Below are 133068 nucleotides of genomic sequence, written 5' to 3' on the forward strand. Positions count from 1 at the left end.
CTGTATTGGGTGCATATATATTTAGAATGGTTATATCCTCTTGTTGGACTAAGCCCTTTATCATTATGTAGTGGCCTTCTTTATCTCTTGTTACTTTCTTTGTTTTGAAGTCTATTTTGTCTGATATTAGTACTGCAACCCCTGCTTTCTTCTCACTGTTGTTTGCCTGAAATATGTTTTTCCATCCCTTGACTTTTAGTCTATGCTTATCTTTGGGTTTAAGGTGAGTTTCTTGTAAGCAGCATATAGATGGGTCTTGCTTTTTTATCCATTCTATTACTCTATGTCTTTTGATTGGTGCATTAAGTCCATTTACATTTAGGGTGACTATTGAAAGATATGTACTTATTGCCATTGCAGGCTTTAGATTCGTGGTTACCAAAGGTTCAAGGTTAGCTTCTTTAGTATCTTACTGCCTAACTTAGCTCGCTTATTGAGCTGTTATATACACTGTCTGGAGAGTCTTTTCTTCTCTCCCTTCTTATTCCTCCTCCTCCATTCTTCATATGTTGTGTGTTTTGTTCTGTGCTCTTTTTAGGGGTGCTCCCATCTAGAGCAGTCCCTGTAGGATGCCCTGTAGAGGTGGTTTGTGGGAAGCAAATTCCCTCAGCTTTTGCTTGTCTGGGAATTGTTTGATCCCACCATCATATTTAAATGATAGTCGTGCTGGATACAGTATCCTTGGTTCAAGGCCCTTCTGTTTCATTGCATTAAGTATATCATGCCATTCTCTTCTGGCCTGTAGGGTTTCTGTTGAGAAGTCTGATGTTAGCCTGATTGGTTTTCCTTTATAGGTGACCTTTTTCTCTCTAGCTGCCTTTAAAACTCTTTCCTTGTCCTTGATCCTTGCCATTTTAATTATTATGTGTCTTGGTGTTGTCCTCCTTGGATCCTTTCTGTTGGGGGTTCTGTATAATTCCATGGTCTGTTCGATTATTTCCTCCCCCAGTTTGGGGAAGTTTTCAGCAATTATTTCTTCAAAGACACTTTCTATCCCTTTTCCTCTTTCTTCCTCTTCTGGTATCCCTATAATACGAATGTTTTTCCTTTTGTATTGGTCACATATTTCTCTTAGTGTTGTTTCATTCCTGGAGATCCTTTTATCTCTCTCTATGTCAGCTTCTATACGTTCCTGTTCTCTGGCTTCTATTCCTTCAATGGCCTCTTGCATCTTATCCATTCTGCTTATAAATCCTTCCAGGGATTGTTTCACTTCTGTGATCTCTTTCCTGACATCTGTGATCTCCTTCCGGACTTCATCCCACTGCTCTTGCATTTTTCTCTGCATCTCATCCCACTGCTCTTGCATTTTTCTCTGCATCTCATCCCATTGCTCTTGCATTTTTTTCTGCATCTCTGTCATGATTTTTATTTTGAATTCTTTTTCAGGAGGACTAGTTAGGTCTGTCTCCTTCTCAGGTGTTGTCTCTGTGATCTTTGTCTGCCTGTAGTTTTGCCTTTTCATGGTGATAGAGATAGTCTGCAGAGCTGGTACAAGTGACCGCTGGAAGAGCTTCCCTTCTTGTTGGTTTGTAGCCTTTTCCTGGGAGAATAGCGACCTCTAGTGGCTTGTGCTGGGCAGCTGTGCGCAGACAGGGCTTCTGCTTCCTGCCCAGTTGCTTTGGGGTTTATCTCCACTGTTGCTGTGGGCTTGGCCTGGCTGGGGCTGTTCCTCCAAAATGGTGGAGCCCCGTTAGAGGGGGAGCAGCCAGGAGACTATTTATCTCCGTAAGGGGCCTCTGTGCTCCCTGCTGCCCAGGGGGTTAGAGTGCCCAGAGATCCCCAGATTCCCTGCTTCTGGTCTAAGTGACCTGTCCTGCCCCTTTAAGATTTCCAAAAAGCACTCTCCAAACCAAAACAACAACAGCAACAATGAGAGAGGGAACAGAAAGGAAAAAAAAAAGAAAAAACACGCGATTTTTTTTTTTTTTTCCTCAGGTGCCGGTCCCAGGCACCCGCGCACTGGTCCTGCTGCCCTGTCTCCCTAGCACCAGGGTCCCTGTCCTTTCAAGGCTTCCAAAAAGCACCCACCCACCGGTCCCGCAGGGAAGGAACGCTCAATATTCTTGGTCCTCAGGCACTGGTCCCACGCACCCGCTCACCAGTCCCGCCGCCCTGCCTCCCTAGCACCGGGGTCCCTGTCCCTTCAAGGCTTCCAAAAAGCACTTGGCAAAAAGAGAGAAAAAAAAGGGGAAAAACGCGCGATTTCTTCCGTCCTCAGGTGCTGGTCTCAGGCACCCACCCACCGGTCCCACAGGGAAAAATGCGGGATATTCTTTGTCCTCAGGTGCCGGTCCCAGGCACTCGCTCACCAGTCCCGCCGCCCTGCCTCCCTAGCACCGGGGTCCCTGTCCCTTTTAGGCTTCCAAAAAGCACTCGCAGAAAAGAGAAAAAAAAAAGGGGAAAAACGCGCGATTTCCTCTGTCCTCAAGTGCCGGTCTCAGGCACCCGCCCACCGGTCCCGCAGGGAAAAACGGGGGATATTCTTTGTCCTCAGGCACCGGTCCCAGCCACCCGCTCACCAGTCCCGCCACCGTGCCTCCCTAGCACTGGGGTCCCCGTCCCTTCCAGGCTTCCAAAAAGCGCTTGCCAAAAAGAGAAAAAAAAAAAAAAGGGGAAAAACGCGCGACCTCCTCCGTCCTCAGGCACCAGTCTCAGGCACCCGCCCCCAGGTCTCGCAGGGAGAAACGCGGGATATTCTTTGTCCTCCGGCGCCGTTCCCAGGCACCTCCTCACCGGTCCCGCCACCCTGCCTCCCCAGCAACGGGGGCCCGTCCCTCTAAGGCTTCCAAAAAGCGCTCGCCAAAAAAAAAAACTGCTCCGGTTTCTCTCCACCCGCCGGGAGCCGGGGGGAGGGGCGCTCGGGTCCCGCCGGGCTGGGGCTTGTATCTTACCCCCTTCACAAGGCGCTGGGTTCTTGCAGGTGTGGATGTGGTCTGGATGTTGTCCTGTGTCCTGTGGTCTCTATTTTAGGAAGATTTTTCTTTGTTATATTTTCATAGCTCTATGTGTTTTTGGGAGGAGATTTCCACTGCTCTACTCACGCCGCCATCTTGGCTCCCCTTGCTAGTCTTTTGATTCCATGGATTGTGAAGAGAAACTGGGATGTAGGGTTAGTGTTGTGGCTCCACCATGGCCTCCAAAACATATCTTTTCACATGTCTGCTGCAGGCAGGACCCAGATCCAAGGGTGTGGCTCTTCCACTGGGGGAAAACTCCACGTGATCTAGGAATAAATTGAGGACTTGAAAATAGAGCATAAATTTCTTATCTGAAAGGGAAAGTAAACTCTGAAATAAGCATCTGAAGACACACACAAAATCCACACAAGCACCTGTTGGGGAAGAGGGGTGGAGTTCGTCTTTAAATGCACTTCCAACCCTTGTTCTTTCTCCTAAGTGCAAGAGTCCGTGGGAAAGTAGTATATTCTCTGAGCCTCAGTTTCCATGTCTGCAAGGTTGGGATGAAAATACTCTCCTGGCAGGACTGTTGAGAGAGTTAAATGAGGGAAGGTGTACACAGTATTAAGCCCAACATGTGGTGCCTGGAGATACCACAACTGCCAGAGACCTCCCACCCCATATGCACACCCCCACTCGCCCTGTTTTTCCCCTCACCCCGCCTTGTGGTCTCTTCCTTCTTGCCTCCCTCCAAACTTCCTATTTTCCATGTATTTCTCCCTCATCATATCTTTCCTACTTACAGAAAAGGAATTCATAAAATGAGAGTAAATATCAGCACAAAACTTAGGAGAATCACAAAGTATTCAACATTTGGTTTGTTCAAGTGTCTTGCATGTTTTCCTTGTCTGTATCCTCTGAAGAGCCAGGAACTGGGGTTTGCAGAGATGGAGTGGCAGTGGGGTGAGGAATGTTTTCCTTAATCTCAGCCTTTGGAGAGAAGATGCAAAAGGCCTGACATCTTTGCCGAGGTCTGTCTATTTTAAAGGAGCTGATTGTCTCTGAGTAAACGCCTCAGTTGGCTCCTTTGTGCTTGGACAAGCTGTACTGGCAAGTTATAAACCTCCCTAGGACATGCTGATTAGATAAGCCAAGGAGAATCATGGAGGACACAGACATTAGATTTAAAAGTATATAATGAATGTTACTTTTACAGTGTCTATGAATAGACAAAGACTTTTTGGTTTTAACATAGTTGGTTGGTGAGGCAATAGAGGAAGGGCTATGTTAATAACAAAGGTAGAAAAAAGGAGAAGTGGGTGGGTTCCTAAGGCAAGGCCCCCCCACTAAAGCGATTGAATTCAAGGGCCCAGGAGCAACGGACCACTGTACACCGGTGAGTAGAGTGGATTTTAAATATACGGGGTTATAGTGTGTTTGTAAGTTCTGGTGTGGAGGTGCGTGAATGAACTGAGGAGTATAGGCGGGAATCCCCAGCCTCCCAAAGGTCAGGTGAGAATTTTATTGCTTTTTGCTAAAGACCTGTGCAAGATTTAGAGAGCAAAGATAGGGTACAGTTTGGTGGTTTAGTCTGTAACTATTCCAACATAGTGAAGGGCAAGTAAGGTAGTGACCAGGTTATCCTGCAGTAGTGCTGCTATTCTGACCTCCTGCTCCCATCTCTGGGGAGGGGAATGTTTATGGGTGTGTGCATCTGTGCAATGTCAGACCTCCAGTGAGGTCCTGAGATCTATAGCTAGTTATATTCTTTGCACAGAGGTCTAACTATCCTTCTTAAATCCATGCTCTTCAGCCATGGAAGTCACAGTGGTTGGTCCTGTGCTCATTTCATGTTTCTTCAAATTCAATAAGGGTTATTTCTAGCATCTTCTTGAAGGCTCCTAAGAGTCCAGGAAACATGGGACTGGTATAAAAATCCACCTCAGCTAAACTTTCTGACCAGAAGGAGGCATCCTTTTACCAAGGATCTGTTTCTTGGGCTCTTTAGAAATGAGAGGGAGGGGATGCCAGAGAAGCCAGGGAGTTAGTCCATCTCTCACTCTCTAGATGTAACACATTTACCAGGACTTCTGGGTTCAGTTGGCTTTCCAAAGAAAGGGCCACCCAGCCTTGATGGTATTCTAACTTAGGCACCCAGAGCTCTTAGCTTTGTGGGCCTCTGTTTTGCCCTTTCTCCAAAGCAGGCATCTTGGGATTTGGGACTGAGCCATGAGCTCATGAGCTGAGGGAGGTTCTCAGGAGTATCCTGAACACTCACCAACTACACGCTTCCTCCTCCAGCTTATTTTGGGTGAGCCAGTCTCAGGAGAGCCCTATTTCCCAACCCCTGGAGGTGCTCAGTAAGTGGCTTGTTGCTTGACTAAATGTCTGACCATTCTCCCTCCAGTCAAGTTCCCAGAAAGGCAGTAATAATAACTGAAGTTATTATTAATGGAGGTTCTCAAACATCTTCTCTTGTATCTCCATGCTCTGTGAACAGGGATAGTGGCCATGCCAACAGAGGAGATACCTCATCACAAGTGATACTGTCACAATAATGGACAGTACAGATGTGTTCTCCTGTGTCCCCATTCCCCAAACCAGAATCAACTGGTCCTCGGTTTCCTTTTCCCAACCTTCACCTGCAGAAAATTTTGCTTCTTGAGCTACTTGAGATATGTTTCCCTGTCTAAAGAATTGGGCTCTGTGCTTATCAGCTGATTTATTACCTCAGAAGTACATAATTTGCATGTGTGTAATCTTGATGATAGAAGCCCTTTGAGATTCCTTAATGAAAAATAAATTCAGCTTGGTTCCAGACATCGTAAGGCACTACAGTGATGTGGGCCAGGTCTGAGTGTACTCTTCCCTTGTCTTAGTCTTTTTCTCTTTAATGCAGAACAAAAGCAGCCCTAACATAGAAACAGAAAATAACCATCCATACGTACTTCATCTCTGCCCCTTTTACTCCAAGTCTGGGCAGCTTGCCACATCATTTTATATCAGACTTCCTTGAACACAGGCTCTGTCTTTAGCAAGAGTCAATTCAATTCAGCCAGAACTTATTACTCACCTGCTCTATGCTGGGCACAGTGCAAGCGCAGTAATGGTGCACGTGTTGCCCCCTATGGGGTAATCCCTCCCTCTTGATCAGCAATTCAGTCAGCAGTCATTTCAGTGCCTCCTGTGTCCACACAAGGCACTTTACTGGGCTCTGGGGGCAATATGAGGATAAATAGCACATGGGTTCTGCCCTCAGAGAGCTTACCATCTAGTGGGAGATGCAAGATACATGCATGTTAATTAATTGAACGTAATATTGTATAACTTCCATTGAATAAGCATGACTCATGGGGTCAAATCAGAAAGCAACTTGACTTTTACCTTTTATTGCTCCTTTAACTTTCTCTGTAGGGCTAGATATTGTTCTACCCTTGGATGCAATTTAGACAAGTCACCTGTCCATCATGACCACCCTTGGTCTCATCTTACTTCAGTAATTCAAATGTCCATTTCAGTAACAATCCAAACTTCAATCTCAATTTAAAATTGAGGCTTCTTCCCATCCCAGCCTGGTGCTGCTGGAGAAGAGAAGCCTGTAGCAGTTGGTGGTCTGCAGAGGGAGTCCTAGTTTCTACTTTTCCTCGTTTGTATGTAGTTACCAGGGGTCCACAGTGCCTTCAGGGCTGTTGCCTGGGGAGGGGTAAGAGGCAAGAGGAGTAGGGCAATCTCTCAGCACATCTGTGATCTCCAGCTTCAGCAGGGTGTGAATTTCTTCTGCTTCTGTCTCCATCCACCATCCTTTCCTTTCATTTTTTATCCCCATCTTGGATGAAGTTGCCTGCCTTTCCAGTCTTGGTTGAACCTTTCACTTCTGCTCTGTAGCATGAATCCCCCAGAAGCCAATCAGCAGAGCGCATTCACCTGTCATAAAAATGCTAGAATTTGGAGACCGAGAGTCCTTTTGTGGATAGGACTATTCTTTGCTGTGGCTCATACAATTCAGCTCCTCATGATTAAGCTGTACATTTAACACGACGAAACTCAAAGCAAAAGAGGACTACTTTTATTATTAAAAGTATTTGTTTTTTGTGGTAATACATGCGTAATATAAAACTGACCATTTTAACCATTTAATGGCATTAAATACATTCACATTGTACAACTATCACCACCATTGATCTCCAGAACTTTTTCATCATCCTCAACTGATACTCTGTGCCCACTAAACATTAACTTCCTGTATCCCCTTTCCCCAGCCCTGGGTACCCACTGGTCTTCCTGTCTCTCTGTATTTGGCTATTCTAGGGACCCCATGTGAGTGGAATCATATAATTTCTCCTTTTATGTTTGCTTATTTCACTTAGCATAATGTCTTCAAGTTTCATCCATGTTGTAGGTATATCAGAATTTCCTTCCTTTTTAAGGTTGAATAATATTCCATTGTATGGATATGCCACATTTGGCTTATCCATTCATCTGTAGATGAATATTTAGGCTGTTTCCACCTGTTGGTTATTGTGAGTAATGCTGCTATGAACATTAGCATACAGTTCAAGTATTTGTTTGAGTCCCTGCTCTCAATTATTTTGGGCATATACCCAGAAGTGGAACTTAATTGTTTTTAAATAGATAATACATCCCTTTGGTGGACACTATAAAAGGTACAAGAGGTTATATAGTGACCTCTGAGCACCTGTCTCCCAGTCCCCCTCCCAGGAATTGTCACTGAATGTGGTTTCTTGTGACTTCTTCCCTGGAGAAATTGTGCACCCACAGGCTCCCCGACATGAATGGTAGTAAACAATAAGCACTCTCCTGCACTTCACTTTCTTTTCCCATTTAACAGTATTTCTAAAAGATCTTTCATAGCACTTTTTAAAGAGCATTCTCACTCTATTTAAAACCTTCATGGTTTCCAACATACAACAAAATTTTTAAAAAATAAATCCCCTATTGATGGACATTCAGGTTGTTCCCAGTGTTTTGCTGCCACAGAATTTACTGAGCACTTGCTACATGCCAGGCTTTCTCTAAAATCCTTTCTGTGTATTATATGCCATGATAACCTCTGAGATACATGCAGGGAGGTAAGTAACTGCCCCAGTATACACATATGTCCTGCCCACAGGTGGGAGAATATCTGTAGGTAAACTTACAAAGAGGTGCTGCTAATCAAAGGTATGTGTATTTATAAGTTTTATAAATGTGCCCAAGTGGCCTTATAGAGTCTGCACCTACCTGCAATCTCACCAGCCTTATGTGGAGGAGGGCCTGTTTCTTTCCACTGTTGCTCTTCTGAAACTGATTATTTTCTGATCTGAAAGGTGAAAAATGGCATTTCATTGTGGCTCTAATTTGCTGCTGCCTTTTTTTTTCAATGAATGAGGTCGAGCATCTTTTCAAATGTTTGAGGCCATTTGTTTTACTAATGGGGTTTAAAAACTTGATAAAGAAGTTGATAGAAGGATCTATGGTCAAGGTAGCCTCAATTCCTTTAAATTTCAATATGTATATATTTTGTATAAGTAATACAGTCACAAGATTCAAATTCAATAAAAGTAAAAGGGTATAGAGCTGCCAGCCTACCTTCCAAGTTCCTCACTAGCTGCCCAGTTCGTGTCCCAAAGTGCAATCAGGGTTTCATTTCTCCTGCACCCATAGCCATAACCTGGGTCATGCTGTTACCCTGAGTTGCTCCATGTTTGACATATAAAGTTCAAACATCCCAGTCTGACCCCACTAGTGTCCTCTTAACTCCACACAGTACTGGACCTTCACTATGACTCTGCTCGGGATGCACCACCTGCCCCTTCCTTTCCCAGCCCGGTGAGGTTCTCAGCCCCTGCAGAGGCTTCACTTCATTGCCCCACCACCTCTGCCAAGAGATCACTTCATTGCCACCAGCCACCCCTGCCAGGAGATCTTGACTTGCTGTTTCATAGCACCTAGCTGAGAGTCAGCCCACCCACAGGATCGCTCTCATTTTAAAATCTTAGGGTAACCACAAAACTTATTGCCCACACTGGAACCTTTTGAGAAGGAAAGAGGGCACTACGAACAAGACAACAGGCCAGATAGTGACTGTCCAAGGCAAACTGGGATGCAAGTTCAACCCCTATCTTAAGGAACAATTACATTTGATTTCAATGGAGAGATAAATGCACCAAGTCCAACAAATGATTACATTGCTGTCTTTGTCTACTGCCCAAGCTTCTCCTCTAAATGAAAACGTTTTAATAGCACATTTCCCTAACATAATTTTCTTTAAGAATCTATCTTTTGGAATACCAGTTTCAGTCCTAAACTGTAATGTATAAGAAACATTGTTTTTTCTAAAACTCTCCTTCTATATATTGAGCCCCCATTTAAAAAAGGTACTGACACTTAAGCCTTTGTCAGTTCTGAGTTTCCATTTTGGGGTTGGAATGGTGTGGCATGAAGGGTTCTGGACTTGAAGGGACTTGCAAAGGCCCCTATACTTGATGTCATCTGTCCTTCTTGTTGGTGCCTGCAGGTCACTGTGGAGTCTACAGTCTCTCTCCATGTCTTCCTGCTGCCTTGGAGTGCAGTAGGAACAGCTTTGCTCTTTCTCATGACCATCTTCCCCCATACTTCAGTCTAGGCCTACGCCAGGAGTCTTGTCTATTCGCCTAGGAGGAGAGGCTCCTTTCCCCTCCTCTTTCTGCTGTCACCCACCAGCCCTGAAGCATGGAATGGTCTGGCTATTTGAATAGGAGAGAGGAAAGGAGGTAAAGAAAAGAACAGGCTGGGGAGGCATTGGCCAGTATTTCCAAACATTACTGTGCAAGACATATATATATGTGCTTCCTGTTTTAACTATTATGATATTAGGCTTTTTATGTCCTTCAGGATGGCCTCCCTGCCCTCACACCCCAGGCCAGCTTAGCCATTTACCAGCTGTGTGACCTTGGGCAGGTTCCTCTGTCCTCTCAGAGCTTCAGCTTCCTCAGCTGTGAATGAGGATCACAACAGTTTATATTAATTAAGTGTTTATGCTTGCATGCTCTATTCTAAATGTTTTGTATTTATTAGCTCATTTAGTTCTGGGCATAAACCCATGAGAAATGTACTATTACTCCCATTTTATAGATGAGGAAAATGAGCCTCAGGTTGTAGGTAACTTGGTGTCTTGCTAATGGGTTTCAGCCCCAGGCAAGTTCACTATGGATTCACTGTGACCAAAGAAATCAACAGCAAAACGTTCCTGGGGTGAAAGGGTTTATTACCTGGCTTGTTCTCCAGCGGTAGGTTGAGCACTAGCGTCTCTGCCTCCGCCCAGAGCACTGGGCCGAGCTCTCTATATAGCACAAAAATAGCTTATTGCCTACAAGTGTGGAAGCGGCAGCCCAGCAACAGGCCAGTTACGTCATCAGGTGTCTTAAGTTCAGTGAGGATCCTGGCCATAGGAACCCCAACTTCCCCACACTTGGCCAAAGTCCTGTGATCCACTCTTAACCACCTCCTGACCCTTTCTTTTAAAAATAATAATGATCTCATAGGGTTGCTGTTGAGTGCTGACTGAGATAATGTATATAAAGCCCTCATCCCAGATACTGGCACATAGTAAAAGCTCAATAAATTCTAAGCTAATATTTTAATCATGCTTTTTTGGTCATTCTCATCCAAAATGCTACTAGAATTGTATTTGAAATGTATATACATTTAACATATTTGACCTATTCAGTTTTTACATCCAGGAAGGAATATAGGACCTTATGTTATGTTCCTTAGCAAAACTGTATCATTCATTCTCATATAAGACATACACTACTTCTAGACAAGTTTATATCTAGATGTTTTAGGAGTTTTGTCACTATTGAAATCTTTTTCTGTTATATCTTTTGGTCAGACAGTGTTGGTGTCCCCAGGTTCTTTTTTTTTTTTCATTGTATACCTGTTTATTTTCATTTAAAGTTTTTATTCATATGAAGGGAGGAAAAAATGTTAATAGTGTTTAGTCTGATTCCCAAGCTTAACGTTTTCTCAATTTGTCCACCATATCTACTATTCCTGCCTGATTAGAACCTGAGACAGCACTCTCCACAAAATAATTATTAGCCTCTACTATTACATGAAGATTACCAGGCACTATAATAAGATTTAGAGTTAATTAACAAACTTCTCTAATAAGAAAATGTTCTGAGATTGGCTGGGAATAAAGCCTAGAATATTAGAACTGTTCTTGAGTATCATTTTTAGATTATGTTCATTAACATACATAATATATATCTGTTTATTTGCCCCCCCCAAAATACTTTTCTCTTTAAAATCTACTTATAAAGAAAACTAAGTTCCAATTGTGTAGTCTGTTAAAATAAAGTACAGTACAGGTATCCTCCACTTTTCAAAAGTTTGTGTTACACCACTTAAGTTTTACTAAAGATTTACATTAGTACCTGTTTTTGCTAGCCAAATGAAATCCAGAGGATTTTTGCTATTATGAAAAAAGGCAAAAAGTGGAAATAGCATTTAGCTTTTTTTGCAGCAGGAGTGGTACCACCCAGCTCCTCCCCCAGAAATTACACTCAGCATCTCAGAATCAAGCTGCCATAGCGTTAAATTGTGAGCATCTGTGCTTTATCTCAATTTATTTTGTGCATCTGTAGGCAAGATGTGTCTGTCTCAAAGGTATCATAAAAGTCTAAGAGAGGCTATACTTGGGGTCTGGGAACACTCAAAAGGTTTTGCATATAAACTAACAGCTATATGCCATTTTGGCTTACAAAAGGTTTCATAGTAATGCTCTATATCTGATACCAGGGAAAACTATACTAAGATACTTTGAACTGCTTATCAAAGTGTAGTTCTTGGATCAGTGAGCATTGGCATCATCTGGGAACTGATACATGAAAAAACCTCAGGACCCATGCTAGCCCTACTAAATCAATCTGCATTGTAACAGCATCCTCCAGGTGATGCAGGTACATGTTAAAGTTTGAGAATAACTAATTCCTCCTGTAGACAGATGTACATATTTAAAATTACTTGGTTTATAGGGCCAAGTAAGGAAGAAATGTATTGGTTTTCTATCTGCCAGATCAAGAATGGTTCTCAAGACTTTCATATAATTTTGTAACGACTTGAATGGACAACCCAGGTTCTTATTGATTAATTGCCCCCAGTTGCCCCCAGAGGGTGGCTTTCTTAAAACAGCCCTCTCATTTTTGGCTGACAGTATGAAGATCAGTTGCCCAACATGGTGACATACACTTTAACAGGAAATGAGGCACAGGGTGAGCAGTGGCTTTTCAGGGTGGCTCAGGTTGGCCACAGTAGCCAGATTATTGTCCCCTGGTTCAGGAAGTATAACCTGGGGGAGGGAAGAGATGGGCTTCCTCTGGATCCTTCCTGGGACCTGCCTGAGGTATGAATTCCCAGGTACCTGCAGTTCCTCAGTGGCCTCAATGATTCCTAATTGAATTTGCAAAATTATGGCTCCAGTGGCAGCTTTGTCAAGGGCCAAGCTTTCCACCCTGGGAGTTTGGTTCTCTTAAGTAAAGGGACTGCCATCCAGTAAGGCCTCATTCTTCTCTGGGAAATACATCATCTGTGGAGTCAAGTATAGTCAGCTTTTGCCTGCCTCCACCCCAGCCCTCCAGAGGGCAGCAGAGAGCAGATGCGGAGTAGAGCCCAGATCCCAGGGCTTCTAGGAGGCTCTTGGTTCCCAGGAGAGTACCAATGACCGCTCTGCTGAAGGCTGCCAGGAATAACCCTCCTCAGAACAGATATGTCCTGAGCTTCCTGGGAGTGTAATAATTAGAGTAATATTACTACTTAATACTTGGTTTCCCAGTGGCCAGACATTGACCTAAGATTTTACATACATCGATTCAATGTCAGTTCTCATAACAACCCTTGAGGTTGATATGATTAATATCCCCATTTTTCAGTTGAGGAAATTGAAGGAAAAAAAAATAGGGAGCTTGCTCAAGATCCCACAGTTAGTGGAGCCAGGTATGAGCCTCTCTTATAGGTATCAGGGATACATCAGTGAAAAAGACATATTGTATTAGATTATAGTATATAATATGTGGGTACAATCTATATGTACATCTATATAGTATATAATACATATATTATACATACCATATATACTGTAATATATATTATAATATATAGTATATAATAAATAGATGTACTTTATATAGACATATAGATTAGATTAGATTCTCTCCATATTAGATTAACAGACAATAAATGAATAAACAACTATAAGATGGCTTTGGACAGAAATGCCATACAGACAAATAAAGTAGAGTTAAGGACTAGGGAAGGATATTTTAGATGGGCTGGTCGGGAAGGGCCTTCTTGGGTAGATGGAATTTGACGAGAGAGCTGAATACATAGAGGTAGCAAGTCATGCTGAAGCTTGGGGAAACAGCAAGTACAAAGGTCCTGAGGTGAGAATGAGCTTGGGGTGTCAGAGAAGCAGCAGGATGTGCAGTGTGGCTGGTGCAGAATTAACTGAGGTCTATGCTGTTGCTGACCACAGGCCATGGCTGTGGTCAGGGTAGATGGAGATGAGGAAGGGCGAGGACCCATCTACTACATACCCTGAGTCTGGCCTCTTTGGGTTCTTCAGCTTCCCTTTAAGATATCCCTCTTTTTTTTTTTCAACCTGCTGTACAGTCTTGACACCAACACAGTATGTTCCCTCCTCAACCCTGGATACAGTTCAAAAGCAGCTAAAGTGGACAGGAATCTGGGGCAGCCAGTCTTGTACCAGCTACCAAAGTTTTGCACAGACAATCTGACAGCCCAAAATTGCACACTCTGGAGTGAGTCTTGCCTAGCTCATGTAGAGCTTTGTGTGGATAAAAGTTCTGGAGGCACCTGCTCTGGCCTCCAAATGAATCCTTACTTCCACCAGCACAAGGGTAGGAAGCTCCAGGGAAGAAATTATTCTCTCTCTATAGAGCTTCATCCTCTCATGCCAGGGCCCTGTCAAAAAACTGCCATATGTTAAACCCAGGTGGGGTTCAGATGGCATTTGGCCAGGAGGTGCAAGTGGCTGCCTCTGAAGTGACCACCCCTGTCTGCCAGATTTCCAAGAAAATGGAGGCACACAGGTCAAAAGCCACAAATTATTAAGAATCTTTGCTCCTCCTCAATCCTTGTAGAGCCCAGGGGAGTGAGGTAGACCCACATGGAGTGCTATTTTGGCCTGGTTTAGAAGCAACCTGGCATCTAGAACAGAGGGGCACTGACCAGTGTAATCCAGGATTTCTTGATCTCGGCTCTGTTGACTCTTGGGGCCGGATAATTGTTGTGGCGCTATTTCGTGCACTGTAGGATGTTAACAGCCTCCCTGGCTTCTACCATTAGAAGCCAATAGAACTCTCCTCTGGTGTGACAAAAAAATGTCTCCAGATATTGCCAAATGTCCCCTGAGTTGGGGAGAAACACCTTTGGCTGAGAACCACTGGGTCCAATCTCTTCCCTTTCCCCTAAACACAGGTCTCAGCTGCTACCACTCTGATGGTGAGGAAAAGACTGCAAGCCTCTAGCATTATCCCAGTGCTTAAAGCCAGTGGGTGACCCAGTCTCCGTGTCAGCGATTTGGAAACAGGCCAGAGCAAAGGGAAAGGAGAGTAAAGAAATGGTCAGATCTTCTTTACGTACTTTTTCACTCACAGAATGAAACCATGAGGAAGGGCAAAGACAAGCCGGCCACCAGCTCACTGGGCGAAGTCTCTCACTCCATCCACATTCTGTCTCTAGTACTCACACACTCACACCCACCTGCACACACACACCTCTACCACTCTGTGTATTGGCTCTGTTCTCTCCCCCTGAAGACAGGCTTTCTCTGGAGACGGAAGAGACCTTAATGCTGGAGGAAAAGGTTAATGGGTGGGCTGATGGGCTGACTTGGACCAAAACATTGGCAGGCCAGGAACAAGATGTCACGGGTATCAGTGAGGGAAGGGTGAAGGGTCCATCATGGGGTCCAGGCTGGGCCAGGGAGCAAATGAAGCCATGAGGGGTTAGCAGAGGGGGAGAAGAGGGAGGCATCTGAAGGCCAGAAGTCTTCACCAGGTGGAAGAGTAGGGAGGAAAAGTTGTCTGTTAAGAGTCAACCTTCGACCAGCTCTATGAATATTTGTTTGTTGTGCTCCAGAGACATTGACTCATAGAACCACAGGATATTAGAGTTCAAAGGAAACTCAGAGAACATTTAGTCCAATCAGCTCCATACAGGCTCTTTCATTAATTCACCAGCAGTGGAATTTGGGAAATGATACTTGTTCACAATCTTTCCCTCTATGCTTGGAATCCTTTTACACTTGGAATTAAATAAGACATTAAGATACAGAAGTCAAACAACTAGAAGTCAAAATAACTTTATAACAGGTAAAACTGATTGGAAAATTTGGAATTGGAGAGTGTACAAGCACAATTATGCTTCCTAATTTTTCCCCCCACAATCAGATTTGTCCTTAGCAATGCAAGACTTCCTACCTGCAGGGCAGAAAGTTGCGCTGGAAAGTTTACTATGAAGAGAGGAGAGGAGTGAAGCTTGGCCTTCTCTGGGGCAGGCAGTTAGCAGGATCTGAGTCATGACACATGCCCATTTACTCTCCCAATTTGCCAAGCACCTGGGCCACCCATCCTTTGCTAGGCAGGAGTGAGTGAGGAAGTGGAGATTAATTTTATCAAGACTTCAGAAAGTTCAGAAGCTCCTACTTTATAGGGAAGGATAAAGTGCTTGGAGGGACCCTAACAAACCACCACTTAATAAGTGCAAACTCTGCTCCAAGAAAACTGAAGACCAGAGAGTGAAATGATTATCTCAAGGTCACACAGCTCTGGGGACTTAATAAGGTTCTTCAGATGCCTAACGCCAAGGCCTTGTCATTTCACACTTGTAGTCACAGCAGGTCAGGTTCATCCAGGGTCATCAGCAAATTAATTGGTAAAAAGAATGTCCTATTTCATCATTCAGGAGGTTTTCTCATCCCTTCCTCCATCACCGCCACTGTCTCCACCATCTCCATCTACACCTCATCACTTCCATCCACACCTCATTATCTCCAGCTACACCTCCACCACACCTCTACCGCATCCATTTTTGCCCAACTACCATATTGCCACTTCTACTATTCCACTTTCTCCATTTCTGACATCATTATTACCATCTCCCTTTTTGTCAGCAGGCAGCCAGCACAGACCAGTTGGGTGGAGAGGTAGATGTGAGCTAGCAGGCCACTTATATGGCTCTGACCTCAAGAAATCTTCAAGGTCTCTGAGATCTCTCCAGCTCATGATGTCCCCTGATCCCTCCCAAAAGATCATTTTGGAGTTTTATGAAGATTGTGAGAGAGATATACAAATAAGTACACATGTTTATACAAACTCTTTGACCACAAGTGCAAACTGCCACAATTTCTAAGCCTTGCCCTAATCTGACAAATGGAGTTTTAGGTACCTGCAACGTGATAAGATCCACTATTGGTATCTCAGCAGTCCCCAAAACTCTTAGGACATAAAGGCTGAAGATAGGCAAGTGATATGCCAGCCAGCGTGGGCCATGCAGATGTTTGATACCAAGCCCAGGCCTCTGTAGGTTCTTGGAAGTACTGCCACCTTTCTATTAAATGGACAACCCTGGGGTGGGTCTGGGTCATTTCTAAGTCTCTTCTAGCTCTAACACCTCTCCAAGACAGAATTCGAAATGCATCTGGGACAGAAACCATGCAGGGAGAAAAACCAGCACTTCAAAACCAAGGCTGAAACAACACTGCATAAAAAGATCAGCAAGTTAAAATCCAAGAAGAAATTTAGAGCAAAGTTGTCTCCTATGATTGTGGCCAGCTCTGTTCAGACCCTGCACTATGCTGGTCTGTCAGCCAAGCAGGCATTGGTCCCTCAGCCTACAGGGGGGTCCCTTCCCCCACCCTGGTCACATGGCTGGCTGCTCCTGAGCCCCAGAAGTCAATCTCCAATGCCCCAAATACTGTTCAGCCTGGAAATTACAGAGTGTCCTTCTTGCCACCCAACAGCAACAGAGCAAGTGACTGGCCTTCCTGAGATTTGGATCCTGGTTTCCAGGGCTAAGAGTGTGAAGGTGAGTTTGCAGCTTAAAGCTTTACAGATAGTAGACAAGGCTATGTGAATAAGGGAAAATGTGCTTTACAGTATGAACACAATATTTGAGAGTGAGCTTCACACAGTGAGAAGGAAAATACCATAAAAGCTGTATAAATGCTCTAAGTGAGCATTGGGTATTTACCTCTCCCTAAAAAAATAATGTTGTATTAGTCACCCTAGTGCCTTGAGTTCACAGGTTTTGGGCACAAAGCCCTACGCCAAATTAACAGAAATGACAGCAGACTCACTCTCTCTGCCACCCCAGGGTTCTTCTTTGCTGTAGTCTGATAGAACAAAAAATATTTTCTCCTAGGCATGTACATTTCTATTGTCTGTTAAATTGATGAAACTGGCTCAAATACTTAGGAAGTGAGCAGAAACCAGGAGTCTTGGCTCTTCCCCAAAAAACTATGGGAAAAAAGGTTACATCTGTTAATGCAACATGTTGGGATAGAAACTAAATAATGGCTAGCCTCCTTTCATTACACATTTCTGTTGCTGGGTTTGAGACAAGGTATCTAGTCTTGTTACTGTGGTTTGCTTAGGGGTATTTTATTTGTTTGTTTGCTTTTCCTTTCCTGAGGCAGGCATGGGTGGGGTCTGCAGGGCCCAGAGGCAATGGAGAAACCATCACTGGTAGGGTGGCCTTTCTCTAGTTTCCAGGTTAGCTTTTTAAAGCCCAGCATGGCCCCATGTCATTCTTGTCAATTCAATACACAAAACAATCCCGGATGAGCACTCTGGGAGGTCCTTTCCTGAAATAGTATCAGAGGGGTTCACTGGATATTATGATGGGCTGCTTCCATGTTCTTAGACACACTAAGGTCATATGGCTTAAAAGGTGGTGGGGGTGGGGGAATGCTCCCAAAAGGCTGATGAATGTTGTACATTTTTCTTCTAGTTTTCTCCTAGAGACATGGATGTCTAATCTTGAGGATTTATTATCACATTTTGCCCTTCTTCCCTAATAATTAAACTATTTTGATCTGCTTATTTCCAGTGTCTTGTGCAAATATGTGGAACAAAGTGGATTTGAGGGACTGCATTGATATGTTCTTGTAGATGGGGTGTGTGTGGGGGTAATAACAGGTGATTCAATTACCAGGGTTTTGATGGTCAAAATGTGCTTTATACGCATAAAGCCAGCTGTATCACCACCTCCTTGCTGCTGGGGACCTGCAGGCGGTGGGGGCCGGAGCCCTGAGAGCCTGTTCAGTGGCACAGTCCTCTGTTCCTTTGCCTTACAGGCTTAGGACAGTGATTTTTGTCAGCAGGGTTTGGATTCTCAGGAACCCCAGAAGTGATTCTAGTCTGGTGGCAGGGGCATAATGTGTAATGGGGCCCTCAAGTGACTCAGGACAGACAAGGATTTGGTCTGATCCTTCATGTAAGGCCATCCCCACCACTGGGGTCTGAAGGTGGATGGGAGAAAAATGAACAAGTTGGGCAGTAGAGGGCTGGTATAGGAAAAACTGCTGTTACAAGATCTTTCATGCCAGGGGTCGAGGTGTTGCTAAAACAATTCCTTTGGCAACACAGTGTAGTAGATGTTTGTACTGCTTAGTACTCTTTGTATGCAAGAAACTCAAATCAGCTGAAGCTGGCTGAAGAGAAAAGGGGGTTTATTATAAGGCCACGGGGAGGTCTTGTGGGTGGGAATTAAGCTACAACTCAGGAAGGGCCTGATACCCCGAAGGGGAAGTCTTCTTCCAGACCCCCTGTATCTCCTATGTCTTCGTTTCTTCCTCTCTTCCTCCCACCTTCCCTCTCTGTCTTCTTTCTTTTATTCCTTGGGTTGGAGAGTCATAGAGTCCAGTTTGAATCTTGGCTCCACCATGCCTGGCTCTGTGACACAAGAAAAACTACTTCATTCTCTGAATCTCCATTTCCTCATCTGTAAAATAGGGGTGAAAATGATGTACCTCACTGAATTTTAGTCAGGATTAAACAAGATTATGAGAGCGAAATATCTGACATTCAATTAATATATATTATATGAAATGGTGGTAATAGAAACTCTGTTTCAAGGGTTAGGTCATGAGTGGGATTTTTTATGATGGCCATACAGCTGCTGATCAGAGCAGTTGTTAATCTAAACACATCCCACATGGTAAACACTCTGCTTGCGTTGTTTCAAATGGACGGCTCTGAAGGTGACCGGGGCAGTCTGGGTTCCTCCACTTCAGCACCCTCCTGGAGGGGAGCGCCTCTCCAGTTGTGAGGAGGTGAGACCCAGGAGGGGGTGAAGGGCTAGAACCAGAGTCCCAGAGTCCCAGAGCAGAACCGGGAGGTATGCATCTATCTGAAGATGAGCTGCGTTACATTGTCGTAATTCAGTAGTTCTACCGAGCTTTCCTTTCTTTCTGCAACTGTATTGTCACTTTGTATTCATTTTTGTTTGGTTTCCAATCTGGAAATCCATAGTACTTCAAACATGAAAGAAAATATGTTTTTAAAACATGCTGGAAAACTCTATTTCTTTTGTATTAGAACTGTTGACTGCAAGTGTCAGAAACCCAACTCAAACATGAGGAGAAATAATTTATCAGCTCAACACCACTGAGAAGGCCATTTCAGAATTAAATGACTCTGGGAGGTACATGTTGTCAGTACTCTGCTCCTGTACTTCTGGATGCTTCCCTCCATGCAGCAGACAAGACAGTGGTAGTCCCCAAGTTTAGTGGCTTCACAAGGCCACAGCCAGAACCGGAGGGAGGCAGTGTTTGGATGGATCAAGTGGGAATGTCCTGGGAAGAATTCTGATTGGCCCAGCTTTGGACATAAACTCATCCCTGAACCAATCTCTGTGGCTGGGGACTGGGGAGGTTTGATGGGCCAGGCTGGGTCGCATGGGGCTGGGGAAAGGTGGAGTCAGCCTTACTTAAACTACTTGGAGGTCATTCTCTATGGGAGAGGATCTGTCACTCAGCTTCTCATTACTGCTCATGCCTTGCTGGGGGAAGAAGACACCAACTCTTAAAAAATCACCAACCTATTGGAGCTATCAGTGCGTCCCTGCTAAGCTTACCAGCTTACAACGCCCAGTTTGAATGAAAAGGTGATATTATTATATATGTGAAGCTCACATAAGGTAAACTACTTTTGAGTATAGTGTTGCAATTTAAAGGAAGATATGAATCAGGAGTTACTTTCTTACAGCAGCGGTTCTCAAAGTGTGGTCCTGGATCAGCAGTGGCAGCATTAGCTGGAAACTTGGAAATGCAAACTATCAAGCTCCATCCTGAATCTGCTGAATCAGAGGCTAGGGAGGGGGCCAGCAATCTAGGCTTTAACCAGGGCTCTGATGCGTGCTTAACTTTGAGAACCACTGTCTTAAAGGTGCTTTGTTTTGTATTTCTCCTGAATATTTTAAACATGATTCGCTTTGAACCAAAAGATTTAAACATGGATTTTCAGGGGATATAATTACTGCATAAAGTGGAGCGCATGAGCTATATTAAAATTGTTTGCCTTAAAATGTTAAAAATAATATATAACTGCAATTAAAAAATCAAGTAGCACATGTAAGAGCTTATAATAAAAAGCAGCAGAACTCCATCTCAGCTTTTTGCACACCCCACAGTTCTGCTTTCCAAACTCAATCACTTGGAATTATTTTAGTCTTTTCTGTTGGCTACCTATACCTGTTTAACAAACAAATAAATAAAATTATTAATTATATATTAATTTGATTTATTTATTATTATATATAAGTATATTTATAGCTCTATATATCTCCTGTTGCTTATCCAAGTTAACATTAGCCCCTACAGGTGAATTTTTAACTCTTGTACCACATCCATTTCCTCTTCTTCATCCTCCCAGTGTAGATATATTGTCATTGTTTTTTAGTTAATTAAAAAATCACTGTTTATACTCTTATGACTATGTACCATTATTAAATTTTATTTTTTGCAGTTTAAATTTTTCCTTGGTATTTCTAATTGCCTTTCTTTTTCCCTTGCATTTTCTGTCTTTGTCACTCCCTTAAGTTGTTTCACATTCTCAAGGAGTGCACCAGTTCTCTTGTATTTCATCTTTTCCTTGGTTGGGTCTCTATGAAATATCATTTTTAGCTTTTGGAGGACTGACTGCTTTCTAGGGCTGTAATGAAGTATCATCTAAGGGCCCTCCTTTTGTTGTTATTCTGGTGGGACCCCTCTCTCCTGGTTCTCTTTGTCTTCCCCTTCGTGATTCACAGTGGTAACATACTTAAGTAACTTCCCAGGAAGTTATGAGAAAGAGTAAAATGATTTCTTTCATGCCAGAAAATGTCTTCTATCCTCATTTTTGACTGGTATTTTGGCTGAGTAGAGAATGCTAGGTTGGAAATCATTCTGCCTCAGAATTTTAGAGGCATTACTCCATCATACTGTTATCCAGGTTGCTGATGACAAGTCTTCTAATAGTCTGAATTTTATTCATGTATAGGTCACCTGTCCCTACTTCTTTCTCTCTAGAAGTTTTTTTGATTTATCTTTTCTTCACATTTAATATTCTACAATTTCATGACATATCAGTGTGAAGATTTTTTTCCCCAACCATTCTTTGTGCAGAGTACTCAGTTGGTCTATTTTATTTGAGACTATTTGTATCAGAGTGGTGGGGAATTCTTATTTCTTTAAAAAGGCCATTAAAACTTTTTAAATAATAAAATATTTCATACTTGTAGAATGACAACCATTCATATATATCACTGTCCAGAATGAAGATGTTAGCATTTTATCATACTTGCTTCATAGCTATCTATCCAAAATATCAAAGTTACAGCTGAAACATCACCATTAAACCTTACCTCTCCCCAGCAGTAACCTGAAGTTAGTGTATCTCATTCCTCTGTATGATTTTATAGATGTTACTTATGTGTAACAATAAACAAGTTTGAAGTTTTACATAAATAGTGTCTTTTTGTGTCTTTTTACAACTTGCTTTTTTTTTTTTTTACTCATATTGTTGAGATATATACATGTGGATACATAGAAATCTAGTTCATTCATTTGAACTCCCTATAGTATTCCATTATGTATCAGTTAGGAAGGCCTCCAGCTGAAAGTAGTATAAAACTTGGTTAGCAGTTTAAATATACAAGGTAGGTTTTTTCTTTTCATATAACAGGAAGACCAGAAGTAAACAGTCTGGAGCTCAGTGATATTGCCAAGAGCCCAGGTTTGTTCTAGCCTTCTGCTTTGTCCTTAGCCTCAGTTTTTGCTCTTCATACCTGTCATATCATTACTGGAAGTTGACTGCTTCATCTGGAAGTTTATGCCCCAGGTCTATGCAGGAAAACAGGGAGGGTAAAGGACAAAACATGCAATTTAGTGTGTGCCTGTCACTTTTTCATGGGAAAATAAAAGCTTTACTGGAAGCCCTACCAGTGGAAATGGACTTCCATTTAAGTATCACTGACTTGATAAGGTCACATGACCACTTCTAAGATCAGTTATTGGCCAAGGGCCATCATCATAAATCATTTAGACAGATCGCAATTCATGCCTGGAGTTGGGGAAGGTGTTTATGGCAATCAAAGACCCAGTGTCTCTACCTGAACAAAATGAGTTCTGTAAGTGGGCGAGAAGATGGGTGTTGGGCAATGTAGTAGACACTGCTGGGTGGCCACTTAGTGCCCAGTCTCCTTGTTTTCCTTACCAACAGAACCTAATCTTATTTGCTGAGTAAATATTGTCCCAGAGTCTTTCGTCATATGACCCAGGTGTGGTTTTGAGTAACAGAAAAGCTAACTATGATATTTAAACAAGAGAGTGGTTTACTTGTTCCTAATAATGAGAAGGCCATGTGGGCTATCCAGTGATGGTAGGGTGGCTCAGTGAAGACATCAAGGTCCCAGGCCATTTCTTCCCTTGTATCCATAGTTAGTGTGTGGCCTGCATTCTTGTGATGGCAGGATGGCTTTTGCACCTCCAGATATCATGCCTATCCTCAGATTCAGGAACAAGATGCAGGTTTCCCAGTTAATTATGAATTTCAGATGAACAGTGAATACTTTTAAAGTGTAAAATATGTCCCAAATAGTGCATGGGACATACTTACAATAAAAATTATTAATATGTATATGAAATTCATATTTTTCATATTTAACTGGGAAAACAGTATTTTTATTTGCTAATTCTGGTGATCCTGTCTAGTGAGGAAGATGGAAAAATAAAGGGGCTTTGATCTGCAGAGGCTTCCCCCAGGATCTTTCTCCCATATCTCTTTACATAGAGATTGCTGAATGGATTATGGGGAGAGTGATTTTTTTTAGTTGGCCACATTGCTGCCTTAAACAAAGTCAGAGCAGAAAGGGGAATGGACATCAAGAACGTAGCTAGCACTGTCCTCCACATGTGTCTTACAGGCTTCCCCTCATCCCCCCTGCCAACCCTGGCATCTCTTCATCTGCCCCATTGTTCATCCAGTGGGGATATTAAAAATATTTAACAACCAATATGGCACTGAGCCTGACCAGTCAGAATGGATACCTGACCACTAAGGATGAACAGCAGCCACAAACTATGCATACTAGTGCATACTGGTGGAATACCAAACTATAACCTTGCTCAGAGTTGACTTACATAGTATACAATGATTGCTTTTCCATTCCGTAACTATTCTTGATAGAATCTTGGTATGCTCTCAGAACAGTGAAACACATCCAGGTTTTCCTTGAAGACATCATGTCCAGACACACCCATTGCTCCTGGGCTGCTGCACAGCTCGCCTCCTAAGGCCCACCTGTGCCAAACTTTTGTGCTAAATCCAATTTCCCAGATGCCATATTCCTTTCTTAGATGCCCCTTCATCTTGCTGAAATTCTTCCTTCAATTACCTCCTGAGAAAAAGTGCATAAGAAATAAAACAATAAAACATAATGCCTGAAAATGTTCTTATTCTACTCTCACATTTGATGGACAACTTGGTTGGGGCTGGAATTTAAGATTGGAAATGAGTTTCTCACTTATGGAGGCATGACTGCCTTGTCTTTTAGCTTCCACTGGCTATTCAGGAATCTGATACCTGTTCTCATGTCTGATTCTTTGTAAGTGACTCATTTTCATCTTCTGGAAGCTTTTAAGGTGTTCTCTTTATATGTAATATTTTCACACTTCCTCATGATGTGACTTGGAGTGGATTTCTTTTAAATTCATTTTTATGGACTTCCAGCAGACTCTCTCAAATGAGAAATTCAAAACTGAAGGTTCTGGTAAATATTCTCATCTCATTTCCTTGATAATTCTGACTACTGTTTTTTCTGATCTCTTTCAAGAACTCCTATTAATTTGATGTTAGACCCCCTAGATTTATCCTCTGATTTCTTAATTTTTTCCTGCTATTTAAAATTTTTTTTTGTATTTGTGTTCTGCTATCTGACATCTTTTAAACTTTATGTTCCAACTCTTTCACTGAAATTTTTCTCCTAATCAATCTTTATTTTCCAAGACTTCTTGTTCTTTAAAAGTTCCAGGCTTTTCTTTTTTCTTTTTTTTTTTTATGGATACTATGTCTTTTTTAGTCTACTTGAAGATGTTTAATTGTATATTTTTAAATGGTGTTTTGGCTACCTGCATTGCTCCTGTTTCCTTGCACTTCCTCTTTTCCTGTTTGATTTGGTCTCTGCCATTCTGGCGATTCTTGGCTGGCCACCATCACCTTTTACAATTGAGCTACCAAACAGCTGTTTGACAGGCTGGACTTCAGAATGATAGGCTCATGGTGTGTGATTGAGTGGGGCCCTCCCTGTTTTGATGGAGGTCCCCGAAATGTCAGAATCTGTAAGTCCTCTAATCTCCTGCACAGGGCTCATAAACTTCATTAGTGTTCTAAGAGTCAGGTAGATAGAGAGCTAAGCAGCTAACTGCCTTTGCTTAATCCTCCCACCCTGCAATGAAATGACTCTTTCTTTCCCCTTGCTATCCATGATGCCTTCTAGTTTAACCCTTCCCTCTTAGGGGGTTAGGGAGGGGCATTCTAGGAGACTGGATCCCAGAAGAGAGAGGTTTTAGTGTATAACTTCACCTGAAGATTTCTGATCAACTCTCCTGTTTTCAGCCACACCCTGTATCCTGCCTGGTCTTCAGATGTACCTACTGCCTCCAGATTCCTCTTTTTCTACTTTTGAGAACCATTTGGTATAAGTTAGAGACTACCAAATTCTTAAAGTTTCAGTTAAAACATTTAAAAGAATTATCTGCTCCTGATTTATTTATTTTTCTTGCCATTTCAGGAAAAAATTCAAACATAACAAAAACAGAAAAAATAATATGAGGATCCTTTTGTGCCATAATCCAGCTTTAATAATTATCAATATATGGTTGGTTGTGATGCCTTTCCCATAACCATATCAATGAATGGTTGTTAGTTAATTTGGATTTTCTAATTCTTTTAAGGTCATTTTTGATCATTTATTTTATTTTTCTAATAAAGTATCTGTTTACTAGACTTGCGGCTAACAGCTATAGTTCCAGAAATAGACTGAGTTTGAATCTCTGTTGCTCCATTTGGGCAGTCAGTTAAACTTTCTGTGCCTCAATTTCCTCAGTGCAAGATGGGAATAATAATGTTGCTTATTTATTAGGGTTGTTGAGAGGATTCACTTAAGTGATGCAAGCAGAGGACTTAAAATAGTGCCCTGCACATTGCAATAGTAGCTATTGTTACTATCAAAGTTAAAACGTATTGGCATAAACTTTTTCATGACATACACTTAAAACTTTAAATTCTCACTATATTTTTAGTTATGTCTCTTTTTCATTCCTAATGTTTACTTACGAATATTCTCTTTTCTTCTTGCATGGTTTGCTTGTTTTAATAATCAGTTCAAATAGTTGCCTTTTAGATTTATTAACCATTTTTATACTTGATTATTTTCTATTTCATAATTTTTTGCTTTTATCTTTTTTTTATTAAGGTATCACTGATATACACTCTTATGAAGGTTTCACATGAAAAACATTGTGGTTACTACATTCACCCACATTATCAAGTCCCCCCATACCGCATTGAGGTCACTGTCCATCAGAATAGAAAGATGCCACAGAGTCACTACTTGTCTTCTCTGTGCTACACGGCCTCCCCTGTGACGCCCCCTATACACCATGTGTACCAATCATAATACCTCTCAATCCCTTTCTCCCTCCCTCCCCACCCACCTTCCCCATCTCTCCCCTTTGGTAACCACTAGTCCCTTCTTGGAGTCTGTGAGTCTGCTGCTGTTTTATTCCTTCAGTTTTGCTTCATTGTTGTACTCCACAAATAAGGGAAATCATTTGGTACTTGACTTTCTCCGCCTTCCTTATTTCACTGAGCAAAATACCCTCTAGCTCCATCCATGTTGTTGCAAATGGTAGGATTTGTTTTCTTTTTATGGCTGAATAATATTCCATTGTGTATATGTACCACCTCTTCTTTATCCATTCATCTATTGATGGACACTTAGGTTGCTTCCATTTCTTGGCTATTGTAAATAGTGCTGCTATAAACATAGGGGTACATATGTCTCTTTGAATCTGAGATCTTGTTTCCTTTGGGTAAATTCCTAGGAGTGGAATTCCTGGGTCAAGTGGTATTTCTATTTGTAGTTTTTTGAGAAACTTCCATATTGCTTTCCACAATGATTGAACTAATTTACATTCCCACCAACAGTGTAGGAGGGATACCCAGTTCTCCACATCCTCACCAGCATTTGTTGTTCCTTGTCTTTTCGATGTTGGCCATCCTAAGTGGTGTGAGATGATATCTCATTGTGGTTTTAATTTGCATTTCCCTGATAATTAGTGATGAGGAGTATCTTTTTATGTGCCTGTTGGCCATCTGAATTTTTTCTTTGGAGAAGTGTCTGTTCATATCCTCTGCCCATTTTTTAATAGGGTTATTTGCTTTTTGGGTGTTGAGGCATGTGAGTTCTTTATGTATTTTGGATGTTAACCCCTTGTCGGATATGTCATTTACAAAATATATTCTCCCATACTGTAGGATGCCTTTTTGTTCTGATGATAGTGTCCCTTGCTGTACAGAAGCTTTTTAGCTTGATGTAGTTCCATTTGTTCATTTTTGCTTTTGTTTCCCTTGCCCAAGCAGATATGTTCACAAAAAAGTTGCTCATGTTTATATTCAAGAGATTTTTACCTATGTTTTCTTCTAAGAGTTTTATGGTTTCATGACTTACATTCAGGTCTTTGATCCATTTTGAGTTTACTTTTGTGCATGAGGTTAGATAATAATCTGGTTCATTCTCTTGCATGTAGCTGTTCAGTTTTGCCAACACCAGTTGTTGAAGAGGCTGTCATTTCCCCATTGTATGTGCATGGCTCCTTTATCATATATTAATTGACCATATATGCTTGGGTTTATATCTGGTCTCTCTATTCTGTTCCATTGATCTATGTGCTTTATCTTTTATATTTATATTCTTCTGCTTTCTTTGGGTTTTCTCTCTTATACTTTTTCTAGGTTCTTTAGTTGAATGCTTATCATATTTATTTTCCTTTTTCTTTCTTTCCCTCCTCCCACTTTCCTTCCTTCTCTTCTTCCTTCCTTGTTCCTTCTAACCTTGTGACCATTTGTGCTTGACATTCTACCCTTTTGTATTGTATACATTTTGAGGCTGTGTTGTATCCCACTAGTTTCAATATTTAGTAGGTGTACTTGTTGAATTATAAGTATTTAGTAATTTCCCTTGTGGTTTCATGTTAAACACATGATTAGAAATTATTTTTAGTTTCCAAACATATATGTGTAGAAGTATGACACATGGATTCTTTAAAATTTACTAAGGCTTTTCTGTGACTTAGTATATGTGCTCTCTTTATAAATGTTCCATTTATACTTGAAAAAGAGATGTGTTCTCTCTTTGTTGGAGATAGATATTTGATGTTTTTAAGTTTGTTTATACATTTTCAAGCCTTAAATTTTTTCATCTGCATTAAGGTCTCCCACTATGAGTGTGGGTTTGACCATTTGTGCTTGACATTCTACCCTTTTGTATTGTATACATTTTGAGGCTGTGTCCATCTTTTACTTTATAGCTATGAAGGTGAAGGAGAAGGCTGGTGTAGGGAAGCTGGACTCCACTAACTACAGGAGGCGACGTCATGATCAGGAAGGTAAGGTCACCTTGATAACTTGACGCAAATTCTAGGAGGGTCTGAAAATTCTTTGAATATGCGCTTTTTTTTGGTGTCATTAATATACAATTACATGAGCAACATTGTGGTTACTAGATCCCCCCCATTATCAAGTCCCTACCACATACCACATTACAGTCACTGTCCATCAGCATAGTAAGATGATATAGAATCATTACTTGTCTTCTCTGTGCTATACTGCCTTTCCCGTGCCCCCCCCTACATTATGTGTGCTAATCGTAATGCCCTATTCCCCTTCTCCCTCCCTTCCCACCCACCCCCACCAGTCCCTTTTGCTTTGGGAACTGTTAGTCCATTCTTGAATTATGTGAGTCTGCTGCTGTTTTGTTCCTTCAGTTTTTGCTTTGTTCTTAAGCTCCAAAGAAGAGTGAAATCATTTGGTACTTGTCTCTCTCTGCCTGGCTTATTTCACTGAGCAAAATACCCTCTATCCATGTTGTTGCAAATGGTAGGATTTGTTTTCTTCTTATGGCTGAATAATATTCCATTGTGTATATGTACCACCTCTTCTTTATCCATTCATCTACTGATGGACACTTAGGTTGCTTCCATTTCTTGGCTATTGTAAATAGTGCTGCGATAAACATAGAAGTGCATATGTCTTTTTGAGACTGAGAAACTGCATTCTAAGGGTAAATTCCTAGGAGTGGAATTCCTGGGTCAAATGGTATTTCTATTTTGAGTTTTTTGAGGAACCTCCATGCTACTTTCCACAATGGTTGAACTATTTTACATTCCCACCGGCAGTGTAGGAGGGTTCCCCTTTTCCACATCCTCACCAGCATTTGGTATTCCTATTCTTTTCTGTGTTGGCCATCCTACTGGTGTGAGGTGATATCTCATTGTGGTTTGAATTTGCATTTCTCTGATAATTAGCTATGTGGAGCATCTTTTCATGTGCCTGTTGGCCATCTGAATTTCTTCTTTGGAGAAGTGTCTGTTCGTATCCTCTGCCCATTTTTTAATAGGGTTATTTGCTTTTTGGGTGTTGAGGCATATGAATTCTTTATATATTTTGGATGTTAATCCTTTGTCAGATATGTCATTTACAAATATATTCTCCCATACTGTAGGATGCCTTTTTGTTCAGCTGATAGTGTCCTTTGCTATACAGAAGCCTTTTAGCATGATGTAGTCCCAATTGTTTATTTTTTATTTTGTTTCCTGAATATTCTTCTAACAGCCCTTCTAGCTGAGGAATTTATAGAGCTGGGTCCTTTTCCTGACCTGCCACACTTCTTCGTCTAGATTGGGTGAGACTAGCTTTGACTGTGCCTTATAGGACCACATGGTCGCGCTGGAGACGGGAAACTGGCACTTTACTTCTATGGATTAGAGCATAGCTTCCCTAACACAAAATTAAATCACTTAGTTTTATAATTTATGCAGACCATACTAAATGCCAAATATCAACATTTTATAGATTCTAAAAATGGCAGCTCAGTTAAAACCAGTGGAAGAGGGAGTTGAGTGAAGGTATTTCTGTTGCTCCAGAATTGAATTGCTGACTCAGAGGTCCTAAGTTCCTACAACCTATAGAGAAGCCACCCCATGGCTTATGAAGACACAACCAGAGAGGCTGCTGCCCTGCCACTTCCCCAGTCCTACTTGAAGGAAAATACTGATCTTGCTGCCCAACTGAATGCTCACAGAGCTATAGAATGTGTAGAGCTACTCTGGGGCTGTCAATAGAGAAGAAGGCAGTGAGGAGTTCCTGGAGAACTTGGCATTGTCCTGAGCTGAACTGCAAGGTGTTCACATTGAGAAGAGGGGTCCTGCAGAGCAAAGAAGGAAGCTTGGAGGAGGGCTAGCCATTCCCCAAAGTTCACCTGCTACACAGCCATACTCTGATAATTATAATGGGATCCAGGAAAAAATTGGGATAAGTTAGATCCAGGGCAGAAAATAAAATATTTCCCTGACAGTCATCTCCTCTGATTTCTTTAATAAGCATATTCTTCATGTGTGTAGCTCCTTAAAATTTTAATAATCATGTTCCCATACACCACCTTATTCTATCTTCTTAAAAACCTTGCCCAAGCAGAAGAGAAAGGATTTTCACCTTTCAGGTGTGGACACTGAGTTCCAGACAGGAAGCTGTCTATGGCCATAGAGCAAGTAAGGACAAGCCAGGGAACACTGGACATGGGATTAATATGCAAAAGAGAATCACTTTCTGATATACCAGCAATTGGAATTTACGACTAAAATCATATTGCCATTTGTGTTAGCACAAAAAAATACTTAGGCATAAATATGACAAAATATATACAGGATCTTTATGAATAAAAGTAACTATAAAACTAATGAAAGAAATCAAAGATCTAAGTAAATGGAGAGATATTTCATGTTCATGGATAGGAAGGTTCAATACCATTATGCCAATTCTCTACAACTTGATCTAAAGATTCAATGCAACCCCAATCAAAATACCTGAAATTATTTTTTTGGTCATTGATAGTTTGATTCTAAAGTTTATATAGAAAAGTAAAAGACTGAGAATAGCCAGCAAAATCTTGAAGAAGAACAAAGTTGGAGGACTGACACTACCTGACTTTAAGACTTATTAAAAGCTAAATAATCAAGGCAGCCTGGTACTGGCAAGAGAATGGACAAGTTGATCAATGGAACACAATAGAGACCCCAAAATGGACCCATGCAAATATGGTCAGTTGATCTTTGACAAAGAAGCAAAGTCAATATAATGTAGGAAGTATAGTCTTTTCAACACGTTGCTGAAACAACTGAAAGCACATTTGCCAAAAAAGAAAAAAGAAAAAAAGAATCTAGACACAGTCTTACACCTTTCACAAAAATAATTTAATCACAAATGGATCTTAAACCTAAATACAAAATGCAAATCTATAAAACTTCTAGAGAAGGGCATAGGAGAAAATCAAGTTGACCTCACATTTGTTGATGAGTTTTTAAATGCAATACCAAAGACATGATCCATGAAATAAATTTAAACTTCTGCTCTGTGAAAGACACTATTAAGACAATTAAAATACAAACCGCAGAGAAGGAGAAAATATTTTTGTAAACAATATATCTGATAAAGGACTTGTATCCCCAAATAGACAAAGAACTATTAAAATTGAACAATGAATAACAATTAAAAAGTGGTCAAAAGATCTGATAGACACCTCACCAAAAAAGACATACAGATGGTAAATAAACATATGAAAGGTGCTTGCCATCATATGTCATTAGGGAACTGCAAACTAAAACAGTGATGAAATCCACTACACACCTATTAGGATGGCTAAAACCCAAAAAAGCTGACAATGACAAATGCTGATGATGACTCAGAACAACAGGAACATTTATTCATTGCTGATGGGAATGCAAATGGTATAACCACTTGGAAGACAGTTTGGCAGCTTTTTACAAAGCCAAACACAGTCTTACCATACAACCCAGCAATAATGCTCCTACGTATTTACCCAAATGGGTTGAAAATTACACCCACATAGAAACTTGTACACAAATGTTTATAGCTACTTTAATAAATACCAAAAACTAGAAGCAAACAAGATGCCCTCAGTAGGGGAATGGCTAAACAAACCATGATCATCCACAATAGACTGTTATTCAGAGATAAAACTAAATGAGCTTCTGAACCATGAAAAAAGATGGAGGAAACCTAAGTGCATATTGCTATTTAAAAGAGACAATGTGAAAAGTCTACATACTGTATGATTCCAGCTATATGACATTTTGGAAAAGGCAAAATAAGAATAAATAGGTGAAGCACAGGGAAATTTTAGGGTGATGAAACTATTCTGTATGATACAATAATGGTAGATGCATGTCATTGTGCATTTGTCAAAACCCATAGAACTGTGCAACACTAAGAGTGAACTTTAATGTAAACTATCGACTATAGTTAATAATGAGGTATCAGTATTGGTTCATTAATTGTAATAAATGTACCACACTCATGTAAATTGTTATCAATAGGGGAACTATTCATAACAATAAATGCCTACATTAAGGAAGAATGAAAGCATTAAAATAATATAACTATACCTCAAGGAACTAGGAAAGAACCAATTAAGCCCAGAGTTAATAGAAGGAAAAAATAAAGATCAGAAAAGAAATGAATGGAGTAGAGATTACAAAGACAATAGGAAAAATCACTGAAATAAATAACTGGGCATTTTTGAAAAGATAGACAAAATAGAGAAAACTTTAACTAGATTTACTGAGAAGAAAAGAGAGAGGGCTCAAATAAATAAAATTAGAAATGAAAGAAGAGACATTACACAAATACAAAGGATCAAAAAAATTACTATGAATAATTGTATTCCAAGAAACTGGAAAACCTAGATGAAATGGATAAACACAACCTACCAAGACTGAATCAGGCAGAAACAGAAAATGTGAACAGACCAAGTACTAGTAAGAAGACTGAATCAGGAATCAGAAACTTCCCAACAAACAACTATCCAGGACCAGATGGCCTCACTGGTGAATTCTACCAAATATTTAACAAGAATTAATACAAATCCTTCTCAAACTCCTCCAAAAAAGTGTGAGAGATGGGAACACTTCCAAACTTATTTTATGAGACCAGTGTTTCCTTGATACCAAATCCAGATTAGAAAGGATACTGCAAGAAAAGAAAATTACAGGTTAAATCCCTGATGAACATAGGTACAAAAATCTTCAACAAAATATTAGCAAATCAAATTCAACAATACATTAAAAATATCATACACCATGATCAAGAAGGATTTATTCTTGGGAGGCAAGGGTGGTTCAATATCTGCAAATCAACCAATGTGATATTGATTGAAATAATTAACAAAATGAAGGATAAAAGTCGTATTTTATCTCAATAGATAAAGAAAAGTCATTTGACAAAATCCAACATCCATTTATGATAAAAATTATCAATAAACTCAGTTTAGAGGGAATGTACCTCACCATAAAGCAGGGCATATAATGACAAGCCCACAGCTAACATCATACTCAACAGTAAAAAGCTAAAAGCTTTTCCTCTGTGATAAGGAACAAGATAAAGATGCCCACTCTTGATTCACCATAGTACTAGAAGTCCCCACCAAATCAATTAGGCAAGGAAAAGACGTAAGAGGCATCAAATCAGAAGGGTGGAAGTAAAACTGTCTCTATTTACAGATGACATGATATTATATATCAAAAACCCAAAAGACTCCACCAAAAAGCAGAATTAATTAATTCAGTAAAGTTGCATGATACTAAATCAGTATATGAAGATCAGTTGTTTTCTATACACTAATAATGAACTATCAGAAAGTGAAATTAAGAAAATAATTCCATTTACAATTTCAATAAAAGTGACAAAATACCTAGGAATAATAGCCAAGGAAGTGGAATACATGTACACTAAAAACTGTAAGATAATGAAGGAAATTGAGAACAAAAAAATGGAAAGGTATTCCATGTTAATAGATTGAAAGAATTTATGTTGTTAAAATCTCCATACTACCCAAATCAATCTACAGATTCAAGCAATCTCTGTCAAAATTTCAGTGGCATTTTTCACAGAAATAAGAACAAACCATCCTAAAATTTGTGTGAAACCACTGAAGATCTGAAATAGCCAGAGTAATCTTGAGAAAGAAGAATAAAGCTGGGGATATCATGTTTCCTGATTTCAAACTATATTACAAAGCTAGTAATCTAGACAGTATGGTATTAGCATAAAAACAGACACATAGCTCAATGGAAGAGAATAGAGAGCCCAGAAAAAAATGTATGCATATATGGTCAATTAGCTTATGACAAAGGATACAAGAATCTATGACGGAGAAAGGACAGTTTCTTCAATAAATGATGCCGGGAAAACTGGACAGCTACATACAAAAGAATACACATACACAGAAAGATCAACTTAAAATGGATAAAAGACTCGAACATAAGACTTGAAACCATAAAACTCATAGAAGAAAACAGGCAGTAAACTCCTTGACATTGGTCTTAGCAATGACTTTTTTGAGTTTGACACCAAAAGTAAAGGTAAACAAAAGTAAAAGTCAACAAGTGGGACTACATCAAACCAAAAAGCTTCTGTACAGAGCAAAGGAAATTTTCAACAAAATGAAAAGGCAACTTATGGAATAGGAGAAAATATTTGCAAATCACATTTACAAATATAGGGTAAATATCTGCAGATATAGGGGTTAATATCTGAACTATCTAAAGAACTCATACAACTTAGCAAAAAAAACAAACAATCTGATTAAGAAATGGTTAGAGGAACTGAATAGAGACAGACATTTTTCCAAAGAAGACATCCAAATGGCCAACAGGTATGTGAAAAGTGCTCAACATCATTAATCATCAGGGAAATGCAAACCAAAATCACAATGAGATAGCACCTCACAACTGTTAGAATGGCTATTATCAAAAAGACAAGAAGTAACAAGTGTTGGCAAGGATGTAGAGAAAAGACAATCCTCATACACTGTTGGTGGGAACGTAAATTGGTTCAGCCACTATGGAAAACAGTATGAAAGTTCCTCAAAACAATAAAAATAGGAATACTAGACGATCCAGTAATTCCTGTTATTTGTAAAAACATGGTTGGATCTTGGGGCATTACATTAAGTGAAATAAGCCAGACAGAGAAAGACAAATATTGTATGATCTCATTTATATATGGACTCAAAAAAAACTAAACTCATAGAAACAGAGACTATATTAGTGGTTGCCAGAGGTGGGGGTGGGCAAGATGGGTAAAGGTGGTCAAAGGGCACACTTGCAGTTACAAGATAAATAAGCTCTGGGAATGCAAGGTACAGCATGGCGACTATAGTTAACAATCTGTATTATATATCTGAAAGTTGCTAAGAGAGTAAATCTTAAAAGTTCTGATCACAAGAAAAAATAGTTTGTGACCATATGAGGTGATGGATGTTACCTAAATTTACTCTGATAATCATTCTGCAATATATCCATATATCAAGTCATTATGTTGTTATACCTGAAACTGATACAATGTTACATGTCAATTATACCTTTATAATAAAAATAGAGGAAATTCTGTGGAGGTAGGGGCGTACGCTGGGGGTAGGTACATAGAAGTCTATGTATCATCTGCTCAGTTCTTCTGTAAATCTAAAACTGTACTAAAAAAACTATTAATTATTTTAAAAATTGTTGACCAACTCATGACAACACTGATGAGAAACTGGTAGCAAAATGTCCTTCCTGAGAGCTGATAGAATTCCTGCTGCCTCTGTGGGCACAGACATAATAGGGGCTTTACAGTCAGACTTCTTAGTGGAATTCCAATTTCAGGCTTTAGGTAACTCTAGTTCTTAAAAATTCTAGTTTACAAAACCAGCTTTGAGAAATCCTTAGTAATTCACTTTTTTGATAAATTCAAAGTCCTTGATTGTTATAAAAAATGGCCCTTGATGGAAATGCGTACAGTTTTCCCATAACAGCCCAAAGAGGCACTCTGCAGCTTGAAATAAATCTGTGACCCACCGAAGGCCTCTCTCCTGGCCCATGTGTCATAAGCCATATGTTGTTGTCGCTGCTCTGGACAAACAAAAATGGAGAGATGGGAGTTCTGCTCATTCTAACAGAATTCTAACTATAGCATGAAGGGTGTCCTTTCCACCAACAGCTAAGTCATTCAGAAATGGAATTTGGTCAAGCCTAACACTCAGGCCAATGGCCCTGTCCAGGAATACCATTTTGCCTTGGTGGCCCCAGCTCTTTGTAACTGAAGAATATTAAGGAGAAATGTCAATTTTCAGTAACTCTTGCCTACCACTCTCTTGTGCTGTGCCCACAGACTGTCGTTCCATCCATATCGGGCTTTCAGTCCCCAGTTACCCTACAAGGAAAAGAGACCAGCAAGGACACCTTTCCAGATTACAAAAGGTCCACTGGGGCTTGAGGCCTGACAAGCCCCAGCAGGAGCTGACCCACTCACGGAACAGGGCAATCGGCCAGGGCAGCAGGGTGGATCTCATCGGCAGGACCCGTGAGTACTTGAGGGGTGCATTCTCAAATCCAGACACAGCATGGCAGGACTAGAAAACCTGAGTAATGCCCCACATGCCTCAGGTCTCCCAGGCCACTCTGCTCTGCTGTCATTGAAACCCAACCTCCCTGATGAGGATGCTGTGAGTCAGGCTGAGCCTGTGTCTCTCTCTGTTGACTTTGAGCCCTCTGCTCGGATCCATTCCCCGTCAATTTCATAGCTTATTGTTAGAATTATTTCCCTCATTCCCAAATTCCTAGGAGCCCAGTGGCCTTTGCCCTAAGAACTCATAGCAAACGTGACTGTTTGGCACAAGGCACTGCACTCAGTAAACTGAAGTCCTTAGTGCATTACCTCCAGCCTCTTTCCTCACCTGAGCTTGGAGGAACACTACAGAATTGTCTAGGCACCCTGCATGGTAGCTTGCAGACCTCTGGGAAGCGTTCTCCTGAGGCCTTCCTCTGCTGTTGTAGGGTTCAGTTGTGCTGATTAAAATTCAGTCTTTTGTTCCTTCCTGTGGAAAGAAAAATATCAATCCTAAGAGGTGTGAAAGGACTGGAAACCTGAGAGCACAGCTGTGATATTTTATTCTTTTGAGACTTAACTATTTCTGGGGACATGATTTCACCCCCAACATTTCCGAAATCTGTCTAATAAATGGTATTTAATTGGTTTCTATTATACACTTCCACTGTCTTGAGCAAAGGAAATTAGTTATTTTACTGTGGAAACCTTCAAAGGAATGTCAGACAGAGGCAGTGCCAGCCCTGAGCACCCCCGCCGGAGGAGATGTGCTAGACATGCTCCCCAATGCCATCTGAACCACCCTCAGTCCTGCAGCTGCCCTGAATGGCTGCTCTCCTTGTCACCAAGCCTCCCAAGGTCTGTGGCTTTTCCAGAGTAAATGGCTATGTGGGAGATGGTTTTATGGGGAGTCCTGTGGAGGTACCCACTGAAAGAGATGAGCTCTGACTAAAACGTGTGTGCACACATACACACATGCACATGCTTGAGCACACACACATGCTCAGGGGTAGGAACGTCAGAGACTAAGGGACAGCAAGCCCCAAGGGAAGACCTTCTGCTCCCGAGTGGGATCTGGATGCCTCACACTCACTTCCTGGGGTGTTTCCTTGTTACTCCGCCACCTCTCCCATCCCCCACCGCATTTGATGGGGTCACCCTCTGAAAGTGGAGTCTGCTGGGTCCCTGCTGAGCCAGGACACAAGAAAGTGGTTAGAGTTAGTGATCTCTGCTCAAAAGGTTTGGGGAAGGCCTAATAAGCCGTGTTTACTGATGTGGCATTGTGCATCACAGAAGTGGTCATGAATGGTGGCCTTTACATTGTTTTGGTGGTTTCTAGTTCACTTAAGGCATTTATTTTATAATAATGGAAACCAAAGGGGAGACTGTAGAATCCTTTGGTATGTTTGTTCACTCAGTTCCTTCCTTTCTTGGCCTGCTGTCCCCATACCATGAGTGTTCCTGGCTTGTCCCTGGAATGCTATGGAATGGGGTAGAAAGAATGGGAACACCTAGGAGGACAGGAAATTTCAGGCTGTATCTTTCAGGCTGGAGTAAAACAAAGACCCCCTCTAAAGGGAAAATAAATTCTTCAGACCCATGAAAAGGCATTTATGCATTTGTAGAGCTCCCCAACCCCTGTGCATAAAATCCCAGATTAAGAAACAGTTATCTTAATTAACTAAAGTTTTATTCCACAAAATGTCTTCCAGTTTTGAATTATCACAACACAACAATTTTGCCCTCATATCTGATAAAATAAGTATTTTTAAAGTTATCATCAAAATTGAAACACAAAATTTAAAAATTCAAATAGAACCCGCCTATGCCTATGAATATGTTCCAGACCCCAACTCCAGCCTCACTGATTTGAGGGAGCCACAGAGCCTGCTGGCAAAGTCAGCAGCCACAGCGACTCTCCTGTAGGCTGTGGGGGCTGAGCTTGTTCCTGCCATTCTCCCTGGGGTGGTAGAGGTTTACTCCTCAGTCACTCACTTCTTCCAAGCCAAATGGGACATCGCATGTGTGATGCAGATATAAACCCTGCTCCACTGCATCACAGGGTCAGTGACAATGACATGTGGGTGTGGGGGGAAACGAAACAGTGCCAGATCATTTTAACTGCACCATCTAGATAATTGCCTGAATCTCCCATTTTTCTTTGCTATAGGGCACCTGACCCCATGTGTTTTTCCTCTCTGGGTGTTCCATTCTGTGAATCCATACAGACAGCCCAGGGAGAGGGTCTGGCTGGCCTGGCCACATAGCCCAGGTGGGCACCACCACAAAATTTTAAAACGTGTGTACAGAGCTTTAGAAGAGCTTTAGAAAGCTCTTCTAAAAACAAAACCTGTTAGAAGAGAATCCTGAATTAGTGGTCTTAAAACCTTAAGGGGAGATTAAGGTTAAGAGTTGAGTTTGCAAGTGAACCAGTGAAAGTCCTAATAAATGTGAAGTTTTATAAACCATACATTAGCTGGATTTACCTTATTCCTTGATACTCAAATGGACTCTAGTCTCCTTGCCTAAATCCTCAGGGAGGTCCGTGCCTTTGCTTATACTTCCATGGCATCCCAGAGGCTTCCAGTCCCCATGTCACTCTGGCTTCTAGTCCCTCCCCAGTGGGCTTGCGTCTGTCTGTTTCACCTGCTGTGCTGGCTCTGCTCTCTCCCCTAAGCCAGGGCAGGCATGGTTCACCCAGGTTGGTCACGTTAGGCATATATGTGAGCAGCAGGCTTTGTTGAAGGTTCAGAACCATGGAGCAGCTTAATGTTGCTGAGATACACAGTTTTAAAAAAATGAGTTACTGGATATTCCCATTCTTAAAAATCCTCTGGCCACAGGAAATTTCCCACTGGATAATTTTCTCTGCATTTTCAGCCTTCTACCATATTTTTGGCAACTTCTGTCCACCTGCACACCCCTCCTGAGTCCCCTGACATCTTGCTTCTCAGTTTTGAGCCCTCTCTACACACACACATACACACACACACACACTCTCCTCAGTTTTTGCTCACATCAATTTCCCTAACATCACCTTGGCTCAGGGCCTATTTTTGCACGACTAAAGATGCATAGCATGTTGAACAAAACACAAAGACAATCTCCTCTAAGTCTGGCCCTTCAGCAGCCTAGAAGACCTGAGAGAGGCCTTGACATTTCCTTCTGCCTCTTCTCTGTCCTGACCAGCCTCTGCAGGAGGAAGGAAGCAGTATCAGGCTTCAGTCCTATCAGCCCCCCCACATTCCTCTTGGCTTAGAAGGGAGAAGCAGCAACTATCTGTTTTGGTTTTAAATAACAATTTCTTCACTTTACCGTGTTTATGTGCAGTACAACAGCAATAAGGACCCTGTGCTGATTGAAGGCTATCAGTGACATTCCAAACATCTTAAATTATGAATAATGGATATGGTACAATCAATTGTCTTTTGCTGTTTTGGCTCTGCAGAGATGTCAAAACCTCCTCCAGGGCTCTAGTGAGATGAGTGTCATTGCACTCTTCTCTCCGTGGGGTCCCCCACATGCTCAGTGTCTCTCTGATTGTTCACTGAGGTTAGTGCCCTTCCCAGGGAAGGCTGAGGGGTCTCATATTTGAGTTTATCAGCCAGCCTTGGCTGAGTCTTTCCCTGACCCAACACACTGAGGTCTCCCTGCATTGGTGCCATCTCCCTGCGCAGTTTTGGGGAGACAGCAATGCACTTGCCAGACTGCCGGCCCTCCGCCACACTGCCTCCCTTAGCCAGAGCCAGGTCCAGGGTTTCTTTCCCTTGGTCTTCCTTCCTTCCTTTGTTCTAGCCAGTTCCTCTTCGCCTTCCTCTCCTCTCTTTCACTGATTCCCTGCTCCTTATTCTAACTATTCTTACTATAGCAATTCAACATTCTTTTATGACTCTTACACTTGCGGTTTTTAAGAAGGTATGCAGAAGAAACTTTTCATACCCTAGGATTTCATATAGGGGGACTCATGATTAAGAAGCTAAATTCATCACAAGTATTAGAAAGTTGAGCTGGCTTTGGCAAAGAATGAAGGAGAGGGAGAGATGGAGAGAGAGAGAGAGGGAGAGAGAGAGAGAGAGAATGAGAGTGAGAATTTATATCATAAAACTAAAGGAATTTCTCACAGTCCCAAAAGAGAGCAAACATCCAGGCTCAGCAGCAGATAGGGAGCTCAGTCCTGACTGGGACTGCATGGCCTTTTCCCTCTGTTTCTCCCTATAAGTCTGCTTCCTTCTTCTCTCTCCGTAGCCTTTTCTGCTTCTCTGTGTCCTTGGCTTCTAATTTACATGCTCTTTCTTCCAGAAACCTTCAGAAAAAGGCCCAGCCATCTCAGAGATCCAATTCTAAATTTTCAGGCTTGGATCAGGTGACATTTCATATTAACTGTTTCTGGTCCAATTAACTGTGGCCAAGGGACACAGATCACATGTTCCACAAATGCAGCTGCCAGTCCCTCTGGGGAGAGGTGTGGGTGAGTTCAACATCCCCAAAGCTACCCACAACAGGAAGGATTCCTGTAAACACTACCAGTGGCAGACTCTCTCCTCTTTCTCTCTCAGTGAGCACATTTGGAGTTTATGGAGAGCTTTCTAGAAAAAGAACTTTACTGTCCATGAAACTAGGGCTTGGGGCTTTCACATCCCCTCTCAGGACCCACCTCACACCATTGCAAGCATGACTTTGGAGCCCCCAGGTTCATCTTCCACTACCAGCACGCAGTGGCTTTGAGCTACACAAAAATCCAACAGCCCTCCCACCCTCCTACCCCAGCCATTGCATTTCCCTTTCTTGGCTCTTTTCTTGCTGGGCCTAATCTGGGCTGATACTCTCATGAGTGTTAATTGGTAAAATTCATTCACCTGGCAAATATTTCTTGAGTGTCCAGGCTCTGTGAGCCCTGTGTCTGGGGCCAGCAGCACGCTGTGAGCAGGCAGACCCTTGCCTCGCAAAGCTGGCTGTCTAGTGATTCCTGTAGAGCCCAAGAGAAAGGGAGCCTCTGAAAGGGACTTGGCCAGAGCAGAGTCCAGGCTGACTTTCTGAAGGTTCTCAGTACCTCCCAGTCCTTGACTAGGAGTTGAAGGCTTGTCAGTGTGCAGCCCACTAGATCATTCTGTGCTTTGCTCATGCACTGACCAGTCAATCCCCACGCAGTAAAAGTGCTATTCTATTTGCTTCTTTCGGTGTGTTTCTTAAAGCTTGTTTCTGCTGAGGTCACATTTCTCCTAGTAACAGCTGGTTGAATCCATTCCTACTGTTGGATTGTTGCTATGTGACTCTTGCTGTGAGCTGTCACCCAGAGGGGCTGTTACTGTGGTGCTTCTCATTACGTGGATTGACTTCTGCCATGCTGCGTGCATGTGGGCCCCCTGTACACAAGAGCCAACCTCATCCCGCAGCCCAGTGTGTGGTGTGCTAGACCTTCTGTGGGCAGGAGGGATGCAGAGAGAGTTGAGGGACCTCAGGTGGAGGGGTAGGGTGGTAGTGTGAGCACTTTGATCCTGAAAAGGATTGAGCTCTTGGAATGTTTAAAAGAGACAGGCTGGTGACAGGTAATAAGGGAGGAAGGTGTCAGACCTGTTGGCAACAATAACAGCAACATCGTTTACTGGGTTACAGGTGTACGCCAAGCACAATGCCAGCCACATCATGCATATTATCTCATTTTATGGCCACCACAACCCAGCGAGGAAGGTGTGATTATTCCCACTTCATAGAGGGGAAGCTGTGGCTCAGAGAGCTTAATGCCTTGCTAGGATCCTACTGCTGGGGATCAGCAGAGTCGGCAGTTGCACCCAGGTCTGTGCTTCCAAGAACCACATGAAGAGAGAACCTGCTGGCGTCCCTGGCAATCTCTCTTTGAGTGCTTCTCTGGAGTTTTGAGGCCACCCTCCTCCATGTGGTGTGCAGGGGCTGCAGTGGCACTCAGGAGGTGGGCCCGCCTCCTCCCTGTCCTGCCCAGCAGAGCAGCCAGCCAAGGAGGGAACCCTGGGAGTGGGGGATGGTGAGCTGTGCGGCTGGTGTTTGCCTGGAGCCCAGCACTAAAACACACCCGTGACCTGGTGCTGCTGTGTTCTCAGCTTTAAAGAGGCGGACTTGATCCCCAAACCACAGGAATGAAAATGTGGTAAGTGGAACCAGCCAAAGAGGCAGTATGGGGTGGAGGATGTCAACGACTCCCCTCTCCTCCAGAACCCCCTACCCTGGGGCCTGGTGGGGCTTTCTGGAGTGCAAACTGGGTCTGTTTTTCTCATCTGTGAAGTGAAGGCTTTGGACTCAACAATCTCTGAGCATCCTCCCAGCTCTAAGACTTAGCAAATTCAGGGTTCAGAGCTCCTTGGAGCAGCAGCCGCTCAGTGACCTCTAATCAACCTTGGCGCATTCTAAGTACTCAGTAAGCACTTGTTGAACCCAACCCAGGAGATTAAGAGTTTCTCAACTGAACAAAATAATTCCCCAGTGGGGTTCCCCACATGCCCGAAAGTGACCAGTGCCCACTGTCTGTGGCTCTCAGAAAACACCCACTGAGTGCTGACATGTGGCATTTTCTTTGAAGTAGATGAGAGCAAGAGGATCAGGGGTTTGAGTTTAATGTTGGGAAGGAGAGAAATCAGCTGTGTGGAACACTGTTGGCCAAGCGCGGTTGCTGTGAAACAGGAGACCCCATAGCAAGCCTCCCCCAACAGCCCACCTCCGACCTGGGGCCCTGTGGCTGGGCGACCAGGACTTGCCAGGCCAGTACTCTCCAGCCTGCTCACCTGCGCCAAGGCTCTTAAGGCGGTTCTTAAGGAGGCTCGGGGGAGTCTCCTGGCAAATCCCACCCCTGCTTTTATAAAGGGGCCTGCCGAGAGATGCCCGGGCTCTCTGGGAGCCCCAGCATGGCACAAAGCACTCCTGGGGGACGGGGGAGAGGGCAGTTCCACCAGTGCCTCACAGGCCCACAACTGCCACCTGCTGCTCTGGCAACCCGGCTGCCTGGTCCTGGCTCTGCTGTGGCCACTGGGCCCTTCTCTCTCCAGGGCATCTGAGAACTCTCTCTCTCTCATTTTCTCTCTTTCTCTCTCTTACACACACACACACACAGTTCTTTCATACTCACGCTCTCAATATAGTTTTTCTCTCTTACACACGCTGTCTCTCACATTTAACATCCCCTTTCTCTTTCACATACAGCCTTCTCTTCACCTCCGGGTCTTTCACACATTCCTTCTCTCTCTCTCCCTCTCCCTCTTCTCCTCTCCCCACCCTTCCCTGGTGCTTAACGGAAACACAAGTGAGTTTGTTGTGCCTGGCTGTGAGGGAAGAGGACGGACGTGTGGAGGCAGCAGCCAGGGTGGCTGCAGCAGAAACAAGCTGGGGCCTGAGGCAGTGCCAGCAGCTGGAGACCCCAGTGCTCAGCTATTCCAGGGAGCAGGTAATGCCCCAGACAGGTCTGCTTCAGACATCTGCTCTCTGTCCTGTTTCATCTCTCTGTGATTGTTCCATTTATTTGCCTTCTTATCTGGCCTTGAAGGGGAAGGGGATTCCAAACCTAGGGAACAGAAGGCATAACAGATCCAAGGAATGATGTGCCCTTTTCCTCAGAGAACCATGTGTCTGATGTGGCTGTGATCCAGGGCATGTGGGGTTCAGGGTGGCTGGGATCCAGGGTGGCTGGAGTGAAGGGTGTCTGGGGTCTAAAGTGGCTGCATCTGGAGTATCTGGGGTCAAGTGTGGCTGGGGTCCAGGGTATCTGGTCCAGAACATGACAGAACCTAGAAAGGCAGGTTAGGGCCAGATACCAAGGGCTGTTTTGAGCCATTCACAGATATTTTTTTAGATAACAAAGAGCCATTGAAGGTTTTTTACCTACGAGTAACATGATCAAAACTACATTTTATAAGAATAGTTCTTGAACTCTAATTCCCATGGAGAATTGGTGTGCTCTCTCAGGATCAAGTGATCACGGTCTTCTTCCAATTTGAAGACAAAAATGTGGTTATCTGTTCAATGTTAGTTTTTCTTCTATAGAACTCCCTTAATCTTTTGATGTTTGCCAGCAAGTGTTAAAAATCAATAATCCAATGAAAAGGATGTAAATTTAAAGTAACAGAAAAATTTGGAAAGAAAATCTATTTTAAGAAGTGAGATCCATCAAGCTATATACAGATAAATTCATAGTATTTTCTGCTAGTGAAGTTATTTCTAAATCACACATACTATATTTTATAGTGCTACCCAAAGAGTGCCATAACTCCCAGGCATATGTCCCATCACATGTTTGAAATGTTTTAAAAGCAAACTCTGCTGCTACATAGAAAATGTATGTGGATGGGGAACCAGAGGCAGCTGGACTGGAGGTGGCTGTCACAGTGATAAGGACAGAAGATAACAAGAACTTGAACCAAGATGATGGCAATGGGTGGGAGAAAAGGGAGAGAGCTAAAAAATATTTAGAAAGCAAATCAGAGAAGTTAGTGTCTGATTGGATATGGATGGTAAGAGAGAAGGAGGCTTCAGGAATTAGTCCAATATTTCTCACTGGATGGCTCGGTAGCTAGGGGTACCATTAATCAGACAAAAGAGGGCAGGGTTGGGATGTTGGAAGAAGGGATGAGGGGCTCCTTCAAATATGTTGAGGTTGCCTTGAGAAGAATGCAGAACTCCCAGATAAGCAGTCCAGCCGGCATTTGAAAATGCTCAGTACAGGCAGGGCCTGGACACATGGGTGTCCTCATCTGTAGGGTCACACCATAAAGAACACAAGATGGCCCAGAATGGTGTGGAAAGAAAGGAGACAGGAAGGCCGAAGAAGAATCCTGGGGAAGGTCAAGATTTAAGTGAGATAGGTAAGAGGGGTCAGGGAAGTATAATGAGGAGTCTTCAAAGAGATAGAAAAAATATCAAGTTAGAGCTGGGTTATGAAAGCCAGGAGTAGTATTTCAGTCCAGAAGGGGCCATCAGCACAACTGATGTCCCAGGGAGATAAGCCAGACCTGTTGGTTTGACTGGTTTTTTAAATTTATTGGTTTGAGAATAAGATTAGCGAGATCTGAGGGTAGGGTTGTAAACTTTGGGGCATAGAATGAATGAGATTAGCAGGGTAGTGTAGGGAATAGTGGGGACTGTGGCAAACTAAAATGCATATGCCTACCTGAAAAAGGCAGCCATCATTCAGCTCTAATAAACTGTTGCCTAGTGGGAATGTAGAAAGCATATGAATTTTCAAGTCAGAAATCTGGATTTTTATATGAAACCTCACAATTCATTATGTTAGCAACAATTTTTAAAACTTTTATATTCTGTGAGGGCCAAATTACACACATCTGTGCGCTGCCAGTTTGAAATCTTTGCCTTAGTCAATGTCCTTCGTGCGGTGGGGCTGAACCAGCTGCAGCAGGCTGGAAAGCGATTGGGTAAGGAGGAGGTGGAGACAGCGAGAGGAGACCACTCCTTTAGGAAGTTGGGCAAAGGGAGGGAAAAGGAGAACAGGAGAGCTTGGAAGGCAGGTGGGCTCAGGGGAGGGTGTTTTAGGGTAGGAAGAGGTGTTTAGAGGCTGAGAGAAAGAGGGTGGAGAGAGAGAAGTTAAAGACCCTGGTAAGGAAAGGCTGGTTGATGAAATACGGATCCAGCAGCAGAGAACGGATAGGACGGGAGATTAGGCTGGCGAAAGGACTCCTTCATTCAAAGCTGGGCTACACTGTGGTAAGGACATAGATGACGAGAAGGACGGAAGCTCATGGATTTCATGCCTGGAGGACTCTGTTTTCTTGGTGAAGTGGGGTAGGAGATGGATCGAGAGGCTTGAAGAGAGGAGCAGAGCAAAGGTTAGGAATGGATGGCATTGGGGATATAGGAAAGGGTGCTGATAACAAGGATGAGTAGGAGGTGGCTGTGCTTCTGAGACATGCTGAGAGCGGAAACCCTCCATTGGCACAGCTGGGTGGCTTCCTCCCAAAGGGCTCATGAGCCTGTGTGCTGGGGTTGAGGTGAAACAGATTAGCACTGCTTACATTCCAGGCCCTGTGTCACGTGTCTTATTCTCCTTATCTGATTTATTCCTCCCAACAACCGTGTTCACTCAGACTGAATTCACACATGAGTAAGTGGCCACTCTGAGATTCATACCCATGTCTGATGGATTGAAAGTCCACTCTGCCCCCTGCCTCTACCGCACCACCGCCCCACACTGCCTCTGCCTGCACCCCCAGGACATGCCTGCAGAGGTGAAGCCTGGGCCAGGGGATTCTTGTTCGGACATTGGTTGCCTGAATTTTTTGAGAAGCAAAGGAGTGCAGAGTGTGCAGAAAGAGTAGTTGAAATTACTGACCACTGGAAGTCCAAGGAGAAATACACAAGAGCCAAAGGGGACAACAAACTGAGAGGATAGAGAGGCTTGGGGGAGGAGAAGAATTGGTGATTCCCAGGAGACAATGAGAGACCGAACCAGGGTGGGGGCAATGGGATTGGTGAGGAGGGAATGTGTTCTTGAAAACTTTCAATATGGGGGCGGAAGGGAGAAAAAGATGAGGTGAGGGTGACTGCAGGGAGCCCGTGCATTGGGTGGACAGTAACGCCTTGAGCTGAGGCATTAGGTGTTGCGTCCTACCTCCTCTCTCCCTTGCTCTAGACACATGGACGGCCCACTCCTGCCTCAGGGTCTTGGCACCCTTGGAGCACATTCCTCCAGAGACGCGGAAGTGGCCTGTTCCCATCTTTCAAGTCACAGTCCAAGTGTACCCTCCTCAGAGGGGCCTCTCTGGGTCATGCTATCCATGCAGCTCCATCCCATTAAAATGAAATTTGATTTCATTTTTCAGAACACTTACCAGTACCTGAAAGTATTATTTATGGGTTTGTTTACTTGTTTATTGTCTGTCTCTGGCACTAGAACAGACACTCAGAATAGCAAGGACACACGGGCCTTCTTAATAGTTTTCTAACACCTAGAACAATCCTAGCACACAGTAGGCTTTCATTAAATATTGAGTGAGAGAAAGTAAAAGAGAAAGAAAGACAGGGAGGGAGGGAGGGAAGAAGGAAGGAAGGAATGTAGAATGGAAAGAAGGGAAGGGAGGGAGGGAGGGGAAGGGAAGAGAGAAGCGTGTTTGGGGAAGGGAATATCTTCAGCATCAGAAGGCTGACTTACTTTTGGGTGCCTGAGACATCCAGGAGGCGGCATCCAGTGGGCAATTGGAAAGCAGACTAGGAGCTCAGGCCCAGGCTGTAGCCATGCGCACGAGAAGGTGGGCCACGTATGTGGCCCCCTGGGGCAAGCATATCCTTTCACAGGGCTGACTGGCCCTTCAAGGCCAATGCTGGGAGGTGGCTGTTTTGGGGCCCAGTGGGAAAAGGGATCCTCTGGGTTTGTTATGCTGAAGTTGGGTCGAAGTTTTTCTTCCTTCCCTTTTCTGTTCTGTTCCCTGTCCTTGTTGCTGCCCCAGCAGCTTGAGCCATTTTCCACCCTCCTTATTTGTCAGATATCAGGTCTTGGAATCTGAATGCAGACTAAATCCTTTCAGCTCTTTCATCTCAAAGAATCTCTCGCCCACATCCAGCCTAGAGAGGCTTGAGTCTAACTTTGCTCAGCAGCTGAATTTGGTTTTACTGAAATAGGAAATACTTTTCCCTTGTCCTTGGCTCCTGCTCCACCTCAATCGGCCTCACAGCCCTCTGCCTCCCAGGGGACACGCAGCAGCCCTTGCTGCCCTCCTTTTGCAGGCTCTCCAGCTGCTGAGCAGCTCCAGGACATCCTGGGGGAGGAAGATGAGACTCCCAACCCCACCCTCTTCACGGAGATGGACACTCTGCAGCATGATGGAGACCAGATGGAGTGGAAGGAGTCAGCCAGGTGAGGCGGGGCCCCCAGGAGGGAGGTAGAGGGGGGCCTCCTGGTACAGCCTGCCCAGGCCTCAGCTGAGCTGACCCTCCTGGTGGGAGGGACCATCAGCCAGTGGTAACTGGCACCCTGAGTTCTGCTGGCATTCCTGGCCCCTGAAGACCTTCCTATCTGCCTTCATTGGTATCCAGACCTAGGTTGGACACTAAGGAGCAAACAGAAATTTATGACTTTGTCTTTTTCTTTGAAGAAATTAAAATCCAAGTGAGAAGGTAGAACAGACATTCATGAGACCCTGATGGACTAATACAAGGGCATATGTTCTTTAGTGTCAATTGGTTCAAACTAAATGCTGTAGGAGAAGGGAAAGCATTAAGGGGCCTGGAGTGCTTCCTGGAGGAAGGGGAATGTGTGCTACAAAAAAACCTGATGGAGTGGTCCAGTGGGCCACTGAATAAAAGGAACTTGGCAGAGTCCGAGGCAGTACAGGCAGAATGGAGCTATGGAGGCACACATGGAGAGTGAGAGGTGTGTGTTTAGGGGCAGTACAAGGAAGAGAAGACCCGGAAGGCTGGAGGGAAACCCCATAGTGAGGTTGTGGGAGCAGAGGGAGGCTCAGGGTAGGCAAAGTGCAGGTCATACCCAGAGCCTGGGACAGAGTGGCTTCTGAATTGACCTAGACTGGTCAGAGCCTCAAGTGCTGCCAAGAGCCTGAGAAGGAAGGATATGGTAGGAGGCAGCAGGAAGAGCTGGTGAGAGGACATGAGGGACACTGGAAGGAAGTTGATTAAGTCTGGAACACAGACCATATGGATGGTTCTCAAGTGTTTTTTTGTATTAGCATCCCACCCCACCCCCAAGCCCCAAGAAAAATTTAATTGTAGTTAACTTTATGAGATTAGAATTTGATTTAATTTATTTCTAATGAGAGAAACTAAATACTAAGGAATAAGATTTTGTCAGGTGGAGTTGAGCTTCGGGGTGCCCTAAACCAAAAAGTAATAGCTAACTTTTTCACTTCGCTAATAACCACATTTTGCCCACTCAGGGCTGATATTGCTCCAGGTAAGAGTGCACAGACTAATTGCCACCTGTGCCCAGGACTGGCTCTGCCTGGGGGCCACTGAAACACCCACAGCTTGGCAGCTGCCCAGCCACAGCCTGGCTCTTCCATCCCACCAGCCTCAATCTCCTGGGTTTTGCTCTGTAGAGCAACGGGGAGAAGGTTTCAACACCCCCATGTTTTCCCACTCCCATCTCTCCTGGAAGAAAGGCAGTAGGGTGACTAGCAAATCCCTGCAGGCCTCATGGCTGGGCCCAACCCCCTGTCTGGCAGCCATTGAGTGGCTTCTTTTCAGACCATTCAGTGTGCTAAACAATTACATAGACCTTGCTATGTGCTGAAGGATTCAAAGGCTTATCACATTCAAGCTGCATAATGACCCTGAGGAGGTGGGAACTATTTTTATTCCATTTTGTAGATGAGGATACTGAGGTTTCGAAGAGCAAAGAGCTTGCAAGAGTCAGAGCATACAGGTAGCTGAGGATGGATTCTAGCCCAGGCCTGTCTGACTCCCCACCTTGAGGGCAGATGCCCTTTGTCATGCCATTCCCATTTCTAAGCCACCTCTTTCCCCTTCTTCCAACTCCCAGGGACTCTGTTTTGATTTACATGGGAGGACATAAGTCTAGAGGCAATTCTGCTGGGATGGGAGATATATGGGGACAGCCATCTAGGGCCAAAAAGAAAAGGGAGGACATTTTGAATGACATGGTCCCAGTCTGGGCTATGCTGGCTTAATGCTTCTGAGTGGTTAGTGCCTCCTTAGGCAAGTGCCTTTCTTGTCCAAGGTGGGAAAATAGAGAGAAGGAAAGTTCAGAAGGGCCTTCCCAGAGGCCCACCAGGGAGAGGGTGCCTTCTCCCAACCCTGGGCAAGGTCTGCCTCTAGAACGCCTGGCCTCAGTTGCCAGGACCAGACACTCCATGAAGGCCTGTCACACACACTGAAAGAGCCCTTGATGAAAAGGCCTTCAGAGACCTGATTGTCTATTGCCATAGACATAAAACCCAGTTTCTAGGCTTTCTAAGTATGGATCTGTAGAACCTTCCACACTACAGACCTCGAAGTGAAACTAATAAACCATTGATGATAATACTTCTAGGAGGCTCCTCATGAAATATGAGGGGGGCTGACAGTTACTGTCTGCAAGCTGGGGGGCTTTTTGAGGATAGCAACTAAAGAGGCCCTGGAAGCACCTCAGCATAACCTGAGTGGACCTCAAACCAAAGGTGAGAAAAAAGTGACTAGAAGAAGTGGCGTTGGCTGAGCCCACTCCAGGCAGGTCTGAGAGAGGAGCAGCTTCAGAAACAACCTGGGGGCAGAGAGCAGTGGGAGGAGCTGAGGGCCTCCCCACCTAGGGCCCCTTTCTCCACCCTGGCCTCCTTTAATCTCTGTAGCAACTCCACTGGGTTTCCAGCAAACAGAGGCATTACACGCAAGCCTCTGGAGAGCTCAAAGGAAGGGATGGCCAGGCAAACTGCAACAGTGGAGGTGCCTGGCACCAGGCCTGTTTGGGGCTTGTCACCCTTATGAAAAAACAGGAGACATTTCCCTCAGCTGACAGACTGTGGGATCTACTTGGGGATGCCAGAAGTCTCAGAAGCCTCCAGAATCCAGAATCAACAAATTCTAGTGGGTTCCAGGCCCCCTTAGAGTAACAGGAAAGAATAATGGAATAATGGGAGTGGGGATAACACCTCACACAGACACTCAGGCCCTAGGAGGGTTGCAGGTCTGTTCCCACATCAAGGGGTTTAGGGGAGGGGACCCTTTAATAAAAGTATTTACTTTGTTGCAGGGGTGTTTGCTTTATTGAGTTAGGAGATTAACAGAGTGAAAATCTCAAATCTGCCAGGAATTTTCTCTGGCAGTGCTTTGTCGGGTGTTATTAGTTTGGAGGATGTTTCAAGCCCTTGGAGGAGTCACCCCTGGACAGATTTAAATGGCTCTTTAAGCTCACTCAGCCCTGCGCCGTATGCATGATGGGGACTGTGCGTGTGGGCATCATTCCTAACGTGATCAATGCTAGTAGGTCAGGCGGTTAATCAGATAGATTTTTATTAGCTCTGTCTCTTTAGCATTCCTGGCAGGGAAATGCAGCTGGCTGGCTGATCTGACCTTGCCTGAAGGGAGGGCTGGGTCAGGTGGGGTGGGGTCAAGCGACCCTCTCACTGCAAACGGTTCACCCAGAATTCTTTCCTCTCTCAAGCCCAGAGTGGCTGGCTGCAGGAGAGGGAGGGAAGGGGAATGGCCTGGGCTGGAAGCTGCCCAAGTGTGGAGGGCCCTTTGGGGTTACTCAGACATAGCCGGAGCTTGGAGCCTTCCAAGAGCTCTGAAAGCAAATTCCAAATCCAACCTGCCTCTGATCTCAACTCTAAGCAGACCAAAAGCGTGAACTTGCCAGAAGGTTCTTATGAGACACATATGCTCTGAGAACATTCCAACAGTGACCAGGAAGGGGCATAAAGAGGGACAGGAGAAGTGGGTCAGCTTAGCTGGGTCAAACTGGATAAGCACGTGCTCAAAAGCCCTAAATGGTTCTCTGCACTTAGGTGAGGATGTTCTCACACTATACATAATGGAGAAAGCCTGAACTTTGTCTCAACCCTGAAACTGCTCCCACTTAAGATATTGTAAAATGCCCTCCTAGGATCATTTCCTCTCAGTCTGAATGCACCCCCAGCCTCCTGGTCTTACCACTCACCTAGGATCACCCTCATGGGGCCAGAGCTGCCTGCTTGATGTATAATACCAAGCAGAGTAGGAGCTAAGAGCCCTTAGCATAGAAGTCAACAAACTTCATTCTTTCAACTACTAAGTGTTTACTTCTTAGTAAATTATCTTTAAACCCTGAGGCCAGGTGCTGGAGATACAAAAATGAACATGGCAGATCCTTCCCAGCTCACTTGGGGCATGGAGGTGAGTGACGAGGCATTTGGTAGTGGGTGCTGTGAAAGCACAGTGGGAGCACCTAACCCAGGCAGCAGGGGTCCAGGAAGACATGTAGGAGGAAGAGGTGTTCACACTGAGTCCTGAAGGGTCAGAGTTAGCCAGGAGATGGGACAGAAGGGTCCCTGCAACAGGGAAAACAGACACCCAGAGGAAGGGGCCACAGTTCCCTGTGGATGGACTCTAAATTGAGGAGCTGACCGTACAGGTCCTGTGCAGGCCGTGTTGTGGATTTTGAACTTGATGCTCAGAGCTTCAGAGGACCACTGAGGCGTCTGGGGTGGGAAACGGGCAGGATTGTCTGAGAGAAATTACTCTGGCTTCAATGTGGAGAATGTACAAAAGGAGGCAAGACTGGGCCAGTTAGGAGGCTGGTCCAGGTGAGAGATGAGACCGTAAACCGTCAAGATGTTGGCAGTGGGGGTAGAGAGGAGGGGTGGATTTGAGACGTATCTTCTCAAGCATATAATTGTGAATATATGTATATATATATTCTTTTTTTCCTTTTAAATATACTTTAGTGTTTTACTGAACAGTTTTAGATTCACAGCAAATTCTTAATTTACACTTTAGTGAACAGTTTTTAGATTCACAGCAAAATTGAGCAGAAGGCACAGAGTTCCCATATGCCCCCTGCCCCTACACATTGATCACATTGATAGCTACCCCTCCCCCCCTTATCAACATCCTCCATGAGAGTGGCACGTTTGTCACTATTGGTGAGTCAACACTGACACATCATACTCACCAAAAATCCATAGTTCACTCTTGGTTATGTACCTTCTGTGGGTTTGGACAAATGTATAATGGTGTGTATCCGCCATTATAGTATCATATAGAGTTTTTTCACTGCCTAAAAATCCTCTGTGCTCTGCCAACTAATCCCTCTCTTCTCCCTAATTTCTGGCAACCATGGTCTTTTTACTAGATCTGAGACATATCTTAACAGGTAGAATTGACAGGACTTAATGACAGATGACATGCTGGGGAGAAGGGTAGCTTCCAGCTTGAGTAAGTGGGTAACTTGCAGCAGCAATTTAGGAAATACAAGAGGAATAGTGAGGCTTTTTTGTGTTGGGTATTTTGTTTGGTTTTGTTTTATTTTGGGGGAGGTTGGTGATGAGTTCCATTTTGGACATCTTATGTGTGAGGAAACTCCAAGTAGAGATGCCCAGCAGGTCGTCCTGTAGACTTTGAGGTCTGGCATTCAGTGGAGGAACATAGATCTGTGAGCACCTAGATGGAAATCAAACCCATAGAAAAGGTAAGGCTGCCCCAGATCTGTGAAGTGAGGAGAGCGCTCAGGAAGACTAACCTTTAAGGGATGGGCAGAGAAAGCAGACCACACTGGATACTGAAAGGAACAGTCAGAGAGGCAGGAGGGAAACAAGAAGAGGGCTGTGGCCTGGAAACGGGGGCAGGGAGTCATTTATGACAGAGGGAATGGCTGACAGGTCGGGGAAGAACTGAAGAGAATCCACAGGATGAGAGACACAAACAGTCTCCAGGGAGGCACAGGGCAGAGGGTGGGGAAGAGAATCAGAAGGACCAAAGTGGGTTCAGTTGGACAATTCTTCCAAGGAGCTTGTGAAGGGCAGGTGTTAGAGAGGAATCTTGAGGGGAACGTGAGGTTAAGGGAGGTTTTGTTTTCTGTTTTTGAGGGTGAGAGTCATGTGAGCATACTGAATGCTGATAGAAGTGTCCAGATGGAAGAAAGTGGTTTAAATATGCAAGAAGCAGAGAGGAGCTGCTGCTGGCTGGAGGGGGCAGGGCCCTGGGCAGCCAGGGAGGCCCGCCCCTCTCCCCCTGCACAGGCCTGAAGGCACACAGGGCAGGGTGGCTGCAGCCAGGTTTGGGGACTCCCAGCAGGAGTTGGGGGGGCAGTGATTTGCAGACTGGTTTCTCATTTGAGGCTGGGGGGAGAGGCAGGGCTGATGGGAGGTGGTGCACATTGCCAAGGGGTCCTGAGGTGGGCAAGCAGCTCCAGCCGGCTGCTACCCTGTCTCATTGCAGCAGAGCCGTGGATGGAGATTTGTAGTCAGGTGAAAGTTTTTAAGGTTGTTTAACTTTGACTCGATGCTTATCTACTGATCTGAATAATCATCCTATTTGTCATTATCAAGTTGCTTTCCCTCCCCCTCTACTAGTCAGGAGTGATACCAGACACTATGCCAGGCAAGTGGAAAAAAGTCATTTCATATGAATCAGGAGCTGGATCAAGTCCCAGGTAGAAGTGGGCAAGGTTCCCCTAGGCCTCAGAGGCCCTGGGTCCAGCCAATGTTCTCACCTGTAAGTTATGAAAACACAGACTGGGGGCTGTACTAGCGGCATTTGTCCCCCAGGGACTTAGTGACCACTAGCAGTTAGTGTATCTGCCTGCATGAGACCTAGCAGACCAGGAGGGGTCACCTTCAAAGTCCACACCCATAGAGATAGCCAGTGACACAAGGCTATCACCCGGCAGACTTGGGACAGAATTAACTGGCCAGTGAGGATTAGAGAAGTCTAGTTAAGTGAGGAGAGATGGCAGAACTCTTCCCAGATGGGGCATGACTGGCTGGCAGACCCACAGCCCTTAGGGCCTGCTCAGCAGAAGGGATCACCTCCTCCTAACTGAGGACATCCTTGTATAGCTCCCATAGTTGCTCCAGTCAAGAGGGGAGAAACCCCACCATCAGACCACCTTGCATGCCAAGATCCCAGTTGATTTATTCACATGTATATGTATGTAAATATGTATGTCTAAAATAAATATATGTATTTTTAACTTTTAAATATCTAAATATATGTTTAAATTTTTACTATGGAAAATTTCAAACATAAAAAGTAGAAAAAACAGTGAAATGAATCCTAGGTATCTCTCACCCAGCTTCATCAATGAGTAATATTTGTCTATCTCCACCAACTTTTTTGCTTGCTTTTAGGGATTTTGTTTTGTTTTTTTGTTTTTGCTGGAGTGTTTTAAAGACATTGTAAGCATTTTAGTATACATCTTTATGAAATTAAACTTCTTTTTGTAAATACAACCACAGTGCCATTATATCTCCTAATAAAACTGAGAATATTTCCTTCTCAATTTCAGATATCCAGTCTAGAGTCAAATTTCCCTTATTACATCAAAACCATCTTTTTACTGTTGGTTTGTACAACTTAGAATCAAAACAAGGCTCATATATTGATTTTGGTGGTTATATTTCCATCTTGAACTGCCAGAGTCTGGAGATGCTGAAGGAATGGTCCTCCCTGAAAGTCCTTTTGGCAGGAGCTTGAGGAGGGAGCATTGGCAGAATATGGGGTGACGTCATGGTACCCAGGGATGGTCAGAGCTCTCAAGGTCTGGACCTGGGAAACCTGTCTTTTTCCTCTGCTTCTGGTCTCTGCCTCTCTCTAGGCATCTTCTTTACTTCTCTGCAGCTGGATTCCTCTGCTTGTCCCTGACCTTGAACATTTCTCAGCCTCCACATTCACATCTACTCTACTCAAGTGACCATCTCACACTGCAAGGCTGTTCCTTAATCCTAATTCCTAATTCTTCAAAGAGATTCTGCTTTGCCAACTTTGGTTGTCCCATCACTGTGTCCCAGATCAGAATCAGAGGGAGATACGGGGAGGGCAGGCCATGGCTTGGGGAGCACATCCCCACAGAGGGCAGCAAAGCGGACACCCCAAATATGTCTTTTACAAAAAAGTAGTGGTGAAGATATGCCCTTTTGTAATCTATTCTTTAGCTTCAGTTGTGCTGCTAATGCCAAGCAGACCTTTCAGAATTCTTCAAGCAGCCCATGAGATTATAGGTGGTGGAGCTGTGCCAATCCATCCCCCTCTTGGACAAGCACCTCTGAGATCACCCCTGTCTTTGTACCTGGATGTTGATGATATCACTACAGTTCTGCACCAGTTCCTGGGGTGGTGAAAAGTGGACACTCTAATCTGTGGGGCTAGGGGACCTTTGGAAAGCTTATCTTATCCACACTTTTTTTTTTCACACTAAAAAATATTTTAAGGGCTGTTGTGTTAGGTTTTATGAGAGAATTCAAACGAGTAAGGTATGAATCTGTTCTCAAAATGCTTATGCTCCAGTGCAGGTGTCAACAAACATTTTCTATTAAGGGCCAGACAATAAATATTTTAGACTTACTGCCCAGATGTGATCTCTCCTTCCTTTTTTTCTTCTCCTTTTTCTCCTTTTCTTCCTTTTTTTTAATAATCCTTTAAAAATGTAAAAGCCATTCTTAGCTAGCTGGAACACAAGCTGTAAGTCACTTTAGCCCATAGGGCATTTTTTGGCCCCTGATCTAGTGTAAAATGCAGATGTGAACTCATATACACAGGTAACTAAAACCCAGGGCAGTAGTGGTGAGAGCTCAGCTCCTGAGTCTAAAGACTTGCCCTCAATCCCTGTCTGATGTGAGTTACATGACCTTGGGCAGGTTCCTTATCCTTTAAAGTCTCTGATCTCCTCACCTGTACAATGAGAATGGTAACAGATTTTCCTTGTGAGATCTATTTGAGGATTAAATGAGATAATACATGTTAAGTGCTTAGCATAGTGCCTGACACTTAGAAAGTGCTCAGTGAGCTTTGACCACTGTAATTTTTATTAAATGCCAGGTAAAAATGACACAAGTGGGTTGGGAGTCAGAGGAAGGAATGGTCTTTTCAAGCTGGGCCCTGAGGAGAGTGTGTCACAGAGAAGGTGGCCTTTGAACTAGGCTCTGAATAGCAGAGGTGGAAGAGAGAGCATCCAGGTGGAGAGAGAGCCTCTCCTGAGAGGCAATGAGGCCTGGACACACAGACAAGTGGCCCTCATAGAGGTTTGGTTCCAGAAGCCTTTCCTAGAAGGCACCAGTTAGGAATTTACCAGTAGCTTTGTCTGATGGCATTCACTTAACTGTGGGGTCCCCCTTGCCCATGAATGAAGACATGATGTGCGGCAGGACCGAACCTTCACCAAATGCATGAACTTGGGAGCAAAGCCCTGACCCCCATTCCAGTAACACAGCTCCTGGAATGGAACACCTGTTTCCCATGCCCACCAGCTCACCACTGGGTATACTTCTGAGAAATGGTTCTCCAGTAATGCCTAAATTGTACTGCGTAACAACGGCCCTTAGAGGAGACTTCTATGCTGGCAAACGGAAAGACTTTCAATCACAGGGAGTTAGTCAGCCATGGAAGTGTGTGAGTTTCATTCCAGAACAGTCTAAGACAAAAGTCCCCACCTGTCTGGTTCCAGTCTCAGGCAGATCTCATTTGCAGAGATGGAGTATTCTAGACATTTTATCTGGAGTCTACTAAACATTTGTATCACTAAGCTAATGTGCCTCATTTTGATTCTCTTTCTGATGATAATTTGGCTCTTCCTGTATGTCAGCCTATAAGAAGAGAATGCAAGGGCTAGAAGATGAGAGTAACTAACCACTAATAACTGTTGTAAATCTCACTGTAAATTAAATAAATTGGCTTTTGGGTTTATACATCAGTCCTTGTCAACTTGGTTAGCATTAGTCAATATCCTTGGACCTAATCATCTCTAGGACAAATAGACAAATTTCTGACTATGGTCTGCAGTGGATACCCCAAGAGGCCTGTGGGGCCTTCCTGATGATCATCAACCCATCTTGGTACCATCTAAACTTCTGAATATGCATGTTGACTCTTGACCCATGTCTGCCCACCAGTCTCTACACTTTACAGTCTTTCAAATTAGCTGTCAAGTTTGGTTTGTGTGCATACTTACCATATGTGTAGTTTTAATCAGTTATACAAATAACTTTTTGCATTATTTCATGTACATATTTTAATGCATGTGCTTGTCATTATGCAGTAAGAATTTGCCCAATAAATTGTAGGAATGGGCAAGAATTTGCTTTTGAAAAACTTTCTTCTCATAAATCATCTCTTGGTGTCTCTTTCAAAGACTGAACCTGGGGAGTATCTGCTGGTTCCTCAGACTTCTCTAGGAAAATTCTTTATTGGCCCGTAAGAAAATTAACACTGGCCTTTGGCTTCTGCTGGGAAATTCAGGGTGCTGATACGACTCATTGTGAAGTTAAATAGCTTTGCTGGTTAATGGGAAAAACTCATATTCACATTACTTTTAAGAAAGGAATCTGTTAGAGTCACAAAATTTACTAACAGGCCTGAGTCAGAAAGCAAAACCAGCAAGTCTTGATGTTTTGTAACTAGTACATGGAAGTCAAATCTTTGGACAATGGGCAAGGGAAAGTTGCAGAATAAAGTCCACAAGGCCTTCTAGAGTATCACCAGTGTGGGTGTGTACTCACAACTTTTTGGTGAGTAAGCTTAGCTTCATTTAGGAAACAAATTCACACAAATGTAAGTCTTAGATGTTTAGAGGCAACATAACTAACATTGAAAGCTGTATTCTTTAGGAGATTTCATTTTTTAAAAAATCTTTAAATAGAATGTCCTAAGGAAAGTTTTTGCAAACAAATTAAGATGTTTATTCAATCACAATGTTTAATCCATTATTCTTCTCTAACCACACATAATGGCCCGCTCATTGTTTTGTCTTCTCAAAGACTTGTGTCTTCCTTTTAAAAAGTACTGATGTCTGATTCTAAGGCCCCTGAGATTCTGATGTCAATGGTCTGGGGTTCAACCTTAGATGTTGGAATTTGTAAAAAGTTCCCGGATGATCTAAATGCAGCTTAAATTGGAAGCTGCTGATGTACACGCTAGCCAGGGCAGGGCCAGTGGGATTACAATTTCAGTCTCCATCTGAGGATGGAACTAGAATTCAGGTATCAAGTTTTCATCCCTTTCCAGAGTCTAAAAGGAAATCCTCCCTCTTCTCACATCCTGTGGTTTGAGCATTGGAAAACCTTGGCTGTAGCTGGTAGCTTGTCCGGTGATGCTTTCTACTGCTCTTGGTATTAACTAAATAGCAACTTCCTCTAATTGTATCTATGACTGAGTTACTAGTTACAGAAAGGCTCAGTTATGAACCTTCTGTGGGTGACAAGAAAACTGCTTTCTGTGATATGTGACTCTTCAAGGTTCTGTTCAGCTCCATCCCAGCTGGGAGAGGGGTACCTAGCTCCTGCCCCTGCCCTGGACAAAATCCCCAAGAGTTCTTTTCCAGCCTGGAGATTTTCTTTCCTCTTGACCTGCTCCTCTAACTTTCATTCTCCACTTGTTGAGACTGACTGTGTTATAAAGTCACTTTGGAATGAGTTGCTTGGGATTACACATTAACCATTTATTGGGCTTGCAAGAGTTTTTAAGCCTGGCCTTGGTCAGAGGCTTTTTAAGGAGCCCATTCCTTTATTCATTCTGAAAAGCAGTTCAAAGTTTTATTATGGAAAATTCAAATTTATATAAAAGTAGCATGTAGTAGAATGATCCCCCCCAGACCCACCACCCAGCTTCAATGGTTACCATCTAACTCACGGCTAATCTTGTGCCTCTGTCTCCCACCCACACCCCAGACACATGCTGATCATGCTGACACAAATCCCAGATACCAGATCATTCCATCTGTAAAAATTTCAGTATGTGTCTCTAAAAGATAAGGCCTTTTCCTTGCCCAATTTTTTCATTGGAACTTAACATAAAATTTGCCATCCTAACTATTTTTAAATATATAGTTTAGTGGTATTAAATACATATATAATTGGATGACCACCACTACCATCCATCTCCAAAGCTCTTTTCATCCATAAAACTGAAACTCAGTGCCCATTAAATAATTATTCCTTATTTGCCACTCCCTCCAGCCCCTGGAAACCACCCTTATACTTTCTGTTTCTATGACTAATGACTATAAATGCCTCCTGTAAGTGGAATCATACAGCGTTTGTCTTTTCTTGACTGGATACTTTACTTTGCATAATGTCCTCAGGTTCATCTGTGTTGTAGAATATGCTCAAATTCCCTTCCTTTTTAAGACTCAGTAATATTCCACTGTATGTATGTACCACATTTTGTTTTTCCATAATCCACTGGTGGGCACTTGGATTGCTTCCAATTTTATCTTTTGTCAATAATGCTGCTATGAACATGGCTATACAAATGTATCTTCAAGACCTTATTTCCCACTGTTTTGGGTAAAAGGCTCTTTCTTTTTAACACAACTATAATACTACTATCACATCTAAAAAAATGATAATAATTGATAAAAAATGATAAGGAAATAATTCCTTATTTTCATGTAATTATCCATATAGTGACTGTATTTCCCAGATTATTTCATATTTTAAAAAGTATAATTGGTCCACACATTGCAATTGAGGGGTATGTCTCAAGTGATTTTTAAATCTACAGTTTCCTCATCCTTCTTCCTTTGCAGGTGTTGCTAAAGAAACTGTATCATTTGTGTTATATGGTTTTCCACATTCTGGACTTGTTAATTGCATCCCTGTGGTGGTTTAACATGTTCCTCTTCCCTGTATTTCCTATAAAGTTATAGTTGGGTCCAGGCTTGTTGATTTCTGTCTGACTTTTTCACAAGACTGTTCCATAGATGGTGGTGACCTTTGTATGTCTGTGATGTTACTACACTATGATGGTCATTACTTAGATCATTCTGAGTATTATAAAACATACTTAAATGCCATGATTGTTGAGCTCCCTTTCCCAGTCATTTGCTCATAGCCAGACTTCCCCCAAAGCAGTCATGAGTTCTTGCTACCTTCAAGCAGAAGACCATAAGGGGAACCAGAGGAAAAATCAGGCCCTGTCCTCAAGACGCTTGATGTCTATTTGGGGAGGCAGATATATTCTAACACACCCAGAAAACATAATTGCCTACAATTAATTATTATTTTTGCCTCTGAGCCCCAAAAGTCAGGAACTTCACCTAGAACAGTCTGTAGCAGAGTTGTCTGGGTCCCGCCCAGATATTCTGATATAAATTGGTCTAGGATGTGACTAGACATCAAGATTTTAAAAGCATCTAATGTTTTTATGTGCAGCCAAGTTTAAGAATCATCATCCTAGGATAGTGGTTCTGAAAATATGGTCCCCAATCACCAAGCCTCAGCGTCCCCTGGGTTTATGTCCAGATTCCTGGCATTCCTCACCCTCCACCCCAGGCCTACAGAATCAGAAACTCTGGGGTGGGACCCAGTAATCTGTATTTTCACCAGCCTTCCTACTGTTTGTCATGGGAGAAATAAGCAGGATAACTAGGAGAGGCTTTGTAGAGGAAGTGGTACTCTTGCTGGGCAGTGGAGAAAGAAAGGGTCAGATCTGGAAAGGAAAGGAGAGAGTTCATTCTACTGTATAGACTCACGCTCCTCAAAGGTGATCTGCAGACCAGCAACCTCAGCATGCCTGGGAATGTGTTAGAAAAGCAGAATGTTGGACTCCATCCCAGTCCTGCTGAATCAGAATCCTCATTTTAACAGTACCTCCAGGTGATTGTATGCTACAACATTGATGCTACAAATAGTCACACAATTATGTAAAGAGGAAACTGACAAAAGAAAAGATGCTCAAAATCACTAGTAATCAAAAGAATGCAAATGTAATACAATTTTTCAATCACCAAATGAACAAAGGTGAAAAAGAATGACAATCCTGGAGTGTGAGGGACTTTGGAGAAATGTGAGATCTGCGCAGTGGTGGAAACGCACATTGGCACAAACTTTCTAGAGAACAGTTTGGCAATATGTCACACACTTAAAAATGTGCATACACAACAATTCCACTTCTGAGAGTTTATCCTAAGGAAATTATTGAGCAAGAGCCAAGGATATTCAAACCAGTCTTGTTTATAATAAAGAATAATTAGAAATAATCAATCTCCACCAAGTGAGGATTATTCATATCAATTATGGTCCATTTATACAATGGAATACTAAAGAGCATTTACAATGATATGAATGCTTATAGACACCTGTGGACATGGCGTCCTTAGATATTATGTCCTTACAGTGGCATTAATGTAAAATAATGTGCACATGTGCATTCATGCATACAGAGATCTACAATGCTGGTCACTACAGTGCTAGTCATCAGCCATGGGGTCTTCTGGCTGGAGAGACTTGTATGCCTTTACTTTCTTATTTTTTCATTGTTTCTAAAATTACAAAAGCAGTGTTTTTAATTTTCACATTAATAGCTAACACTAAAAGTGTGCACTATGTGCCAGGCACTGCTGTAGTTGCAATTTACCATTATTATTCCTGAAGAGAACAAAAGTGATGAGAGATTAAGCAGCTCACCCAAGGTCCACAGCTAGGAAATGTTGGAGCTGGGATCCAAAACCTGGTCATCTCTTCACAGGCTGCACTTTTCCTATACTGATTAACCCAAAGAGAGTGAACGTCTCTCAAATCCTTCCCCACTATCAATCCCACTCTTCTCAGAGGGAACCGTTGTTAACCCTATGACACGTATCCTTCCAAAACTTGCTTGGCATTTTCAGATGCATGTGCACAAACACACGGATATATGTGTGTGCTTCTTTTCTTTCTAAATGGGATGGTATATTCTATCCTGTTAGTATGCACAGTTCACCCTCATACTTTTTACCTCAGAGGGGAATCCTAGCATGGACAGAGGGAATGAATGTGACCATGCCCTACTGAAAACTGGCAGTTTCCAGTTCTTCATCCTAGCAGACACAGCTGCAGTGAACCTCCCTGTATATACACTACTGTGTGCAGATGTGTAATAACATTCCTGTGACAATTTCCTAGAAATGGAACCACTGGGCCAAAAGACATGTACACTAAATGTTTCAAATGGCTGCTCAATTTCCCACACCAAGAAGGTTGTGCAGCTACATTATATACATATGTACAGTATATATACACATATACTATATACACAGTACACAGTGTGTACATACATATACTACATAGTACAGTGTATACAGGCTGTACATACATATATGCAATACATACATACATACCTCCACATGTTTCCGCTAACACTGGAAGTTATCAGTCTTTTTCATTTTTGCCAATATGAAAAGTGAAGAATGGTGTTTCTTTCCTTTTTTATTAAGATATCATTGATATACACTCTTATGAAGGTTTCACATGAAAGACAATGTGGTTATTACATTCACCCATATAATCAAGTCCCCCCAAAGCCCACTGAAGTCACTGTCCATCAGCGTAGTAATATGCCACCGAGTTACTACTTGTCTTCTCTGTGCCACACTGTCTTCCCCATGATCCCCCCCACACCATGTATACTAATCATACTACCCGTCAATCCCCTTCTCCCTCCCTCCCCACCCACCTTTCCCACTCTTCCTCTTTGGTAACCTCTAGTACCTTCTTTGAGTCTGTGGGTCTGCTGCCGTTTTGTTCCTTCAGTTTTGCTTTGTCATTATACTCCACAAATGAGGGAAATCACTTGGTATTAGTCATTCTCTGACTGGCTTATTTCACTGAGCATAATACCCTCCAGCTCCATACATGTTGCAAATGGTAGGATCTGCTTTCTTCCTGAATAGTATTCCATTGTGTATATATACTGCATCTTCTTTATCCATTCATCTACTGATGGACACTTAGGGCTGCTTCCATATCTTGGCTATTGTAAATAATACTGCAGTAATCACAGGGGTGCAAATGTCTTTTTGAATATGATAAATTATTTTCTTTGGGTAAATTCCTAGGAGTGGAATTCCCAGATTAAATGGTATTTGTATTTTTAGTTTTCTGAGGAACCTCCATATTGCTTTCCACAGTGGTTGAACTAATTTACAATCCCACCAGCAGTGCAGGACGGTTCCCCTTTCTCTGCATCCTCACCAGCATTTGTTGTTCCTTGTCTTTTCGATGTTGACTATCCTAATTGGTGTGAGATAATACCTCATTATGGTTTTAATTTGCATTTGCCTGATAATTAGTGATGTGGAGCACCTTTTGCCATCTGAATTTCTTCTTTGGAGAATTGTCTCCACCCATTTTTTAATCAGATTATTTGCTTTTTGGCTGTTGAGACATCTGAGTTCTTTATATATTTTGGATGTTAACCCCTTGTCAGATATGTCATTTACAAATATATTCTCCCATACTATAGGGTGCCTTTTTGTTCTACTGATAGTGTCCTTTGCTGTACAGAAGCTTTTTAGCTTGATGTAGTACCATTTGTTCATTTTTGCTTTTGTTTCCCTTGCCCAAGGAGATGCATTCAGAAAAAGTTGCTTATGTTTGTATTCAGGAGATTTTTGCCTATGTTTTCTTCTAAGAGTTTTATGGTTTCATTACATACATTCAGGTTTTTGATCCATTTCAAGTTTAGTTTTGTATACGGGGTTAGACAATAATCCAGTTTCATTCTCTTACATGTAGCTGTCCAGTTTACCAACACCAGTTGTTGAAGAGGCTGTCATTTCCCCATTGTATATCCATGGCTCCTTTATTGTATATTAATTGATGAGAGTGGTGTTTCATTTGCAAATGTCCTTGATTACTAGTAAAGTTGAACATCTTTTCATGTTTATTGGCCATCTTCATTTCTTTTCAGAATTGTTCGCTTTTCAGTTGGGTAATTTCTTATTGATGTGAAGAAGTTTTGTTATATTTTAAATATCAGTCCTTTGATGTCCTGTTTGTTGTAAATATTTTCCCAGTATGCTGCATTTCTTTGAAGTTTGTCTTATATTGTCATACAGAAATTCTAGTTCCATGTATTTTCATGTAATAAAAATTTGTCCACTTTTTTCCTTTATGGTTTAGCCATCTTATTTAGGAAGTCCTTCTCCACAACCAAAAATACAAGAATACTCTCTTGTATTCTCTTCTAGTATACTTATATTTTTGTTTATAGATTAAAAAAAAATAATTTACTCATTTTAATTGCAGGAAAATATACATAACATAACTTTACCGTTTTAGACATTTTCAGGTGTACTATTTAGGGGCACTGAGTACATTCACATTGCCATGTAACCATTACTATCATCCATCTCCAGAACTCTTCATCTTGTAAAACTGAAACTCTGTAACCATTAAACAGTAACTCCCCATTCCCCCTCCCCCAGCCACAGATAACCACTATTCTACTTTCTGTCTCTATGAACTTAACTACTCTAGGTCCCTCATATATTTGTACTCATACAGTATTTGTCTTATTTCACTTAGCATGTCTTCAAGGTTCATTCATGTTGTAACATATGCCAGAACTTCCTTCTTTTTTAAGGCTCAATAATCCATTATAAATTTATTTTTATGTTTAGACTTTAATCCATGTAGAATTTAATGTTGTGTTTGGTAAGAAGTAGGTGAAAAGTAACTTTTTATTTTTAGGTTCAACATCTTTTCAACAATTCCTCTATTAAAACCCACGTTCTCATGGGGGCCCAAGCCTGTCCCTGGACTGTTGTCCCATTGATTCCCTTTGTCTATATTTGGACTGGAACCACACTGTTTTAATTACTCAAGATTTCCCCCAAGTTTTTAATGTCTGCTAAAAGCACGTCTGATTCCCATTCTTTGGTTTTAGACTTCCTCCAACCATTCTTAGACATTTTTCCAGAGGAACATTAGAATTGGATAGTCATGGTCCAGAAATACTCCTTTGGGATTTTGATCGGACTACCTGACGCCACCCCCTAATCTAGGGCTAACGTCTTACTGAGCTGTGCTAGCTGACCTTGCTCTCCTCCCCCACATGGTGCTGCATTCCATGGGGAAGGTACAAGCCAGTGCTTCCTGTGCCCAGCTGCCCAAGGCCTTCCCACTTGGCCCCCTCCACCCAGCCTATGATTCCAAGGCTTCTAGAAAGGGCAAATACCTACATACCCTTGGTTTACTGCTTTTCCTTTCCAGATGACATTGGATTTTAACCTGAACTTTTAAAACCAAAATCCAGAGTGGATGCATGGAAACCTCAGACCCTGCTGCAGAAGTCATGGGGAAATTATTTTTGGTCAGGGAACGCTTTTCCTTCTCCTAGCAAACCACACCCCACAAGGCAGACCACTGAATACACAAGTGACCAGCCCGGGTAACCAGGTTCCAGTTGACACTTTTTTAAAAGTTACATCATTACTATAGTATTTTTATAGCATACCATAAAGTTCCCTCATTTTAAGTGCAGTTAAATGATTTTTAGTAAGTGCACAGAGTTGTGCAACCATCACCAAAGACAAATTGGGATCATCACCACCCTGAAAAGATCCTTCATACCCATTTATGGTCATTCTCTGGATGTCACTTTGCCCTGAACATGACAGTGTCAGGAGGAGTGGGTTCAGAACACAGTGTAGGGTCCCCCTGTGAACCACTCTGCATGTGAATCTAGGACCAACACCCCCACAATGTGTATAGCATGACTTGCAGGCCAACACCGCTTCCCTGAGAAGACCTGGACAGGTGCTCCTCCCAAGGGTACTAGCCATGCTGAGCTCCTTTCTTAACTCTTGCAGGTGGATAAAATTTGAAGAAAAGGTAGAGGAAGGAGGCGAACGCTGGAGTAAGCCCCATGTGTCCACACTGTCCCTGCACAGCCTCTTCGAGCTCCGGACGTGCCTGCAGACGGGAACAGTGCTGTTGGATTTGGACAGCGGCTCCTTACCACAGATCATAGGTGAGGCCGGGATACTGTGTCCCTGCCACCCAGGGCGGCCCCTCCCACTGCCCCAGCCTGGTGCTCCCCCTTGGTCTGCAGGACACACCCACCCCTAATGCCTGACTGATTCTGCAGAGGGCAGGCTTTGGGTAGGATGCTCCAGAGGCATTGTTGTCGCTCCAAGGTTCAGTTCCACAGAGAGTGCCAACAGAGGGAAAACTCATCCTCTGAAATGCCATCCACAGTGCAGCAGAAGGGAGAGGGGCCTCTTAGCAGGGCCAAAGACACCTGTTGCCATGGCAACCAGTTCCTTGTCAGGGTAAATGAATCATCATGCATCTTTAGGAAATTAGCCCTCATTTAGTGGAGTGGTGAAGGGAGGGGATGGCTTGCCTTATCATCCATAAAACTTTTGAGAATTTTGTTTTAGCATGTTCAGTTTTGCCAGAAGTATTTTGCCCAAAACACTTTTCTAAAAAGAATTCATGTTAGGATTAAAACCATTTAACAGAGGACTTTTGTGCATCTCAGGGTACTTTCATTACTTTTCACAATATCACTGAAAGAAAGAGCAGAGAATTCTACACACATGCTCGCTCGCACAGCCTTTTGCATATGAGGAGGCTGAAGGTCTGTGGCGTGCCCAATTTTCCATAGTGTGTGGCAAAGCCAGAACTCTTTCCACGTCCCTGCCTCCTTTAACCCACTCTTAATCCCACTCACAACAGACGGACCTGAAGAGCTGTACACCCCTGGTTGCTCTGCCCCACAAGGACAAGGGGTGCTTGTTTCCCACTCAGATGGTGTCATTGAGAAGCAAATCGCGGACGGCCTCCTGCGGCCGGAGCTCCGGGAGAGGGTCAGCTACGTCCTCCTGAGGAAACACCGCCACCAAACCAAGAAGCCCATCCACCGCTCCTTGGTTGACATTGGGAAGTCCGTCTCGTCTACCACAAGTGAGTCAGGCCTTTCACTGGCAGATGTGGGGGCTGGTGTCCGGCCCTGGTGCCTGGGTGAGCCCACCTCAGTGGCCAGAAAGCCTTGGCAATTTAGAGACTTCCTGGACTTCATGGTCTTAGAGGAATTGTGAGGTTCTGGGCATCCCTCAGCCTCCTTCTCTGGCAGGCCTGCAGAGACCCCAGCCACACCCCAGGGCTGTCCCCACCAGCAGAGGGGAACCATTTCTAGGAAGACAGCTGGTTTTCAGCCTGGGCTGCCCATTGCAGTCACAGAGAGTAGGAAACCCATCCTAAGGCTGCCCTGGAGAGTTAGCTGCAATTGATCTGGGATATGGCGTGGGAACAGGGAGTTTAGAAAGCTCCCCAGGAGATTCTCCTGTGCAGTGAGGGTTGCAAAATGCTGATAGAGATGGAATGTTTATGGAAAGACCTGGAAAGTTTCCCACCAAAGCCCCAAGAAGAGCCAAGAGCCTTGAGAGAAAATAAAGCATCTCAAGGTGGTAGAAGGAGCTGAGTTCACCTCAAAGGTGCCAGGGCTTGTAAGCCTGGAAGCTGTGTCATTCTGATTAGCAGAGGGTGGGCCAATGGGGAAAGTGGATTTTTCCATGCACACATCTGGCGACTGCAGCCCTCCCTCTTGATATCCCAGAGTTGAAATGCCCAGTCACTAACCTTACTAAACCTGTCAAATAAATGCAGTAATCAGAACAAAGTTGATAAGGTTGTTAAATAAAGAGCCTTGAGGAATCTCTTCAGAGATTGTTTTAAAATGGAAAAGGTTGAGGATGTCATAGTATCAGCAGGTACAAACTCGGCATTACTGTGTCCAGGCACTGCTCTGCGTGCTCCACATGTGCTAACTCACTCCATCCTCACAAGAGCCCTGTGACTAAGGACTGTTCTCATCCCCATTTTATAGATGAGGAGCCTGAGGCACAGAGAGGCTAAGCTACTTGCCTAAGGTCACACAGCCAGTAAATGGTGGAATCAGGATGAAGCCTGTCCATCTACACTACCTGGTGCTTATTTAATCAACTATATATCTAGCTCACTGTCAACAGTACAAATATTATCTCCATAATCTTGTTCAGACTGTTAACTTCCTTCAAAATCAAAATCAATATCAAAAAACAAAACAACGGAAACACCCTTTCTTGCTGGAAGGGGAGGAGATATGTTGCAGCCCAGCGTTATTTGGATGAAATGACTGTAAATGTACAGCACACTAAATGGAGTGGCTGCCCCACACCAGCATGGCTGCCCACACCTAGTGCCTTCTGTCCCACCTCCAGATCGCAGCCTAGCCCGGAGCCCCGCACCTGGTCCAAGCCTACACCACTCCACCGAGGACCTGAGGATGCGGCAAAGTGCAACTTATGGCCATCTGTGTAAGTGTGTTCTCTGCCTCTGGACTACAGCTTGCTCTGGCTGTGGCAGCTGTGGAATGTCAACTTTCATAGACTCATAGGTGGAAGAAGGCAGATTTCACAGATGAACCAGCCCAGGGTCTGTCCAGAATTCTCAGGACAGGCAGCAGAAGAAACCCAGCTTTCACCTTAAAAGTGGGCTGCTCTCAGGGAAAAAGCAGCTCTAAATCAAGTCTTGGCATAATCAGTACCCAATCCTGTGTCCTATGTGCTAGACATTTTTTTCTTAACCTGTAACTTTGCTTCCACCAAAGTGGTCATTAGCACTGTTTGGTGAGAAGTCTTCCTTGAGACTGAATTAAAAGCAGGCTAGGTGCTTTCCCCCAGTACAGTCAGAGAACATTGCCATCACTGGATGACACAGTGTCACCACGGCGATGGGATGCTGGCAGGGTCACAGCCTTCTGAGTGCTGGGGATGGGGCAGGGGACTTGTGAGGTGCATGGTCACAGACAGGACTTTTCCAGGCAGTTTGTCAGGGGTGAACAGACAGGTGAGAAGTGAGGCAAAGAAAAGAGGAAACTTGGAAATGAAAAGAAAAATCAGCAAGAAAGTATTTTCCTTTAAATACTTTTACTAGAATGCCAAGATAAGAACAAGCACAGTCCAGGGGTGTGCTCCTGCCCAGGCCTCAGCTGTAGTCTTTTCAATCTGCTCTTAGCAAGCCAGGGGCCTCTTAGTCTCCCCTGGCCCTGGTTATGCCACCTAGGGATGCAGGAGGCAGCAGCCAGGAGGCAGGGAATGGCTTTGAGGCTTCGCGGCAGCTGTCTGCTCAGTTATTCATTGGGTATAAGGTTGCTCCTGTGCTGGACACTGCAGCGGTGGGACCTGCATAAAAAGAATGAAGAAGTGATTACAGCTCTGTGTGCACACTGCCCACCCCAACGTGGGACCTGGGAAGCTCAGAGAGGAGGAGACACTCACTTGAGTCTCGGGGAATACATAGTGGTTTTCCAGGAGCAGAGGGGAAGAGGAGGGTGTTCTAAACAAAAGAGAAACAGCAAGCAAAGGGAAGGTGCTGCAGAGGTGCTCTGTATTCAGGGAAATACCCCAGGAGCATAGAGCCCAAGGGGAACAGCATCAAACTGAGGCGTCTACAGAAGCAGTCTGCAGAAAGACCCAGCCTTTGTTCTGAAGGTAGTGGGACCGCTGAGATTGGAAGCAAGAAGCTGGGCCCATTTTCAGACTGAGAGACCAAGATTGGAGAGTCAAGGCCAAGATGGAGGTAGAGACAGGGGGAAGCAGGAGGTGAGTGGGGAGGCACAGGTGAGACTGGTGCTGGGACTTCTGCTCTGATTGCTAGTGGGTGGGTGGAGGGGTACTGAACAGAGTAGGGTGTAGGGGGTGTGCCATTTTGGAGGAAGACAATGAGTTCTGTTTCCCAGTGTGCTGGGTTCGAGGTGCCGGGTGGGGCTGCTCAGGGGAGTCTGGAGCTCAGGAGAGAGGCCTGGCCTTGAGACCCAACTCGCAGTGGCTGGGGCTGACCAAGAAAGGGGAGAAAGCCCGGAGGGAATGAGGACAGAGGAAGACCTGGAACCCAGCAGGAGAGGACGCTGGATGGAAGGAAGAAAACAGAGGCCAGGGGAGAAAACAGCATTCTGGGACCTAGGGGGCACCCGAGGCCACAGAAAGCCTAGAAGTAACAGGTCTGAGTGCGCCCACTGGGTTTAGCTGCTGCTGGGAAATGAGAGCTGAATTTCTCCTGCTTTAGTTGAGGAAGGAACCATCAGGCAGTTAAAATAATTCACCACCACTGTCCTCCCCATGGGGCACCCCGCCTTTCTTCCCTCCATCAGCCCAAATCCCTAGCCATCTTTATAGACTCATGTGGGTCCTGGAGGATGGACATGAAACTGGTCTTCCCTCCAAAGTCCAAGTTTATGACACATGGCAACTCACCTGAGTCCCTCCCCACCTCTAGGCCCTGGCTCAGAGCAGACAGCTTGGTCTCTGCCTGGCAGCTGGGGAGGAGGGGTAGACACCAGACTGCAGCAGACTGAGCCGTGCGAAGGAAGAAGTAAACCTGCCGTTAGCAACTCTTTTAAGAAAGCTTCCATTGAAGGGAAGAAAAGAGAGTAGAGGCTAGTTCAAGGCAGCTGTGGGATTAGGGAGAGGGGGTGTTTCCCTCTGGTTATGAAGACAGAGAAGCATTGTAGGGACCAAGAAAAAAGGACCTGTGAGAGCCTGGGTTCTTCTGATGGGCCTTTTTTTCCTTCCCTACTAGGTCACGCCCAGAGCAGAAGCATGAGTGATATTTCTCGCACCCCAAACACAGACCAGGTAGTAAAGCCCCTGCCCTTGGCTGCAATGGAGGGACAGGGTAGGACAGAGCCTTTGGTTTCAGGGATGGGAGCCCCTCTGGGCAGAACTCCACTCTGTGAGGAGCAGGAGTCCCCTGAAGGACCCAGGTGGGGGCTCAGGGTGGGGCTCAGGGCAGGGACTCTGCCCAGTGCAGCACTTGGGTATCGACTGAGCCCCAGGCGCTGGCTCTGTGCTAGGCCCTGGGGATGTGGGGGACAGAGAAGCAGGGTCAGATGAGGGGCCCGCTGTCCCTGAGCTTGGGATTTGCTGGAGAGAGAAGATCAGCACACAGTTTTACCTCCTCCATGACCCAAGGGCTGTCCAATACTGGGTCTTCTCCTCAGCAGGCAGGATAAGATCAGTTTTTATCTCCTGCCAGCTTGACTGAAACCCTTTTGATGAGATTGGAATCCTACAAACACATTGAGTTCAAGTTCCAAGGCCACAGCCAGAGAAACCTGTGACTGTGCCCCCTGAGGAAGCCCAGAGGTGGCTCCCCTCAGTTTCAACCCCTGCACATCTCAAGGTCAGAAGTCCTCATAGTCCCCTTGCCTGTGCCCCCAGAAGTAGGAAGAAAGGTGATGAAGGAAACCTGAAATTTGGTGAGGAGTCCACGGGAGCTTGGGGACCTCCAGGCCTTCAGAGCAGCCCCCAAGTTTGGTGGAAGGCAAAACAAAAACAGTCCCACATGTCAGTGTCCTGAGGGTCCTTTGGTGACCAAAACAACAAAACAGTAACAACCATAAGAGCATCAACCAACATTTAAGGCGCACACGCTCTATGCTCCGCAGTGTGCATCCTGAAGGCCCTATCCTCATCTCCATTCTGCCCATGAAGACACTGAGGCTCTAAGCAGGTAAATAGTGTGCCCAAGTTCATACAGCTGAGAGGTGGCAGAACCAGGATTCAACCCAGGCAGTTGGATTCTAGAGTCCTTAATTTGGGAGTGACTTAGGAGAGAGAATCCTGGAATATTATTTAGAGAGAACCCCATGTTACTCTGGTCATGCACACAGACAATGGAGCCACAATAAGAAAGCACTGCCTGGTAAAAGTCTTTCACAGAGTACTTTCATAAATATCTAAGCGGCAGCAGGAATCCTAGCTGTCACAGTCCCCAGGCAATGTTGCCTTGATTTAGGGATGGGAGCCTGGCACCTGACACCAGTGTCCAGCGCTCTTAACCAATCGGGCTATGCTGCTTCTCAGTATCTGCAGCAGCAGTGGCTTGTTGTGGGGACAACAGTTTGTATGCCAGTGGGCACTCTTTACGGGCATCCTTCATCACTGCACACTAGCCTTGGGCGAACCAGAGTGATCCCAGGGAGCAGGTATGGATTCGCTGGGTGCAGTGACTCAGAGGAGCTGGACCAGCATCCCCACAGGGTTCCAGAAATGGAGTCCCTGGTTGGACAAACCCCAGTTCAGACTGTGGCCAAGCCAAGGTAGGCAGAACCCAGCTTGGCCCATTTCTGGTGGCCCCAGGCCCCCTTACCAAACCTCACAACCTGCAAAGGGGAACCAAGCCCTGTTTCAGTTTCACTCCTCTCTGGGATCACAAGTGTGCTGGCTGGGCCACCCTGAATCTCTGTCGTTTCCAAAGCCTTGTTTCCCAGGGCACTCCTGCCGCTGTGGGGCCCCTCCCAGCCTGATTCTGGGGGCCCAGAGCCGCAGGGGGATGGTGGCGGCCATAGCACACCCTGCCCTCCGTCCTGAAGAACCTGCTTATGAATCAGCTGACAGAGCCTGTGACAAAGGGACTTTTTGAGCTTTTGGGACTTGGCCTCCTGTTAACTCCTCCCCTTGCTTATTCTCACTGTGGTAGGGTCCTATTTTTAGGGTTTTATTTTTTTTTTTGGATTTAAAAGATTACTGGAGGGCAGCCCTTGCTCATGTGTCTTTCTCAGCTGGTAGGCCCCGCAGCCCAGGGTGCATCCCTCCCTGCACAGGAGAGCCTGCGGGGCGGGACATCGCCCATGTTCCCAGCTAATCCCTCCTCAGGGACAGGAAGAGACACAAGGGGCTTGTGTCTTCACTGAGCTCACAAGAAGCAGGGGAGCCCAGCAGATGGCGAATGGGTGGCAAATTGTGTCTACAGGATCTCTCTCTAGCACACACCTCTACCTTCTGGGCCCTTTCTTCCTTTGTTGGCTACTGTGGACTTCCAGCAGCCCCGCCCTCTCTGAACACTCTCTCTCCATGCTTTCTCTAGAAACTGTCTCTGTCCCTTGCCCAAGTCCTTGCTCCCTGGAGGGAAAGCAATCTGAAAGATGAATGCATCCTAAGATGTTAAAGACTAAGAAGAGCTTGAATGTGGCCGTTCCTGGAGCATTCTCATTGTAAAAGTGGAATCAAGTCATAAACACACAGAGTGGAAATAAGCTTGGGCAGAAGGCTTATCTCCAGTACCTCTCATGTTGGATGCCACTCACTCTGTCCATTTGACCTTCCTGCCCTGAACAGACACTAGCCACTAGAACCTCCATAGTCTCAGTTGGAAAGTCTCAGAAGCTATGAGTTTCCTGGGAGGTCCTTTGGGGTGGCCTGGGGGCCTGGGGGTGCCTCGCAGACAAGGAGGTATGGTCCAGAGGTTCCTGTCAGCCAGGAAGCTGGTGGCAAAGGGTAAACAAAAAGCATCCACCCTGGTCATCAGAACGAGCCTGTCCTTGCTGGAGCCACCGACGGTGAGGGCAGAGAGAGAGGGCTGGACTGTGGCGTGTAAGAGCTAACAGGTTGGGCTGCAGGAGGCCAGGGGATGAAGTGTGGAATCCAGCAAGCCCAGGGGTCTCTCTGACCCTCACACTGAAGCTCACACTTAAATTGAGCAAAGTTTTCACTGATTAAAGGAATATCAAGGGGTCAAGTCATGGCCTGTTGCCTTCCCAGAACACAGGCTTAGTTGGTCCCGAGGGTCAGCCAACTTTGAGTCTCCCCTTCTGCACAATGGGGGAGAGTGGTTGTTTTTTTCAATCTCTTGAGAAACACTGGGAGAATTCTATTAAGTGGGCCTCCAGAGCCAGTACAAGGGGTGGGAGCTGAGAGAGGACACCACTGTGCCTACGTGTCCATGGGTATTGTTTCCTCTCCCTGACCAGCGGAAAAACAAATTCATGAAGAAGATCCCCAAGGACTCAGAAGCCTCCAACGTGCTCGTGGGCGAGGTGGACTTCCTGGACCAGCCGTTCATTGCCTTCGTGCGTCTCATCCAGTCAGCCATGCTGGGAGGCATGACTGAGGTTCCTGTCCCCACCAGGTGTGGCCATGGACGTCCACGCCCCACACCCGCCCTCAGAGGCCAGACTCCATGCAGTCAGCACATGGTGCTCTTGGGTCATCCTCAAAGTGCAGAGGCAGAATTAGGGAATTGCTGGAGAGAGAGATCTTCTGACTAGGGCAGAGTTTTAGAGTTTATTTTAAATAATCATAAAAAAAGAAGGAGTCAACAGCTGGGAGGGATGCTGTTGGGCGAGCTTGGGCAGCAGGATAATGGTGAAGATGCTCAGTGGGGGCGAGTGGGAGTGAAGAGGAAATGTCTTTCCAAAGCAAATATGGGACCCAAAGGGACATGTTTATGGTCAGTTAAAGTGTTAAGAGTGGATACTTTTTAGGGTTGGAGAATTCTTCTTTTCACCTGCTTCTATTTTTCCTTCTCACTTTCCTCCTCATCCTTCATCTTCTTTGCAGATTTCTATTCATACTGCTTGGACCTTCTGGGAGAGCAAAATCCTACAATGAAATTGGCCGTGCTATCGCGACCCTCATGGTAGATGATGTAAGTGGTAACGAGAGGCATGTCCTCCTGAATGTCATGGCTCCTGCATCGAGCACTGTGCTTTCATTCATGCACTTATCCAACAGGCACGTTTTAGCACCTACTGTGTGCCAGGCCTGTGGAGGGTGCTGAGGGTCCTGGAATCAGGGAATAATCATTGCCCTTTAGGTGCACCCATCCAGAGGGAGAGACAGACCTATGATTCTAAAGTGAACTATATGCTGTCTGCCCAGGGGGACATGAGGGGCCTTTAAGCTGTGAATGGGCTGGAGTTAGGTAGGCCCACACCAGCTGAGGAGGCAAGCATTCCAGACAGAGGGTTCAGGGGCCAAAGCTTGGAGAAGAGAACCTGGATGGAAGTGGTTCCACTTAGGATCAGTGTCTAAGAGTTTCGAGAGCAAGAGGTAATGCCAGAGAGGTAAGCTGGTGACTAAATAGAGCTGAGCTCACACTGTCCCTGGAGTGATGGGGAGCCTAGAGGACTTTAAACATGGATATGACCCAATCCCACCTGTGCATCAGAAAGAACACTCTGAAGACAGCAGAATGATGCAGACTGACCCTCCAAGGATGAAGAGCTAAGACATAAACAGACTTAAAATACTGGAGCTTCTTGGACTAGGCTCTGCACAGGTTTTCTAATGAGCTTGCTCTGTGCAAACCTGAAAGCAGAAAGGTAAGTAACTCAACGAGGTCCTACAGCTGGAACACCGAGACCTGGCCTCCAGGTCCGGGGGAGGGCCGCCTTTCCCCAAAGTTGCCGTTTCCCTCTGTGCCATATTCACAAGCGGGGCAATGTTCTTACCTCAAAAATAGAGCGTGGGTTGGTAGCAGCAGCAATGATTCAAAGTGATTTTCTTTGAAACTGTATGTGATGTGCTCCCAGGAGATGGATCAGGAGGGAACGGCAGCAAGAGAGCCGACCTCTCTCTCCTTCCTCTTTCGTCACCAGCTCTTCAGTGATGTGGCCTATAAAGCCCGAAATCGGGAGGATCTGATCGCAGGGATTGATGAGTTTCTGGACGAAGTCATCGTCCTTCCCCCTGGAGAATGGGACCCAAATATCCGAATTGAGCCGCCCAAGAAAGTGCCCTCTGCTGACAAGAGGTGTGTATGTGAATGGAGGGGTCAAGGGGGGAGTGGTACAAAGAAAAGTTCAAGTCTGTTCATTTCTTTTTTTTTTTTTTTTTTTTTCCTTTTTGGATTTGAAAGGAAGATACCAGCATACATGGGTTTATACTTCTTTCCCCACCCCGGTTTCATTTTATTTCTCTCTCTAAAAAGAGGCAAACATGCTGAATGTGAACATCTGTAAAATCTGGGTGGCCTGTGTGTGGGCACTGTTAGATCATTTTCTGCATTTATCTCTGCATTTTAAGATATTTCGTGATTGTTGTTAGAGAATTAAGAGGTGTTCTGGGGACAGTCCTGGAGGGGCTGAGCTCTTCCCAGTATTGGGAGCCCTCCTGCCCGCTTACCCCCCAGGAAATCTGTGTTCTCCCTGGCGGAGCTGGGCCAGATGAATGGCTCCGTCGCGGGAGGCACAGCGGCCGCAGCGGGTGCTGCTGGAGGAGGAGGCAACGGCGGCGGCGGCGGCGGCGGCGGGGCCGGCGCGGGAAGCAGCGGGGACGACCGGGAGATGCCCGCCGTGCACGAGATCGGAGAAGAGCTTATCTGGACAGGAAGGTGCCCATCCCAGGCCTGACAGTGACGCCAGCCATCCTTTAGACTTCTGTCCTTCTCAGCCACCCAGAGGACCCTTCCCCACCTCTGCCTGCAGCGCCCACTCTGGGCGATAGGGTCGGGCCACAGCACCCTTTTCCTCCCCACGCCCTCCAAGCCCCTGCTGACTCCAGCAAAAGTCAGGGGAGGGGATTTTTGCTTCGAGGGGAGAGTGGACCCAGCGCAGGAGCGGAGGAACCCCCAACTTTCCTCTAGACACCCTCTCTTTGTGTCTATGGCTCCCATGACAAAGTATCACATACTAGGTGGCTTAAACTATAGAAATTTTGTTCTGGTGGCTAGAAGTTCCAAATCAGGCTGTCTGCAGAGCCACGCTTCCTCTGAGACTGAGGGTAGCATCCTTCGGCCTCTCCCTGGCTGTGGTGGTGGCCAGTGGATCCTTACTGCGTGGGCTTGCCACTGCTCCACTCCAGTCGCCACCTGGGTCACATGTGCTGTTCTCCCCATGTCTGTCTTCACACAGCATTGTCCTGCGTTTATGAGGACAACAGTCTGTTGGATTAGGGCCCACCTGAATGACCTCATCTTAACTTGATTACCTCTGCAAAGACCCTATTTCCAAATACGGTCACCTTCACAGGTGGTTAGGATTTTGATTATCATTTTAGGGGACACAATTCAATCTGTAACAGTACCATATGAATATTTTTTAACCTTAGGTTACTTATTCAAAAACTTTTCTTTTGTTTTCTTTCTTACAAAACAAGAGAACAATTTCCTGCTTGGGTTTCTTTGCCAGCTCTTGGAATAACTCAGACTGATTTGAATTTAGGGAAAAACATGGCCCTGCAGAGCTATGTGTAAATCATGATTTGAGAATTTCATATGCTTTTGGCTCTGTGCTAGCCAGTGGTTCTCAACTGGGGGCAGCTTGCCCTTACCCCAAGGGGACATTTGGCAATGTCCAGAGACATTTTTGTTCGTTACAGCTAGAGGGGAGATGCTGCTGGCATCTGGTGGATAGAAGCCAGGGAAGCTGCTCAACATGCTCAACAGTCCCCCACAACAAAGGATGGTCCAGCCTAAATGTCAGCAGTATCAAGGCTGAGAAACCCTGTTTCATGCCAAACGTTGTGCTAGGAGCTGTGGGGAATAATATCCCCAGTAAACACTGTCCCTAAACCTAAAATTCCCCAACCGGTTGTTTCAGAGAGTAAAGAAACCAGTTGTAAGGTTCAGAACCTACCCTTGATGAATCTCTGTTGTAATCTGGGCTGTCTCTATTTCATAAATTTGTACACACCTGTGTTTATCAAGCATAGACTTGCAGATAATCAGGGACATCACTGAGGAATCTGTTGACCCCAGGATTTCTATTCCCCATAGAATGTTAGTTCTACACCAGAACACATTCCCATCAGGCTTCCCTCTCCCATCCAGGCTGTCTGTGACCACCCTTCCCAGTGGGGATGGTGCTGACCACAAACTTACAGTCCTGTGAGAATTTTTCCCTGATCTTAAATGTTCTTATGGGAAGATCTCTGTCCCCGTCCATCCCTAGTCAAGTCTCCTTCCTTGCCCCAGCCTCTGCAGGCTCCTGTAAATAGCCCTGCCCCTGCACTGGTGTTTGTGCTGAGAAAGCAGCCCCTGGCCCTGTCTTGAGCAGGTTCTTCGGTGGCCTGCGTCTGGATGTCAAGAGGAAGCTGCCCTGGTTTCCGAGTGACTTCTACGATGGCTTCCACATTCAGTCCATCTCTGCTATCTTATTCATCTACCTCGGCTGTATCACCAATGCAATCACCTTTGGTGGGCTTCTGGGGGATGCCACTGACAATTATCAGGTGTGTGAGCTGGGGACATGCATGCAAACCACCATAAAACCTTCTGCCACCCAGTGGCAGTAAGCTTCACACTAATCCCAAAATCAAGATTTGGGTTTCATCCACCACCCAGGTTCAGACCATAACTTTTAGTAATCCTTAACCCTTCAAAAAATAATAACAAGCTAACATTATCAAAAGATCTAAAGCTAAGTCATGTTACTAAAGACCAAATTTAAGGGATGTTAATAGACCATACTTTTAAGGAGAATCATCTGCTTTGTTATTTGATGCTTTTCCCACTAATACTTAAATGAATTTAATCAGCACAATTAATTGAGTTGCTAATTGTAGCCTTCACTGCACACTTTTTTCTTTAACCAACCTTATATTCTTAGCTTGGAGTTAAGATATTTTTAGAGGGATGGTAAACTGTCACCATGACAACAGCACTGACCTCCCTAGGGAAAACATCAGCTCAGCAGAGACACCAACCCTTTTCCTAGGCCAAGTTCTTCTTTCATGGGCGCCTTCAGGGTACAAATCCTTGGAAAGCTCAGAGCACCAAGGTGAAGATTCTTTTTCCCAGATAAACTGAGATGAATGCCTATCTCCATCCAGCCTACACCATTCTCCTGAGCTACCAGTCTGAAATCCAGCTGCCTCCTGGACATGTCCACCTGGCTGCTCCCCCAATTCACAGGGCCAACATTGTATCCATTATCTTCCTTCTAGACCTGCTGCTCCCCCTGGTATAGCAAGTGGCACCATGGTTCACCCAGCTGTCCATGCATCATCCTTGACTCATAGGTCCCAGCTTCCCACCTTGGCCCTCATGACATACCCCTATCTGCCCCCAAGCCTCATCTCCCAGTAGTCCCATCCTCAGATTCCTGTCCTCCTCACCCATTCTGCATTCCTGTTTCCAACAACCCTGATCATCTCTCAGTTCTTCAAAGGCATTTTCCTTTTCAGCTCCAGCCTTTGTAAATCCGGTTCCCTCTTCCTGGAAGTTTCTCACCACTTACCCTGTTCTCTGGGTCAATTCCCTGCTCATTTTTTGGGTCTCAGTTTCTGCTTACATACCTCTTGGGAGGCCTTCCTGACCACCCTTTTCTGTTACTGTGTGCTCCTACAGCACTCTGAACCTAACCCAGCTGATCACACCCCTTGACAGTGGTTCTCAACAAGGAACAATTCTGACCCCCAGGAGATATTGGGAAATATGGAGAGACAGTTCTGGTTGTTATGACTGGGAGGGGCAGGGGCAGGATGCTACTGGCATCTGGTGGGTAGAGGCCAGGGATGCCGACAAACACCCTACAGTGCAAAGGACATGCCCCCCAATGAGGAATTATCCAGCTTGAAATGTCAGTAGTGCTGAGGTTGAGAAACTCTGCTGTATGGAAATTGCTTGGTTACTTATCAGTATCTCCCACTAGACAGAAGACACATTATCTTGCTCACTGATGTGTCCTTAATACCTAGCACAATGGCTGGTACATAGTAGGCACTTAATGGGTTTTGAAGGGATAAGTTGTCTGACCTCTAAAAGTACCTGATAAATATTTGAATGAGCAAGAATTGGATGGATGGAAGGGCTGTCCTCTGGGCAGAGAGTGGTCACAAGGACAAGCACATCCATCAGCAGCCGTGTTTTCTAAGCCCTATGGTGCCAAAAAGAGTCACATGGGAACTCTATCCAAATGGAAGTAGAGACTGTGATGCTGGCGATGATCGGGGGTCGTGTTATAGGAGACAGGGAGCAGAATTTCATGAGGAGGTGGCTCAGAATAAGGGATGAGCACTGTGGTCTGGGCTCTTGGAGAGAGTGTTTGGCCTGTGCCAAGAGGCCCCTTCTGCCTCCGCTGAGCCTCATACTCCTCGTGCCCCCTAGGGAGTGATGGAGAGCTTCCTGGGCACTACCATGGCCGGCTCCTTGTTCTGCCTCTTCTCGGGACAGCCTCTCATCATCCTCAGCAGCACAGGGCCCATCCTCATCTTCGAGAAGCTCCTCTTCGACTTCAGCAAGTAGGTGCCCCTTGGCGGCCCCCGGGGGATCCTCTCATGCTTGGGGCAGTATGCCGAGGCTTGGACAGGGGAATACCTCCAAAGGGGAGGCAGGGGTAAGAAGGTTCTGCAGCTGTTTTTTACCTGTGGGAAGGACTGCCAGGTGGTCCCTTCTGACTCCCTCCAGCAGCGGGTCTCTAAGCTATCCTAGTGGGAAAGCCATATTAGCACAGTCAATGGGGAGAAATGCAGGAGAGACCAGAGGAGGCAAGGCACATCACTCTGCTCCTGAGAAATTATGACTTGAAAGTCAGTGTCTAAAGTCTTGAGCTGAAGGTCAGAAAGTTGCACCCTGACCCAGGCAGCTCCCATCACCACTCTGGGCTCAGTTGCTCATCTGTAACATGAGGTAGTTTCTAAGGCCTGCCCCAGCTCTATCACTCTGAAATTCCGTTTTTCATTTGCTTTGGGTATTTGTTACCAAGTGTGTGAGAACTGAGATGTCTTAGCACCTTCTTACCACCCCCTTGAGATCCTTTCCCAAAATTCTCAAAGACCAGGCAACCCTACCCAGAAATTGTCCTTGTTCCCAGTCCTCTCATAGTTCCTAGGAGGGCATTTGTGCCGCAAGGGGCACAGAAGAGCCACTCAAGGTAGGTCCTGGGAGCCAAGCACAGCCAAGAGCCCTGGGCTGGAGGCCCCTCACTTCCCTCTGCCTTCCAGAGGCAATGGCCTGGACTACATGGAGTTCCGCCTCTGGATTGGCCTACACTCAGCCGTCCAGTGCCTTATCCTGGTGGCCACAGATGCCAGCTTTATCATCAAGTATATCACCCGCTTCACTGAGGAGGGCTTCTCCACCCTCATCAGCTTCATCTTCATCTATGATGCCATCAAGAAGATGATCGGTGCCTTCAAGTATTACCCCATCAACATGGACTTTAAGCCTGACTCCATCACCACCTACAAGTGCGAGTGTGTTGCCCCTGACACAGGTGACTGGTAACCCCTGATGTGCCCACCCACTCCCCACCACCACAGCTCTCTGCTCAAACGCAGTAAGGCGAGCCTGCTTGGGAGCGGCTTTCCCCTCAAGGGCTTACTGTCCCAAGGCAGCAAACACTAGTTCTGAACCCAGTTTTTGGATGGAAACCAAGGGGACAGTAGCTCTAAAGAGTGTCCCAATTCCAGAGCCAGGTTTGTAATCAGGAGGAGGCAGGGGTATTCCAGGGAGGGAGAGGGAATGTTTTCCTCACGGATTAGGAGTGCTGCCCAGGAGTTCCTGCTCCAAGCCAGAGGGAGACCTCATGAGGCCTTGAGTTCCCCTAGCTCCATGAGTGCATGACATCAGGCCCTCTCCCTGACGTATTCTGCCAGTGTGTTCACATATGTTGTGAGGTGAGGTCAGAGGGATGAACCTCCCTTCTTACAGACGGGAACATATCCAGGGCGGAGGATTGGTCAGGGGGAAGGAGGGCCTGGCCACCATGTCATCTGAAGAAGAGCTGGAGGATCTGGGGCTATTCAGCCTCTTAGAAAGGCAGGAGAGAAGGACTGACAGATCACAGAGGGGCCAGGATGCCCTGTGTAACTGTAGGATTCAGAATGAGGGTCTGAGGAGCAGGAGCTCCTGGGAGCCAGATGCTGGCTGAATCCGGGGAAGGCCTTAAGAGTGGTAGGAGCCACCACCCTGAGAGGTACCACCCGAAGGAGTTCGGGTGGTAGCGAGCTACCTGGACACTATCTGGATATCCATCTGCCAAATGTTGTAAAGGATCCTTGTACAGGTGGGAGGCTGACCCAACCAACTGGTCAACCTGCTAATAATCAGTGTCGTTCTGTGGAGTTCATTACTAACCAAAGAAATGTCATCTGTAAAGTTAGGGCTTCCCATAGACTGAAGCACTGGCCTCTTTCACAGTCATAATTATGCTCCCAAGAGCCTACAGTGATGTTCCCAGAGTGCCAGGATCCTATACGCAGTGGCCAGAAACCCACCGATACATCTCTGGGCACCACCAGGCTGGACTCACAGAGAGAAAACTAAGGTCCAGAGACCACCCAAGGTCACACTAAGCCTCAGTTGGCCCAAACCTAGCTGTGAAAGAGAGATATGAGTGTTGGCCTTGCCAGACTCATGGAATTCTTACAAGGTTTTCAAATCTGTACTCAGTTGGGTTGGATTTTGACATGATTAGATATTGTGGTGTTTGGTACCTTCATACACATTATCAATAAAATTTTGGTCATAAGTCAATCAAAAATATTTGCTGCACAATTATTGTGCACCCTATTTTATATTAGGCCTCTAGAGCTAAAGATGTCCTGACCTCGGGGAGTAGAGTTTGGTTGTACCCCCTCTCCTACCATCACTGCACTGATTTTGTAAAGAAGTCTAGACTTCATTTTTTTCTTTCATTTTTTTCCATCATTAAGTTTGAGTTATTCCATTAAGATGCAACAATAGATAATGCTGTTTTTTTTCCTGGGCCAGGATACATTGCTTTCCTAGGGAATCAAGGAGATCCTATCTGCCCGCCCTTTTCATTCCACCCTGGAGTGAATCCATTTTTGTGGGCTCGGCCCCATCAGGGCATCCCCATCTGCTACTTGTGCCCTCTGGACAGTGAATTCATTACACTGAACACAAATCTTTCCACAGACATGGCTTTTGGAAGTACACATTCTTGATTTCTTCCAGAAATAGTCCAAATTCTGGGATTATATGTGCTACGTTAGCCATTCTAAGAATCATCTGTCCACAGGAGACACCAAACTTAGTGCCCTAGGGACAGCAGATGTAGGCATATATAAGGTAGGATTCAAGGGCCATAACAGGACCCCTCTGCGCCTCCTTAAGGCACCCCTTCTGGTCTTGCCCAGGTGCCTCATGTTGCCCCATTCTTTTGGGTCATGCTATTGCCATGGTTCTCAAAGTGTGAGCATCTAGAAACTTGTTAGAAATGCAGATTCTTGGGCCTCACCCCAAACCTGCTGAATCAGAGACTCTGGGGAAAGGCCAGCTATATACTAATAAGCCTTCCTGGTGATTCTGACACCTGTGTAAGGCTGAGAACTACTGCTCTATTGAACTATTAATTAGTAACACTGAGCCATTATTAGCCACTAATCCTAATAAGATCCGATTTTCAGGGTCTTCCCAGAGAGTGACGAATGGGAACCAGTGAGAGTTAGTGTTGATTAGGAGAATATGAAAAGGAAAGTTCTGGACATTCGGAGACTGGGGAGGGGATATGTAACCAAGGAAGGTTTCTTTCCCTGCCTGTGGGCCACTTGCTTGAAAATTGTTCCATATTCCTAGTTTAACTACAAAACCCAATCTGACACTATCACTCTTTTTGACACTCTTCATTGTAAAGGCTTGTTTAGGGGCACTCTTTTTTTAATTTATTCTTGTTTCCATTGTAACTGATTTGTATTCTATTTATGGATGCTGCACACACTGACTTGGCTGCTTTCAATCCCAAGTGAGTACCACTTTGTAAACACTAGAACTTAAAAATATTTAATACTTGGGCCTTTGGAATTTTCCATGTTATATTTCTGCTTCTTCACTGCAAAGTGGCTGTCGGATAAATCCTCCACGTTCTTGGTATAAAAGAATAGCTAAGCCTAAACAGAAGACATCAGAGGAATACGTGGTCTGACAACCCTGGGCCATGCATGGAAAGGCATCTGAACTCGTCAGGCTCCGGCACTAGCTGGGAGACTGCTAGCATTGTGTGGGAAGCCCTGAGTCTTACCCATCTTCTGTGCTCTGTTAATTGTGCATCATGGTCCCTTGGTCAGTGGTGTGAGGAAAGGCAGCAGGTATCCGTGATGTCTATGAAGTGAAGCTTTCTTATAAGAATAGTAATAAACCTCTGGGTTTGTAGGAATTCTAAGAATATTCTGCCCTGGGTCAAGACTGAATTCCTTAGCCACTGCCAGCCCCAATTGCCCCAGAACTGGGCAACACGTAGAAGGGCCTTGTGATCATGTCACCCTGTGACAACTTGTCAGAGGTTGAAGGAAGCTTCAAGAATAGCCTCTGGGTTCCTAACTAATTGTGGACAGCCAGCAGAAGCCAAGAGGGCTTGCCAATACGTGTCAGATTTATTGCCAGGAAACCAGCTAGCAGGCCTCGTCCCTTCCTCCCCAGACCCACTGCAGAGCAACTGCTTAGTCAGCCTTCACTTGGAGGAGGATGCCAGGATGACCTGGCCCTTTGCCACCCATGCAGAGAGCAAGAGAGGGGGCAATTGGTGGCCCTCTGGGCCTGCCTTTTTAATGAATGGCCACATGCCCCAGGGAGGGGATTACAGTTCCTCTCAGCTCCTCTCAGGCCTATGATGGGAACCCTCATATGCTCCAATCACAGTTAGGGACACTGAAGCTGGGGAGGGGAGTGCCGGGACAAGGGGTGCGGTGTGCAGCTGAGAGCAGCACCTTTGGATTCCTGCTTCTCCTTCGGGTCTCGTACCTGCACTCCCTTTCCCTCAGCTTGCATTCAAGGGACAGATTAGAGAAGACACTATCAAAGCCAAGGAGTTCGTGGAGGGGAGCAGGGCAGGGAAGGACTTTTGCTGTGTAGAGCTGGGAGATGTACAGGCTCTGGGCCAGCTTGCCTGGGATGGATCATGGCTGCTCCAAGTAAAAGCTGTGTTGACCTTCAGCAATGAGCAAGCTACTTAACCTTTCTGTGCCTCAGTATCTCATCTTTAAAACAGAGACTTCTTAGAGACTTTGGAACTTAACAAGAGGAAGTGTGTGAGGGTTTGGTGTAGGGTACAGCAGAGAGAAAATGCTTTGAGAACGTGTAAGTCTAAGAGCAAAGACGGGTCCAGCAGCTGGTAGGATTTCACAAGGCACATTATTCACCAGCTTGTGTCAGCATTTTGTCTTGGCAACAGATTCCTTACTTCAGTTTTTGCTGTTAGCCCTCCAGCGCCGGACAGGAGCTGTCCTAGCATGGCCCTGCTGGTCTGTCAGAGCTGTGGCCCAGGCTCTCTCCCCGATCCCTGCCTCACCCTACAAGGCGAGGAGAGTGAAGAGTTGCCCTCACAACTGAAGCCAGTCCTTGGTTCCCTTGCCTCAAAGGGAAGGACTGGAGAGAGATGGGAAAGGGTGCAGGCCTGATGGGGGCCTCAGGGCCCCACTCCAGCAGGGGCTGACCCTTCTCCATGTCCTGTGCTCATCCACAGTGAACACAACCATGTCCACTGCTTCAGCCCTGCTGGCACCAAAGACCAACAGCTCTCTGGTAAGTCCTTCCCCCACGTCAGACATCCGTTTGAGAGCTTTTGTATGTGGGGACAGTGAGAAAAGTTGGGAAACTGCAATCCAGACTTGCAGAGGTCAATGCCACTTGCACGTTAGGGTCACCTGTGGGGCTTAGTAAATACACAAGCTTATTTTAAGTATATATACTCTCATTTAAAACATGCCTCATTCTATAAAATCTGTGTGCATAAATATCATGTGCACACACACACACAAGCGAGGTAGAGGTGAGGAGAAGCAAACAGGACTGCACAATGCTCTAAACAAAGTTTCCCATTCATCTTTTTACCTTCTTCCTTGCCATTTTACATAGGACCCCCCAATCCCACCCAACAAGGCCACTCCCCAGCCCCAGAAAGTTTATGAATGTTCCTCGCTCTCTGAATCTGATCTGTCTTTTGCTCTTCTGAACCCTGGACCCACAGGTCTGGTCTGCCTTTCCCAATAGTGATGAGCAGTGGCCCCCAGGAGATAGCACCCAGTCTAAGTGGACCAGTAAGTCCAAAACCAGGTGAAGAGTAGCACCTGGTAGGCCTTGGGGGAGATTTTTGAACTTTTAGTGTCCCTGAGCTTGTTCCTTCAGTTACCTGTGCAAGGCCATTTAACCTAAGATTTTTCAAGCATCTGATTGTGAGGGAGGAAGAGTGGAATCATCACTGCCTATGTCTGAATACCTGTCATGTACAAGGTGGTGGGTGTGCTGCAAGGACTAAAAAAATCCTGTAAGAAATAGACATGGCCCCTGGCCTCAAACTTGCTTGTCATTTGCAATGTGGAGATGAACCTGAAAAGCAAGGGGACAGCACCAGCAGAGCAGGCTGCTTGAAGGATAAGCCATACATGCACTTGCAGCCATGGGGGCAAGAGGCACCCTGCAAGCTAGAGGAAAGCCTCAGAGAGAAAGTGGGATATGATCTGGTTTGAAGGTTGGGGAAGATGTTTCCGTAGAGAGAAACACATTCCAGGCTGAGAGACCAGCATAGACAGAAGGACAAAAGAGGAAAAGCACACAACTTGTTCTGAGGAGTGAGCAGGCCAGCCCAGCTGAGACTGTACGAGGGTAGGCATTGCACAGGGAAGGGCTCGGAGAGAATGTTGGGGCAGACCCCTGGGAAAGCAGAGGCTGCCACCCTGCAGGGGCCTTGTGAATAGCTTCAGTGATTGAGGGCTGCCCTGACATTCAGTAGATGTCTTGCAAGCCTGGTCCTCTCCCTTCCCATGATATTTTCCCATCGTGAGCTTTCCCACTGCATGGTGGTCTCAGAGTTCCAAGAGGGTGAGAGCAGGTGCTGCAAGACCCGAGGCCTCCACTCCAGAACCTGCTCAAAGCCACTTCCTCCCCATTCTATTGGTCTGGGCGCCCAGGGCCAGCCCAGATTCAAAGAGGTGGAGAAACAGACTTCACCTCTTGATGGCAGGGGTGTCAGTGTCACATGGCAAAGGAGTGTGGATACAGGGAAGCATGATCCACTGGGGACCATTACTGTATCAAAGTGCCATACTTCCTTTAATCCAACTATTCACTATAGGTAGCTGCAAGCATTTGTTTACTTCATTATGTAGGTTCCTGAACATTTACACATTACATTTTAAAATATATTTTAAATTATATTATAAATATTCTCCTTTTATTCCTTTTATTATATGTAAAAGCATATATATATGAAATATATGTGTGCATATACATATGTAAATGTATTAATTGCATATATATTACATAAAATTATACATTATGTATATTACATATATTCATATATATTACATATATAAAACATTACATTTATTTATATATATATTACATATAATTTGCATATGTATATACACAAATTTAGGGACTTATATATGTAATTGTTTTGTGTGCCCTGGATTTTAGGCATCAAAAGGGGGAAGTGACTGAAGTGACTGACCCGAGAGAGGTCTGACAGGGTGGGCATATGCCCCAGTATGTGAAAGGGTGGGCGTAGGGGAAGGAAAGGAAGAATAAATGTGAGACACGCCAGAAAGGAGATTGTGCTTGATTGAGCTGGAAGCCAGGGCTGCTGCGGAGAGGACATCCCACCCTCTGGGCTTTTCCTCCTCTCTGACACAGCAGAGCTCCCTAGAACACACTGAAGGTAACGAAGGTCAGCTCCTGATCTTCCCCGGGGTGCTCCTGTTTGTCCTTTCTTGAAGCAGCCTGTCCCCAGGAACACTGTTCTGTTGCCGGGCACTGTGGTCCTGGAGGGCTAGGATCCTCCAAGGGTGGGTCAGGTGTGGGGGCTGCCTGGGCACTGCAGGGGGAGGACACAGCGGATCCACCAGGAAGGCCCTGACTCTCTCTCTCTCTCCTGTGCTTGGTCTCCAAGTACAACCCCTTTAACCTCACAGCATTGGACTGGTCCCTGCTGAGCAAGAAGGAGTGTCTGTACTACGGTGGGCAGCTGCTCGGGAATTCCTGCCAGTTCATCCCAGACCTGGCGCTCATGTCCTTCATCCTTTTCTTTGGGACGTACTCCATGACCCTGACCCTGAAGAAGTTCAAATTCAGCCGCTATTTCCCTACCAAGGTAAGCTGACCCTGCTTACAGTTAGGAGGGAGACTACAGTCAGACTGGTCACAAGGCAGCCCCTGCTGAGTCTCCCGTGACAGGTTCCGGCCTACTGACAGGACAGACATCACATCGCCACTGGCTCACTGGGATTTTTCAAGTTAAGAGCACAGACTTGGATTCTTGTGAAACCTTCATAGGAATGTATAGCAATGAAATTAATTTAAATTTCATATAAATTAAAAAACCCACTAAGTATAAAAAGCCAAGTCCTCCATCTCAACTTTTCACTCCAGTCCCACCTTCCTGATACATATTTTAAAAAAAAGCAGACTTGGAGTCAGAAAGATCTGGGTCCCCTTGATGTCAAGTCCTTGGCAATACTTGGCATTACCAGGCTTTTTATCTTTAGCCTTTCTGTGTAGTAGTATCTCACTGTGGTTTTTTTTAAATGTTTGTTTCTCCGATGACTAATTAAGTTGAAAATCCTATCGTGTTTATTGGCCATATGACCATTTGACTTTCTTCCTGGAAATGCCAGTTTAAGTCTCTCACACATTTTTCTACTAGGATTTTTTTCTTTTTGTTTCTGATTTGCAAGAATTCTTTACATTTGCTGAATAGAAACCTTTATGTGATCATGTATGTAGCATTTATATTCATCCACTTTGTGCCTGACCTTTCTACTTTTTTAAATGGTGTCTTCTGGTTAATAGAAATCACAGTTTTCATTTCTATGGCTTATAGTAAGTCTGTATATCTTACAGACCAAATCCTCCCTCTTTGCCCTTCTTTTTCAATAATGCCTTCACCCTTTGAATTTCCACATACATTTTAGGATCAGCTTAAATTTCACCAAAATAAAACTTGCTGGAATTTTGATAGGACTAAATTTACTAAAAATGTCAATTTGGGGAGAATTGAAACCTTTCCAATTCTGAGTCTTCTAATCTATGAATATGATATACTTCAACTTTATTCCCATATAGATATTCTCATACATGAATAAGAATGTTCATAGAAACATTGACTCTCAGAGGAAAATAATGAAAATAATCTAAGTGTACTTATCAACAGGAGAATGAAGAAATAAATGGAAAACAATCATACAAACAGTAAGATGCAATGCATACATGTTAAGTTACATCTGTCCATGAGGAAGAATATATAAACATGTTGAACAAATAAAGCAAATTGCAGATTACAAATAATATGTTACCATTTATGTAAAATTTTTAAACATGCAAAACAATGCCATATTTTGTTTAGGGATATATGAAAGGATAGAGACATTTGTGGGAATAATAAACTCCACAGTCAGACCAGGGGATCTCTCTAGAGAGCAGGGACAGCAGTGCAACTGGATGATAGAAGAGGCATTGAAGGGGTAAATATTTCTTAAGGTGGGAGGCAGTTCACAGCTGTTTATTGGATCCATCTTTATTTTAGGTCAGACCATGGAAACTTCCTATGTTTGGCTGTTTTGACGTACAAAAAATGGCAAATTCATATTGTTTAACATGACTTTTTGACTTGGATGCTAGGACGTTGTAGGAGAGTACATGTAAACCCAGCACACTTCTTGGTTCTGCTGTGACGAACATTTTATATCATCATCATAATACAAAGCTGTTATTGATTCTCAACTTACTCAACTTATAGATAAAACATAAAAGACATGTTTATGGAACAGAATATGTGTTCTCAGCTTTTACAATGTAACAAACAAAATGGAGGAGCAAAGAGGGTGGGAAAGGAGTGAGGCAGGGCAGAGGAGGGGAGCGGGGGCAGGCGGATGCGGAAAGCCTGGTCTCCCAGGATGGAGAACAAGATTGGCCAAGTCAGTGGGAAGAGAGGCTTGATGATATAACTTGAAAGCAAAAGGAAACCCATGGAAGGAGTTTTAAAATTACTCTCAAAGATTAAGAAGGAGGAAAGGGCAGGAGGGTTAGTGCAAGTAAGCCAAATCCTTATCAGTAGATAATGCTTCAGATTAGTAAATCAAAATATAAAAGTACAGTATTAGTTAATGACAGACAAAAACCCACAGGAACAACTAAAATCAAGCAGACATGTGGGTGTATCAGGAAGGTGGGACTGGAGTGAAAAGTTGAGATGGAGGACTTGGCTTTTTACACTCAGTGGGTTTTTAATCAGTAATGTATTTTTAAGAATAATTATAAAGAGGAAAAGGGGTACAGGGAATGAATTCAATGTGCCCTCACCCACCCTTTCCCTTCCTAACTTCTTTCCCTGCTGTTCTCTGCAAACTGCTCTCTGAAAATATATGTAAGGGTGGCAGGGTAGACGTCGGTGTGGAAGGGCGGTCAGATCACCCAGCCTAGGATGGCCTCCTGAAACAGAGAAGCAGGAGGTGAAGGCCTCTCAGTGGACAGAAAGTCTGAGAGTAGCCAGGAGTCCCCAGCAGAACTGGAAACTTCCTCCCAGCCCAGGCGACAGTGCAGCATCTGTTACACTTTTTTAGGAGCTACGATTTCCTTCAGAGCTCAGCCCTTGCCCTCACCACCCCTGATAAGTCATCACCCAGTTCAGACCAGAAAGTGTCTCCATCAAGAGCTGCCGTGCCGTGTGGATAATAACAATTCCCACTGTGACTAATACATGCCAAGCCCTCTGAATGTGTCATAGCTCACATATGCCTGTGAGGTAGGTGCTATCATGGTCTTTGTTTTACAAATGAGGAAACTGAGGCCCTAAGTCATGACAAGCTTCCCCGCACAGCCGGCAAGGCCAAGCCAGGATTTGAGCCCAAGTCTGCTGGCTTTAGAGCCCATGCTCTTGCCCGCTCTCATCTTTGCTGCCTAAGGACTGGGTCTGCCTGGAGCTGGGTGGGGCTCTGCTCAGTTGCTCATCTCCTTTCTGCAGGTCCGGGCCCTGGTGGCTGACTTTTCCATTGTTTTCTCCATCCTGCTGTTCTGTGGAATCGATGCCTGTTTTGGCCTGGAAACCCCCAAGCTGCATGTGCCCAGTGTCATCAAGGTTTGCCCCCAGCCCTGCCCTGGGCATTAGCTCTGTCTGCCCACCAGCTGCAGATCCTGGCCCCACTGCACTGATCCAGCTTTTATAAACTCTCAGCCAAATGACCACAAGGGTTTCCTGTGTATGCTCCACCCTTCCTGTATGCAGCCTCCCAGGGGGCAGTCCTTTGAGATGGTAGGTTGGAGGCATAGCCACAATGAAATCCTGCTGTCTAGCCACCAGATGGGGAAGGTGCTGGAACCTACCCTCCAGCCCAGCTGAAGCCCCTTGGTTTCTGCTTAATGTCTACAGTTCTCTGGCCCATGGCAGTCTATAAGCTGGGCCACATGGAATGTGTTAAAAATGATCCCTTAGAACAAATGATCCTTAAAGCATGGTCCCAGACCAATGTCACATCATTACCTGGAAGCATGTTAGAAATGCAGATCCTGGACTGTGTAATCAAAAAATCTGGGTATGGGGCCCAGCACTCTGCATTTTAACAAACCCTCCAGGTGATTCTGGGACCTGCTTAAATCTGAGAACCACTGCTTCAAAAATTCCCAATTAGTCCATATTTGGCACTATTTGCTTGTAGCTATGCTCAAGCCCTACCCTCTTCCAAGGAGCCCCAACCATCTACACTGGGCACGAGGTACAGGTCCTAGAACTGGCCCTCCCGGCCTTTGAGGCCTTGACCTTTCTGGTATTGCTTCAGTGTTCTCCTAAGTAGCTTAAACATATCTCATAAAACTCATGTTGGCCTTGAAAATTAAAATACCTCTTTCTCTTAAAACAAAAGATACTTCAGCCTAGCTCCTGCACAGATAATCCCTTATTCTCAATATGCAAATCTGAATTGATGTTGGTGTTATACAATCAGTTCTGTAATGCTGCCCAGACAGGTGACTCAGAGGAGAGGCAGAAGCATCAGGCACAGGCCCATCAAATTATTCTTGCCTGTTGGGCCTCATTTCATTTCTTGTTATTTTGCAGTTAGTGGCTTCAAGCTCTCTCTCAACACCCTCTGACTCTGCACCTCCCTGTCTCCCAGCCAATTCCCAGGTGCTGCCATAATCTCCTTAGTTCTGCAGATACCTCTTCCTTTCCCAGTCTGTCTGCCTGCATGGTCTCTTTACTCAAACACTGCAGGTGCTTAATGTCTTTAAGGAAAAAGATTGTGTGCAAAATATACCCCAGGTGGGGGAAGGCGGGAAGTCGGGGACGGTGTGGCCACCGGTGACAAGTTACTGGGACAAGGGAGAGAGGAAAGGGCCTCTCTGTTTGCTCCGCTCAGCCCACGCGGCCTGACCGAGGCTGGTTCGTGGCCCCCTTCGGGAAGAACCCATGGTGGGTGTACCCAGCGAGCATCCTGCCCGCCCTGCTGGTGACCATCCTGATCTTCATGGACCAGCAGATCACAGCTGTCATAGTCAATAGGAAGGAGAACAAGCTGAGGGTAAGGCCGGGGCTACGAGCCGGGGAACAGACTTCCCACAGTGTCAGAAGGAATGAAGGAAGGAGATGGTGCTTCTGTCAACATTTTGGGCCATTTGTGAAGCAAAATAAGAGGCCAGAAGAATGGAGTTCTGGTGTGTGTGGCACTGGTGGGGAGGGGGTGACCTCTAGACATGGGTAAGATACCAGAGCCACTTGGTAAGACTTGATCCAAGGACCAGGGCCACAGAGTGGTCCTTGCTTCTCCAAAGTGACCCTCCAGCTCTGTGCCTCCTGACAGTGAACTTGGGAGTCTGAGCAGATCCTACCAGGGATTCTGACCTAGAACCATTAGGCAGAGGGGCATTTTTAACCCTTCTGCCACTTCCGTCTCCACCTCTGGGTCCGAGGAGATTTAGGCCACCCGCCACCCCCACCCCACAGGCTAGACTACTTGTGGTGTGCTCTAGGGCTGCCGCAGCCGGGCCCCTCACTCAGGAGCTGCAGAGATATTGTGGCCACTTTCAGGAGCCCTTCTCCCCAAGGACCCAAGGCCAGGGCCTCTCCCAGTCTGAGCACCATCTCTCCTTCCTCACTGTGTCCCTTCTTGGGCTGCCCAAACCCTGGGTAGGTGAGGCTTGAGCATCTCAGGGTGCAGTTTCCCCAGAGGACCCTCTAGAAGGCCGAGGGGAACCTTTGAACATGTTCCACCAAATGGCTGCTTTGGGGACAGCTCTGTCCCCCCACGCCACTGCCCACCCCAACAGGTGGTCAGGAACAGGCTCTCCCCTCCCACTGCCCCCTGCAGAAGGCTGCTGGCTACCACCTGGACCTGTTCTGGGTGGGCATCCTCATGGCCCTGTGCTCCTTCACGGGGCTCCCCTGGTACGTGGCCGCCACTGTCATCTCCATTGCCCACATCGACAGCCTCAAAATGGAGACAGAGACCAGTGCCCCGGGGGAGCAGCCCCAGTTTCTGGGGGTCAGGTAGGTGAGGGTCAGGGTGGCCATGCTGGGGGAGGGAAGTAGGCTTTTCTCACCACCCAGGCACTGGGGGGAAAGGGCTGGTCTGATAGCCCAGGAACCACAGGGACAGGAGTGTGTTCCCAGAGCAGGGGCAAGCGAGGGAAAACCTCAGTCCTAAGTGATCCTTTCTTCTAAACAGATGCCAGTACACCACCATCCATACACTCTCACCTCTCCCCATACAGGCCTCTTCTGACCTGCCCCTTTGTCCCCTCTTCAAGACCCTCTGACCACATTGTGCCCTGAAGCCCTCCTGTGTTCTTCCAGAAAGCCTTCCCAGGACCATTCCCACTCCCTAGAGTGTGGCCCACGGGGATGTCACTTCTATTCCTTCTCATGCCCAGTGTCAGGTCCCTGACTGTCATAGGCAAAGAAATGCATCATCCACCTCTTAGGGCCTCTGGGGTGAGCCCACAGCAGATACTGGCATTCTCATAAGTGGCCGTCCTGAGAGCTGCTCCTGCTGCCTCGGGTACCAGGGCTGCCTAGCCTGCCCTGGTGAGGCTTCTCTGGTCAGGGCAGGGTCTCCTCCCAGACCCCTGAACGTCAGGTGGCTCAGCCTGAGCGATCTGCCCCAAAGCCCTCTGCTCCCAACGGGCTTGTGCCTGGGCCTAGGCATTCAGAGAAAAGTACCTGCCCTCCCGCCCCTCCCCTGTTCTACCAGCAAACCCTCATTAGTCCTGCTCCACAAACACGGGATCTTATAATCAAAGGGCAAGGACTCATAAGCACCTTATATCCCATGTCATCCTCACAACCCCTGAGGGAGGTGCCATTATCTCTCGTCCATGAAGCTGAAGACACAGCGAATGAGGGGCAGAGCCACATCCACGTCAGTCTGGCGTGAGCTCCCCCCTATTAGCTGCTGCACTGGACAGCCTCCCAAACACCCTACAAAATGCCTTCACCCAGACTGGGCTTCCCTCTCCCCCATGTGCCACTCAGCTGGGCTGCGGGCAGCAGGTTTACTCTCTGGAATGGGGGAACGAGGCAGAGACCAGGGCCTTGGACACAACCTTTGGGTGCCCGCAGAGGGTGGGAGGGCTGGGACAGTCGGGGAGCGTCTCCCAGTCCACCCTGAGCTGCTCTTCTCTTTCAGGGAGCAGAGAGTGACTGGCACCATCGTCTTTATCCTGACCGGGATTTCTGTCTTCCTGGCTCCCATCCTGAAGGTAAAGCTCTGCACAGGCCACCAGGGCCCCATCCACCTGAGAGGGCACAGGCCCGATGCCTCAGAGGTAGAGAGAGGGTCTCCACATGACCCCTTAAAGGGCAAGATCTTTCTAGGCCCAAGAGATGTCACCATCTCCACCATTTTCTGGAATATTGGATCATTCATTATCAACACCAGGCAATCCTTACTGCCCTTCCCCATCCTTCCTGGGACCCACCCTTATCTTTCTGGAGGACATTCTTCCTTCAGAAGGTTCTGCTAAGTTCTACCCTTGTTTATTTAGATCAGGAGCTTCCCAAGATGGCTGTAGTTCATGGCTCGCTGGAGGCCTCCATGCTCACCCATTTTCTGATGTTTAAAACTTACAGCGGGAGGCTTGTGTGGCTGTTTTGGGACCTGTTCTCTGCTCCTCTGTCTTGTACATCTTGGGCACATAGTGGCTTTGTCCACACAGTTCGAGGCTATTCTTGTTCACCCCCCTTCAGACCAGCTGGAAGAGATGAAATCAAATGAGGGTACATTTGGAGCATGTGTTCCCAGAACAACCCCTTTCTGTTCAGATTTTTCTCTCTTCATTGTAACCACTCACCTGCTCTATTCATTTGTTGTTATAACAAAATACCACAGACTGGGTGGCTTAAACAACAGACACTTATTTTCGTATGGTTCTGGAGGCTGAAAGTCCATAATCATAGCGTCAGCAGGGTTGGTCTCTTCTGGGACCTCTCTCCTTGGCTTGTGGATGGCCGCCGTCTCCCTATGACCTCACATGGTCTTTCCTCTGTGTGCACATGGCTGCATCCCAGCCCCTTCCTCTTTAAGGACACCAGTCATTTTGAATTAGTATCTAATGACCTCATTTTACCTTGATTACTTCTTTAAAGATTCCATTTCCAAAGGCAGTTAAATTTTGAGGTACTAGGGGTTAGGAATTCATCATATTAATTTGTGGGAGACACAATTCAGCCCAAAGCACTTAGCAATGACCCTTTTCTGTAATCAATGCCTACAAAAGTCTTTCCTATTTTGAATTAAGCTTATAGTTGCCCCAATTTTTTGCAGACATTCTCCCCCTTTGAATATCTCAAAACAGCTCATTCACGGGGCACCTTATAAAAAACAAAGACTAAAGAACCATGATGTTGGTTGATTTATTTCTGGTTTGAGAGCTGGTGCTGGGCACCCCCAAACAATAGGTTTAGTTTGGATATTTTTTAAGGGATGTTTCCATTGTGCAAGAAACAGATTACACACAGGTGACATGGATTTTGTATATTTAAAAGTTTATTTTAAGTAACCAGGGAATATTTATTTTTGGGAGAGCGTTGCAAGGACCATCGTGCATGTCAATCCTGATATGTTAACAAATAAGCATTTGCATAAGAAAGCTCAAATCTAAGAACATCCTACTTTAGGGGCCAAAGTTCCTACAAACACTGCAGATGGCAGTGTCCACGTCCCTGTGAGAGAGAGAGGCAGACCCCGGGCCATCCCAGGCCTGCTGCTCTAGCTGAGGAATGCATTCAGCCACTTAGGCATTTGAAACTAGCTCTTATTCATATCTGAGCACAAACAGAAAATTCCAGTACAGGTTCCCCTCTTTTTTCCATTTACAATGTGATCAGTTACATTACGGGCACATTTATTATGAGTATAAATTTTCTAGACTTTTGCACTCAGATGTTTGACATATCTGTGGTGAATTTTTGGTTGGGCACTAATATTGTCTATCTTCTTAATATAAATAGCATACCCACAGAGTATACTTAAAGTAATTGAAATGAAAATAGTGCTGTGCATAAGATTTGACATTTAAAGATTTGGTCATTCTTTAAATGATATGTGGTCCCATTGCTTGATTTTGAGTGATGATAAATAGTTTTCTATTTTAAACAGTAATGAAACTCCTCTCTGCTGTTTTTGGCTTAAATGTAACTTTTCCAAGGTGTGGAGCATATTTCTATACTTATACATCTTATAAAAATAAATGGGCTCTATTAATAGGGCAAGATGCCAGATACAGAATAATGTTAACTATTACTCTGCCCATTACAGAATAGTTTCCACGAGTCCGCATAGCCGCGAGTGCTCTGATATTGCCTCTGTGTGCAATCACAAACAGATCTGAAAAATCCTGCCCATGTTCTTTTACAGTAAGAGTAGGAAAACATAATGTCATTTTATTTAGTGCCCTATTAGTCTGTTTGATACATTTTATCTCAGGGAAGACATCTAGATTTTTACTGATAAGATTTAGGGTTTCTGATTTGATTATATCAAGGTATATATACTCTTTTAGAAAAATAGGCTTTTGGGGCAAGTCAGCAAGTTCACACACTTATTTAAAGACTGATTGCAACCAAGACTGCTCCTGGGAATAAGAAATCAAGAGTGTCTTTGAGGCAAGCTTTCCCCATCACAACCCAGCTATCCTGTTCAAGTCTCTTCCATCTTAACCAAGCAAAATAAAATCATTTCTAACAATAACAAAAAGATACATTTCCCAATTATTAGGTGATTAAAGCATTATCACTAGCTGTCACCAATACTAAATACTAGATTGATTTTAGGTTAAAGAAGAGAGATTTTGTATAGCCAGTTCAAGAAAAACACGACCCAAATCTGAGGTCTTAAATTTAATCCCAGCATTTATTTCCAATCAAGAAAATGTTCCATAAGCTTGTTTAACTTCTTGTAATTGTAAGTTTGCCCATGTCTGTCAAAACAGGCATAGCTGAGTACTAGGCTCAGAGAGAATTTACTCTTAGTTACTAGTATTTCTCTTTTTATTGATGTTTCTATGCCAGTTTTTAACTCTGTCTTTGTACCAGTTCCACCATAGAGTTCTGTTCTAGGGCTTCTCAAACTTTAATGTGTATAAAAATCACCTGGGAATCTTGTTAGAGGAAGATACTGATTCAGTAGTTCTGGGTGAGACTCAAAACTGCACTTTTAACTTCACAGGTAATGCTAAAGATGCTGGTCCAAAGACCACACTTTGAGCAGCAAGAAACAAAATCTCTCTTTTATTCCCTCTCTCTCCCAATGGACGATTGTACTGACTTAGACACAGTGATGTTTATTGTTAGAGGATCAGTGATGATCTTCAGACCTTCCATCTCCAATCTGCAACTCTTTGGTTCTCTTGCCAAATGGGAGCACCTGGGGACTGAAGGGGCTGTGCATCTGATGGGCAGTATAAACGACTTTCCGCACTCAGCTCTGGGGATTCTCCGTCCAGTCCTGGCCCTGAAGTTTTGCTCTGTTTTTTTGCTCACATCTTTCACAGCCCTTCAGAAATGTGGGTTTCTGTATTCTGCCTCAGAGGAACTCCTAATCATGTCAGAAACTCCCCCTCTAAGCCCCATGTTGTTTTTATAGCCTCAGCCTCAAACTATCTGGGAAAGGCTATGATGTACTTATGTTTGTAGGACTATGATCATAGTTGAGTGTTCACAGGTGGTATAAAGCTAACACTAGAGACACCTTTTTGCACTTTACTGGGTCATCAATATTTGAAGAGGGCTTTTCCTTGGGGACTCAAGGAAGACTTGTGATGATTAATTGAGAATTCTAAATCACAGCCCCATCACTAGTCAGAGTGATGTGATGGACCTTTGGAATTTGCTGGGAAAGCTGCTTGAGCTTGCAAATGACAGGACTGGAGACAATTTTCTAGGCTTGATAGTCAGGTGACTTTATGATTAGTCACTGGTAACTACAAATTAGCAAAATTTAGCCCAGTTCTCCTGTTTGACGTGGTTTTCACACCATTAAGGCAAAAAGGAAGTTTTAAGCTGTGTTAAAGTTGTGAAATTACAGATCACAGCTAGGTCTTTTATTTAAGATTTTATTTCTCCCTCAGTTGCTCCCACACTTTGAGACTGATTAGGACAGTGTTCATTAAAATTTTTACCCAGTTTCATAATTAGTCAAAAATCTCATAAGGCATGTACAAATGGAGAGAAGCAATGCCCCACATTTCCTTTCTTTAAGTTCAGAGGTCTTGGATTGAGATTTGCAGCATGTGGGTCTAAATCATGCTTGTGTTTAAAAAATGAACAGTCTAGTTTATCTTAAAAGAGAGGTTATTTGTTTGTTTGGATTTGTTGGCATTCTTAAATGGCATCTAAAAACTGGGCGTGGTACTTTGTATTCTCCCAAGCATCCCAACGGAACAGCCCTGGGAACGAGGCAGAGCAGCCTTGTTCAGAGCAGCAGGCTGCAGCTGCACACCAAGGGCAGGAGAAACAGAAATACGGCTTAGGGAGACGGTGGCGAACACCTCAGAGAGCTTCTACACAGTCATTATGGTGATTGTAGAACACTAGTAATGACACGATCCTATACTGGAAAAAGCAAACTTCCTGCCAGACCCTCGGAAGGAGATAGTCACCAAACCATTAGCAGTTAGTTGGTGATCAGAGGTGATTGCTTTATGCACTTCTGTTTTGCTTCTTTTTTTTTTAACCTGATTGTGTGTGATGCATGATCTCTGTTCATCAGCAGATACTCCCTGCTCATGCAGGTCAGCTCACTAAAGGTTTCCAGCCCCCTGCAAGCTGAGCAACACAGCTTTGGGGGGGACCCTCAGCTGGGGTTTGAGGTGGGAAGGGATGACAGGAAAGCAGAGGCTTTCTATGAAGCTTTCCCATGATCCAGAAGGTACATCTTCAGCCACATGGCTTCTGCAGGGTCTGAGATGGGGGACCAGGCTGGGAGCTGCTACACAATGGGCCAGCTGCTCCCACTAGAGGAACGGGCAGGAGAGCCCCAGAGACCATCTCCCTGCCCAGTGATGCAGCCTCCAGATCTGCTCTCAGACCCTCAGTTCCTGCAAACACCCAGCTCCTTCACTGCATGGGGGAAGCCAGGATGACCAGGCTCTGGGACTTGGCAAATGCTGACACAGAACAGAGCAGCCAGTAGCCTGCCAGGGACAGAGGCCCAGTCCAAAGTTCTGCTTCCCTCTCTCTCACTACAGTACATCCCCATGCCAGTGCTGTATGGAGTCTTCCTCTACATGGGTGTGGCCTCCCTGAACGGCATCCAGGTAAGGCTATCCCCTCCCTAGGCTGATCTGACAGCAGTCTGCACTCTGTGTCTGCTTCCATATCCCCAGGACCCCAAGGGCCTGCTTTCCCAGTTCAGTGAAAGAGTAATAGTGACAATGATAGTACCATTTAATATGTGCCAAGTAAAATAATTATACCAGGTGCTTTATAAGTGTTCTGTAATTAAATCTAGGTAAGTCAGTCCTCTGATACCGATTTTACAGATGAGGAAACTGAGGCTCAGAATTCAAAACCCATATTGGGCTGACTCCAATGAGCATTTTACTCTCTTCTCTAAGGCAACTGTGGCAGAAGAAAACATTTTATTTTGTTTCATCCTTCATTTGTCATGATATACCAGGATGTCTTGGACAGTTGTGTTACAATTAAGTTGACTGTTCTTTGGATGTGGACAGTGTCCATTTGTGGCCAGCTCCAGGGCTATACCCCTCAGGCAGGGCTCAGATTTAAGCCCTGCCCTAAGATCTCCAGTCCCCCTCTTGTGTATCCTTAAAGCCTGACCAGGGGGTCTGCTCTATGAGACCCCACCGTGGCACCCCTCCACTCAGTCCCAGACCCCCAGCAGAGCCACCCAGGTCCCCACTGCCTGGCTGAACCTCACTCTGTCCTCTCCAGTTCTGGGACCGCTGCAAGCTCTTCCTGATGCCGGCCAAGCACCAGCCGGACCACGCCTTCCTGCGGCATGTGCCCCTGCGCCGCATCCACCTCTTCACCCTGGTGCAGATGCTCTGCCTGGCAGTTCTCTGGATCCTCAAGTCCACAGTGGCTGCCATCATCTTCCCAGTCATGGTAAGGTGGGCACGGGCTTCCAGCTCCTGCTCAGAGGGTTGACTTGGGCAGGCATCCCCAGGGATGTCCACCCTTGCCCTCTCCTCCCCGCTGGCCTGTCACTCTCAGGTTCACAGAGGCAAGCACAGGACAAGATTAGGGTTGTACATGCAGGCCAGATAGAGTAAGGGGGGAGGCAAACAGGGAAGGGCTGTGCAGTGGGCAGACACTGCAGTGACATCCTGCATGCCCACCTATACCCAGCCCAGGTCGGGCAGCCCTGGGGTCCATGGGACAAGCTGGGCAAATTCAACAAGGAGCTGGATTCCCTGCCAACATTCAAACCATGTGCAGAATTAGCTCCATCCTGGATATAAATCTTTTCACCACTGAAAATAACTGAATTTTAAAAGATGAATGGGGGTGGAAACTGGTGAGAACTAGAATCAGAGATGAAGAACTTCAAAGTCCTATGTCATTAGCAGGACATTTGGTGAAGCTGGGAAAGTACACGGGAATTCTTTGACTATTCTTGAAATTTTATGTAAGTGTGAAATTATTCCGAAATAATTCCAAAATAAAAAGAAGAAAAGCCAACATGTTATACCTGTTCCCTAGACACCCCACTGGGAGGCAGCCCCAGGCCCCTGCTCAAGAGGACTGGAGCCTTGGGTAAAGTCCTAGGTGAGCCCCAAAGCCCACAGAGTGGATGAGGGGCCACAATGAGGACACAGAGGTAGGACTGGAAATGTGCCCTTCCAGGAGGGCTCTAAGTCAGCCATCTTTTAACTTTGGCAGCTCACTTAGCAGCTGTTTAAAACTGCATATGCCCAGGCCTCACCCCAAATCAATTAAATCAGAATCTCCTGGAGAAAACCAGTAGTAATATGTATAGTAAGTTTGCGGGCAAGGATAAAGGTGCAGCCCAGGCTGAGAACCAACCTCCTGGGGCAGGGAGATGGTCCTCCCACAGTGCCCCAGGGGCTCAGAGGTAGTGGGAAAGAAAGCATTGGTCCCGATCAGCATGGACCCACTGCTGTTTTGTTCAGTCTGCACCAGCCCTGAAATACTACTAGTAACACAACCCAAGTCACAGAACCAGGAAGGAGCTGAGCCAATACACATGCCCTCAATTTTTAAAAAAATTTCCATGCAGTGAAATTCATTCTGTGGTTCTAAGAGTTTTGACAAACATACAGAGTAGTGGTTCCACAACCACAGTCATGATACAGAACAATTCCATCCCCCCTAAAATTCCCTCATGCTGTCCCTATGTGGACGGTGTCTCTTCCCACCACTGCCCTAGCAACCAGTCATTTGTTTTCAGAGGCGGGGTTTCTAAAACCCAAGTCTGTCTAACTTTCAAGCTCAACTTGCTCCCAAGAGGTCGGGCCAGCAAGGAACCAGTGTTAAATCCAGTTGGGTGGTTTTCTCCCTGACCTCATTGAATGGTGAAAGGACAATATTTGTAACTACTTACCCTGGGCCCATTGAGTTTGTTAAAAGATCAGTATTTAATCTTTCCCAAAGAGTGCATGTTTTTTCCTTTATTTTGTTTATCCTGAGCAGATAAATTTTCTAGACTTTCCTTTAAAAATTCCAGATATTCCAGTATACTTTATTCAGCATTTGTTTACAGAGGGATGGGCAGCTCTCAGAAATGGGTCAGAGGGACAGTCCCAAAGTGCCATCTCTGAACCAGCAGTAGCAACATCCCCTGGGAAGCTTATTAGAAAAGCAGATTTTCAGGCCCCACCCCACACCTGCTGAATCAGAACCTTGGAGGGTTATACCCAGCGGTGTGTGCATTAACATGCCCTCCAGTGATCTGCTGAGAGCTCAAGTTTGAGCACCACTGATTTAAAGACAGCTGTGGTTCTCCAGCCCATGGTCTCCACCTGGCTCCCCACCTTGATTTCACAGGCTCTGTCCCTGTGCATTGTCGCTCAGCTGAGGAAAGACCAAATGAGAGGAACTGGGTTGGGCAGGAGGAGAATATTGGTTTGTGGAAGCTTGGAGATGCCTCCAAAGACACTGACCAGAAGTTCTTGCATATATCTGACTGAGGGAGAAAAAACTGCCACAGTTTGGGGACTTGGGTCTATGGTTTTCTCTGAAATCTCACCACAGATTTTGGGCCTCATCATTGTTCGAAGGCTTCTGGACCTCATCTTCTCCCAGCATGATCTGGCCTGGATTGACAACATCCTCCCAGAGAAGGAGAAAAAGGAGGCAGATAAGAAGAAGAAAAGGAAAGGGGCCCATGAGGACAGCGACGAGGAGGTGGGGAGGATGTGAGGCCTGGGCCAAGGGGAGAGATCCCGACCTTCCTCCTCTTCTGACAGGACTGGGAAGGGGTGCTTCTCGGGGGACTAGCAGCGATGGCTGGGGCCTGGTCCAGGGTGAGCTGAGGCTTCTGCTGGTCTTGGTCTGAGATGTGGCCAACTCAGCTGTTTGCATAAATATCCTCAGGGTGGGCCAGAGTGAACAAACCAGCCCCCAACCCAGGGAACACTTGGGTGACCACGCATACCCCTTCCCGTTCCTGTGGGCTCTTGGGGCCATTAACAGGGAGGAAGACTCAGCTCCATCATGCAGAGGTCATGAGGACTGACCTCCAAAGAATGGAGCAGGCCTGGGGGAGGGGTACATGGGGACTGGTGAGCAGACTAGACTCCTGGGTGGTGGGAGGACTGGAGACTCAGTTGACTTGGGCCTGCCACTAGGGACTGGGGAGAAAGGTACTGGGAGAGGCACTGAAAGGTGGGTGGCTCCATCCCCCAGAGGCTGGGGACCATCCAGTTGCCCTGTCTACCCTTCTTCTTCCATGCTTCCTCCCCATCTGCCTGGAGAGGGAGAGGGAGATAAAATACTCAGAATCAACAGATAAGAAGCCAGTCCAGAACTTACAGTAAATCACAAAACATTAGGCAGAAAGATTGTCTAGTTCATGCATTTATTACAAATGATTAAACTGCCCTTTCAGGTCATGGGGAAGACAGTGTAACTCAGAGAAGACAAGTTGGGACTCTGTGGCATCTTACTACACAGATGGACAGTGACGGGGAGGTATAGGGGGGACTCAATATTAAGGGTGAATGTAATAACCACATTGTTTTTCTTGTGAAACCTTCATTAAGAATGTATATCAATGATATCTTAATTAAAAAAAGATGACATAGAAGAAAACCTAAAAAAAAATTTAAAAAAAATAAAAAAACTGCCCTTCCAAGATAGAATTGATTCCAAGAATGGACATATAGCTAAATAACTAAGAGGGAATTAGGAAAACCATTCTTGACTTTGAACCTGCTCATTTCCAATACACTAAACTGCCCCTGCCATCTCCTAACACCATGCCTGGCTCCCATTCTCCCAATCTGACCTCACCTCCCATCCCTGCCTCCACCTTGAACCATTCTTCTAGTGATCTTGCCTTTTGCAGAGCAAAGCTGTTTACAGGCAAATTTTTGCTGACTGGTAGCAATTAAACCGTTTTCTGATGGTAGTGATAGACCAAAACTCCCCTAGTTCTTATTACTGTTCCTCTTCCAGGAAAGGAAGAAACCCATTATTCATACATATGTTTTTCATTGATGATTTGCTAAGGTAGGTTCTGAGAAAAAGAAACTAAGAGTTTAAGTGCCTTTTGAAGACAAATACTATTCTTCCATGATTCATTCATAAATATTTGAATGGCTACCATATTCCAGGATTGGGAAAAACATCTCTGGATTATATGGTTTATTCAGTAGAAAATGGGATTCAGTTGACATGGACTCATTTTACATACGTCCCAAGTAACTGGTTACTATGACAGTTGAAGCTCTACTGATGATTAATATTCCTAGAAGAGTTCCTTCCCATCCAGGACAGTGGGCTAACTGCATGATTCCCCCTCTGTGGGCCTGTGTTTTTGCAGCACCCTCTGTTCAGTCTTGATGTGGGAAGACTAGTGGGTGGTACACTGTGGGTGCTTGTATTTTCCATCTTGGCAAGAAAGCCAAAGCTGTTGTGTTGTGGTGTTTATCAACTGTTCCCACTGTTTCTCTCCAGCCCCAGTTCCCTCCTCCCTCAGTTATAAAGATTCCCATGGAAAGTGTCCAATCAGATCCCCAAAACGGTGTCCACTGCATTGCCAGTAAGTAAAACACACGGTGTCGCTCCCTTCCTACTTACTGCTAACCCTTCACCTCTTCCACTGAGGAACTTCCATCTTTGCCTCAGGGGATCTAATGGTCTTAGATGCTGGAGAACTCCTGTACCAGGCAGAGCTCAGAGATAACCGGGATCTCCAACCAGATGGAAACCCCAAGTCAAACCCCACAGACGCTAGTGATCAATCCTCACTTTCGTTTTGGCCACACCCCTCATCCCTTCCTCTCCCCTGGTGCCCCCAGGTGCCTGTGGCCCCACCCTGAATTCTCAGACCACATCAACCCAAACATGCCCCGGTGAGTCTCCCATGTTTTCCAGTGGTTGATGAAAATGACTGAGAGATCAAATCCAAGCTGAGTAGTCCTCTTTAGAGAAACAGGTAGCCTAGTATTTGGATTATAAATTAGAAGTGAAGGTCCTCCTGGCTGGGCTGTGACTCTGTATGAATCACAAGCACCTTCCACCTGGAAGGGGTCAAGTGCTGCTCATGGAGATGCCCGGGGACTCTCGGCCCCTCCAGTTTCAGCACCTGTCGGTGGGCTGTCCTGGGAGGAGTCAAAGACCCGGATTAGGGATGTGCCAGCCCCATCAGGGGCCTTTGGACAGCTTCCCACCACACTTGCCATCAGAGGCGCCTCTTCTGTGTCGGCTTCTCACTCTCCTCCCCCTTCTCAGCTGTGTGCTCCCATCACCCTTTCTTTCTCTTCCCTGGCCCTGTGTGTGTGCTTCACACCCATCTCACCTGGCTAAGAGCCCTCTTGGCCCCTGTCCTCCCCCAGGGTAGCGTTGGCCCTGGGCTGGAGAGTAGGGAGGAGAAATGGATGCAGGAAGCACTGGAGAAGGAGGCTGTTCTTACTGTAGTCCTCACACCTGCCCCACATCTGACATTTTCATTTTCCTGGCAGGAAAAAGATCTTCCAGTTGGAGTTACTCGCTCTGATTCTTCCTTCAGTGACTCGGAACTCGATCGAAGGTAACAGCCATGAGGTAGACTCCGTGGGCGTTGCATAAGAGACTAAGCCATGGCCAGGAGGACTGAGGGACTTGGATTTCACAGGCCAGCCAGTGTCTCAGTAAAAGGCTTTTGCTAGTCCAAAAGACCTAATCCTTGGCTCTCAAGTAACAACTGTGTCCTCCTCCTGCTATGACAGCATGATCACAACACACAGAGATAATTGACTTTAGAAAAGGAAATGATCACAAAACATTTGGCAGAATGAAAATTGAAAGCAAGCATTAAAAAAAAGCAACATAGAGAAAAACTAGGCATGACCTGAGTATATGTATTGAAAGCCAGGATAAATGAACTCTACAGATCAAAATGCCAGGTACTCTAATATTCTGTGGAATAAAATGCATGGTTAATTAGCAAAGATCAGAAAGAATATCAAGAAAAGCCAACTATCAAAGACTAAGTGGAGATTACATAGTCAAGAAAGGATTCAAGGCCCTTTCCAGGAGCCTCATTCCAACAGTGGGATTCCTCAGTGCTCTTGATGAGAAGCTAGCTCCCTGTGTGAAAAAAGTGGGGCCACTTTATAACTGAAAACTACAGAGCTCAGAAATGGAAAAGGGCTTCAGAGGCAAGAAAGTCTGCCTCCATTATTGCTAGGAAAAAGGTACGTGCCCTCCTGCTCCATGAAACCAGACAGGAGCCACTCTGGACTATATCAAACACGAGGAAAAGCCAAAGCTATCCCAAGTCTAGAGGCAGACAGACCTCCACACTTAGATGGCACTCATCCAGATTTTAGAAAACATGTACAGGACCTTCTGAGTTGAGTCAAAGCTGTTATCACACTGCTGGATAAGAAGAGAGATTTATCACCAGTATAAGCCTCCTTGAGCAGCAGGCCCAAGGCCACTCTAAGCCCAGGAGTGTGACCTGTCCAGATTATGGCTCTGCCTGCCTTCTCATCCCACCTACACCCTTAATGCCACTGATCTTGTAAATGTGTCAGGAGAAAAAGCAACAATCTATCTTTATTTTCATCTTAAAGTTGCCTACACTAAACCGAATCCCTAATTGCCCCAATGTCAGTCAATGGAGAGAGAATTTGGACCAGGATAGGGCATATCCAAAAACCTGTTAAATTACACAAGCATGGGACAAGGTCAGAAATGCATGAAATTTGCTAACTGGTGATGGCACCAACCAGCTACACTGGTTCTACTAATTTATGAAAGTAGTTGGAAGCAGAGATTACTAAATAACAGGATTCCATTTCAGTGAAGATAAAGGCTCAGCCGCATGATCTAATTGAACGGAGTATGCATCTGTGCTCTACCAGGCACGATGCTTAATGGCTAGGGATATAGAAAGACAAACCTGTTAACAAAGACAGTGCCGTGTGCCAAGAACCATAATGCACTCATCAGAGAAAGGACAGCGCTGTAAGGAAGGGAATTGCCTCATCTGGAGAGTCTAGGAACAATGATAGGAGTCTGCCAGAGATACCGAGTGAGAAGAGAAAAAAGGGCATTTCAGGCCGTGGGAACAAGCCCACAGCACTGTTTGAAACGCACACACAGCAAAGAGCAAGATGGATAGGTCAGTCAACTGGAAGTCGACAGGTGAGGGCATAGCCTTGCCAGGCTAAGGAACTTGGAGTCTATCTTTTAAATAGGAAACCACAGGCAGTTGTGTGATCTAGAAAGTTCACCTTGACAGCAGTGTAAATAGGTTGAAACGTGGCTAAATGATGACAGTTGAAGGCCACTTAGGACACTGCTCATTCCCATGATGTGTTGAGTCCACAAGCAAAGACAGAACTATTTGCATTAGAGGGCTGTTCTGGAGGATAGCGTTAAAAACACCAACATCATTTTTTCTTCCTTTTTCTTGTTCAGTATCACCCTGCACTTCAAGATTTCCTGTCCAGCTTCACCTACTTTCAACTACTCACAGAGCCCAGTGTTCATGGTGCCACAGGTAAAGATAGACATGGAGTCAGACTGTGACTTCACAGACATGGACAGATATGGAAGCGAAGCTGGCAGTGAGACCACCCTCTAGGATCCCACTTCCCCTAGAAAGGGCGAGGAGGGCATGGTGTAGTCTTCATTGTGAGGGTCTGGGCCAAAACCCTTCTCAGAGCCTGCTTCCTTATTTATACCAGAGTAAGTACTCTGCCTGATAGAGAACTGGAGAGCTATCCATGAAAAGTCCTAATTTCAAGCAAAGCTCTTCTCGTCCATTTGTAGTTATGAACACAACTAAAGCTAAATGTTATACTTTATGTTAAAATGCAGTCCAGCGTAGAAATTGTAACATTTCTTGAAACAAAAAGAATGCTTGCTCCCTAAAAGCATAGCTAAGATAATGGGGCAATAGTAATTTTTATTTTAAGGTTAGATTTTAATGTATCTAAATGGTCTTTGGAAGAACTGTTAAAATGCTCATACTTCAACAGACCAAGGCTGGAAAGTTTGCAATTTTGCATATTAAGAAACATCTGAAAAAAAAAAGTTGTCTTCTTTGCTCTCCATATTCTTCAGTTTTCTAAGGGTTGTATGACAAGCTTGAACTACCTGCATTACGGGCCTTGTCCCAGCACAGGAGTGTAACTGGGGCTTTCTTTCCCATATTGAGAAGTCAGTTCCAGACGTCTGTCAGTGAAAGAACCAACATGTTTGAGTAGATAAATGTTTTTTTAAAGAGAGTTCTTGTTAAAGTGGAATTTCAAACCACATGTTAAATCAACAAAATGATGCTTTAAATTAAAATCACTGGTTTTCACTCAGGAAAATTTTCTCTATGTATTCTGGTAGGTCCTTCCTGCAAGTTTTCAATGGCCTAATAAAAGTCAAAACTCCCATTCGCACTAACATTGCATGTTAGGCAGAGCTAATGTCAAATTTTGGAAGATTGTTAACTTTGCAGTTATTAGACTAGTATTTTAAAGGAATGATTGGAAGTATATTGGGTAAATTAAACCCATTAATAATGAAGCAAATCCTTTCCTCATGGATTTAAGATCAGTCTATCTTCAACCCACATTTAATAAACACCCACTATGTGCTGGACGGCCACAATGCATTTGACATTTATCTGCTCTGAAACAACTATAGATTTGAATCTCGAGTAAATCACTTTGGTTAGAGTTACTACATTTACTCAAGACACAAATGCAGGTGCGTTTTATAGTCCTTTGTATTTTTAAAAGACAAAAACACTAGATCATTAATTAACACCCTGAGTACCGGGGCAGTTAACTGCCTCTGTAATCCCCAAGGCGTAATACAGTGCCTGATACATGGAACACTCTCAATAAGTGTTTATTAAATAAAATCTCAGCTCCTTTCCAAGGGATACTGCCAAGAGGTAGTAAAGCTCTAAACCTCTACCACTTCTACTCACAGCAACTGAATTACTTGGCTGCTCACTAATCCACAAATACCACCTGAATTTAAGTATAAATTCTTTATCTTCATCTGCACCTGGGAGAGCTAACCATCTACACTTAACATTTCAGTTTTAAAACTTGGCTATTTCCACTATCACTTTGCCCAAACTGTAGAAATGTTATGGATTCAGAAGTAAATGTGCTTGATCAATCAAACAAGTTGGAAAACTATGCTAGTTGTTGTAAATTGATCGTTATAATTTTCCACCTTATGTCATTTACATTTTGTATGTACATGAACATTTTAATTTCAATAGCTTTTAACAAGTTGACCTATTGTTACTTCTCCATGCGTTAGGTCAGTACTTTTTTCCACTTGTGACTACAATTAAATAAAATTTAATCCTGTCTGCTCATCTTGCTCTATGCTTAATAATTTACGTGAGTTGTCAGATTACATTACGTTATATACCCCAGCTACACCTCACAAAAACATTTCCAGTAAACTATCACCTTTCATCTCCAGAAAACTATCGAAAGAATAAAGGTAGCTGGCAAAGGAACGAAGGAGTAGGTCAACTCCCCATTGTTTTCCTTTCTCTTTCTGCCTCAAGCTGCCTGGAGCAGGACCTGCTTCTGTCTGCAGTGAAAGCCAAAATACACAGCCCTGGTGGCAAACACACAGGGAATCTATCCTAGCCTCAAAATGTGTGTGGCAAATACCTTCCAATCTGTCAAGTCAAAACACACATTGAAAAAAAAAATTACATATATATATAAAACTTGGCAAGCACATCAAGAAGTCCTTTGTAAATTTAACAATGTGTGAATTGAATACATGGTTTAGGAAACACTCAGAATGGTTTAGAAAGCAGCCTGAACAAGACTAACCACTTAAATGAATCTTATGGATTAACCCCCTAGCTGGCACAACCCATTGGGATGTAAGAGTAAAAGAACTAGGCTGGTTTCCCAACAGCTCTTTGAACCCGTTTGTTTAAGGCATACAATTGGGTGCCACCAAATATAGAAATGCCTAGATCAATCACATCCAATGAGATAAAGTAAGTAAGGTAAGGTCACAACTAATACAGTAGCAGGAAGATATAGTATTTCAGAAACTCATTCCACACCAGTCAGAAGTGCTTTATTTAAAAAAAACAAAACAAAAACCTTTAATCAGCAAGTCTGATTAAATTCAGTATTAACTCAAGCTCTCAAAAACCCACTGGGAAAGCCAACAGGTGCATCAGTGAAAAGCAGGCAGCTGCTGACAATTCTTTGGTGGAAAAGCAAGGTGCATACTTACATAAGCTGCCCTAATATTATCAAGTCCAAGTTTTGTATTTCAAAAATAGGTTTCCAGATATATCAAAAAGACCATACAGACACCCTCAACAGTACAAAAAATTAACAGTGAAGTTTAAAGGATATAGGAAAAGCCAATATGATAATACATACAAATCATCTATAAATTAAGCCTTCCAATCCTAGAAAACTAAAATGGGGAGACCTCGTGAATGGTAGCACACATAAAATGAGGACTAATAGCACATGAAACAATCTTAAACACTTTCCCATGACTAAACCACCAAATGACAGCTTAGGATACTAACATGTAGATTTTCTTCTAGTTAGCAAACAGTACATACATAAATTAGAGTACCTTTTTTCTGTTCAGTCACCATTTCTTACTTTTTACCTTTTCCCTATTTTTCTCTAACAACATTGTTCCTTTGGTTTGATCAGCTGAACTCAAAAGGTTTGGAACCCAAAGTGAGTACCAACTCTTACTGGAATAGCACTTGGGAAATGCAATCCTAGAAAGGCAAATGTAACCTAAAGTGGCTTGACAAAGCTCAGCATCCATTCTCAATGTGACCATGTTCCCCATGTCAATCACTAGGTTAATGGCGTCTCTTGGTTAGATCGCATGACCCAGCAGGATCCTGGCATGCTCTCTGGTGAGGTACTGCAGGGCTGTGTGCACAAACACCCACCCATTTACACTTTCAATAAATACAAAGCATCATTTTAAATCATTTCAGTAGAATAAATTAAAAAATATTGCATTTCGTTTGGCCTGTGTTGCCTCTTGAACTGGCTTGGAGTGCTGTTCATGACACAACAGATGTAACAGTTAATTAGTTGCTACTCCAAGTTCCTTAGGCTTCAGTACTTCCCGCTCTTCAGGCCTCAGCACCTTTTTGGCAGCAATAATGGTATTCTTCATTAGCATTGCCACTGTCATGGGACCAACACCCCCAGGGACTGGAGTGATGTAACCAGCTTTCTTCCTGACTCCTACATAGAAACAAGATTGGTGGACTGATTTAATTATGGCAAAGGAAATGTACATATTTTAACACATCACGGAAGAAGCATTCACAGAAAAAGCAGTGAGATATACACGCACCTTCATAAGCCTCAAACTCATAAAAAAATCACATCAATATTACTCAAAAGTAGAGGCTTTTGAACATATCAATAAAATAACACGCATGTATGAAGGAGAGCTACTCAATGAATAGAATACATCTAATAACCTATATAATTTACCAGCCACATTTTTTCCTCCACATTAAATCAACTTAAGAAACATCTCAGTAGATTAACTGGATGGAGGTGTTACTATAATAATAAGATACCTCTTTTAATTATTTACCTACAATACTTTCTTAATTTTACTCAATTTTTACTTAACTATTCTGTTTGCCCAAAGCACCAAGTAAAATAAATTTCTGGAAAGTGAGAAGTCATGATTTTTTAAACCAATCTTAAAGGTAAAAATACTGGGCTTGTGTCTAACAAAAAATGTAGAAACAAAAAGCTAGAAATAGGTTATCAACATAAAATTTAGATGAATATGATACCTTAAGAACTGAAAGGAGGAATCTACTAGCATATTCCAAAATTTTAGGAATATGGCTTTTTCCTGGACCATTTTTAACATTCCAGGTTTGTGATCTCTCCTCTCAATACAAAAATGAGAAATTTATAACACTGGTTAGGAAATTAAGTAGTTTAGTAAAATCACTTCATTACATTTTCAGACTTGCTATAAGTCATGAAGCTATTTCAATTATGAAAGTCCTAAGGAAAAAAATAAATAACTCCCTGGAAAGTTTATACCTGCTCTCCATAATTTTATGATATAAACACCTTAAATGATTCTAGAATGGCTGTAATTACTTAAATGTCTTCTCTTAATTCTTGTGGAATGCACTTTAAAATGGTACTACCAGGATAACACAAGTTTAGAAGTGAAAGTAAAATGATCTTTCCTAAATGTCCATTAAAAGCAGTACTTATAAATTTTACATTTTAAAAAAGTTATACCATTTACCTTCAAAATCCACATCTCCAACCAATTTGGGTTTGGCAGTTATGGGATCCTGAATTCTATTTATTCCCACATCAATGACGGTTGCTCCTTCCTTGATCATATCTGCTGTGATCAAGTTTGGAATGCCTGGAAATGGAGATGAGCAGTTTAGTACTGAAAAGAAGGCTCCACCTGTCAGATTCTTATCTAAATTCAATTCTAAGAGGCCTGGAGGAATTAATTAGCTTGTTTTATAAAAATCTATAAAAGCTATTAACCAAGGAACCATTTGAATTTCACATAGTAGGTAAAAACACTTGAGGCCTTAGAAATAACATTGTATAACGGGATGCCAGAAACCAATTCCCCATGCACACCTCCCTCCTGTCTTTAGGCAGCTCACAGTACCATTCCAGGGGGAATGATGAATGGAATGGCAGCGAGGCAGACACATTCTAAGGTCAGAGGTGCAGCCTCAACCCTTCTGATGCCCACCTGTCTTACCTGCAGCCGAGACCACAATATCTGCAAGAATCGTGTGCTTCTTCAGCTGCTCTTTGGGAGTGTAGCGATGTGATATTGTAACAGTGGCATCACCTGCATGTTCAGAAATAGGTCTGGATTTCTGAATTAGAGCTGGGGTTGGGTTAAGTCTCACTTGGTCAAACCATTGTAGAAATTCACTGTCTCTGAGAAAATGACTGACTTAATTTATGTGCCACATTTTCTAGGCAGCTAATGGTTATTTACTGTTTAAAAATTAATGCCTGATTTCTTATAACCTCTATCCCTTGGTCCTAGCTCTACCCTTTGGTGTCATATATAATTAAGTTTATTACTTATACTATTTAACAGCTCTTCAGGAATTTTACCTTTTCTGAGCAAAATATCACTAGAATTACTCAAAATTTTTTGAAAAAGTATACTGGAAGATACCTGGAAATACAGTTTTGCTATTATATCTGATATAATCATAAAAGGTCATATGATAATCCCATGTGATAACAGATTTATGAGGCTTTTTCTCAGACAAATTAACAGAACTTGACATGATATGTGACAGTCATATCAATTAATCCTTTGCAATGCTCTAAGACGTTTTCTACCAAATGCAGAATGGGATACTAACTTTGAATAAGAACTGCTTCTTACCAAAGCTATAAGTGGCAGCTCACAGTACCATTCCCGGGGGAATGACAAATGGAATGGCATTTTGTTTTTTCAGAGGCAGAATTCAGCCCCCCACCTCTGGGCTACTGTCACACTGAGTCTATGGCATAGGGAAACCTACAACACAAAACCTCCAATCACCCAGACCCATGGTTTCTAATTACCTGCAACCATATTTATACTCAAAACCCAAAATTTATTTCTGAGCCATATCCATTTCTGAACTGGTCCCATAATAAAGGAATATAAAGTAAACTCTCAGGTGACACTGAGTACAGCTTCTCCCTACAAAGGTTACTCCCCAGCTATCTGTTAACAAAGTCACAACAAACACAAAGTTTACAAAGTTCATACTTCCCAACACCCTCAGCACAGCCTCTGAAGGTTCTCCTGTAGGGGAGAGGACAACATTTCTGTGGAAGCAATTTCCTTACCTCCAGGGCGCTCATGCGCCCCATCTGTGTGCAGTAACATTGCGATGGGCATTCCAACATTTTTTGACCTTCCAGCCACAACCACATTCTTCCCTAGGGTTGGGATACCTATGAAAGAATATATGTATTTGCATTAAAAGTAGTGCCAGACAAGCTTAGAATGAGAACCAAAGGAAAAGAAAGGCAGGTGGCCTTGGACGTGAATCTAATTATTAAAATGAAAGAAGTCTCTAACTGCCTCACAGTCAACTAGACCTGTCATGTGCTACACATAGTGAAGGCTAAAAGAGAAAGTACCCTGTAAGCTGTAAAATGTCATAGGAATGTTCACTATCACCCCCATTAAAGCTTATAAACTCACAAAGCTTATAGGGAGGCTTCTGGATTAAATAGCAGAAACAATGTCAGGCAGCTGCTAAGAGAGGAGGCTCTGCGGAGCAGGACCAGAGGATGTGGGGGGAGTTTCCACTCTTTGTTACTGCATAAATTTTTGCCATTTCCCAGTACTGCTTTTACAATATAAACACAGACACGCAACTGTGGGATATACCTACCAGTTCGCTTAATTATTTCCCACACGCCCCATGGGGTAGCTGGTAACATGGAATACTGGTCCAAACACATTCGCCCGACATTAATTACATGAAAGCCATCAACGTCCTTGTCTGGAGAAACAGCATTGCAGATCTTTCTCTCATCAATGTGGTCTGAATAAGAAATCAGAGAATGGCCTTAAGTCACTGCTGCATGGTTAGCACTGCTGAACTCCAGCCTATCTGGTTTTGTGCGCAAACCTGTTCCCCTTCTAACACTTGCCTCATGATATACTTCATCTGCACAGAAGGAACACACATGGAGCAAAGTCAAACCAAATGTGGATATCAAAGCCAGAGTCCTCTAGCATGAACTACTTCCCTCCACTGTCCTTTGTATCAGGATCTCAATAACTGACATTCTGCGTAGGTCTGTCCCATATCTAATAAAACATTCATTCTCTTTTGAGTTTACCTCCACTTTAAGTCAAATCCACACGGGGGCAAGGTGCACAAAGTCACCAAGCTTTCCACAACTCAGAAATCATTTTAAATGGTGGAGTCCACACTTACCTGGGAGAGGTAGCTGAACAAGGAGGCCGTCTACATTATCATCATTATTTAGTTTACTGATTAAATTCAACAGTTCTTCCTCTGAAATTGAAGCTGGTTTCACAATCGTCTCACTGTTGATTCCTGTGAGAAAATTTCAAGGTCAAGAAAACTATCGAGCCATTTAAGGAGTACTGCTATGGTTCCTCTGCAGTCTTCTACCAGAGGTTTTTATTATCATATCCACCCTGAAAAGCTTGAATTGGTTCACAAGGAACCTAAAAAGTAACTCACAAATACATACACTAGAGAATGCAAGCTTGACACTTTCTATACATTATTCTACACCATTTTATGAACAAGAAAACTGAGGCTCCATGAACTTGAAACACAAGCCAGCTAGTGACAAAGCCAATCTGTACAGTTCCGAAGCCCAGGTCTTTCCACTGCACCATGCTTCCTTCTCAATGTCCTAAAAAGCCATCAATTGCTAGTTTCTAGAGGTTCTAAAGGTTTTTCAGTGAAAAGGGTGGGAGGCCTCAATTCTCAGTGATAAAGAATAGAGTATACCAAGGGCTCACAGTCCAGTAACACCGCCAGCCACACCAGGGATTTCACTGCCTCTCAGAAGGGAAGTGTACACAGGGCTCAGACCACTGACCCGCAGATGAGACTCAGAGGCACAATTCAGCCCCCGACCTCTGGGCTACTGTCACACTGAGTCTATGGCATAGGGAAACCTACAACACAAAACCTCCAATCACCCAGACCCATGGTTTCTGCTCAAGACCCCAACCACTTCTAAGCTGCATGATTCAATTGGCTTTGGAAGCAACTGGTGGAGAAGCCAAAAACTGTTTCCCAGAAGTCAGAATCATTTCCTTCAAATCTGTGAGTCTGTCTCTTCTAGGCCACATCAGTGAGGTCTCCTCAATCAAATGCTCAAACGTGTCAGTCAGAGAAACATTATTGCTCAAGAAAAGCAACATTAAACCGTGAGCAAGGTCACTAGTCAAATGTTAAGATGAAGGACAGAATTTGGCTTACAATCTGGAAGACACCAAGGTTACCAACCATATTCCTTCTGTCCTAGTCTATAAGCTTCCCCAATCGAAACAGCCTAATTTTTTTATGACAAAATTTTGGATATAGTTCAATAACATTAGCTCCTCTGCTTGGTTTTCCTAATCAGAAAAAGAAATAACAAACTACAGTGGGGTTTGCCTCGAATAAGCCTTAATTTAACAGCTGTCAGGGTCTGAGAGCAACACATACCCACATCTGCAGCTGCCCTGGTTTTGTTGAGGACATAGGAGTGACTCGCTGGATTCTCGCCAACCAGAACCACACTCAAGTAGGGCCGTTTGTTGCCCGATGCCACCCACTCTTCCACCTCTTGATGCACTTCCTGCTTGATCTGCTGGGCAAGTTTCCTTCCAGAAATGACAACAGCTTCATTTCTGCAGAGGGCAACAGAGTCCACAAAACCAGCTAGCTTAAATTCTTGTAAAAAGTAAAGATCAGACTACAAAACAGGCTCTCCCTTTAGATTCCTGTCTTTGGTGTCATGAGGAATGAACGCTCCAACCTCAAGACCAATGAAACATGCAATTGATTGAAATATTGACATAATTTCCCTTTGTAACAGATATTCAATTCTCAGGGATAATATCAAGGTACTGGGTATCTTGTATGATCAGATATGATTAGTACACAAACCACTGTTTGTTAAAATGGAATTTTAAAGCTTTAACAGTCCTTAAGCCTTTAATACCTGCTTTCCATTTGCATTATGATTAAGTGCCTACTTTAAGCCAGATCTCAATGTCTGGTTTAATGTCTGATATAATGCAATAATTTTGTATCTAAACCTTCTATTAATCTGTATTTGCATCTTGGGAGGTATTAAGAAGATAATTTTATAGCAAACCAAATACTTTTACCCTAATTTTATGTAACAGTACCAGAATAGCACAAAATACATTATAGCATATCATATATACCCATGATATATTAAAGAATTGCAAACATGTTCATATTTACAAATCCATTTCAGAATTAGAGCTGAGGGGGACTTCATTAAAAGGGCTTTGCTGATACAAATACCGCTGGCAACATTACCCACCCCAGGCCAGAAATATATTCCCAACCCTGAACACTACAGACTGAAAGACTACTTAAAAAGGGTTTAGGACAGTGATCTGTACTGAATGAAATAACATATATAAAGTGCCAGGCATACACTTTCAATAAGAATTAATTTCTTATTCTCTTTTCTTGGTCAAACTTGCACACACACACATATTTATACACTCATGAGGATATATATATTCAGTAAGAAGCACTTAGATCACAATTCATTAATAAGTTCCTTTTAAAGCAATAAACTTAGAGAAAACTGTAGCAGCACATCTGAGCTAAGACTAATATACTAAAGTTAAGGACACAGAGTTCTGGGAGAACCTAGTGTTCCAAGTCCCAAAGGCAGATTCTGAGCGTCATGCCAATTTGCTTAAAAAAGAAAAAACAAAACTGTCAAAGAGTAACAGGAACCAAAAACAAAGCCATAGCACAGTGACTATTTCTAATGATACACCTCCTCTGCAGGCCACGACTCAGCAAAAGGTGACGTGCAGTCCAGAGAGTGAGGCATTACCTCATTTCCCATCACCTTTTGCCAAAGGGCAGAGAAAGTAACTGCTACCCAAGAATGAACACAGAGACTCAGCTCAGTCCCACAGGGAGTCCAAAACATATTAACTGTATTAGTTAACACCTATTTAGGAATTAAGTGTTTTCACAGAGATGTTTAGAAAATTTCCTTTAAAATTATGAATGAAAAGACTAGAAAGAAGTCAAGAGGATTGTTTAAATGAAATTCAAAACTAAAATCCAAGTCAGGAGCATCTTCACTTTCCTCCTAATTCAAAAGCCCCACAGTACTGTAATTTTCCATGAATAAATACCAGGTGCATTTCAGAATTCAGGATCAGGTTATTTTGGGAAGAGTTCTGTCATCTACTACTTCATTGTCAGTCATGAAAGCCAGTAATTAATGGAGTGGTAATGAGTGAAGAAAGACACAAAGAGAGATGGAACAAACATCTATTAAACACTAGGTATTTTGCTAAGAGTTCCGCATACAGTACTCTCAGTTACCTTGGGGCTGTTACCGTAATTGTTATACAGAAGGGGAAACTGAGGACAGTAGAAACAAGATCCAAATGCAAACCTCGCCTCCAAAGTCCATTTTTCCCTCACTCCATTGTCTCCTAGACTGCAGTACTATCCCTCTAACCATAAGTTTATGTTCCTAAAACCCTCACACCAATACCTTCTGCCCCAGAAAAGAAATACATTCAGACTCATATTTTTAAAAAGACATTATTTTACATTTACCAGCCAGCAGTGATCAAAGCAATACAGAACCGTAAATACCAAAGGGAGCATCGCCTTCAGAGATGTGGAAGCCTACTGACTCACGGAGAAAGGAGCGCGTTTATCACTAGAGAGTTAGCAAACCGGCCCAGTTCTTTAGGTCGCGAATTAGAGGATGTTTATCAATCTCCTTTCACTCCTGAAAGCCACAGGCACGTGTGGCCAGAACTCAGGAAGTGGGGAGAGAGGGAGGAAAACAACAATGAGAGATGGAACTGAGGACAGATTAAGGTCAGACTGAGAAAAGCCTTGGTGTCTCCTCACAAGTCTTCCAAGAATGCACCAACTGCATTCTGTGCTCCAAAAGAACCTTGGCAGTGTCTCTAATAACATTTTTACATTGAATGGAAATTACACACGGTTCTGGCTCGTGACAGATAGGTGAGTTCCTCTAGAGAAAGAAGTTCTCTCTAAAATTCCACAGCCTAGCACAGTGGGTGAAAGAAGGGGCTGCTGTTACAAGGCTTAGGTCTCTGGCAATGCAAAGGCTCTAAAGATGGAAGGGATAGTGTACAGATTTACGGAGAGAAATCACAGCTCACCCCATCCCCAAAGACTCTTCAACCTAGGTCTAGCAATGGGAGTGTGAGGTCCAGAAAGATCAGGGAAAACCCATTACCTCCCTTCGCAAACGCAGAGCTACCCCTCTCCTCCTCCCGGGAATTTAGCACTTGAGTTTACTCAGCCTGGCACTGACCAGCTCGCGTTAGGCTGCAGTGGAAGCCCTGCGGACCACAGCACATTTGTTCCCTTGGGAGGGAAAGGATCAGCTTGGAGCGCAGCGCGAGCCACATCCACCTTCTGGGGAAGGAGGAAGGGCTGGTACCCCGCGGCAAGCCGGCTCGGGGATTTCATCAGACTGCAACCACCCCCTCCGCCGCTAGGGTCCCGGGAAGAGGCAGCGCGCCGAAGGCTGCTCATTCAGAACCCTGCCAGGCTTTCCGCAAGACGACTCTCGGCATCACCGCCAAAGGCTGTCGGCAGGTTCCGGCCGGTAGCCTCCGTACGTTCCCGCGCAGATCGGGGCGCCCCAGAGCCGCCCGCGCCTTCGTTCGGAACCTTGGGCCCCGTCCCGCGCCGGAAAGGCCCCCAGAGAGGGCGACGCCCCGAGCCTGCGGGCGACGGGCTTCCTCCAAAAGCGGACTACCGGCACTCGCTCACCCCGCGGAGCGAGCGCCCAGGTCTCAGGCTACGGCAGCGCCGGGCTGCCACGTCGCCCCGCCACACCCCTCCCGGTGGCCACTACCGCCCGGGACGGAGATGCTCAGGAAGGACGTCCCTCGGCGCCCTCCGGAGCCTGGGAGGCCCCCCAGCCCTCGATTCCCCGGGCTTTCGGCGCTGCCCCACATCCCGCCCCTTACCTGACTGCCGAGAGGTGTAAGGGGCAATGGTGGAGGCGGCAGTTCTGTGCGGGCCGAAGCAGCCGGGCGGCCAACGTGGACACTACCGAAGGAACACCCATGGTTTGTGCGGGTGTCTGCGCCAGGAGAGAAGCGCGCGCGCGGGCAGCCCAGTTATACCGCGGCCGCGTGGTAGGCCCCGCCCCCCACCGGCAGCCGTTGGTCTCTGCTCAGGAAAGCCCTGCCTGTGATTGGAGCAAGAAGAGCCAGCACCGAAGCCCCAAACGGCTGGGAAGCCTCGGTAGCACGCCGTGATTGGCTGAAGAGGGCAAGCCCCTTCCAGGCGCTGCTGCTGCAGAAGCCGGGCCAGAGAGCTAGAGTTCGTTCATTCATTGCTTGAACAAATATCTGAGCGCCTACTGTGTGCCAGGCATGGTAAAGAGTGGATAAAAAGACAGGCGGATAGGATACCAACTAATAAATGTAAAAGAATGATGGAGTTAGAAAATAACTATTTGGTAAAATCATAATCAAAATTAATTCATAATCATCAATGGACACCAAAACAACTGGGTGAAGCTGATGAGGGACAAAATATTTACATATAGGATTGTCATATCTTGCCAAAAAAAAAACACAAGATACCCAACTGAGTTATAGATAAATAATTTGGTAGGAGGGGATCATACTTAACGAAGTATTTGGTGGTTTTCTGAAATTTGAATGAAACTGGGTTCCCTGTATTTTATCTGGCTACTCTATTTGCATAGTCTCAAAGTGTCTCCCCCACAAAATGCTTATTAAAAGCAAAGGAAAGGGGGGCTGCCCATCTCTAGAGCACGCCTGCACCCCCTCCTTGAGTGTGTACTTTTGCCTTATTAGACTACTCTCCGCTTGTACCTGCTTGACCTACTCATGAGTTCTTTCTTGATCAGAGTAAAGAACCCTGTTCGGGGTTGAGGTCTCACCTAGCGCACAGATAGATCTCCCCAGATTGGAATTCCTGACAACCTAAGGGACCCAGGAGACAACAAACTGTTCAGGCTCTGAAGATGTTCAATAGCTTCCTGAAGAACACTTCCTTTCTGTACTCTTCCTCAGCTATGTTTCTCTTGTCTGTTGCCTGCATCAGGATAGCAGGATTGGATTTCCTATGTGACCAGCAATGTGTTAAAAAGAAATGATTCCCTGGTGGAAAAAAAATACAAAGAGGGAAAATGGTAAATTTACAGTGGAGGACCCTGGAGGTCACTGCCTTAACCAACAGGTCAAAGTTAACACCACCAATAATATGACAAATACACATTATGTGCTCCCAGATGCGTTGCATTGAGGACACATCACTTCATAATACTTATCAAGTCTGAAAATTGAATTATTTTCCTAAACCAATGAGTTTCCTAAAAGATGTTACAGATTTCTCATTTACACTTTGGGAGGAGAATTCACAGACTTGGAATGTTAAAACAGTCCAGGAAAAGTCCTATTCTTGAAAATTTGGACTATCCTAGTAGATCTTAATCCAATGACAAGGACATATCAGACAGGTCCAAACTGGGAGACATTCTACAAAAAAAGCAGCTTGCATTCTTCAAAACTATCAAGGTGATGAAAGACAAAGAATGAAGAATAGTTCTAGATTAAAGGAGTCTAGACATGACAATTAAATTTGTCAAAAAGAAAAATACTATGAAAACCTATATGCTAAGAAGCTGGAAAACCTAGAAGAAATGGACAACTTCCTAGAAAAATACAACCTTCCAAGACTGACCAAGGAAGAAACACAAAATCTAAACAAACCAATTACCAGCAAAGAAATTGAAGTGGTAATCAAAAAACTACCCAAGAAAAAAAAAACCCCAACCTGATGGATTTACCTCAGAATTTTATCAGACATACAGAGAAGATATAATACCCATTCTCCTTAAAATTTTCCAAAAAATAGAAGAGGAGGGAATACTCCCAAACTCATTCTATGAAGCCAGCATCACATCACCCTAACACCAAAACCAGGCAAAGACCCCACCAAAAAAGAAAATTACAGACCAATATCCCTGATGAACATAGATGCAAAAATACTCAACAAAATATTAGCAAACCAAATTCAAAAATACATCAAGAGGATCATACACAATGACCAAATGGGATTCACCTCAGGGAGGCAAGGAACGTACAGCATTCAAAAATCCATCAACATCATCCACCACATCAACAAAAAGAAGGACAAAAATCACATGATCATCTCCATAGACGCTAAAAAAGCATTCAACAAAATTCAACATCCATTCATGATAAAAACTCTCAACAAAATGGGTATAGAGGGCAAGTACCTCAACATAATAAAGTCCATATATGACAAACCCACAGCCAACATCATACTGAACAGTGAGAAGCTGAAAGCTTTTCCTCTAAGATTGGGAAGAAGACAGGGATGCCCACTCTCCCCACTGTTATTCAACATAGTACTGGAGATCCTAGCCACGGCAATTAGACAAAACAAAGAAATACAAGGAATCCAGATTGGTAAAGAAGAAGTCAAACTGTCACTATTTGAAGATGACATGATATTGTACATAAAAAAATCCTAAAGACTCCACTCCAAAACTACTAGAACTAATATCGTAATTCAGCAAAGTTGCAGGATACAAAATTAACACACAAAAATCTGTGGTTTTCCTATACACTAACAATGAACTAATAGAAAAAGAAATCAGGAAAACAATTCCGTTCACAATTGCATCAAAAAGAATAAAATACCTAGAAATAAACCTAACCAAGGAAGTGAAAGACCTATACCCTGAAAACTACAAGACACTCTTAAGAGAAATTAAAGAGGACACTAACAAATGGAAACTCATCCATGTTCTTGGCTAGGAAGAATTAATATTGTCAAAATGGCCATCCTGCCCAAGGCAATCTACAGATTCAATGCAATCCCTATCAAATTACCAACAGCATTCTTCAACGAACTGGAACAAATAGTTCAAAAATTCATATGGAACCACCAAAGACCCTGAATAGCCAAAGTAATCCTGAGAAGGAAGAATAAAGTGGGGGGGATCTTGCTTCCCAACTTCAAGCTCTACTACAAAGCCAAAGTAATCAAGACAATTTGGTACTGGCACAAGAACAGACCCACAGACCAGTAGAACAGAATAGAGACTCCAGACATTAACCCAAACATATATGGTCAATTAATATATGATAAAGGAGCCATGGACATACAATGGGGAAATGACAGCCTCTTCAACAGCTGGCGTTGGCAAAACTGGACAGCTACATGTAAGAGAATGAAACTGGATTGTTGCCTAACCCCATACACAAAAGTAAATTCAAAATGGATTAAAGACCTGAATGTAAGTCATGAAACCATAAAACTCTTAGAAAAAAACATAGGCAAAAATCTCTTGGACATAAACATGAGCAACTTCTTCATGAACATATCTCCCCAGGCAAGGGAAACAAAGGCAAAAATGAACAAGTGGGACTCTATCAAGCTGAAAAACTTTTGTACAGCAAAGGACACCATCAGTAGAATGAAAAGGTATCCTACAGTATGAGAGAATATATTCATAAATGACAGATCCAATAAAGGGTTGACATCCAAAATATATAAAGAGCTCACCTACCTCAACAAACAAAAAGCAAATAATCCAATTAAAAAATGGGCAGAGGAGCTGAACAGACAGTTCTCCAAAGAAGAAATTCAGATGGCCAACAGGCACATGAAAAAATGCTCCACATAGCTAGGCATCAGAGAAATGCAAATTAAAACCACAATAAGATATCACCTCACACCAGTAAGGATTGCCACCATCCAAAAGACAAACAACAAGAAATGTTGGCAAGGTTGTGGAGAAAGGGGAACCCTCCTACACTGCTGGTGGGAGTGTAAATTAGTTCAACCATTGTGGAAAGCAATATGGAGGTTCCTCAAAAAGCTCAAAATAGAAATACCATTTGACCTAGAAATCCCACTCCTGGGAATTTACCCTAAGAATGCAGCAGCCCAGTTTGAAAAAGACAGATGCACCCCTATGTTTATCACAGCACTATTTACAATAGCCAAGAAATGGAAGCAACCTAAGTGTCCATCAGTAGATGAATGGATAAAGAAGAAGTGGTACATATACACAATGGAATATTATTCAGCCATAAGAAGAAAACAAATCCTACCATTTGCAACAACATGGATGGAGCTAGAGGGTATTATGCTCAGTGAAATAAGCCAGGCGGAGAAGGACAAATACCAAATGATTTCACTCATATGTGGAGTATAAGAACAAAGAAAAAAACTGAAGGAACAAATCAGCAGCCGAATCACAGAACCAAAGAATGGACTAACAGTTACCAAAGGGAAAGGGACTGGGGATGATGGGTGGGAAGGGAGGGATAAGGGGGGGAAGAAAGGTGGCATTACGATTAGCATGTATAATGTGGGGGTGAGGCACAGGGAGGGATGTGCAACACAGAGAAGACAATTAGTGACTCTACAGCATCTTACTGTGCTGATGGACAGTGACTGTAATGGGGTTTGTCGGGGGGACTTGGTGAAGGGGGGAACCTAGTAAACATAATGTTCCTCATGTAATTGTAGATTAATGATACCAAAAGATAAAAGAAAAAAAAAAGAAAAATACAGGCCCAACATGGGGTCACTTCTGTGAGGCAACATCACCAAATGGGGCTTAATGCCTAACCTGATTGCATTTCAGCTTCTCCTAGGAGTGGGATTTTAAGCCAATCAGTGAAATCTCCTGACCACTAGTAAAGTAATCTGTATAAGACCCCTGTTCTTCCTCCTCAAGGAGAGTGACCTCACCTGAAACAATCGAAACAGCATGACACATACACACAAAAAGCCAAAAGAGAGCCTAGAAATACACTCATGCTTATATGGTCAATTAATATATGACAAAAGAGCCAAAAATGTACAATGGGGAAAAGAAAGTCTCTTCAATAAATGGTGTTTGGAAAACTGGACAGCTACATGTAAAAAAATGAACCTGGATCACTGTTTTACACCATACACAAAAATAAATTAAAAATGAATTAAAGACCTAAATATAAGACCTGCAACTATAGACGCCTAGAAGAAAACATAGGCAGTGAACTCTTGAACATCAACATTAGAAATTATTTCTAGATATTTCTCCCCAGGCAAGGGAACAAAAGCAAAAATAAGCAAGCTGGGACTACATCAAACTAAAAGGCTTCTGCAACCATCAACAAAATGAAAAGGCAACCTACTGAGGGAGATGATATTAGCACATTTGCAAATGGGCTAATATCCAAAGGAGCCATGTGAAGAGAACTCATACAACTCAATATCCATGTATACAGAACTCATACAACTCAACCAAAAAATACTAATAATAATCCAATTTAAAAATGAGCAGAGGATCTGAATAGATATTTTTCCAAAGACATACAGATGGCCAATAGATACATGACAAGATGCTCAACATCACTAATCATCAGTGAAATGCAAATCAAAACCACAATGAGATATCACTTCACACCATTCAGAATGGCTAGTATCAAAAAGACAACAAATAACCAGCATTGGTGAGGATGTGGAGAAATGGGAACCCTTGTACACTGCTGGTAAGAGTGTAAATTGGTGCATCCACTATGGAAAGAAGTATAGAGGCTCCTCAAAAAACTGTGAATAGAAATACCATATGGCCCAGTAATTCCACTTCTTGGAATTAACCCAAAGAAAACAAAAGCACTAATTTGAAAAGCTATGTGCACCCCTATGTTCACTGCAGCATTATTTTAAATAGCCAAGATTTGAAAGCAATGTGTCTATTAATAGATGAATGGATAAAGAAGATGTGGTACATATGTACAGTGGAATGTTATTAAGCCATAAAAGAGAATGAAATCTTGCCATTTGCAACATGAGTGTACCTAGAGGGTATTATGCTAAGTGACGTAAGTCAGAGAAAGACAGATATCATGTGATCTCATTTATATGTGGAATCTAAAAACAAAACAAAGAAACCAAACAGAAATAGATTCTAAACACAGAGAACAAACTGATGGTTGCCATAGGAGAGTTGGGTGGAGGGAATGAGTGAGAAGGGGGAAAGGGATAAAGAGGTACAAAATTCAAATTATAAAATAAATTGGTCACAGGGAAGAAAGTGCAGCATAAGGAATATAGTCAATAATATTGTAATATTTTTGTATATTGACAGTAACTACATTTATGGTGGTGAGCATTTAGTAGTGTATATTGATTGTTGAATCGCTATGTTGTAAACCTGAAACCAATATAATATTGTATATCATTATATTTTAACTTAGAACATGTAAACAAAACAGAAACTGGATCACCAGTCAATGAATGTAACCTGTGATTCCAAACCAAAATAAGTTTTTTCTTTCTCTTTCATTCTTCTTTTCTCTCTCATTCTCTATATTTTGCTGTAACAGACATAAGATATTTGGCAAAATATTAATAAAGTCTGTAGATCAGCTAACAGCATGCTATCAACATTAATTTATGGGTTTAGCTAATTATATTATAGTTAAATGTACTTGTTTTCAGAGATAAAGGGACATCATATCTGTAATTTACTTGCAAATGGCTCAAAAAAAAGCCATACATATATGTATATGTGTGTATGCATATACATATATATATGCGTGTGTGTGTGTGTGTGTATCATAGGGCATAGCACAGTATAATATAAATATTAGTTAGGGCTGCCATAACAAAATACCAGACTGGGTGGCTTACTTAAACAACAGAAATTAATATTCTCCCAGTTCTGGAGGCTGGATGCCCAAGATCATGGTGTCAGCAGGTTTCCCTTAAGCCTCTCTCCTAGACTTGCACGTGGCTGCCCTCGTGCTGTCCTTTGTGGCAGCCCGCCCCTGGTTCCTTCTCTGTGTCTTAATCTCCTCTCATAAGGATACCAGTCAGATTGGTATCTAACTACCTCATTGTAAATTTATTACCTTTTTAATGGCTCTATTTCCAAATATAGTCACATTTTACAGGATGGCCCAGATTTCTGGATACCTAACCCTCTCAACACTCTAAACATTTTGGAAATTCTCTTTCCCTAAAATATGAACCCTCAAGAGTGAAACCATGAGAAGATAATTAAAATATTTTAATAAGCTTAATGAAAGGTTTTGCTTCTATCAATTGACAGTATTTCTGTTCAACTGATAGCATGACATTGAAATATAATTTGTTTGATAAAAATACTTTGTGCTGCAGTGTTTAGTCCAAACTCTGTAGGGTGAAGGTGCTCAAGCCCTTCAACACTCAGGCCCCAGCTAGCCTTTCTGCCTACTTTCTTTGCTCTACCTTCCACTGAGCGCACCCTACACGTCTACCCGATGTTTGATCACCCTCCTCTCTGCCCTCCAAAACCATTGCTACTCATCCCTCAAGGCTGCAGACTGCCTGACTAAAAGCTTTGTCTGTAGGTCTCCACTCTAAGTGGCCCCAAATGTTTTACTGACATGAAAGGAAGAATTGGGACCACACACAGTCACCATCACATTTTTGCAGCAACACTACACAGGCAGAATGAATTGCCTTCTCTCTGAGCTATCATAGTATACAGGAATACTCCTATTTCAGCCCTCAAAATGGTGATATTACTTGTGTACTGGTCTGTCTCCCCCTGTATGATGTGGGCTTATTTAACCAAGACAGTTCTTATGACTCACCTCATTCATGTGAGCACAAAGCATATGAACAACTAAACAGCTATTAATAATTATTCTAATAATAGCTCATCTTTACTGAACACTTACACTATGTTAGGCACTGTTTTAAGCACTTTGTGTAGATTATCCTACCTAATTCTTACAATTACCCCCAATGAAGTAAATGCAATGATTATCTCCATCTTACAGTGGTAGAAGTGAGGCTTAAAGAATGTGTCCAAAGTCAGAGAGCTAGTATGGGGAGGCATGAGGAATAAACCCGGGCAGGCTGGCTCCAAAGCCCATGCTACCAGTATATATAAGCTACCATTTATTGAGCATTTATATGTGCCAGGCACTGGGTTCAATACCATCTTCTTTAATCCCAGCAACCTGGTAAGGTAGGTATTATGTTCCCCATTTGAGATGAAAGAACTGAGACTCACAGAGCCTTGGCCTCTTGCCTGAAGTCATTCCACCTGCAGATGGGCCTGACATGAAAGCTTTGCCTCTGGCCTTCACTTCATGTGGGCCTGAATGTTTCATAGACACATAAGGAGGAATATGGACCACACACAGGCAAAATCACTTGAAACTACAAATGGGTGAGAAGGAAGAGCTGGGCATGGGAGGCCAGAGTGGGGAAGCCCACAGAGTTGGCAGGTAGGCTACAACAGTGGGCCATGCCTGGAAGGAAGCATAGAACTTATGAACTCCATCCCATTCCACCACTGGTCACGATATCTGACTAACCCGAAGAATCTGAGAACCTTTATCATCTCAGAGCCAGTCAGGCTTATGCTGGCCCCTGAAACTCCCCTTGTAACCTGAGTGCATAATTAGTCTACAAGCACCAGGAGAGCTATTGTGATTATAAAAATAGTGAAATATTTCTGTGCCAACTGATAAAACCTGCTCTCCCGAGCCCCTGCATGTCTACCATGCCCTAGGACCCCTCCCTGGGGAGATCATATTGACACGTGGACCGTGACCCCATGTCCACCTTAGGCTGGCTTGGCCATGCCCGTCCATTCTCTGGGCTCTGAATGTCCTCGTCTCAGAGCTTACTAGTTCTTGGCTAATGTGTTTTCTCTCTCAGTACCACTGAAGTAGAGAGCACTAAGGCTGGACAGCCCAGTTTCTGGAACACCCAGGCAGAGAATACTGTGCCTTTTTTCTTACTGTAAAAGCAACTCATGTTATGGTAATATTACAATGGCTTATTCTCAGTAGTACTACAGGTAGAGTACTGCCAGCTTAATGGCACTTGTTTATAAACGTAATGTAGATTGCCATTTGGAAACTGAAGAGAGAAATCCTTTAGATTAAAAAATGTATAGGGTTTTTATGAGTAGCTGCATTTATGGGTGGCAGCCACTATTCCCTCAGAAGGCTTTAATAACTCTGGGGAACTTTCATTAAAAGCTTTTCATAACAAAGATAAAAAAAAAAGTAACTCATGTTGGTTTAAAACACACATGCACACATACATATGCATTGGAAACTACAAAAAAGACTAAGGAGCGGAGTAAAAGTGACCCCACTGTATCACCTATCAGAGATACTCAGGATTGGGTAAATAGCACTGTGCTTGGAAGTGAGGATATTGTGGGGAAGTTGGGGTTTCTATGGCCAGGATCCTCACTGAACTTAAACCACCTGATGATGTAATTGGCCTGTTGCTAGGCTACCGCTTCCACACCTTTAGGTAATAAGCTATTATTGTGCTATATAGAGAGCTCAGCCCAGTGCTCTGGGCGGAAGCAGAGACACTAGTGCTCAACCTGCCGCGCGGGAGAACAAGCCTGATAATAAACCCTTTCACCCCAAAGAACGTTTTGCTGTCAATTTCTTTGGTCACATTGAATCCATAGTGAACTTGCCCAGGGTTGAAGCCCATTGGCAAGACAGATATATAAATCAAAAGAGGTGCAAAGTAACCGGGTTTCTAGCCAGGGGGAAAGTAGACAAATCGTGTAAGCGGTTGGGTAGGTAAGTGACAGAGGTATGCCCGAGGAGTTTTGGGAGCTCAGTGGAGAGACCCCTGACACATGGCAAGTTCCTCTCCTTGCCTTTAGACTGGAATCACCTTTATGGCTATAGTGAAAGTGTAGGCTGGGGAAAGGAGCCCGAGGAGTATGCTCAGCCTTTATGGCAGAGCCTTAAGACAGACAGAGGCAAGGACACCTGGAGGGTCATGGGCTGTGCACCCCAGCCAATAAAAAACTAAGAGCTTCATACAGAAGATGCACCAAAGCCTTCAGTGATTTGCAGGCCCCTTTGCACAGCTCCTTCCTGAGCAGCTGCAGGGTGAACGGTAGTTGACACAGACCCTATGGCTGGAGAATACTGGCCTCAGGATTTCCAGGGCTTAGGTCCTTTCTTCAGTTCTCTTCCTTGTCTTCTGAACTGTAGATGTCCATGTTTAGAGGGCTCCTCTGGATCTGGGGGGAATCAGTGTGGCACCCTGAGGAGATGCAATTCAGTTTTCTTCTAATTTCAGAAAGTAAGTGGACCTTACTTGTTTGAAAGATAGGAAAGGAGACAGAGTCAGAGGATGGGGAAAAAGGGATCTAAACTCATAGACCATAGACCATCATAATGCTGATCGAGAAACAATTCACAAACAGGTTGGACAAGTGTAAGTAAGCAAGGAATTCATTAGGGAGAGAGTAGTTGTAAATGGCAGCAGCTGTGCAGGCTGTAGAGAGCAAGGAAGAGCAGAGAAGGAAGGGAAAGTTACATAAACTTTGCCAGGAACTGTACTAGATGATTCTACATTTACTAATACAATTCTTACATTCCTGTGAAGTTATCGTATCATTATCTCTGCATTACAGAAGAAGACAAATTCACAAAGTTAATTTGCCCGTGGTCACCAGCTAGTAATGGCAGTGCCAGGATCAAACATAGGTGTGTCTTCATCTGAAACCTGTGTTCTTCCAGAAAAACATGTCTGTCACTGTTGGGTTAGGTCGGATGGAGAACAGGGCATTTTGGCAGAATGCAGTGGCCAGAACGCAGAACGAGGAGCCCTGACCCGGTTACAGAGCACTGCAGGACATGATTCTGCCCAAAGGTTATGCTCAAACAAGCCTTCCTCTCTCCTTCCCCTCCCTTCCTCCCTTCTGTCCTTCTTTCCTTCCTTTTTTTCTTCTCTTAAAGAAACAGACTTAAGATAGCAAAGGAAAATGGCAAAAAATTTATAAAAGGAACGACATTAAAAATGTGAGGGCCATCGGATCCCTCCATGGCTGAAAGCAATTGGACCCAAGTTTTTGTTACCACATCTCACTCAAGAGTACACTTTCAGAGAAGGCTCCTTGTCGGTGAATACCGCAGGACATGCCTGCATGACACAGGTTTTCACTGGTACATCTGGTTCCCACCTGAGTCCCTTCCCTGACGCCCAAGGCCTTTACACGGCTTCTCTTCTGAATCCCTGCAGTGGGACACAAAGATAACAATGCTGTCAGAAGACTTCCCCACAGTCACTACTGTTATAAATTTCCCTTCAGTTATCGTCTTACTGGATCTTCCAAGAACATTCAGTAGAGTGCTCCCCTCTCTTACTCTTTAACATTCTTCTCTGCTTTTATAACATCACCTCCTAGATTCCCTCCTACTTCTCTGGCTGCTCTTTCTCAACCTCCATTGCCCATTTCTTGTCCTCTATGTGGCCTTTAAATATCAGGGCTCCTCAAGGTTCCGTCCTGACACCTCTTACTTTCTACTCTCCCCTCAGCTATTTTATCCACTACCATGGCTTTAAATATCTGCATGCTGTTAACTGCCACATTTATTTCCATCCTGGTCTCTTCTCTGAGTTCCAGAGCTGTATTGTCTGTATTGTCAATATTTCAGAGCAAACATTCAAAACTGAACTCCTGCATCTGCCTCCCAAGCTGCTTTTCCTCCCAGTCTTTTCCATCTTAGTCACTGGGAACCTCCAACTACCAGCTAGTTGCTTGTGCCAGAAACACAGGACTCAGCCTTGACTCACATCCAATCTTCATTGAGACCTTTTCTCCAAAAGACATTTCTCCAGAACAGCTTTCAGGTCCACCTGCTTCTCTCCACTGATGTGATCCAAGTCAACTCCATCCCCTGCCCAGACAGCAACAGCCTCTTCGCTGCATCCGCACTTTCAAGTGATAGTTGGTGCGAAAATAGGGGAAATCTCACTGACATGGCCTTAGGAGGCCAGCAGGTGGCGTCCTTATGCCCACTTCTCCTCAATTGCAGACCCCACCAGACGGAGAAGACAAAACACCTTGCCAGTCCGCACTGTTTTAGCCACTTTACTACCCAGCAGGAGGAAAGAAGGCTTCTGCCCCTTACAGGCAACAGCCCAACCAATGAGTGACTGTCACAACTCAGCCATTGAGAAGCCACCATAAGAAGAACTCCCAGTTTACTCAAATGGACTTTTTGCTTAAAAAAGCCCTCCCAACTCAGCCCTTTCCCCTGTAAAAGAGCATTCCTCTTTTTTGTTCTCCTGACTTGCCTATGGTTTTGTAGTAGCTTGCTTGCCCTGAATTGCAATTCTCTGCCATTCCTGAATAAACCTATTTTTTTCTGATAAAATAACCAAGTTTTATTTTTAAGGTTAGCAATGGCATCAGCTTTCTTCTGAAAACCTTTCAATGGCTGACCACCTTGCTTCAAATAGGATACAAGGTTCTTGATGGCTGGTTTCAGTTTCCTCCACTTTCCCAATTGCCTACCTACCACATTCTCATCACACTGGCTTCTTCAGTGCATTCATCATAACATACTCTTACGCCCTAAAGCCTTTGCCCGTGTTGTTGACTGAGCAGACCCTCTTCCCTCTCTTCATTCACTTAATCATCTGCCAGAGTCTCGGCTTACATGGTATCTCCCTAAGACTCCTTGGTTCTCTTACGCCCCCCTCATTACACTCTCTTAATGCTTTTAATGCATTCTGGACTTTTCCTCCTAGTAGTTAATAATGTGATTATTTGATTAATATCTGTCTTCTTCAACTGAATGTAGGCTCCAGGAAGGCAACGGCCGTGGGTTTTATTCACCAATGTGTAGGGCTGACAGAGGTCTCACCTTGCACTTAAGATGTTTTCAAAGTAGAAACTTTCAAATAGCTTTTTTGCAGAGCTGGTTAATGATGTCTGATAAATTGGGATTTCTCTGTCACCATATGCTACCTGAGCCCTGACATGACAGGCAAGGCAGCTTAGCGACATCACTGTCTTTTTTCCCCACTTTTGACAAGCACTAAAACAAGCTGCGGCTGAGAGAAAGAGGATGAGCTCTGTGGGAGAGGCAGGAACCTTGTTGTGAGCAGAGTGGGAAGAGGCCCTGTGTGGGTGAGGTTGTAAAGCTGG

General features: G+C 44.2%; 2 protein-coding genes across 12 annotated transcripts; one reads left to right on the plus strand and one right to left on the minus strand.

Annotated features, from left to right (window-relative positions):
* The first annotated feature begins 28036 nt into the window (after window positions 1-28036).
* On the plus strand, window positions 28037-109652 carry SLC4A5 (solute carrier family 4 member 5). 10 transcript variants are annotated; one of them, XM_073211227.1, is made up of 26 exons: window positions 28037-28113; window positions 35951-36142; window positions 47861-47990; window positions 66348-66508; window positions 67291-67446; window positions 68742-68837; window positions 71101-71156; window positions 74273-74430; window positions 74862-74949; window positions 75902-76056; window positions 76435-76635; window positions 78299-78473; window positions 80350-80483; window positions 81186-81457; window positions 85667-85725; window positions 88091-88291; window positions 91160-91273; window positions 92550-92711; window positions 93498-93676; window positions 94815-94887; window positions 99874-99942; window positions 100580-100753; window positions 102863-103015; window positions 104789-104873; window positions 105796-105863; window positions 107741-107879. In XM_073211227.1, exons 1-25 carry the CDS (start codon window positions 28038-28040, stop codon window positions 105828-105830), a joined length of 3354 nt encoding a protein of 1117 aa, XP_073067328.1. In that variant the 5' UTR covers window position 28037; the 3' UTR covers window positions 105831-105863; window positions 107741-107879. The 10 variants fall into 10 exon arrangements, with proteins under 10 accessions (XP_073067328.1, XP_036883116.2, XP_036883113.2 ...); XM_037027218.2 differs by lacking the exons at window positions 28037-28113; window positions 35951-36142 and adding exons at window positions 43016-43574; window positions 105133-105186 and having other exon boundaries at window positions 67219-67446; XM_037027220.2 differs by lacking the exons at window positions 28037-28113; window positions 35951-36142 and adding an exon at window positions 43016-43574 and having other exon boundaries at window positions 67219-67446.
* Window positions 109653-110366: 714 nt separating this feature from the next.
* MTHFD2 (methylenetetrahydrofolate dehydrogenase (NADP+ dependent) 2, methenyltetrahydrofolate cyclohydrolase) lies at window positions 110367-120195 on the minus strand. 2 transcript variants are annotated; one of them, XM_073211231.1, is made up of 8 exons: window positions 120050-120195; window positions 116526-116710; window positions 115272-115394; window positions 114720-114872; window positions 114166-114273; window positions 113057-113158; window positions 112583-112708; window positions 110367-111540 (listed from the first exon to the last, which is right to left on the minus strand). In XM_073211231.1, the coding sequence occupies exons 1-8, from the start codon at window positions 120148-120150 to the stop codon at window positions 111377-111379; spliced, it is 1062 nt and encodes a 353-aa protein (XP_073067332.1). In that variant the 5' UTR covers window positions 120151-120195; the 3' UTR covers window positions 110367-111376. The 2 variants fall into 2 exon arrangements, with proteins under 2 accessions (XP_073067332.1, XP_017524172.1); XM_017668683.2 differs by having other exon boundaries at window positions 113066-113158; window positions 120050-120194.
* Window positions 120196-133068: the final 12873 nt, after the last annotated feature.

This window comes from Manis javanica, chromosome 1, assembly GCF_040802235.1.
Source record: "Manis javanica isolate MJ-LG chromosome 1, MJ_LKY, whole genome shotgun sequence".
In the NCBI taxonomy this organism is placed as follows: Eukaryota; Metazoa; Chordata; class Mammalia; order Pholidota; family Manidae; genus Manis; species Manis javanica.

What these genes read in the sequence shown, in the direction of transcription:
- SLC4A5 (XM_073211227.1), top strand. Translation starts at nt 28,038, where the DNA reads ATGAAGGTGAAGGAGAAGGCTGGTGTAGGGAAGCTGGACTCCACTAAC. An exon ending in GCGACGTCATGATCAGGAAG is followed by an intron (nt 28,114 to 35,950) that starts GTAAGGTCACCT and finishes CTGTGCCCACAG; the next exon opens with ACTGTCGTTCCATCCATATC. An exon ending in GCACCCCAAACACAGACCAG is followed by an intron (nt 71,157 to 74,272) that starts GTAGTAAAGCCC and finishes CTCCCTGACCAG; the next exon opens with CGGAAAAACAAATTCATGAA.
- MTHFD2 (XM_073211231.1), bottom strand. Translation starts at nt 120,150, where the DNA reads ATGGGTGTTCCTTCGGTAGTGTCCACGTTGGCCGCCCGGCTGCTTCGG. An exon ending in TTACACCTCTCGGCAGTCAG is followed by an intron (nt 116,711 to 120,049) that starts GTAAGGGGCGGG and finishes TGCCCTCTGCAG; the next exon opens with AAATGAAGCTGTTGTCATTT. An exon ending in CTCGGCTGCAGGTAAGACAG is followed by an intron (nt 112,709 to 113,056) that starts GTGGGCATCAGA and finishes CTCCATTTCCAG; the next exon opens with GCATTCCAAACTTGATCACA.